The sequence below is a fragment of the Hippocampus zosterae genome, chromosome 3 (assembly GCF_025434085.1).
Source record: "Hippocampus zosterae strain Florida chromosome 3, ASM2543408v3, whole genome shotgun sequence".
NCBI lineage: Eukaryota > Metazoa > Chordata > Actinopteri > Syngnathiformes > Syngnathidae > Hippocampus > Hippocampus zosterae.
Genome location: NC_067453.1, coordinates 3,121,966 through 3,243,861, shown reverse-complemented (window position 1 = coordinate 3,243,861; position 121,896 = coordinate 3,121,966). Strand labels below are relative to the sequence as shown.

General features: G+C 45.3%; 1 protein-coding gene across 1 annotated transcript; it reads right to left on the bottom strand.

Moving 5' to 3' along the window:
* Positions 1-15,458: 15,458 nt before the first annotated feature.
* Positions 15,459-90,102, bottom strand: LOC127597659 (NT-3 growth factor receptor-like). The gene is made up of 18 exons (XM_052060854.1): positions 89,699-90,102; positions 84,458-84,532; positions 69,096-69,167; positions 65,981-66,052; positions 61,790-61,944; positions 56,817-56,959; positions 52,365-52,509; positions 49,371-49,483; positions 32,432-32,615; positions 26,502-26,525; positions 25,368-25,414; positions 24,456-24,558; positions 21,302-21,490; positions 19,442-19,572; positions 18,359-18,531; positions 17,509-17,752; positions 17,153-17,311; positions 15,459-16,120 (listed from the first exon to the last, which is right to left on the bottom strand). Exons 1-18 carry the CDS (start codon positions 89,977-89,979, stop codon positions 15,935-15,937), a joined length of 2,496 nt encoding a protein of 831 aa, XP_051916814.1. The 5' UTR covers positions 89,980-90,102; the 3' UTR covers positions 15,459-15,934.
* Positions 90,103-121,896: the final 31,794 nt, after the last annotated feature.

The window sequence follows — 121,896 nt, the reverse complement described above, 5'->3', positions numbered from 1 at the left end:
TCTAGTACAGAGTTGTTCAAATCCGTTTCTCCTCTCTCCTGAATGTTTTAGATGTTTCCTTCCTCCAACACAGCTTGATTCAAATATCAGCTCATCAGCAAGCTCTGTAGATGCCTGAAATGATCCTGATCACTTGAATTAAATGTTGTTGGAGGGAAACATCGAAAACATACAGGATAGCAGCCCTCAGGTACCAGATTTGGACACGCCTGTTATTATATTTCAGTCATCATCCTACATCTCTGAAGAAACCTACACACATGGCTTCAAAAACGGTCCCCCAAAACATTTGTATTGTAATCCATGGAGAGTACCAAAATGAATGTTCCACAAACAAGTCCAGCAAATTTTACTGTTCAAAATAGCACCTGGCTCAGCAATTTAAACCACACACACACATTATTTTCAATCTCCTGGCAAACACATTTAAAATGTTCTCATTAAAGTTTTGTTATTTCTAAAATAATGTTTTAAAATATCTCTATTAATCAAAACTGGTCAATTTATTTTATTTTAAACTGACTGGATAGGTGGATGGAAGTTAAGTGTACAGTTATTAGAAGTCAGACTCAAAAAGCAAGGATATGATTAGTGATATGTGATTTGATGATTACAGTGGGTAAAAAATACATTTTGAGCATAAGAATGTGCAGCGACACACACACACACACACACAAACACACACACACACACACACTTTTCTCTCTCTCTCTTTTTCTTTATCCCTCTCACCTTTACAGCTACAAGCATTTTCTCCTTTTGTGGGCACAGAGTGTTGCATTCTGCCAAGAAGACTTTCCCAAAAGCTCCTTCTCCAAGCTCCCTCTTTAAAATAATGTCCCTCCGTTTTAGATGTTCAACATCTGAAAGAGTGAAACAAAAATAATTGCTATTAACCCAAAAATACAACCCCAACATGCAATGTTCCATCCAAGCTGTACACGTGAGAAATTTCAGCGCACACACATTCCATTTCTATACTAATCCCTTCATTTCCACCCAACTTTAAACTACGAAAAGGACACCACACCATTCCCACTCCCCTTACAGTTTCAAGAGCATGACCTAAGGTGCATACACAGTTTTGCTTGAAACATAAATTTTCACACACTTAGACTGTCATCCCTGACGTGACACTGCAGGCCAAATATGCGCGTAGTTTACGAGCCCTTAAATGACGCTCTTTGCGTTTTTCAAAGTTGAGGTAACTAGAAATGTTTATGCATTATACAATGACATTCTTCCTTTGTAGTGGAGAATGTGGGAGTATTATTGATAAAGATTCTATTGAGACTTAATTAATTATACCTATAATGACCAGGGTGCCTAAAGTAAAAATAACACAGTTTTGTTTTTATTCATGTCACAAATCTTTATTCAAATTTGAACTGAAGGTGGCTTGAATTTTTTTGTGACATAATCATTTGAATTATGTAAATTCTGAGGATGTTAGGTTTTGGACAAGTGTGATAGTCGTTTGGCCGCCATCTGCATGTCTGATGTTGCTCACCATCCTAAGGGACGCTCAGAGAGTTGTGTGAATGCTCAGAAGGACTGAAAATTTGAGGGAACAACATGAACGCTTTCATTTCTCTAAGCTCAGTGACTGAGAGCAGCTCTCAGTCACTGAGAGCTGAATAACAATGTGTGGAATTAGCTCATGAGAACATACTGTATGTTCTTAGCTGTGGTGGGGGTACTCTTGAGAAATCCCTCTTTTATCCGTACTGCTTATCATCACGAGGTATGCGAGTAGGTGGGGTACATTAAGCCTTGGTGTCGGCCATTATTTTCTTGCCGACATTGACACATTGCGACACGCTCTTCTCTTCAAAAACACACAGCGACTATCAACACAATTTGGTACCCTTCCCCCCAGTAGATGGCATCCTAGTTTAGCAACACCCTGTGCAGTGTGAATGTACCCATAGTTAGATTGCGTTTTTTAAAAGATTGTATTTGATTTATTTTTTATTTTTTTGTGATCTGATGGGATCATAACGAGGTGGATTAGGTCACTAAATACCTACTGAAGGCCCATGTCCGAAATTACATCTATCTTGCAATCTATCTTATACACACTCATTTGTACCCCCCATTCCAATGAAATTGAGTTGGGAGATTGTGTAAAATGTAAACAAAAAAAAGAATACAATGATTTGCAAATCATTGTTCAACTATAGTCAATTGAATACACTACACATATAAAATACTGTATTTAATATTCAATATGACAACATTGAAAAGATTTAATCATTCAATTTTATGTCTGCAACATGTTTCCAAAAAAGATGGGATCGGAGCATGTTTACTGCTGTTACATCACCTTTCCTGTGAACAACATTAAATAAGCATTTGGGAACCGAGGAAACTCTTCTCCTCTCCATATTGTCGCTGTTCTGTGAAAAAGACAGATGTCCCAAATGTGGACATCCTATTAATTAACGAAAAAAAATTAAAGGACAAAAATGGGCGTGCGTGTTTTTCACAGGACAATAGCAATATGCTCACTAGAGTTCTGTGCTTGCGCAATGGAAATGCTGATGAAGGACACACCGCTGTCAATGTGTGGTTTTAATTACTTGCACGTACTGGTGGAGGATTTCTGATAGTTGTGTCCATTTCTGAAGTACTGCGGATTCTCAATAATAGGAACCCTGTTCAGTCCAATCGTCACAGCCTCCAGTCCACCATTCCATATACATGGGCTAGTGATCCCATTATTTACATGATGAAGTGGGCTAGTAGAGTCTTCTTCACCACTTATCACAGCTGCTGGACCTAGGACAGGAAAATATGTCAACAAATTATTCTCAAGGAAGTTGTTTGGTTGGTCTGTCTTTCAAAAATAAAGAAAGGAGAAAAAAAACTTTTAAATGAGTTTGGTCTTTATGAAAATAATTGTCAAGATTCACATGGAAGCAACTGGTGTTTTTTATTGAAAAGTGACAATGTCAATCAAATTACAGCATGAAGTCTGCAGAAGAGCATGAATAACTTGCCAGTTGATCAAAAATCACAGACTGAAACATGAACTGAACCACCAACTGAAAATCTACAAGAATGCTGAAGAGAGCTGTGTAAATTAACTAGTTAATTTGGGTTCCTGTCCCTAAAACCATCACGCACGTAGGAGGTTGGTATTTCCTTCCACTGCTATGGTGTGTTGCAGCAGGGAGACATGTAAAACATACAGTATAACGGCCCTCAAGGATTGGCGTGAGAGACCGATGGCATAGGTGTCAAACTCAAGTCCTGGAGGGCCGCTGTCCTGCATGTTTTCCAAGTCTCCCTGCTGCAACACACCTGATGCAAATGAACAGGTTCAATGTAAGGCTTCCGCAGGCCATGCTGATGATCTGATCATTTAAATCAGGCGTGTTGCAACAGGGAGACTTGGAAAACATGCAGCACAGCGGCCCTCCAGGACTTGAGTTTGACACCTATGAGTTGGCTCTTCCAGTGGCTGAGGGTGCTGAGGCCATTGAGGTGGGTCCTTGTCTTATCCTACTTGCGATGCTCTTGTTGTGGCACTGGTCAAAGAGCCGAAGGGTGAGTTGCGACCTAAAATACAGTGCACGCTCCCAGAGTTTCAAAGCCACATAGACATTTGTCTTGCCTGCCATTAAATGGAGACTGAGGAAAGGGGTCAACAGGCAAAGCATGACCAGTCTTTGCAGAGGAAATAGATGGAGCTAGAAATCGAGGCTGACTTTTTGCATTTCTTCTTCACTAGCCTTCCACGGAAACCAACATTTTGAAATGTGACTGAATTTCCCAGAATAGTTATGCTCGTCCTGGTTCAAATTCATTCTAGGGACACAATGTCCAACCAAAAGCCCTCACTCATCGTAACTCAGACATTCATAATTAGTGTATTGATAGAACCCTGGTCACAGATAACCATTCCATAAATTATTGTCAATTTTTTGCCTCTCTGCCTATGGTAGAGAGTCTATTGAGGAGGATGGGGTGAGAGATTGTGTCGAAGGCTGCACTCAGGTCAAGGAGGATGAGAATGGAGATTAGGCCAGAGTCTGCTGCCATGAGAAGATCGTTTGTGATTTTTACGAGGGCTGTTTCAGTACTGTGATGGGGACGGAAGCCGGACTGGAATTGTTCATAAAGACTATTGTCGGTGAGGTGGGAGTGGAGCTGAGAGGCGACAGTTTTCTCCAGAATTTTCGAGATGAAGGGAAGATGGGAAATGGGGCGTAGGTTATTGAAGTCATTGGGATCTGAACCAGGTTTTTTCAGGATTGGGGTGACAGCTGCAGTTTTGAAGAGCACAGGAACAATTCCAGTCGACAGAGAGGAATGGATAATGGCTGAGATGAAGGGAAGCAGAGAGGGTAGGCAGGATTTGACCAGAACTGTGGGGAGGGGATCGAGCTGACAGGAGGAAGTCTTGGATTTAATGATGAAGTCTGAAATTAATGAGAGATGGGGGAGTTCAAAAGAAGAGAACAGTTTGCAAGAGGTGAGAAGGTCAGAGGAGGGGAAAGGTACAGAGGAGCCCAGATGCTGGTGGATTCTGTTGATTTTTTTCGTTGAAAAAGAGGAGAAGTGTGTTGCAGGTGTCACGAGAATAAAAGTGAGGTGGTAGGGAGTCAGGAGGTTGAGTGATTCTGTTCCAAAGGGAAAAGAGAGTCTTAGTATTTCCAGCATAGGAGCAGATGAGTCCGGAGTAGTAATGTGATTTTGCTTGAGAGATGGAATCCTTGTAGAGGGATAGTTGAGCTGCATAGATGTCCTTGTGAGCAGTGAGGCCGGTTTTCCTATAAAGTTCTCAAGCTGCCGGGTTTGGGATTTCAAGGAACGTAGATGAGGGGTGAACCAAGGGGCAGACCGAGTAAAAAGGACAGAGAGGGACTTGACAGGGGCGAGCATATTGAGGATGCTGGTGAGACCAGAGTTATATCGGAAAACCAAATCATCAGGAGTGGAATCAATGTCCGGAGTCAGGGTGGTCAGCCATGCAGTGAGAGAGTCAATGTTAATGTCTTTAATATTACGGTAAACAATGGTACAGCAGTTCAGTCTATCCACTCTTTTTGGAGTCCTTGGAGCGTGTGCTGGTGAGTGCTCCCTCTCGGTACCACCTTGTTAGCTGGGGGACTTCAATGCTCATGTGGGCAATGACAATGAGGAACCATCGCCCTATTCGAAGGCGGAGCCTTCGAATAGGAATAGGGAGGCTCTAAGTATGTACACACCTGCTCTGCATCTGGAAGCATTCGCAACTCCACAGTGGAAGAGTCCAAACGTTCTTGAGAGAACTGGGACCTTAGCCCAGGCTATTTTTGGAGGCAAGTCCAACGATTTGAAGGCGGAACATCTCTGACTTGCACAGCAACTGGGGCTCCTTCTCTGCCATAGAGGTGACATTCCATATCCCTTAAGATAGCTTCTGTTGCCAGGGATCAGACCACAAATGTCGTCGCCTTTGGCCCCTCCATTTTGGAGGCACTATAATTCTGGTATTGTGCTGGAGCACTATTATCCTTGAATGCCATTTTATAAATGTGATGAATGTATTGCTAATAACATGGTGAAGAGTGGCTTTCATCATTGTAAATGATAAGTGCTTCTCAACTGGAACAAATAATAACATGCAAACTGGCCTTCTGCAACAGGTTGCCACTTAGAAAACTTAGAAAGTCTTAGCATATACTGCGACACTTGCTATGAGTCTTATTAATCATTTGACAAACCTTTGCAATTCAATGATTAACAATGAACCTACCTTTCATGCGGAACTTTGAATGCCGCCCACACTTATTAATCAGGAGGAAGATAATCACCAAGATCACACAAGCAAATCCGGCAAGGCCCACTGCAATATAAACCTGGAAATGGGAGGATAAGACAAAAAAGTTTGAAGCAAATTTGGAGTACTATGCAAAAATGCACAGGCAGTGCACTCTTTATTTGGGAAGATTCTTATAACTGTTTGGCCTTGAGAAAAAGTCACTCTTGGATTCTAAATTATTCTAAATTTTAAAAAATCTAAATTCTAAAATATTGTGTGTTGGGGCAAAACGGGTTTTACTGGTCTGTTGTCAAAGGAGTGTGTGAAGAAAAAGTGTTTGTAGAATTTGGTGATTATTTTTTCTTAATATTTATATTCACTTAATTGAGAAATTTGTCGAGGGGATTCCATCTTTATTTATTTCTCTGCCGGTCATTCATCAGATAAACTGGGTAACAATTCTTTTGTGACCACCACTCCGAGGCACACTCTCCAGAGAGAAGGAAAGAGAGAAAGAGAGATTCCACACTTCAAATTTTGAAATGAAGAAGCATTGTGGATGAAAAGTGAAACGTCTTCACCAAACAAGAAGTTTCTAACCATCCATCCAACTATCCATCCGCCCATCACCGTTTATCAGGATCCTCTCTCAAACCATTCACACTGAAGTTCACACCATCAGTGACTTAGAAGAAATGCCCAGTTGCTTCAATTTCACCATTGCAAATTTCCATGACCTGGTCAAGGAATAAAGACGTCACTCTCAAATGCACTGTAGATGTAATAAATCAATTAAATAGTAACTGTATAAAAGCAAATACAAATTTAATTAATGATCAGAAACGGAAAGAAATGAAAATCTGAGGCTATAAGTTAACTTTGGAAATGTCAAACATTTTTACTTACCCCCAAAATATCTTTGTGTGGATTGTGGCGCTCTGCTGTTGGGGTTACTTGAGGAAAACACAAACAAATAAGTACAAGATGTCAAAATATCCAACACATAACCAATGGAAATCAAACATTGCTTTTGAATTGTGGTTCAACCGAGTAATTTTTTAAAAATTAATCAGGCCTGGATAGCCCGGTGGTCCAGGTGGTAGCATTGACATCACAGTGCAGATCCCAGCTCCGGCCTTCCTGTGTGGGTTTTCTTCGGGTACTCCGGTTTCCTCCCACATTCCAAAAATATGCATGGCAGGCCGATTGAGCACTCCAAATTTTCCAGAGATGTGAGTGCGAGCGTGGATGGTTGTTCGTCTCTGTGTGCAATGCAATTGGCTGGCAACCAGTTCAGGGTGTCCCCCACCTACTGCCCATAGACGGCTGGGATCGGCTTCAGCACCTCCCACAACCCGTGTAAGTATAAAGCGGATCGGCAAATGCATCCACTACAGTAGGTAGCAGTATCAGGTTTAGTCTGCTTATCCTTCTAACTTTGCATTGATGAATTCGCTAGGCCATAATCATCACTCTCCAGGTCATTTTTATGGAATAATAGTGTACCTATATCATCAAATTGATCTTCCAATTTAATGAAGTTTGCTTGGGACCAAATGAGATTTTTCCAGCCAAAGGCATGAAATTAGGTTGCTCAGACAGTACCACAGAGCAGGTGCATTTACTCCGAGCATAGATTACACATAGGTGGACTCTGTCATTTAGATTAACATTGGATCATTCCGAAATTATCTGAGACCTTCTGGAGTGAGTTGGCGGTACTGAAAGTAAAGGGGCCAATTCATATCGCATGCCCCACTTTTCATGACAGTATTTTGAAAAAAAGTTTATGAATTTTGTTCCACTTCAAGATTGGATCCCACTTAGTGCTGAATCTTCACAAAAAACAAACAAAAATGTTTTTTTTAAAAATATATTTTCTGAAGCCCAATATGTGTCAAAATGTCAAGGGTGCCAAATACTTTCTCAAAATATTCTCGATGGATGGATGGACAGACGGACGAATGGACATATGACAACTCTCCCAAAAAGTACAGCAAACAAACACAATAAAATGTAATTTTCTGAGAAATAACTTACCGTAATCATAATCGTTTTCTGTAACTGTGAAACATGGCAGAACATTTGAGAAGAAAGAGATTACCTTAAGTTAGCATAAAATAAGTCACAGATAAATATTCCAAATGTGGTAATGATAATGAATGTGGTGCTTGTTAAAGCCTGACTCAGCACTTTCTGAAAGGATTTAGCATCTTCTCTTGCTCAAGTGTTCCTTTCTCTTGGAACTCTGCCTTCCTCTCATATTCTAAAAATATGCATGGTTGGTTGTTTGGAGACTTTGTCCATAGTGTGAATGTGAATGCCATTTTAAAAACAAACAAATAAAATAATGCTGTTACATGAACAGAATTGACAATATTAGAACCTTGTAGATCAGTGGTTCTTCACCTTGTTAGAGGTGCCGAACCCTACCAGTTCATATGCACATTCACCGAAACCTTCATTTGTGAAGAAAAACAAATATATATAATTTATATCCAAATTCCCCTCCGTGAGCCGTCACCTTACCGTGGTGGAGGGGTTTGCGTGTCCCAATGATCCTAGGAGCTAAGTTGTCTGGGGCTTTATGCCCCTGGCAGGGTCACCCATGGCAAACAGGTTCTAGGTGAGGGGCCAGACAAAGCATGGCTCATTGACCCTTATGATGACTACAATATATGGACCAAGGTTTCCCTTGCCCGGACGCGGGTCACCGGGGCCCCACTCTGGAGCCAGGCCTGGAGGTGGGGCTCATTGATTAAAGCTGGAAGGTTTGGCTCTTGTGACGAACGAAAATAGAAATCCAGCCTGTGTATGCACAAATGAGACATGTCTTAAAATCTGACCAACTAACAAGAATTTGTATGTTCGATGATAGCTTCAACTCTAGTCAGTAAATTTTTTAATGAGGGAAGGCACAACACAATCCAAGGATAGCAAAGTTGTAACTGAATTTACATAATTTCATGACGCAAGACCGTTATTTTTCCCACATCAGGAGCCGTGATGGCTCTTCTCATGTTTCAAGAGAAATGTGCATCTTATGAACGTAATCTATAAAACATTGTAACATAATTGGAACATTTTGGCAATTAGCAGCATAACAGAAGCAGTTATAAAACAAATAAGATAATTGAAACCCACAGACAGGTAACAGTTACAAATCATCCAAATCAAGGCCTTCACTGTATACTTACACATTCTACCTCCTCCCAGAAAGTTAACAACGTCCCACATACGTCCACTGACGACCACCTAACACAAAAAATTGTGTCTGTGACTTACACCTTTCTAAGCATCTCGTGACCTTTTGAGCCTATTCAACCTAAACACATGATGACCTCCTTACTGTGTCCAACCTCACCTGCCTATTCCTTTCTTTATTCTCAACATACTCAACTTCCATCATCACCTTATGTCTCACCACTAACATTTTCACTTGCCTTTCACCCACTATAAGAATACAAAACTCTCTGTGTCACCACACCCATACTCAACCATTTTCTTTCTTTATCTGATTTACACATACTTCATGTAGCGCCAGTTGAAATAATGAAGCTTAAGTGGTGTTAGGAATCACAATTAATACAGAGACAATTACAAATAATTACAATCGATGCCGCCCAAAACTCCTACACTGCAAAAGCCAGAAAATAAAACAAACAAGACTCCATGAGACGAGGCAAGAGTCACGCTTATCTACACACATGCAAAGACAAATTAAGCACATATTCGCAGACACAACTTGACAGACAAACCAAAATATTCACCTTGCTACCACTCTCAACCAGGTCAAGCACCTACAAACTTTTGTCACCTGCCAGAACACTTCACTTCATCCAAATATCGATATACACCATCAATTTACCATCAAACAAGCCACTATCACTTTCCGTGTTCCTTCAAAATGAAACTTCCTTACATCACGAGGAAAGTTGCTATCTCTTGTCATGCACTTACAAATTTACTCTTGGGACAGTCACGGGAAATGTGACCTTTCGCCTTACAACACCAACAAATAATCTTCCCTGGACCAGTACCACGTCTCTTTCTTGGCATTCCTCTGCCCCTATTTCGGCGCGGATTGTTGACTGTGCGTGTGTATATGAGAGTAAAATCCTGTCACGTTATGCCCGAAGCGATAGAATAATTGCTTTGTGCACAACAAAATAAGGAAGTGGATACCCGAAATAGCAGACACAGAAAAGATGTTTGTCAGACAAAATGAGATTTAGTATAAACCCAAAATACCCGTCTAGGTGAAACAACAGAAGACACTGGTCAAAATAAGGACCAGGAATGAATAAGGAGGTAACAGAAAACGCTTGCGGAAAAAATAGCAAGGAGAATGAATAAGGCAACTATAGAATTTCACACGAGCGGAATAAGACTGCACGCAATAACAGTCAATCGACTTTAAGATAATAATTTACTCGAGAAGGACTCTGCGAGAGTAATGGCACGGCGTGGAATACTCCGGCAGTGAGTCGACTGCCAGAGCACCCAAAGCATGTGTAATTAGTCCCCAATGGGTGACAGGTATGCAGGTGGCAAACAGGGCCTGCTCCCTGCTGGCAAACACGGGACGTGACAAATCCACTCCCAAATCTCCCCTTCCCCTAGAGGTCATTGGATGGCCCCCTCGAAACGAGGGTGGAGGGGATGGTGGAAAAAGAGATGTTGAAGTTTGGAAGGGATGAATACAATGATGGTGTAACAGGATTTGTGGATGTCATCTCAAGCTCAATTTCTCTTTCCACTTTCTGTTTTACTTCTGTCTGTAAACCTACCGGTCCCAACTCATCATCCTCTCTCCTGTGAAACATAACGTTTCCTTCGCTCTTGTCATGGTTAAATTCCATCTCACTGACACGTTCTCTTCCTTCAACTTTCTCTATTCCCTTTTCCTCTTTCACTTTCTGCCTCTTTTCAGCCAAGAACATCCAGAACTAAATGTCTCTCAAGTCCAAGACCGGTCACACGATCCAAGACCAAAGCAGGCAAATGGACAGGTGGGTCGAGCACTACCTAGAGCTATATGCAACTCAAAACACCGTCGCAGGAGCAGCCCTTGACTCCTTGCCTGACCTTCCCCTCATGGAGGAACTGGACAGCGCACCCTCGCCTGACGAGCTTGCGAAAGCAATCGACGCTCTAAACAATGGCAAAGCACCAGGCCAGGATGGCATCCCCCCTGAGGTACTGCGGCATGGGAAACACACGCTCCTGCAACCGCTGCACCAGCTTCTGAGCCTCTGCTGGGAAAAGGGCCACATCCCCCAAGACATGAGGGATGCCTCCATTGTCACCCTCTACAAGAACAAGGGGGACCGCAGCGACTGTAACAACTATCGGGGCATCTCTCTGCTCAGCACCGTTGGGAAGGTGTTCGCCCGCGTCGCCCTGAAACGGCTTCAGCGCCTCGCCTCACGAGTCTACCCCGAATCGCAGTGTGGCTTCAGGGCTAAAAGATCCACAGTGGACATGATATTCTCCCTCCGCCAGCTTCAAGAGAAGTGCCGCGAGCAGCAAAGACCTCTGTTCATTGCCTTCGTTGACCTGACCAAAGCGTTCGACCTGGTCAGCCGGAGCGGGCTATTTCAAATACTGGAGAAGATAGGCTGTCCACCAAAACTGCTCACCGTTATCCGCTCCTTCCATCAAGACATGCAAAGCACAGTCCGCTTCAACGGCGCTACCTCCCAGCCATTCCCAGTCAGCAGTGGAGTGAAGCAGGGGTGTAGGGATGTGAATCTCAGCACTGAGGACGATTCGATACACATCACGATCCACTGCCAGCGATGCGATACTTAAACGATACATGGAATTTTCTGGCGATACGATGCGATACGTTTCACCGTCGTCACGATGCGATACGATTCGATACACATTAAGTTCAAATCAATGCGATCCGATACGATACAATGCAATTTGTTGCGATATTGTGCAATTAAACATGATGCAAATAAGCAAAGAAAAAAAGCTTTTAAAAAGATGGAATTCAGTATGGTATTACAAAAAGGATACCACTTTATTCCTTATAAAGAGTAGAACTTGTAAAACAACTTATTTAAGCCCTTTCACAATTGGGTTTTGTGCAAAGAAAATGTAAACAATTTGGCACCTGAGACTCACAGCTGTTGCTATAGTGTAAACACAAACAGACTATTCTCACTGAGTTTCTTATATGGAATATAATAATAATATATATATGTATATGAATCTCTAGCGCAAGATGTCCACCCATCCACTGTAAGTGCAACTCTGCGCACTGTTCAGCGACACAGTAATCTCACTTTTCACTTTGTTGTACACATCGGGAATATGTTTGTAAGTGAACACAGACCTGTCTGGTATTTTATACCTGGGTTCCAAAACGTGCACGAGCTGTCTGAAACCCTCGTTGTCCACCACGCTAAGGCTGGAGGTCTTTGCATATGAAATAAGCAGTGGCCTTAGTTATAGCCATTGCGCGGTCACAGTGAGTTGCAAGGGGACTCCCAAAATAAGAGGCGATTTTTTTCTGATCCTGACCTGGTTTACCAGGAGTTTCTCCGGTGTCCGACGAGGAACTGGGCGGGGAAGCGGGAGGGAAACTTGTCGGTGATCTGGTGCCATCGGTTTAAGTGGGTCTGCATATTTGTGGTGCTGCCGTTGTATGGCTTCTTAGTGCGACATTCCTTGCAAATTACGGAGGTTTTATCAAGCTTTCCGTCTTTCTTTTCGAAGCCGTAGTATTTCCAAACATAAGATTTGAATGTTGCGGCTGCATTAAATATAGTAGTTTCCTTGCTGCTGCGTGCGCTAACTTCCATAATGTGTCGCTCGTTGTGTACTGGACTGTATGTGACGCACGGCTACCGTCCGTATTCAACACAAAACGCAAAGCAATGATGGTGCATTCATTGCGCCTAGGAAAGGGCAGATATGTGACGTTTAACATGAATAAAACGGCGATTGAATCGGATTTTACCGATACCCATCAATGCATCGTGATGAATCGCGATTTCACCGATACCCATCAATGCATCGTGATGAATCGCAATTTCACTTGTCAATCGCGTCGTACCCAGTGAATGAGCCGATGCACTCGGATCGCGGACGTGCGCATCGATGTATCGATTAATATCGATTATTTTCCACACCCTTACAGGGGTGCGTCCTTGCACCAACCCTATTTGAAATCTACTTTTCCATCCTCCTCCAGTATGCCTTCTCCGACTGCGAAGAGGGGGTATACCTCCGTACACGGCAAGATGGTAGCCTCTTTAACATGGCAAGACTGCGCGCCAAGTCTAAAACCTACAACATCCTGGTAAGAGAACTACTGTTTGCAGACGATGCTGCCCTCACTTCCCATAGTGAGGCAGGACTCCAGCACTTGGTGAACAGACTCTCGCGTGCGTACAGGGACTTAATATCAGCCTAAAGGAGACAAATATACTAGCCCAGGGAACCACCGTCGCCCCCTCTATCACCATCGAGGACACGCCGCTGCAAAATGTCGACTCCTTCACCTATCTAGGCTCAACCGTCACATGTGCAACAACACTCGACGCCGAGATCAGCTCGAGGATCGCCAAGGCTGCCGGTGTGATGGCGAAGCTGTCGAAACGCGTCTGGGAAAACAGCCTTCTCAGTGCAAAAACCAAGGTTATGGTGTACGAGGCCTGCGTCCTCTCCACCTTACTCTACGGCAGTGAGTCATGGACCACCTACGCTAGGCAGGAACGGCGACTTAACACCTTTCATCTACGTGCCCTCCGGCGGCTGCTGCGCATCATGTGGCAGGACCGGATTCCAAACACCGCGGTCCTCCAACAAGCCGGCCTCCTAAGCATCCAATGCACCTTGATGAAGAGGAGGCTCCGCTGGATCGGCCATACCTTCCGCATGGACCCCCACCGGCTGCCGCGGGAAATCCTCTATGGCGAGCTGCTTGAGGGACGCCGGAGTGTGGGCCGGCCCCTGCTGCGCTACAGGACACTTGCAAACGTGACCTAAAGGCGGTCCGGGTGGATCCCAACAGATGGGAGAGTGCAGCAGCAGACCGAGCCACCTGGCGCAACACCATCCGCATAGGGGTTGCCGAGGCTGCGGCGGAGGAGCAGGACCGGGCCTCACAGAAGCGGGCAGCGAGAAAGTGCCGCGCAGCTGCTCCACGCACCACCCCACCATCCTCAACATTCACCTGCGTGAAATGCCAGCGGGAATGCCACTCAAGAATAGGGCTCTTCAGCCACTCGCGCTCATGCGTCCAGTACAGGACCTAATCCCCCCCCCTACGCGTCGACCATCGCCTTTCAAGACGAGGATGCTATATATAATGGATAAAATGTGAGTACATAATAAAGAATGTATCTTTATTAACAGCAGAAGCATTCTTCATTGCAGGCATAGTCAATTAATGATTGCAAGCATAAGCGTTCTTCTTTGCAAGCATAATCAATTTATCATGTCAGGCATACGCGAATGTATGATGACTAAAAATAATCAATCCAACACTCTGCAATGAGGGGGTTGAGAAAAATGTGCAGTTGCGCAAACATTGGGTGAGAAGTGAGCATTGCGATAGGCACAAATTAAGATGCCGCACACTCTGACGTAAATGTGTGGTCTGGACATGGAATGCTCATAAAGTTTCAGTTGAAAGTCTACAAGTGCCTTCCTACTTGTTCATGCATGCAGGCTCAGACCGTGTCTTTAATATCGAAACCTTGATGGGCAAGCACAACATTTCCCATAAGTGTTTTCAATATCCCATTGTTCTCTGTTATATGTTTGGGACTTGTAGGCCTCCAACCTTTCTAAATTACTGATAGTGACCTTGAGGAGTGATTGGATGTCCGTCGCAAGGGTTGCTTCAACAAAGCAGGCTTGGAGTGCAGCTGCAAATGTTGTGCCGCCAAAGCGGGTTCAGAGGACGGCTTCAGGGCATATGCCACCAGAGCAGGGTTGGGACATTGCACTGCCTACTTTTACTGAAGTGCTGTGACGGATGCAAAGTTTCCTGTAGCTCTCGAGTAGCCAGGAGGGAAAAATGCAGCTGCCAAGGCGCCGGCACGGGGCCTTGCCTCATCAGTATGCCACCATAGAGGTTGGAGAGCACAAGAGACACAGAGGGGCAGGAGTATGGGTACTGGGGAAGGTGAACTAGCAGAAAAAGGATGTATGGGAGGAGGTGAAGAAGTAGACAGTTAATGAGGTGACGAAAAAGATGGAGTAAAGTGGCTTGGGGGCAGGTTCAGCATGACACGACTTGTAAAAGGCGCGATTGCGGGTGGAACCAAAACCTTTACCTGGTTGTCTATGTTGGTCCCGGAAAATGAAACAGTGGGCGTGAAAATAGAATGGGGGGGTTTGAAAAACAAGTACAAGCAGATGGCACAGATGAGGGAGACGTGGAGGAAAAGACAAGAGTTTGCACGAAGTGTGTGGGGGTGGTCGGCAGGCTGAGGGCGGTAGGTTGGATGGTTAGGAGCAGGTGGTGACGTCTGCGGCTCAATGGATTGTTCCTGAGTCTGCTGGGTCCTTGACTGGTCAGTACATGCTGTCACATGAGGAACGAAATTAGGACCTAGAAGCATACTGTAGATGACACGGAAGTTGCGAAGTAAGTCTTAATCCACAAAAGAGAAAGTAATGACGGAGAGCAAGGCTGGATGCAGAAGACAAAGAGCTGATACTCAGGGGGATGTCGCTGAGTAATCCAAGTTTATATACTGTGAGAGATCAAGCCTATATTTCAGGATAAAGAGCTACAGCATAGCAACTGAAACATTAAAGAGCAACAGTGACAACAGCACAATCATCAAGGCATACTGAGCTTATTATAATTTTAAATGTTAATTTCCTCTAACAACATACCAAGAGGAGGCTGCTTAGGGAACATGTTTATACGATATTATTTTCATGAATAACAATCAGCTAGTTTCCTAGTTGGTGTCCAGATAGCTGCATTCCAGCACTGATAGCCAGATACAGTCCATACAAACATACACACATCTCAAAGGGCTTACTTATATTTTGTGCCACCATGACTTAACTGTCCCATTATGAGGCAGTCAAACCCTAGAATTTTGATGTTGGGCTATGTTGACTCGAGTCATGTATTTTATTCCGTGACACTGATTTGCTACTTGACCTAAATTTACATTCCGTTCCTCTTCATTTGGTCTGTTTCTAACCCAATATGTGCAGATAGACTGGTGCCGCTTTCATCAGAGATAACAGAGTGTTTTGAATGTCCTTCATGTTGAGGCGCTGATGTGGTTCTCTCTGCCAGCAGCCAAGCATTATGTCATAGACTCCTTTGGGACAGAGCCTTGGGCACTCCAGTACCCTGCCCTGAGTTATACACTCAATCACCTGGAAGAAGAATGACACAGATTATAAATTATAACACGCAACATTGTCTTGAATTGTTATTGTCTACATTCTTTCCATACATATAAACAAGTGATGTTATAACTGCACACATATAATCTAAATCCAATAATACTAAGTATAGTATATGCAAATAAAATGTACAAACAATAAAAATGGCTCATCAGCACTTATACTGTACATAAATATTTTTGTTGAACTTTTTCTTTTCATTAAAATTCCAGCCATCCATTTTATTTACCACTTATCCCCATTAGGATCAGGGGTTGGCTGGTGCCTATCCCAGCTGAGTAAGGGCATGAGGCAGTTTACTCCCTGAACTAGTCACATCAATAAATATACATGCAAATGTAAATTGGGCGGCACGGTGGTCGACTGGTTAGCACATCCACCTCATCGTACAGAGGTCCGCGGTTCAATTGCAGGCTTTGGCCTTCCTGCGTGGAGTTTGCATGTTTTCACCATGCCTTCCTGGGTTTTCTCTGGGTACTCCGATTTCCTCCCACATTCCAAAAACATACATGTCAGGTTGATGGAACACTCTAAAATGTCCCTATTGTGACTGTACGCACTGACCAGTCATAGAACCAGCAAACTCAGGCACAATCAATGCATTGAGCATCACACGTCACCACCTGCACCTAACCATCCCTTCACCTCCAATCAGGGAGTGATGGTCTTGCCAGCTGCTGCTTCGACTATTCACCAGCAATCCCTCATGTCGCTCTTTCTTGATGGGTTGCCCAGGCCGTCACAAGCCCCGGTCCCAGCCCCCTCAGCCTGCTGACCACCCCCACACCCTTTCAAGCTCTGTCTTTTACTCCACGTCTCTCTCACTTGTGCCATCTTCTTTTCCTAATTTTTCACACTCCCTTTCTGTTTTCGCACCCCATGTTTCATTTTTAGACTCAGATTTTTCTGATTGTGAAGATGACCCCGATTTGGTGAACCTCCTTTTGAACTCCAATTCCAATTTTGACACGGATTTTGGTGCAAATATCAGTGAATGTGTACCTCGTTATTGGCCAGCTGGAACCAGGGCTGTTTGCCATTGGTGAAGATTTCCCAGAGAACAACGCCAAAGCTCCACACATCAGTCTCTGTTGTAAATTTCCTGTACATGATGCTTTCTGGGGGCATCCAGCGAATCGGCAGCATAGTGTGACCTCCCACCTGACCATACACGCATACAAATGTGTATAGTTAATAAATTGTGTAAACTTGTTTGGTTACAAGGGCACCCTGTTTTTACAAAAAAAAAACAAAAAAGTTTAGCTCTGTAGCCTGTACTGTACATGCATTCTCTACATATTTCAAATATGAGCAAATGACAGTAAACTGTTTGATGAAAGAAACATGGATGATCTTACCCTATAATAATCAGTGCTGTAAATATCTCTTGACATGCCAAAGTCTCCTATTTTCACCTGGAGAGCATTCCCTACCAGACAGTTTCTGGTAGCCAAATCACGGTGTACAAAGTGCTGTGATGCAAGGTAGATCATCCCTGCTGAAATTTGACTGGCTATGTGAAGCATCTGGGACAGACCCAACTCCCCATTAGTATGCAGTGGGTGTCCGTCCACCAGGATCACGGCATCTGGTCCGTGAGCTCTAAGGAGTGTGTGAAATGGTTATGATATAGTTCAAAGACTTCAACTGAATTCAGAAAACCATGACTACTAAAGCACCATGAGCTTCTATGCACCACATCCTCAGGGCAAATGGGACAGCTGATGACTGTAGAATATTCTTCAGAGTCAGTGTTGTGCCAACCACAAATCTCTTAGGGTTATATCATCATTTGTCATGTACACACACATTTCCATGAAATTTGACTTTGGTGGACACAGCAAATGCACATTGTTAGCGGTACACAGAGGAGAAGGCAGCTACTGAAGAGCGGGGAGCAGGTTTGTGTGTGTGATCACAGCCATGTGTCTGGGGAGTGGATGGTCTTGAACCAGTGTTGCCTCTGTGGCAGAGGACAATCTTAACCACTTGGCCATGGCTGGCTCTATCCTCCCATAGATTACTGCTGTGCCAGAGGAGGTGCCTTAGTTAGAATGACTTCACTGGCCAGGTGTCCCAGGCACATCCCAGGAGGCCCAGGACATGCTGGAGGGATCACATCTCCTGAATGTCTGATTGACTAACTCACGGTTGTGTTAGTATAGTCTAACAGTCCCCGGCTATGGTTTACACTTTTTCTGCCCTCACCTGAGAAATTTATTCAAATCTCCATGCTTCATGTACTCAAAGACCATGATGAGCGGATCTCCATCAACACAAACTCCATAAAATTTCACAATATGTTCATGTTGGAGATTGGTCAGCAGTTCAGCTTCGCGTTGGAAATCTTTTCTTGCTGATAAAGTGGGGTCCTTCAGAGTCTGGAAAGAAAGAAATAGTGCATTGTGTGTTGAAATGTCAAATGAAGTGCAGGGTGTATTTAATGCAGTGTAGTTTTCCAATGGCTGGAACCACTGCTTCTCAGCAACAAAGTTTAGGGTGCAATTGTCCATACAGTTCATTGCCCAAAATGTGGATGGCGGGGATACTTGCCCATCATCTAGTACAGAGTTGTTCAAATCCGTTTCTCCTCTCTCCTGAATGTTTTAGATGTTTCCTTCCTCCAACACAGCTTGATTCAAATATCAGCTCATCAGCAAGCTCTGTAGATGCCTGAAATGATCCTGATCACTTGAATTAAATGTTGTTGGAGGGAAACATCGAAAACATACAGGATAGCAGCCCTCAGGTACCAGATTTGGACACGCCTGTTATTATATTTCAGTCATCATCCTACATCTCTGAAGAAACCTACACACATGGCTTCAAAAACGGTCCCCCAAAACATTTGTATTGTAATCCATGGAGAGTACCAAAATGAATGTTCCACAAACAAGTCCAGCAAATTTTACTGTTCAAAATAGCACCTGGCTCAGCAATTTAAACCACACACACACATTATTTTCAATCTCCTGGCAAACACATTTAAAATGTTCTCATTAAAGTTTTGTTATTTCTAAAATAATGTTTTAAAATATCTCTATTAATCAAAACTGGTCAATTTATTTTATTTTAAACTGACTGGATAGGTGGATGGAAGTTAAGTGTACAGTTATTAGAAGTCAGACTCAAAAAGCAAGGATATGATTAGTGATATGTGATTTGATGATTACAGTGGGTAAAAAATACATTTTGAGCATAAGAATGTGCAGCGACACACACACACACACACACAAACACACACACACACACACACTTTTCTCTCTCTCTCTTTTTCTTTATCCCTCTCACCTTTACAGCTACAAGCATTTTCTCCTTTTGTGGGCACAGAGTGTTGCATTCTGCCAAGAAGACTTTCCCAAAAGCTCCTTCTCCAAGCTCCCTCTTTAAAATAATGTCCCTCCGTTTTAGATGTTCAACATCTGAAAGAGTGAAACAAAAATAATTGCTATTAACCCAAAAATACAACCCCAACATGCAATGTTCCATCCAAGCTGTACACGTGAGAAATTTCAGCGCACACACATTCCATTTCTATACTAATCCCTTCATTTCCACCCAACTTTAAACTACGAAAAGGACACCACACCATTCCCACTCCCCTTACAGTTTCAAGAGCATGACCTAAGGTGCATACACAGTTTTGCTTGAAACATAAATTTTCACACACTTAGACTGTCATCCCTGACGTGACACTGCAGGCCAAATATGCGCGTAGTTTACGAGCCCTTAAATGACGCTCTTTGCGTTTTTCAAAGTTGAGGTAACTAGAAATGTTTATGCATTATACAATGACATTCTTCCTTTGTAGTGGAGAATGTGGGAGTATTATTGATAAAGATTCTATTGAGACTTAATTAATTATACCTATAATGACCAGGGTGCCTAAAGTAAAAATAACACAGTTTTGTTTTTATTCATGTCACAAATCTTTATTCAAATTTGAACTGAAGGTGGCTTGAATTTTTTTGTGACATAATCATTTGAATTATGTAAATTCTGAGGATGTTAGGTTTTGGACAAGTGTGATAGTCGTTTGGCCGCCATCTGCATGTCTGATGTTGCTCACCATCCTAAGGGACGCTCAGAGAGTTGTGTGAATGCTCAGAAGGACTGAAAATTTGAGGGAACAACATGAACGCTTTCATTTCTCTAAGCTCAGTGACTGAGAGCAGCTCTCAGTCACTGAGAGCTGAATAACAATGTGTGGAATTAGCTCATGAGAACATACTGTATGTTCTTAGCTGTGGTGGGGGTACTCTTGAGAAATCCCTCTTTTATCCGTACTGCTTATCATCACGAGGTATGCGAGTAGGTGGGGTACATTAAGCCTTGGTGTCGGCCATTATTTTCTTGCCGACATTGACACATTGCGACACGCTCTTCTCTTCAAAAACACACAGCGACTATCAACACAATTTGGTACCCTTCCCCCCAGTAGATGGCATCCTAGTTTAGCAACACCCTGTGCAGTGTGAATGTACCCATAGTTAGATTGCGTTTTTTAAAAGATTGTATTTGATTTATTTTTTATTTTTTTGTGATCTGATGGGATCATAACGAGGTGGATTAGGTCACTAAATACCTACTGAAGGCCCATGTCCGAAATTACATCTATCTTGCAATCTATCTTATACACACTCATTTGTACCCCCCATTCCAATGAAATTGAGTTGGGAGATTGTGTAAAATGTAAACAAAAAAAAGAATACAATGATTTGCAAATCATTGTTCAACTATAGTCAATTGAATACACTACACATATAAAATACTGTATTTAATATTCAATATGACAACATTGAAAAGATTTAATCATTCAATTTTATGTCTGCAACATGTTTCCAAAAAAGATGGGATCGGAGCATGTTTACTGCTGTTACATCACCTTTCCTGTGAACAACATTAAATAAGCATTTGGGAACCGAGGAAACTCTTCTCCTCTCCATATTGTCGCTGTTCTGTGAAAAAGACAGATGTCCCAAATGTGGACATCCTATTAATTAACGAAAAAAAATTAAAGGACAAAAATGGGCGTGCGTGTTTTTCACAGGACAATAGCAATATGCTCACTAGAGTTCTGTGCTTGCGCAATGGAAATGCTGATGAAGGACACACCGCTGTCAATGTGTGGTTTTAATTACTTGCACGTACTGGTGGAGGATTTCTGATAGTTGTGTCCATTTCTGAAGTACTGCGGATTCTCAATAATAGGAACCCTGTTCAGTCCAATCGTCACAGCCTCCAGTCCACCATTCCATATACATGGGCTAGTGATCCCATTATTTACATGATGAAGTGGGCTAGTAGAGTCTTCTTCACCACTTATCACAGCTGCTGGACCTAGGACAGGAAAATATGTCAACAAATTATTCTCAAGGAAGTTGTTTGGTTGGTCTGTCTTTCAAAAATAAAGAAAGGAGAAAAAAAACTTTTAAATGAGTTTGGTCTTTATGAAAATAATTGTCAAGATTCACATGGAAGCAACTGGTGTTTTTTATTGAAAAGTGACAATGTCAATCAAATTACAGCATGAAGTCTGCAGAAGAGCATGAATAACTTGCCAGTTGATCAAAAATCACAGACTGAAACATGAACTGAACCACCAACTGAAAATCTACAAGAATGCTGAAGAGAGCTGTGTAAATTAACTAGTTAATTTGGGTTCCTGTCCCTAAAACCATCACGCACGTAGGAGGTTGGTATTTCCTTCCACTGCTATGGTGTGTTGCAGCAGGGAGACATGTAAAACATACAGTATAACGGCCCTCAAGGATTGGCGTGAGAGACCGATGGCATAGGTGTCAAACTCAAGTCCTGGAGGGCCGCTGTCCTGCATGTTTTCCAAGTCTCCCTGCTGCAACACACCTGATGCAAATGAACAGGTTCAATGTAAGGCTTCCGCAGGCCATGCTGATGATCTGATCATTTAAATCAGGCGTGTTGCAACAGGGAGACTTGGAAAACATGCAGCACAGCGGCCCTCCAGGACTTGAGTTTGACACCTATGAGTTGGCTCTTCCAGTGGCTGAGGGTGCTGAGGCCATTGAGGTGGGTCCTTGTCTTATCCTACTTGCGATGCTCTTGTTGTGGCACTGGTCAAAGAGCCGAAGGGTGAGTTGCGACCTAAAATACAGTGCACGCTCCCAGAGTTTCAAAGCCACATAGACATTTGTCTTGCCTGCCATTAAATGGAGACTGAGGAAAGGGGTCAACAGGCAAAGCATGACCAGTCTTTGCAGAGGAAATAGATGGAGCTAGAAATCGAGGCTGACTTTTTGCATTTCTTCTTCACTAGCCTTCCACGGAAACCAACATTTTGAAATGTGACTGAATTTCCCAGAATAGTTATGCTCGTCCTGGTTCAAATTCATTCTAGGGACACAATGTCCAACCAAAAGCCCTCACTCATCGTAACTCAGACATTCATAATTAGTGTATTGATAGAACCCTGGTCACAGATAACCATTCCATAAATTATTGTCAATTTTTTGCCTCTCTGCCTATGGTAGAGAGTCTATTGAGGAGGATGGGGTGAGAGATTGTGTCGAAGGCTGCACTCAGGTCAAGGAGGATGAGAATGGAGATTAGGCCAGAGTCTGCTGCCATGAGAAGATCGTTTGTGATTTTTACGAGGGCTGTTTCAGTACTGTGATGGGGACGGAAGCCGGACTGGAATTGTTCATAAAGACTATTGTCGGTGAGGTGGGAGTGGAGCTGAGAGGCGACAGTTTTCTCCAGAATTTTCGAGATGAAGGGAAGATGGGAAATGGGGCGTAGGTTATTGAAGTCATTGGGATCTGAACCAGGTTTTTTCAGGATTGGGGTGACAGCTGCAGTTTTGAAGAGCACAGGAACAATTCCAGTCGACAGAGAGGAATGGATAATGGCTGAGATGAAGGGAAGCAGAGAGGGTAGGCAGGATTTGACCAGAACTGTGGGGAGGGGATCGAGCTGACAGGAGGAAGTCTTGGATTTAATGATGAAGTCTGAAATTAATGAGAGATGGGGGAGTTCAAAAGAAGAGAACAGTTTGCAAGAGGTGAGAAGGTCAGAGGAGGGGAAAGGTACAGAGGAGCCCAGATGCTGGTGGATTCTGTTGATTTTTTTCGTTGAAAAAGAGGAGAAGTGTGTTGCAGGTGTCACGAGAATAAAAGTGAGGTGGTAGGGAGTCAGGAGGTTGAGTGATTCTGTTCCAAAGGGAAAAGAGAGTCTTAGTATTTCCAGCATAGGAGCAGATGAGTCCGGAGTAGTAATGTGATTTTGCTTGAGAGATGGAATCCTTGTAGAGGGATAGTTGAGCTGCATAGATGTCCTTGTGAGCAGTGAGGCCGGTTTTCCTATAAAGTTCTCAAGCTGCCGGGTTTGGGATTTCAAGGAACGTAGATGAGGGGTGAACCAAGGGGCAGACCGAGTAAAAAGGACAGAGAGGGACTTGACAGGGGCGAGCATATTGAGGATGCTGGTGAGACCAGAGTTATATCGGAAAACCAAATCATCAGGAGTGGAATCAATGTCCGGAGTCAGGGTGGTCAGCCATGCAGTGAGAGAGTCAATGTTAATGTCTTTAATATTACGGTAAACAATGGTACAGCAGTTCAGTCTATCCACTCTTTTTGGAGTCCTTGGAGCGTGTGCTGGTGAGTGCTCCCTCTCGGTACCACCTTGTTAGCTGGGGGACTTCAATGCTCATGTGGGCAATGACAATGAGGAACCATCGCCCTATTCGAAGGCGGAGCCTTCGAATAGGAATAGGGAGGCTCTAAGTATGTACACACCTGCTCTGCATCTGGAAGCATTCGCAACTCCACAGTGGAAGAGTCCAAACGTTCTTGAGAGAACTGGGACCTTAGCCCAGGCTATTTTTGGAGGCAAGTCCAACGATTTGAAGGCGGAACATCTCTGACTTGCACAGCAACTGGGGCTCCTTCTCTGCCATAGAGGTGACATTCCATATCCCTTAAGATAGCTTCTGTTGCCAGGGATCAGACCACAAATGTCGTCGCCTTTGGCCCCTCCATTTTGGAGGCACTATAATTCTGGTATTGTGCTGGAGCACTATTATCCTTGAATGCCATTTTATAAATGTGATGAATGTATTGCTAATAACATGGTGAAGAGTGGCTTTCATCATTGTAAATGATAAGTGCTTCTCAACTGGAACAAATAATAACATGCAAACTGGCCTTCTGCAACAGGTTGCCACTTAGAAAACTTAGAAAGTCTTAGCATATACTGCGACACTTGCTATGAGTCTTATTAATCATTTGACAAACCTTTGCAATTCAATGATTAACAATGAACCTACCTTTCATGCGGAACTTTGAATGCCGCCCACACTTATTAATCAGGAGGAAGATAATCACCAAGATCACACAAGCAAATCCGGCAAGGCCCACTGCAATATAAACCTGGAAATGGGAGGATAAGACAAAAAAGTTTGAAGCAAATTTGGAGTACTATGCAAAAATGCACAGGCAGTGCACTCTTTATTTGGGAAGATTCTTATAACTGTTTGGCCTTGAGAAAAAGTCACTCTTGGATTCTAAATTATTCTAAATTTTAAAAAATCTAAATTCTAAAATATTGTGTGTTGGGGCAAAACGGGTTTTACTGGTCTGTTGTCAAAGGAGTGTGTGAAGAAAAAGTGTTTGTAGAATTTGGTGATTATTTTTTCTTAATATTTATATTCACTTAATTGAGAAATTTGTCGAGGGGATTCCATCTTTATTTATTTCTCTGCCGGTCATTCATCAGATAAACTGGGTAACAATTCTTTTGTGACCACCACTCCGAGGCACACTCTCCAGAGAGAAGGAAAGAGAGAAAGAGAGATTCCACACTTCAAATTTTGAAATGAAGAAGCATTGTGGATGAAAAGTGAAACGTCTTCACCAAACAAGAAGTTTCTAACCATCCATCCAACTATCCATCCGCCCATCACCGTTTATCAGGATCCTCTCTCAAACCATTCACACTGAAGTTCACACCATCAGTGACTTAGAAGAAATGCCCAGTTGCTTCAATTTCACCATTGCAAATTTCCATGACCTGGTCAAGGAATAAAGACGTCACTCTCAAATGCACTGTAGATGTAATAAATCAATTAAATAGTAACTGTATAAAAGCAAATACAAATTTAATTAATGATCAGAAACGGAAAGAAATGAAAATCTGAGGCTATAAGTTAACTTTGGAAATGTCAAACATTTTTACTTACCCCCAAAATATCTTTGTGTGGATTGTGGCGCTCTGCTGTTGGGGTTACTTGAGGAAAACACAAACAAATAAGTACAAGATGTCAAAATATCCAACACATAACCAATGGAAATCAAACATTGCTTTTGAATTGTGGTTCAACCGAGTAATTTTTTAAAAATTAATCAGGCCTGGATAGCCCGGTGGTCCAGGTGGTAGCATTGACATCACAGTGCAGATCCCAGCTCCGGCCTTCCTGTGTGGGTTTTCTTCGGGTACTCCGGTTTCCTCCCACATTCCAAAAATATGCATGGCAGGCCGATTGAGCACTCCAAATTTTCCAGAGATGTGAGTGCGAGCGTGGATGGTTGTTCGTCTCTGTGTGCAATGCAATTGGCTGGCAACCAGTTCAGGGTGTCCCCCACCTACTGCCCATAGACGGCTGGGATCGGCTTCAGCACCTCCCACAACCCGTGTAAGTATAAAGCGGATCGGCAAATGCATCCACTACAGTAGGTAGCAGTATCAGGTTTAGTCTGCTTATCCTTCTAACTCTGCATTGATGAATTCGCTAGGCCATAATCATCACTCTCCAGGTCATTTTTATGGAATAATAGTGTACCTATATCATCAAATTGATCTTCCAATTTAATGAAGTTTGCTTGGGACCAAATGAGATTTTTCCAGCCAAAGGCATGAAATTAGGTTGCTCAGACAGTACCACAGAGCAGGTGCATTTACTCCGAGCATAGATTACACATAGGTGGACTCTGTCATTTAGATTAACATTGGATCATTCCGAAATTATCTGAGACCTTCTGGAGTGAGTTGGCGGTACTGAAAGTAAAGGGGCCAATTCATATCGCATGCCCCACTTTTCATGACAGTATTTTGAAAAAAAGTTTATGAATTTTGTTCCACTTCAAGATTGGATCCCACTTAGTGCTGAATCTTCACAAAAAACAAACAAAAATGTTTTTTTTAAAAATATATTTTCTGAAGCCCAATATGTGTCAAAATGTCAAGGGTGCCAAATACTTTCTCAAAATATTCTCGATGGATGGATGGACAGACGGACGAATGGACATATGACAACTCTCCCAAAAAGTACAGCAAACAAACACAATAAAATGTAATTTTCTGAGAAATAACTTACCGTAATCATAATCGTTTTCTGTAACTGTGAAACATGGCAGAACATTTGAGAAGAAAGAGATTACCTTAAGTTAGCATAAAATAAGTCACAGATAAATATTCCAAATGTGGTAATGATAATGAATGTGGTGCTTGTTAAAGCCTGACTCAGCACTTTCTGAAAGGATTTAGCATCTTCTCTTGCTCAAGTGTTCCTTTCTCTTGGAACTCTGCCTTCCTCTCATATTCTAAAAATATGCATGGTTGGTTGTTTGGAGACTTTGTCCATAGTGTGAATGTGAATGCCATTTTAAAAACAAACAAATAAAATAATGCTGTTACATGAACAGAATTGACAATATTAGAACCTTGTAGATCAGTGGTTCTTCACCTTGTTAGAGGTGCCGAACCCTACCAGTTCATATGCACATTCACCGAAACCTTCATTTGTGAAGAAAAACAAATATATATAATTTATATCCAAATTCCCCTCCGTGAGCCGTCACCTTACCGTGGTGGAGGGGTTTGCGTGTCCCAATGATCCTAGGAGCTAAGTTGTCTGGGGCTTTATGCCCCTGGCAGGGTCACCCATGGCAAACAGGTTCTAGGTGAGGGGCCAGACAAAGCATGGCTCATTGACCCTTATGATGACTACAATATATGGACCAAGGTTTCCCTTGCCCGGACGCGGGTCACCGGGGCCCCACTCTGGAGCCAGGCCTGGAGGTGGGGCTCGTTGGCAAGCGCCTGGTGGCCGGGCCTACACCCATGGGGCCCGGCCGGGCACAGCCCGAAGAGGCAACGTGGGTCCCCCTTCCCATGGGCTCACCACCCATGAGAGGGGCCAAAGGGGTCGGGTGCTATGTGAGCTGGGCGGCAGCCAAAGACGGGGACCCTGGCGGTCCGATCCTCGGCTGCAGAAGCTAGCTCTTGGGACATGGAATGTCACCTCTCTGGCAGGGAAGGAGCCCGAGCTGGTGTGTGAGGCAGAGAATTTCCGACTGGATATAGTCGGACTTGCCTCCACACACAGCTTGGGTTCTGGTACCAGTTCTCTCGAGAGGGGTTGGACTCTCTTCCACTCTGGAGTTGCTCACGGTGAGAGGCGCAGAGCAGGTGTGGGCATACTCATTGCCCCCCGGCTCAGTGCCTGTACATTGGGGTTCACACCGGTAGACGAGAGGGTTGCCTCCCTCCGCCTTCGGGTGGGTGGACGGTTACTGACTGTTGTTTGTGCATATGCACCAAACAGCAGCTCAGCATACCCACCCTTTTTGGAGTCCTTGGAGGGTGTGCTGGAGAGTACTCCTGCTGGGGACTCCCTTGTTCTGCTGGGGGACTTCAATGCTCACGTGGGCAATGACAGTGAGACTTGGAGGGGCGTGATTGGGAGGAACGGCCCCCCCGATCAGAACTCGAGTGGTGTTTTGTTATTGGACTTCTGTGCTCGCCACGGATTGTCCATAACGAACACCTTGTTCAAACATAAGGGTGTCCATATGTGCACTTGGCACCAGGACACCCTAGGCCGCAGTTCGATGATCGACTTTGTAGTTGTATCATCGGATTTGCGGCCGCATGTTCTGGACACTCGGGTGAAGAGAGGGGCGGAGCTGTCAACTGATCACCACCTGGTGGTGAGTAGGCTCCGATGGTGGGGGAAGATGCCGGTCCGTCCTGGCAGACCCAAACGTATAGTGAGGGTTTGTTGGGAGCGTCTGGCGGAATCCCCTGTCAGAAGGAGTTTCAACTCCCACCTTCGACAGAGCTTTTCCCATGTTCCGGGGGAGGCGGGGGACATTGAGCCCGAGTGGACCATGTTCCGTGCCTCTATTGTTGAGGCGGCCAATCTGAGTTGTGGCCGTAAGGTGGTTGGTGCCTGTCGTGGCGGCAATCCCCGTACTCGCTGGTGGACACCAGCAGTAAGGGATGCCGTCAAGCTGAAGAAGGAGTCCTATCGAGCCTTTATGGCCTGTGGGACCCCAGAGGCAGCTGACGGGTATCGACTGGCCAAGCGGACCGCGGCTTCGGTGGTCGCCGAGGCAAAAACCCGAGCGTGGGAAGAGTTCGGTGAGGCCATGGAAGCCGACTTCCGGACGGCTTCGAGGAAATTCTGGTCCACCATCCGACGTCTCAGGAGGGGGAAGCAGTGCACCACTAACACTGTGTACAGTGGGGATGGGGCGCTGCTGACTTCGACTCGGGACGTTGTGAACCGGTGGGCAGAGTACTTCGAAGACCTCCTCAACTCCACCAACACGCCTTCCTTGGAGGAAGCAGAGCCAGAGGACTCTGAGGTGGGCTCTCCTATCTCTGTGGTTGAAGTCACCGATGTGGTTAAAAAGCTCCTCGGTGGCAAGGCCCCAGGGGTGGATGAGATCCGCCCGGAGTTCCTCAAGGCTCTGGATGTTGTGGGGCTGTCCTGGTTGACACGCCTCTGCAACATCGCGTGGTCAACAGGGAGAGTGCCCCTGGATTGGCAGACCGGGGTGGTAGTCCCTCTTTTTAAAAAGGGGGACCGGAGGGTGTGTTCCAACTACAGAGGGATCACACTCCTCAGCCTCCCTGGTAAGGTCTATTCAGGGGTGCTGGAGAGGAGGGTCCGTCGGGAAGTCGAGCCTCAGATTGAGGAGGAGCAGTGTGGTTTTCGTCCCGGCCGTGGAACAGTGGACCAGCTCTACACCCTTAGCAGGGTCCTTGAGGGTATGTGGGAATTCGCCCAACCAGTCTACATGTGTTTTGTGGACTTGGAGAAGGCGTTTGACCGTGTCCCTCGGGGAGTTCTGTGGGGGGTGCTTCGTGGGTATGGGGTACCGAACCCCCTGATACGGGCTGTTCGGTCACTATACCACCGATGTCAGAGTTTGGTTCGCATTGCCGGCAGTAAGTCGGAATCGTTCCCAGTGAGGGTAGGACTCCGCCAAGGCTGCCCTTTGTCACCGATTCTGTTCATAACCTTTATGGACAGAATTTCTAGGCGCAGCCGAAGCGTTGAGGGAGTCCGTTTTGGGGGCCTCAGTATTACATCCCTGCTTTTTGCAGATGATGTGGTGCTGTTGGCTCCTTCAAACGGGGCTCTACAACTCTCACTGGAGCGTTTCGCAGCCGAGTGTGAAGCGGTTGGGATGAAAATCAGCACCTCCAAATCTGAAACCATGGTCCTCAGTCGGAAAAGGGTGGAGTGCCCCCTCCGGGTCGGGGGGGAGATCTTGCCCCAAGTGGAGGAGTTTAAGTATCTTGGGGTCTTGTTCACGAGTGAGGGCAGGAGGGAGCGAGAGATCGACAGGCGGATCGGTGCAGCGTCTGCTGTGATGCGGACGTTGTATCGGTCTGTCGTGGTGAAGAAGGAGCTGAGCCAAAGGGCGAAGCTCTCAATTTACCGGTCGATCTACGTCCCAACCCTCATCTATGGCCACGAGCTATGGGTCGTGACCGAAAGAACGAGATCCCGGATACAAGCGGCCGAAATGAGTTTTCTCCGCAGGGTGTCCGGGCTCTCCCTTAGAGATAAGCCTGAGGAGCTCGGTCATCCGGGAGGGGCTCAGAGTCGAGCCGCTTCTCCTCCACATCGAGAGGAGCCAGATGAGGTGGCTTGGGCATCTGATTCGGATGCCTCCTGAGCGCCTCCCTGGTGAGGTGTTCCGGGCATGTCCCACCGGGAGGAGACCCCGAGGAAGACCCAGGACACGCTGGAGAGACTACGTCACCCAGCTGGCCTGGGAACGCCTCGGGATCCCCCGGGGAGAGCTGGAAGAAGTAGCTAGGGAGAGGGAAGTCTGGGCTTCCCTGCTAAAGCTGTTGCCCCCGCGACCCGGCCCCGGATAACCGGTAGATAATGGATGGATGGATGGATGGATATATCCAAATTCAAGACTTAAAAACGCATTTATTAAAAACAGAAAAAAAGAAAGAAATTCTACACATAAGTGTAATTTTTTTAATTGTGTACAAAATGAACCAGCCAGTGATGGCCAAGCGAGCGAGCGTGTTGTAACGACAGGAATTGACATGTTGAGTCGGGTGTGTCTGAACCTCCATGGCAGAGGCTTTGTCGATCTCCTGAGACCGATTCACCAAACCCTAAGGGTTCGATCAAACCCAGGCTCAGAACCACTGTTGTAGATGTTATGAACACACGCCACTTCAAACAATGAACGATTATTCACTTTTGGAAAATTAGCTAGATCCTTTAACACTTTTAATTTGCTTTTTAAAAGGCTGGCGACAATAACATCTACCCAATCTATGTATGGGTAGATCCTAAAACCCTCCAAAACCAAAAACCTGAAAGCTGTATCAAATATATTAAAGCGTATTTAATTATTAAGATATAAACATGAAATATTTTACTTATAATCATCAATGAGAGCGAACAAAATGGTACAGTACAGTACTCATCGTGTCATCATTCACTTAATGGTTTCACTCTCACAGAATCTTGAATTGTCCGTCTCATTTTAGAATGTAAATATTTTGCTATATCACATGATTTTGTGGGCATCGTACACAGACGGTCACTGCAGACTCATGATACAAAATAGTCTGTAGTGACTATTGCAGACTCATGATACAAAATATGCAAGCCAGCAGCAAAGAGTGCATAAAAGACAGAGAATGTCAAAAGCTTACGATCATTTCACGCTTAAAATAAAGAATATGAAGTGCAATATCCCCCATACTTAATATAAAGCAGAACTTATTCAACTGCAACGTCTATGGTAGAGCCAACATTGCTTGATTATTTAATTGTTCCGCTGCTGGCTAGAACAATTTTGGGTCCCCCTACAGATGGTCAAGAATAGACTCAACATTTCACTTTCAACTTGTCACGTCACGTGCCCGCCAGCAGGTGGCGGGTTTTTTCCCTCCGCCATCTGCACACCTGTCCGTAATTTCGGGCTGATTATCCTCCTTTATTAAGAGGCTCCGGCAGTCCTCTCACTGCCGGAGAATTCCTTACCGTGCCATTGCTCTCTCGCGCTATTTCATCGATTGATATTACTCGCTGCCTTTTTGCCTTACGGCCACTACTCTTGTTATTCGCGTTGCATCTAAATTGTTATTGCTCTAGTTTACTGATTTCTGTACTTCCTCGCTCTTTGTTTTTCCGCGAGCGTTTTCGGTTGTTTTCCTTATTTCCTGGTCCTTATTTGACCAGCGTTTTTTGTTACCGTTTTCCCTGTCGGGCTCTTTCTGTTCGTTATTAAAACCTTTTGTGTTTCATACAAAATCTTTTCGTGTCTGCTTTTCCTGGGATCCACCTCGTTATTTTTGTTGTGCACGAGGCGATCTTTTATCGCCTCGGGCGCAACGTGACACAACTTTTGAACAAATGGTAAGAGAACAAGCACATATTAACACACCCATTTATGAGCTGCTGGCCACAACTTTTGCCGAGGCCCGAATACAGAGGGGGAAAAAATGCAGCACACTACAATTTGGACAACTAGGGTTTCTGTGACCACAGCAAACATGTCTTAACATTCATAATTATCCTCAAGCACAAGGAAAACTTGCAAAATCCACCCAGAAATGTGAGTCAAACCTTGTTTTTCACTTGAATGAATATTGTGCATGCTAACCATGCAACATCATCTAACGTAAATTGTGACAAATTCATAATTTAAGAAATGTTCTGGGGCAATTATCTTTGATGACACCCATGTGGTAAGCAACAAAAAATACTGAATACAGAAGTGTGTCAGTTGAATTTACCTTTTACAAGTACAGTATAATTAATGAATAAAATAAACAGAAAGTCTACACATGTGGTTATTGGGGTAAAAACTACCAATTAGTAAAACATGAGAAAAGGGTTAGGTTGAGACGATTACAGTTAAAAATAAAGCTCTGACTTGTTATGTGTGCTATATTACCGCTCCTTGGACATCTTGTATGTTAAGTCAAATAACTTGTTTCTCAAGCATGCATTATCACTCCACACCAACTTACCATTGAAGGGCTTGTCAAGGAAGTGCCCACGGACAGTCCCGTTGACCACCCCCAGGTCATTTTTAGCCTCCAGAGTGTAGTTGCCGTTGTTGTGATGTGTTGGGTTTTTGAATGTAAGGCATCCCTCAATGTAGTCCTGATAAATATCCATATCAAGACGTACATAATCGGTATAGGAAATTTCCTGCATTAGTAATGAAAGCAGAAATAATCAATGAAAGGATCTCTAGAAATAGTATCAAATTCAATCAACCTCTCATATTCACACTTGAGTGTAGGAGTCACACTGAAGTGATGCATACATCAATATTAATAAACGGTTGTCAATAACCATTAATTAAGAAGGAAACAAAGGCTTATGCTACAATAGTGAGTATGAATACCAATGAAAATGTATTTTAGAGTAAAGTTAACTCCTCAGCTACTTATTTTAGGGGTGGAACGGTTTCTGAAAACCTTCAAAACCGATCGGCTGAAGCATTTTGGTTCCATCCAAGTTAGTCCGTCAGTTAGAGTTTAGAGTTTCATTTGAAATTCAGTGTGCTGGTTAGAGTCAAAAAGATTATTTTTGAGTGTGTTCATGTCCTGTGAATGAAAAGTCACATTATTACTTCATGCACAAGCTTATTCACATAAGACACAATTATCATTAAGTTGAGATGAATACATATACAGCACTGTGAAAAAGTATTTGCAGCTTTTCTGATTTCTGTGTTCTTTGCATATTTATCACACACAAAGGCTTCAGTTCATCAAACCATTTTTAATACTGTTTCACACAGAGACAACCCAAGAAAATTTAAAAAAAGCCGTTTCTAAATGCCAATTTAATTTATTAAGGCATAAAAAAGAATCTAAAACTACCTGTTCCTATGTGAAAACGTAATTGCCCCCTGAACCTACGAATTGGTTGTTTCTTGGTTGCACCCTTAACAGCAATAACTGAAATCAAGTGTTTGAGATAATTGGTGATAAGTCATTCACATTGCTGTGGAGGAATTTTGGCCCACTCTTCTTCACAGTATTGCTTCTACTCCACCATATCAGAGGGTTTTCTCGCTCGCATAAACTGCCCGTTTAAGGTCGCAGCACAGCATCTCAATTGGATTCAAATTCAGACTTTAACTTGGCAACTTCAAAACTTGATTTTTGTTTGCTTGAGCCATTCCGAGGTGGAATTGCTGGTGTGTTTTGGATCCTCCTGTTGCATGATCTAAGTGGGTTTACATTTGAGAGCGCAAACTGATGGTTGGACGTTCACCATCTGATTCAATTCTGTTTTTGTTTACTTTACATTTGGGTTTGTGTCATGGTTTTGTTTGCTCATTTGCTTCCGAGTTCCTCGTACCATTTTGTTTCCACCTATACTTGTCATCCGGATCCCTTCTATGGACCAATCAGCTCCCTCAATCCTTTGTGTCTTGTCCAGGTGTTCCGTGTTTTCTTGTCAGTTTGCTTATATTTAGTTGCCAGTTCTCTGTACGTCTTTGTCACATCATTGTTGCTGTCATGGTGTTTTGTTTTACTGCCATAGCTTTTTGTTTGTTTGTTACTTTGGCTTATTGGGGGTTTTCAGGACTTTGATTTTGTTTTGGATTTAGTTTCTCCAGTGTCCCCCTGAAAGTGTTTCTTTATTAATACATGTACTGTATATTTTGTTCAGTTCTCCCTGGTTCTCCTGCCTCCCTGCTTTTTTGGGTACACTGCCATCACATGCAACATGACAGCTTCAGGAGTTTCTTGTAGACACGATTCATTATCCCAGCAATCATAGAAATGTTGTCTTGGTCCTGAGGTAGCAATGCAGCCCGAGACCATCACACTGCTACCACTATGCTTGACTGTTGGCATGAGGTTCTTTTTCTCAAATGCCGTGCCATTTACCCCAAATGTAATGGGCCTCACATCTTCCAAAACGTTACATTTTTGACTCATCAGTCCACAACATTTTTTTCCAAAAGTCTAATCAATATGTCTTTTGGCAATATGAGATAACCGTTTGTGTTCTTTTTGGACAGCAGTGGTTTTCACCTGGGTACTCTACTATCGTTGCCGTTTTTGTCCAGTGCCTTTCTTTTGGTAGCGTCGTGAACACTGACCTGAACTGAGGACAGTGAGGTCAGGAGTTCTTAAGATATAGTTCTACGGTCTTTTGTAACCTCCTGGATGATTTTTCATTGCACTCTTGGAGTAATTTTAGTTGGTCAACCACTCTCAGGAATCTTTGCCACTTTTCCCAGTTTTCTCCTTTTGTGGTTCATGGCTCTGACAGTAGTTCTGCTGCCGGAGGTCTGCACCAATCCACCTGTCAATCTCTTGTTCCCTCCTGCCCTCACTCGTGAACAAAACCCCAAGACACTTAAACTCCTCCACTGGGGGAAAGATCTCCTCCATCCTTTTCCGACTGTGGACCATTGATTTACATTTAGAGGTGCTGATATTCATCCCAACCGCTTCACACTCGGCTGCAAAACTTTGCAGTGAGAGTTGGAGAGCCCTGCTCAAAGAAGCCAACAGGACCACATCATCTGGAAAAAAAATTGAGATGCAATATTGAGGCCACCAAACCAGACCCCCTCAACACCTCGGCTGCACCTAGAAATTCTGTCCGTAAAGGTTGTGAACAAAATATGTGACAAAGGGGAGCCTTGGTGCAGTCCAACCCTCACTGGAAACAATTCTGATTGATTGATGGCAATACGAACCAAACTTTGACATCAGTGGGATAAGGACCAAACAGCCCCATATCAGGGGGTTCGGTACCCCCATGCCCCCGAAGCACCCCCACAGAACTCCCCGAGGGACATGGCTGAATGCCTTCTCTAAGTCCACAAAGTAGATGTAAACTGGTTGGGCGAGTTCCCATGTACCCTCGAGGACCCTGCTTATGGTGTAGAGCTGGTCCACTGTTCCACGGCTGGGACGAAAACCACACTGCTCCTCCTGAATCTGTGGCACGACTTCCTGATGGACCCTTGTTAGAGGAATCAATGAGCAAAATTGTATCATGTTTAAAGTTTCATTTATTTGGGCACATCAAAGCGTTTGGGTGTATATCCAGCACCCCCAAATGCCTACACACAAAGGCGCCAGCCATTTGGCCGGCGGGCTGTTAAAGTCCACACTAACACGTTAATACAGGTGGGCGACCACAGGGGAGAAGGCGAAACTTGGTCACAAAGGGGGAATGAACAATTCGGGAACAGCGGATGAGCAACAAAAGATGAGGTGAGAACATCCGTCGTGCCCAGGCAACATTGGCCATCCGCAAAGTCTGCAACATGTTGATTCAATGTAGACCAGACAGAAAAGGCGCCAATGTACTGGTGGTTCGAGGTTGAAAAACAGGTAACCAATCACTACTGAGGGGCCCAACCGGGGGTGCGCTATGCAAAAATCAGGGGCAGTGTTTTTCTTGTATTTTGCATATGTTACAATAAAATGTAGAACTCGCGGAGACGGGACTTTGAGTGTGATCGCGGAGCAACAACCGTCGTTCGCTCGCAGAGGTCCGCTTCCGCCGATATTGAAGACAATTTTCCTGTGTGCCGAGTCATTTCTTTAACTTTGTCCGAGAAAATCTCTGACAACCCTCCTCCTCAGCACCCCTGAATATACCTTACCAGGGAGACTGAGGAGTGGGATCCCACTGTAGTCGGAACACACCTGCCGGTCTCCCTTTTTAAGCAGAGGGTCCACCACCCTGGTCTGCCAATCCAGAGGCAATATCCCCAATGATCACGCGATGTTGCAAAAACATTTCAACCAGGACAGCCCCACAACATCCAGTACCTTGAGAACTTCGGGCGGATCTCATCCACCGCTTTGCAACCGAGGAGCCTTTTAACCACATTGGTGACTTCAACCACAGAGAGAAGAGAGCCCACGTCAGAGTACTCAAACTCTGCTTCCTTGACGGAAGGTGTGTGTTGGATTTATTATTTTTTAGTAATCATACATTCACGTATTATTCGGTTGATTCTCGTGTCATTTTATGCTCGCAATGAAGAATGCTTCCGCCTGTCAGTATAGTTTGATTTTGCTTGCAAAGAAGAACGCTTATGCTTTCAATCATTAGTTTGCTTTGCCTGCAATGAAGAACGCTTATGCTTTCAATAAAGATTTATCCTTTATTATTTACTCACATCTATAATCATTATATGTTCTTCATTATGTGCTCACTTTTGCTTGCTGTACTGTGTGAGAAGTTAGGGTCGCAACCACCTTTCCGAGGATGTGGCTGGGAAGAGATAACTGTTAAGACTAAACAGCGAGCAAGGCTGAAGCGTGAATGGAGACATCAACACCAGCTGCAACAGGATGTTTATGTCTATTTGCACACATGTACGTAAATTGCACTCACATACACACACATAGTCAAACAAGTTCAGTGTGTGTTCAACAGCCCCCACCCTTGAGGTTGGACACACCTATGTAGTAGCTTTTCCCAATAAATGAGGAGGTGAAGGGGGAGATCGTTAGGGTTACGTGTGGAGAACTGAAGCCGAACGCTTCTCCTCGTTCCCTCCTGCTACCAGAATCGAGTCTCCTGTCTCCTCCTTTTGGTTTTTCTTGAGTGTCAATTTGGACTAACCTGACATTTTTGGGGGCTCATCCGGGATCGCAACATACCTGACGCCTCCAGAGGCTGAGTCGAGGACCAGGAAGACCGTGGCCACGGCAAAGACACCCCTTTCTGGGACTGGGTTTCGGCTCCTCGTCTGGGGGCTGAGGGTTGAAGCGAATCCCAGAGGAGAGAGGACTACTCTTGGTGGTAAGTAGGGCGGCGGTGTCCTGTACGTACTTAAACTCCGCATCGACACTCGAGGAGTGTTTGCGCGCCGGGTTTGTAAAGACGGAGGTCGGGGTCTTTAAACCTGTTTTCAATTGAAACACTCTCAGGGCAGGTGTTGTAGTTTGGTTCGAACGCCTGGTTCGAGACCCTATGTGAGCCTGAGAGGGGTTTGTTGAGAAGGAACTCTTTCAACGGTGATTGACTGTTTGCGCGCCGGCAAAAAGACGAGGTCTTTTTAAGCCGCAAAGCCCTGAGCCATACTAGTCCCTATCAGGCATACAGACCGTGCAAGTCTCATAAACTGGTGAGGGCGACGGTGTCCTGCACGTGCTTAAACTCCGTGTGTAAATAATGTGTGTTAAACCCCGGGTATAAATAAGATAAGATATCCTTTATTCGTCCCACAGTGGGGACATTTACAATAATAATGTCTATATAGTGCGTTACCTCTGGTCAAGGTAATAGGATAAAACCAAATTAAATGCGCATAAATGAATGACTGTGTAACTGTGTGAGTGGAGGTTCGCTACCTCATCTGAACATGACATTTGTTGTGGCAACTGTCTGAGGAAGCAGAGGCAAGAATTTCCCGCCACCTTGGTGGTAGAAGGTTGGAAATTACCTCAGTCGGAGAAATTGCCACCCTGTTCAAGGGAATAGTCAGCCTAGTTACCCTAGGTAAATCGCTGACTCTTAAAAAAATAAATTCCAAATGATCCAAATTCTCAAAGTTCCACCCCCTAATTCGCAATGGGGGTTCATAATAGTAAGACAGTGGAGAGAGGTGATCCCAAAACGCAGTTAACATGTAAGGACTGGAGATTGGTAGAGAGCCAATGTCCTTCGAAGATAAAACATCTAGATACGTGGATAGAAAAATACAAATTCGCTGGGCAGCTGAATATACAAACGTTGATGCGCCTGCAGGATGATATTAGATCGATGTGCAAGAATGACAAAACGAAAATGGATAAGGATGGGTTTGGAGACATTGATTTCTGGGTGTCTTTGGCTGAAAAGAGGCGGAAAGTGAAAGTAAAGAGGGGTTTAGAAAAAGTGGAAAGAGGGGATTGTGCAAGTGAAAAAACTGAGGGAGACGTTATGTTTCACAGGAAAGAAGATGACGAATCGGGTCCGGTAGGTATACTGACAGGGGGAAAACGGAAAGTAGAAAGAGAGAATGCATTGGAGCAGAAAGTAGAAAGAGAAAATGCGTTGGAGATGGCATCCACAAATACTGTTGTTACACCACCATTATATCCGACTCTTCCGACATCTCCTCCTTTTCCACCATCCCCTCCACCCTCTTACAGAGGGGGCCATCCGATGGCCACCAGGGGAAAAGGAGATCTGGGAGTGGAATTTTCAAAAAATTGGGGTAGTGTTTTTCCCCCTGCTGCGACTAAGGTTGACTCATCCGGGAGCGATGTACGAGACGCTTTTCCCATGATTGAAGTTGCAAATCCAGACATAAAAGATGAGTCGCCTGTCATTCTTGTTTATAGAACATGGACACAAGAAGATGTAAAAAAAAGCCGTAGACGGCATTACATCGCATAAGATTGACGTGGTACAATTTGTCCAGGAAATGGAGGATCTGCGAAAATCATATCATCTAAATGGAGTTGAGGTGCAACAAGTTTGGATGGCGGCGTTGCGGGGTGATTGGCATAGTGTACGGGGAGGTTGGGACCCCAAGCAGGGGGGCATGATACTTCCTCATGATAGCAGTGAATTGATAAATAGGGTGCGAGATCTGGCAGAACGTACGCAGGATAGATATAAACAGAGAGCAAATTATACTACCATCAGTAGGGCGAAACAAAAAGAAGGTGAATCTTTTGAAGAGTACCGCACCAGAATGACTGAGTGCTTTAAGGCCAACAGTGGTATTCTTGAAGACCACACTCCGGGCAGTGTTTTTCAAGAACAGTTGAAAAACGTTCTCCATGCCCACTCTAATAGTTCCATTCGACAAACACTGGGTTAACAAACCAACTGGTAGTCTTGAGCAGAATATAAACCAGGCATTGCACGCTGAAAGAATTTTGCAAGAAAAATCTGAGACCCGACAGCTTCCTTGTGAGAAAAGAACCGATGTACAATGGGCGTGGCCGTGGGGCTGACAATGACAACAAGAGCCGCCATCGTAGCAGAGGCATGTCAAAGATGAGGAGGGAGAAAGTTTGTTGGTGTTGTGGAGAGACAGGACACATTTGCCGTGACTGTCCCAAAAATAAATTTGCGAGTGCATGACTAGACATGACTGGGTCTCAGCAAAAGATAACTCATGACGCAGATGAGGAGTTAGAGGTGGCGCTCAATCTGCAGGAGATTTTGGCTCTGACTTCTGTTAACCCTGAAGTAACATTGATGGTAAATGGTAAAGCGCTAACATTTTTGTGTGATTCCAGAGCCTGCCAGACAGCTTGCAGGGACCCTTTTCCTGGTGCCACCATCTTTAAGCAGAGGTTTGTTAGAGCAGCTAGCGGCATGCTCACCGTGGCTTTAGAGACTGACCCAGTGTGGATCAGAGATCCACAGGGGGAGACTTGTAGAATGTCGGTGTTATTGATGCCCCAGTCTCCCATCAATTTACTGGGGAGAGATGGTTTACTTTTGCTAGGATTGTCGTTAGTCCCGTCACCGGCAGGTGTCATAGAAATAAAGAGGCGACATGAAATAAAAATGGCTAACATCAATGTGATAAAAGGCAGACCCTCCGTCCTTTTGTATTACACATTGGACTTACCGGATAAGTTACCTTCGCTAACCTGCGATACGCTCCTGTCTGAGGGGCTCCTACACGTTAACAAGCTGGAGGAGAAAATGGAGAGTGACTGCTTGCATGTTGTGTTGTGGCGTAAGCGCACAGAGGGTCACAACTCAGACTACGAAAGAGCGCTAAATCGAGCTACTCCTGCTAAGATAACAATTGACTATTTGTATTTTGATGGTGTTTCTACTGTGGCTGCAGGAGTACGGCTCTCAGAAAAGTTACAATCACTCTATAAAGAAAAGTTTGTCCCTCATATTTCTTTGTACAAAGCGCATGGGGTGGAGTGGTCCAGCTTGGGACCCTTTGTCCAGGAAGGACAACTGATGTCTGATTGGATGCCAGACGGGAGAGGTTTGGAGTATAGTGCAAGAGCTGAGGTGTACAGGAAACCACTATTTTGGACTGTCCAGGTCCGAGAAGGTACACACCTTTATTGATTTAAGAATGATCATCCTCATTTGCTCTTAACCACAGATGAAGGAGACTTTTTGCAAAATGTTCCAGATAGTTTATGGTCTACAAGCCCTTCGGATGTTGGTTTGATAAAAGGAGCGCTCCCTGTTCAGATAAGACCAAAAAGCGAATATAGGCCTTGTGTGAGGCAATACCCTTTAAAAACGGATGCACGTGACGGAATCAGACCAGTGATTAGTGATTTGATTAAGGCAGGAGTTATAACGGAGTGTAATGATTCACCGTGTAATACACCAATTTTTCCTGTTAAGAAAGCTCCTTCCTCCGTAGGGGTGGCGATTGATTCTTGATTTGCAGGCGGTGAATTCAGCTGTAGTTCAAAGAGCACCTTGTGTGCCAGACCCACACACACTTTTGAATAGTTTAGATCCTGATGCGATGGTGTTTACTGTGGTAGATATTAGTAATGCATTCTTTTCCGTACCAGTTGATACAGATAGTCAATTTTGGTTTGCATTCACATTTGAAGGTAAAAAATATACCTTTACGCGATTACCTCAGGGGTATTGTGAAAGCCCGACAATTTATTCCCAGATGATGACCGCCAGCATGTCGAAATTCGTTCCTCCAGGAGGGAGCCAAATTTTAGTCTATGTGGATGATGTCCTAATAGCCGCACCTAATCTAGATGCTTGTAAAACAGACACTCTAGCGTTATTCAATCATTTAGCTCAAGAGGGTCACAAGGTCAGTAAAAACAAGCTACAGTTGTGTAGGGAACAAGTAAAATACTTGGGACATAGCCTCAGTAAATCGGGTCTAACTATTTTGGAGAGTAGGAAGAAAACTGTTTTGCAAGCACCGAAACCACGGACAAAAAGACAAATGATGTCCTTTTTGGGATTGACTAATTATTGCAGGGGATGGATTCCAAACTATGCGGAGATAGTCGCCCCTCTGTCTAAATTGATGTATGAAAAGGACCTGAAGATGACATCATTACTACATTGGACAACAGAGGCAGAAGAAGCTTTCTGTGAAATTAAACAAATGCTGACGTCGAATCTTGCCTTAGCATTGCCCGACTACTCAAAGCCTTTCATTCAAATGGTTGACTGTCGGGATGAATACATGACGTCTGTTTTGTCGCAACAACATGGAGATAAGCTAAGACCAATCGCTTACTTTTCAAGTAGGCTAGACAGTGTGGCTTGTGCACTTCCCCACTGTGTCAGGGCTGTAGTTGCGGCGTCTATGGCAGTAAAATGCAGTTCCCAAATTGTGCTATTTCACACCTTAATACTGAGAGTACCCCATGCAGTTGCCGCTCTGCTTCTGCAGACAAACATGACCTTTTTGTCCCCTGCGAGACATTTGTCTTGTCTAGCGATATTGCTGTCTCAGCCGCATCTCACCTTGGAGAGGTGCACAACCTTGAATCCAGCCACACTGTTGCCACTTCCTGATGATGGTGAACAACATGATTGTCAGGAACTAGCGGAACAAACTACGAAATGTAGAATTGATTTGAGTGATCAGCCATTACAAATGGGGGAAGTCATTTTTGTTGATGGTTCATCTAAAAAGAACACTTATGGAAAAACGCAAACGGGATATGCTGTGGTAACTGCAGACAAAATATTAAAGGCCGAGCCTTTACCACCACATTACTCGGCTCAAGCTGCGGAATTGGTGGCGTTAACTGAAGCATGCAGACTGATGGCGAATAAGATTGTTACTGTATTTCACGGTATCCTTTTCACTGTAATTCCACGGGGAGACCTGTCACACATGCGGAACTTCTGTCAAATTTGCTGAATGCGGTTCAGTTACCACAGCAGATCGCCATATGTAAGTGCACAGCGCATTCAACAGGCACTGATTACATCAGTCTTGGAAATGCTTTTGCAGACAAAGCAGCGAGAGATGCCGCCTCTAAACCTTTTTTGGCAATTGTAGATTGTAAACAAAATGATAATATCTTGCAAAATGATATCTTATATTATATGCAGCAACAAAGTCCAATCAGTGAGCAGAAAATGTGGGAAAAAAAGGGGGCTACGTTACAGGACAGGATTTATGTCGGCACTGAAAAGAAACCTATTTTGCCAAAAAACCTTTTTAATTGGGCTGCTGTATTAAGTCATGGGGCATCACATGTTACAGCGAGAGCAATGGTGTCTCTGGTTGAGAAACATTTCACGGCTTATGGGTTTAATCTATATTCGACTGCCTTTTGTAGGGCCTGTGTAATTTGCGCGCAGCATAATTCTCAGGGAAATTTACGTCCGAGACGGGGTCAATTTCCTAAGGCTACATACCCATTTCAAAGGTTACACATGGATTTCATTGAATTGAACAAAAGCGAAGGGAAGCGGTATTGTTTGGTCATTATCGATGCTTTTTCAAAATGGGTTGAAATTTTCCCTACAAAACGCCCAGATGCTTTGACGGTGGCTAAAGCTTTGTGTAAGGATATTATACCTCGATATGGTATCCCTGAGACCATCTACAGTGACAATGGTACGCATTTTGTGAACACAATCATTAATAAAATAGGGCAATTGTTTCATATAAACCTTAGACACATTTGTTCGTACCATCCGCAATCTTCTGGGTTGGTGGAGAGGATGAATTCTACGATTAAAATTAGATTAAGGAAATGCATGGCTGAGACCCATAGGCCATGGACGCAGTGTATAGATTTGGTTAAACTGCATATAAATATTACGGGTGTGGCGGCTCCGTCGCCGTTTGAAATTTTATTTGGGAGGCCATACAAGTTGCCGGTGTTTTCCACACGATGGGAATTAGATAATGAGGCTAATTTGGCTGATTACATGAGAAAGACTTTAGAAACAAGGAATGACTTGAGATTACCGGAGGGCGATTGTGCTTCTTCTCAACAGGATGACCTGGTTGTTCCTGGTGACTGGGTGCTGGTTCGGAGCATCAAAAGGAAACATTGGGACTCTCCGAAGTGGTTGGGCCCTCACCAGGTGTTGCTGTCTACTCCGACTGCCGTGCGGATCGCGGAAAGGGGAACTTGAATACATCTTTCGCATTGTAAGAAGGTCATCTCGATAGGAACATCCATCGGGGAGGTGAGCAAGACCGGTGACGCGGTGGGAGCAGTATTTTAGTTACTGAAAACATCAAACGGCCGGCAGAAGATTTTGTAAGACACCTCTCCCTCGATTAGGGACTGTTTCTGTCGACATGTCCATGTTTTGGTTGTTGCGTTTCCCCCGTTCCTGTTATGCGGTCGGCTTTCTTTTTGTTTTGGTGCTTGCTGTCTCTGTGCAGGGGGGGGATTTTCCGGATGGTGTTACTGATCGGGCTAAGCGTTCATATTCTGTCAGGAAGATAAAGATAGACACAGAGACAGCAATACACCCAGGTCATGATTTTTTGCCTCCCACATAACACAACTGTTGTGATGACTATTCCTTGGGAGCAGATTAAGTTGACACAAGATGGGACGATATTTAGTTCCGGGCCCAAAGCACATTCGTATAGTGCCCGTAGTTATGCTCGAGGTTACACATGGTATTTGACGTACAAATCTAGGGGTTGGACGAATTTAGTTGCTGAAACGGGGACAAATTGGCGTAAGTGGACCACAGACAGCTGTGCTAGGAAATTGAGGCCTTTAATACATATGGTCCACGTTAAAGTGGGCATGCAAGTGACCATACGTACTTTCCAAGGTTTTTCTTGCGACTCGGAACCGTGTCTGGTGTTTTATCTGAGCCCCTATGGGGGGAGATGCCCCTACTTCGTGATACAGTTGTGTCTTTCCCGTAGCCTGGCGAAACCCATTCAGGCGTTGGACGGTTTCTCTCGGTCGCATGGCGTTACGGTAAAATTGGAAAGCGACGTGACTACGGATGATAACATTTTGTCGATAACTGGAGTTTCTCAAACCGGGAATAACTGGTTATTGTTAATGGAGCATGCTTCCTCCCTGGTAAATTATAGCTGTATTACCTGTATGGGGCAGAGGCCGCTGTTACGGATAATTCCTACATTACTGCCCGATCGTTGTTTTCTGGAAATAATGACAAAAAGAACTCCAATCTATTCTTGTCGTCAATGGCACATTACGTACCCTCTGACTAAGGCTGTATCGGTTACACCAATTTTTTCAGCGAAGGTGGCGTGCGCGAATTTTACTTGCGTCAGGGTGGCTGGGGGTAGGCGGTCGGTGGGGTTTCTGAGCTCCGGGTGGTGTCGGGCCGTCTTTGATGTTGCGGTGCCCCTTGTTCCTAGAGGCGATGTGTGGTGGTGGTGTGGGGGAATTAAGCTTTACGATACTTTGAAGGGTGCTAGTGGTGTCTGTGCGTTGGTATCACTGCTTTTGCCAGTAACTGTGTTTCCATCAACAGCGGAGGATATACAGGGGGCTGCGTTATCGTCGATGACGGGAAGTAACCTTCTCCGGTTCCGGCGTGCCGCCTCCTGGAGGGATGGCGATCTCACCTATATAGACGCAATTGGGGTTCCTCGTGGCGTGCCAGATGAGTATAAGTTGGTTAACCAGATTGCTGCCGGTTGGGAATCCATTTTCATTTGGGTTACCCCTAATAAAAATGTTGACAGGATCAACTACCTCCACTACAACGTCCAGAGGCTCGGAAATTTTACTGAAGAAGCCGTCTTGGCTATAAAAGAGCAATTGGCGGCCACCTCCCTGATGGCGTTTCAGAACCGCATCGCGGTTGATATGCTCTTGGTGAGGGTGAGTAGGTCTTCAAAGTACTCTTTCCACCGACTCACAAGGGCCCAAGTCGAGGTCAACAGCACCCCATCCCTACTGCACACAGTGTTAATGGTGCACTGCTTCTAGCCAGTCGATATCCATCAGCTGCCTCTGGAGTACCACAGGCTAGAAAGGCCAGATAGGACTCCTTCTTCAGCTTAAGATAAGATAAGATATCCTTTATTCGTCCCTCACTGGGGAAATTTACAGCCTCCAGCAGCAAGAATGTATGTAGAAAGAAGAAAGAGAAAAAAACAACAAACTATTACTACTAAGCAGTACTATTTACAATTTTCCTTCACATCATTTAATTATTATTATTATTATGATTGTTATTTTTTATTCATCAGCCTGACAGCAGTCGGTAGGAACGAGCGTCGGTATCTCTCCTTCTTGCAGCGCGGGTGTAACAGTCTCTGGCTGAAGGAGCTACCAAGTGCTGTCAGGGCGGGCTGGAGGGGGTGGGAGGCACTGGCCAGCATAGCTTTTAGCTTAGTTAGCATCCTTCTGTTGCCCACCTCCTCCAGAGTGTCAAGGGAGCAACCCAGGACAGAACTGGCCTTCCTGACCAGTCGCTCCAGTCTCTTTCTGTCCCGGGCTGAGATGCTGCCTGACCAGCAGACAATGCCATAATGGATGGCCGAAGCCACCACCGAGTTATAGAACGTCTTAAGGAGTGACCCCTGAACCCCAAAAGACCTCAGTTTCCTGAGTAGGAAGAGTCGGCACTGTCCTTTCCTAATCAGGGTGTCCGTGTTTGTAGACCAGTCCAGTTTGTCATTCAGAAGAACACCAAGGTACTTGTAGGAGGGCACCCTCTCTATGTCGATACCCTGGATGTTCATCGGTGCTGGTGAGGACTTTTTCCTGCAGAAATCCACAACCAACTCCTTAGTTTTCCTAGGGTTGATCTGGAGGAGATTCTGCTGCCACCAGTCCACAAAGTCCTTTGTCAGTCCCCTGTACTCCCGATCGTCCCCTTCTGTAATGAGGCCAACAATCGCAGAGTCATCGGAGAACTTCTGAAGGTGGCAGTTTGGAGTGACATGTCTGAAGTCCGAGGTGTAGAGGATGAACAGGAATGGAGCCAGAACAGTCCCCTGCGGCGCTCCAGTGCTGCAGAGAAGCCGGTCCGACTCACAGCTCTGCAATCTCACGTACTGCGGACGATTTGTGAGGTAGTCTATGATCCATGCTGTGAGATGGTGGTCCACTCCGGCGTTGTGCAGTTTGCCTCCCAGCAAATTGGGCTGGATGGTGTTGAAGGCACTGGAGAAATCAAAGAACATGATTCTCACAGTGCTCCCAGCCTTCTCCAAGTGTGACAGCACTGAGTGGAGGAGGTAGATAATGGCGTCTTCCACGCCGATGCCAGGCTGATAGGCAAACTGCAGCGGGTCCAGTGACGGGCTCACCAGCGGTCGAAGGTGGGCGAGGATGAGTCTCTCCAGCGTCTTCATCGGGTGAGACGTCAGCACCACCGGTCTGTAGCTGTTCAGCTCCTTAGGGTGGGGGGTCTTGGGCACTGGGACCAGGCACGAAGTTTTCCACAGCTGTGGAGCTCTGCCCAGCTTCAGGCTCAGGTTGAAGATGTGCTGGACAATGTTACACAGCTGGTCAGAGCAGGTCCTAAGGAGCCGGGAACTGATCTTGTCCGGACCTGCTGCCTTCCTCACATTCATCTTCCTCAGTCTGTTCCTTACCTGCTCTGTTGTGACGGACAGGCAGGAACCAGGTGACATACTGGGTTGATGAGAGCTGGTCGAAAGAGGAGGGGTGGGGGAGGAAGTCCTCAGTGAGAGAGGTTGCAGTTTGTGGTTGGGGGAAGGGACAGACGACTGGTCGAAACGGTTGAAAAAATGGTTCAGTCCATCTGCCCAGTCCTTGTCCTTCTCGATCACTGTCTTTGGGCTTGCCAGCATTCCTTACTCCTTGGGGGGTTGCCGCCATGACATGCACCGAACACCTTATGGCCACAACTCAGATTGGCCATCTCAACAATAGAGGCGGGGAACATGGTCCATTCAGACTTAATGTTCCCCGCCTCCCCTCTGCTGGAGGAGTTGAAGCTCTTTCTGACGGGGCATTCCGCCAGACGCTCCCAACAAACCCTCACAATATGTATCTTCCCCCACCATCGGTTCCAAGCTGTCAACTGATCAGGGGATGATCAGTTGACAGCTCCCCCCCCCCCCCCCCCCCGTCTTTACCCGAGTGGCCAAAACATGCGGTCTCAAATCCGATGATTCAACCACAAAGTCAATCATCGACCTAATTCGTCCAACAACAAAACACCGCTCCAGTTCTGATCGGGGGCGTCCGTTCTCCCAATCACACCCTCCCAGGTCTCACGGTCATTACCCACTTGAGAATTAAAGTCCCCCAGCAGAACAAAGGAGTCCCCAGCAGGAGTGCTCTCCAGCACACCCTCCAAGGACTCCAAAATGGGTGGGTACGCTGAGCTGCTGTTTGGTGCATATGCACAAACAACAGTCAGGGCCTGTCCCCCCACTCGAAGGTGACCCTCTTGTCCACCGGTGTGAACCCCATGTATCTGCACTGAGCCAGGGGGCAATGAGTATGCCCACACCTGCTCTATGCCTCTCACCATGGGCAACTCCAGAGTGGAAGAGAGTCCAACCCCTATCGAGATAACTGTTACCAGAGCCCAGGCTGTGTGTGCAGGCAAGTTCGACTATATGCAGTCGGAACTTCTGTGCTTCGCACACCAGCTCGGGCTCCTTCCCTGCAAGAGAGGTGACATTCCACGCCCCAAGAGCAAACTTCTGTCACTGAGGATTGGACTGCCAAGGTCCCTGCCTTCGACTGTCACCCAGCGCACGTTGCACCCGACCCCTTTGGTTCCTCCCATAGGTGGGAAGAGGGACCCACGTTACCTTTTCAGGCTGAGCCCTGTCGGGCCCCATAGGTGTCGGCCCAGCCACCAGGCGCTCGCCAATGAGCCCCACCTCAAGCCCTGGCTCTTGAGAGGGGCCCCAGTGACCTGCGTCCGAGCAAGGGAAACTCAGATCCATTTATCTTATCCATCATAAGGGGTCTGTTGAGCCATACTTTTTCTGGTCCCTCACCTGGGACCTCTTTGCCATGGGTGACCCGGCCAGGGGCATAAAGCCCCAGACAACTTCGTTCTGAGGAACATTGGGACACACAAACCCCTCCACCATGATAAGGTGATGGCTCACGGAGAGGCACCTCTCGCCAAATAGTTTTTTTTTCTCCCTTGGTAAATGAAATCGTCATTTAGAAACTGCATTTCCTTTGGTAGTCTCTGCCGATATATTGAAATCGGTTTGATGAACTTAAACCTTTGTGTGTGATAAATAATGCAAAGAACACAGAAATCAGGAAGCGGGCAAATACTTTTTCACCACACTGTAATCATTACTCTCTCCATATTAGATATGAATTAGGACACATCTTCATCAGACTATGTGCCTCAGACATTAAAAATGTTTAGCTTTCATTGAGATGAGTGTTTTCCAACATATTTTTCGTCAGAAAAACCTCATGGAAAAACAACAAAAACAAAAAAAGGAAACATACTGAAATATTTATCGTGTTTCAGTTTAGTCACATATGTACCTCGTGTAAAATTTATTTTGGCATGTGTAGTTGAACACACAGTTGATTTTAGTTGCAGGGAGCCATGACTTATGTTGCATGAATGGCAACTAATGGATAAAGAGGTTGGTTGTAGCTTTTGCCATCCAAATGAAGAGAAGATATTTGTTATGCCTGCCACTATATGCCACTAACATGAAAAACGCAATAACTGAATGTTTTTTGGGGGGAAATAATTGACAGAAAGTAAGGTAAGTAAAATAGTAAAAAGCAAAGAGAAATCAGTCATCATTCAACACAAGTATTATGTTCAAGGGAGTAGGAAGAATACAATACAATTATAAAAAGCAATAAAAATCATAATAACAATAGAAATTGCAAGTAATGCAATCACACCAATCACATCAAACTACAAGACAATTGATTGTTTTTAACAGTGCTTCCCTAGGTGACCCTAAAACTGAGCTCCATACCGAGAATCGAACCAAACTTTGGATTTTTGAACCGTTCCATCCCTAACTTACAAAATAAAAACACAAAACTACACTACTACTATGTAGTTGACACAGGACATTGAGTCATTCCACTGAAAGTTAAAGCAGAGAACCTTGTCGTTGTGGAACCATCTTAATTTTGGGTGGGGTGAACCTCTAACTTGGAATTCGATGCAGGTGTCATGGTGACGCACTGGCTTCTTCAGCTTTATAATAGCGGGGCAAACTAAAAAAAAAAAAGACAGATGGCCATTCTTTAATCTGTACCAAACATTTAAAGAAATGATGAAAACTTTAATGTGCAGTATATCAAATACATCAGTTTCCCAACCTTCAGTGAGCTAAGGCACATTTTTTTAAGTTAAATAAAAATTGAATGGCGCACCACAAAACAAAATTGTCACAAAGAGAGGATACATATGTCAAGTTCATACTTTTTGTCAGCGAATAGAATATAATTTATTTGTTCTTTCTGTAAGTTTCACTTTCACTGTAAGGTGCTGGCATAGATAGATGTACAAAGATATATTATTTGTTATTAACAAATAACTTTCTCACAAATTAGATGAAATGTGTTAGGTTGCCGCGGCACACGTTAGAGCACACATAGCACACTAAGGTGCCCCGGCACACTGGTTGGGAATCACAGATATATACAGGTATGTACTGTGTGCGTGTATATATATATATATATATATATATACATATACCTGTATACACACACACATTCTGAATGCACATACAGCAGTGCAATTGTGGGGCAGGGGCTACGATGCCGTGGACACATGACCCAGGGAACATTTTTTTTTGTTTGTTTTCCACACTTCCAATAAAGTGTCATTGCAAATTTACTACAGTAGGTGGCGGTACCACTGGCATTGGCAGGATGTGTACAGGGAGTACAGTAATCCCTCGTTTATCGTGGGGGTTACGTTCCAAAAACAACCAGTGATAAGTGAAATCTGTGAAGTAGGATTTATTTAAAAAAAAACAAAAATATGTGAGAGGGACAAAATTTCAATACAAACATTTGACAATAAAGTTGTACTTGATAGTCAGCTTTATTTTCTACAGTTATTATACAATACTGAACTATGTATACAATGCAGAGGCGATTGCTCTAAGACTGCAAGGGAAGCTCAGCTTTCCTAAAATGTCAAAAAGGAAGTGATCAAATATATGTGTGTACGTACAATTGTGTGGACATGTCATTGACTAAATATGCGCTCCAACGCGCTCAACTTTTGTTAATGTTTGTTGTAAATTGACCTATATCGTTCCTGTATTGATTTATTTTCGGTTAATAATTCACAGTCTCATGCAGTGGTATATGTCTTTTTGAAACAATTGATACTATTTAATGTTGCAGCCCAGAGGTTCTGGGGCGAAAACTATTTTCTTCTTCCTAGTGGAGCATAACAGAAAAAAAGAGAAGTTACTGTATATATACAATATACGTACCATATATATTTGTATATACTTTGACTCATGTACCACTGGTGCTACCATTTTTTCAGGTGATCGCAGGATTCGGTCGAACCTTTTTTGTGGAGGTACAGCACGACCGTATTTGCTGATGTATTGTCATCTCATTTGGCATACCATAGTTGCGTATGATGTAAAGACTGACACAACGTATTTGAAAAACATCCATCTGCTAAAATCAAGACAAGCAGCGGCTGACAAATCAGGTCAGTTATTTTATGTAACTTTCTCAAACAAAAAAAGTGCACCTCATGTCTCACAAAAGGTGTCTAATATAATTTCCAGTTATGACCCTATCCGTTTGAAGCACAAAAGTTGACTATGTTATTAAAGATAATACAAATATTCAGTCAAAAGGATCTGCCTGTTATATGGCACGAGTGATCCAAGGGATCAGCCAATAACACATACATTATATCCAATTCCGTGTTTGAAGCCGGATGAAATCTTTTATCATCACACACTTAAAAGGTGGCCACATTTGCAAGCATATTCAGTGTGCTGTTGAGCCCTGATGTTGATAAACAACAAAGCTTCTGGGAGAATCTCCTCTGGATAAGACGAGACAAACCTGGAACCTTTTGGCAAGATACAGAACATAACCTTCATGTTCACCAATGCAAAAATGAAGCATACCAAGAGAAGAACAAAGTCCCTTCTGTGAAACATGAAATAGCCACTATCATGTTGTGGGGCTACATCTGGCACAGGGTGTCCTGACTGTACAGGAACCAATAAAATCTTAAAACTATCAGGATATTCTGGAGAGTAATATGCCATCTAGGGTTGGAAAGCTTGGCCTGAGCAGCAGGCCAAGGGTCTTGAAAAAGACTAATGACCCAAAACACAGCTTAAAAAAGGCTAATGTTGCGCAGTGGAACGTTCTGAAGGGAGCTTATGAGCCCTGATCTAAATCCTATTGAACATCTGTGGAAGGAGCTGAGACAGCTGGAGCAGTTTGTGCATGAAGAGTGGGCCAAAATACCTGCTGAGAGGTGCAGAAACCTCACTCAAAGTTACAAAAATCAGCTCGACTACAGTTATTGCGTCAAGAAGTTGTGCAAGCAAAATGAAGTTAAGGGTACCATCATTTTGCCATCATTCAACCTACTTAAACCAATGGATACCCACAATTTTGGGCACCTCACGCGATCCATTGATATTTCCCGTTCAGCGTCGTCCCGATCACCAAGTACTTAGTGGGGTGGCACCCCACTGTACTGTATCAGTGCAAGGTATGGTTTATCTTAATTTTTGTGATTTACGGAAAGAAACACCAGGTGAGCATGAACATATTCTGTGATGAAATTATAAATCGAACACCTGACTCATATTGACATATTCATAATATTTTGCGGACAAGAGGTGCAGAACATTTAAACTTCATATAACAAACGCATACATACGTGTAAATGTATAATTCAGTGCAGGTTAATACCACTGCAAATGTCAACCTTTCAAAGAACCAGATGAGTCACAATATACAGGAACACGCATTCCAGTAACACACAAGTACAAATTATATTTGCATTGTCTATCTGCACGTGTGTGCGCGCGTGAGTGTGTGTGTGTGTGTGTGTGTGCGTGTGTGTGTGTGTGTGTGTGTGTGTGAGATTACTTACAGTGAACATTAAGCAGAATGGAAGCGTTGGTCCTGCCTACCAAATTGGTGGCTCTGCAGGTCAGAAGGAAGTAGTTGTAATGTCTGCTGACATTTACCAAAGTGATGCTAATTGACTGAACAGTGTTGTTTTCATCGACTCTCGCCTGGAAGGAGAACACAGTCACCGTCGTCATCATCATCATCATTTTAATGTATATTTATTAATGTGCTGAAGCACATACGCAGTACATTTTCTGTTCCGACTGCATGTTAACTATTTTAAAAATGATTTCCTCCATCAACTATTGCTGCTGAAATGATGTGAAGTCCCCTGTTATGTGTCACGTTACACCCGAAGCGACAGAATGATCGCTTCGTGCACAACAAAAATAGGAAGTGGATCCCCGAAATAGCAGACACAGAAAAATGTTTGTCAGTGAAAAAAGGAGATTTAATATAAACACAAAATACCCGTCTAGGTGAACAACAGAAAGCGCTGGTCAAAATAAGGACCAGGAAATAAATAAGGAGACAACAGAAAACACTTGCGGAAAAATAGCAAGGAGAAATATTTACGTGAACGATATAAACTCACACTCGATGGTAAGAAACACGCAATAATAGCCACTAGGCTTTAAGTCAATGATCAATCGAGAAGTGATCAGTAAGAGTAATGGCATGGCGTGGAATACTCCGGCAGTGAGTTGACTGCCAGAGCGCCCAAATAAAGCGCGTGTCCCCCTGCTTTATGGCAAACACGGGACGTGACATTATGGGATTAATAAAGGTTTCGTAATTTAGCAATCAAATTAATTTAAAGAAGAAATATCCATCCATCAATTTTGTTTGTGCTTGTCCTCATTTACATTGCAGGTGAGGTCCAGCATATCCCAGTGATTGTAAGTTATGTCAGCTATTTAGAGATGGCATTCTATGTCTACATGCAACAAGCTGCTTTTATGCAATGCACATGTTGGACTCTTTCAAAAACATCTTTACACAGCCTTCACCTGCGATCCTCTTTGCTGTCGTACAGTATCAGCAATTAACCTATGTTTATGTGCTGAAGCAATGACCGCATTCGCGTTTTCTTTTGAGGAAATCTTTTTCCAGTCACTGGAAGGATTTCTCAACTTCAGCCACTTCACAATTTATGGTACATAAGATAAGATAAGATAAGATATCCTTTATTCGTCCCACACTGGGGAAATTTACAGCCTCCAGCAGCAAGAATGTAGGTAGGAAGAAGAAAGAAGGAACAAAAAAAAAAACAACAAACACCGTTCAATTAAGTGCAATATAAACACAAAATGGATAAAAATCGCAGTTCTATTTACAATTGTCTTTCACATCATTTAATTATTATTCATTCATTCATTCATTCATTCATCTTCCTAACCGCTTGATCCTCACTAGGGTCGCGGGGGGTGCTGGAGCCTATCCCAGCTGTCTCCGGGCAGTAGGCGGGGGACACCCTGAATCAGTTGCCAGCCAATCGCAGGGCACACAGAGACGAACAACCATTCGCACTCACACTCACACCTAGGGACAATTTAGAGCGTCCAATCAGCCTACCATGCATGTTTTTGGAATGTGGGAGGAAACCGGAGCACCCGGAGAAAACCCACGCAGGCCCGGGGAGAACATGCAAACTCCACACAGGGAGGCCGGAGCTGGAATCGAACCCGGTACCTCTGCACTGTGAAGCCCACGTGCCAACCACTGGACTACCGGGCCGCCTTAATTATTATTATTATTATTTTATTTTTTCAGCAGCCTGACAGCAGTAGGAACGAGCGTCGGTATCTCTCCTTCTTGCAGCGCGGGTGTAACAGTCTCTGGCTGAAGGAGCTACCAAGTGCTGTCAGGGTGGCCTGGAGGGGGTGGGAGGGACTGGCCATCATAGCTTTTAGCTGAGTTAGCGTCCTTCTGTTGCCTGAGGTGCAGGAACTTTTTTCACTGCACCGGCTCCTCTCATTTTGTTTCGTGGCATTCCCAAGGCATTCACTCAGACATACCAATTCATCACTTTGGGCCATCTTCCTCATGTACTCCTCTTGTATATCGTAGTTGCTTGTTATTGCAATACGACCACAGACAAATTGCTTGTATGTTCTATATACTTGGCCATTAAAGGTTATTCTGATGAGCTTCAGTTTTAAAGACACTGAAACAGGGAGACTCATTGCATCTCAGAGGACAATAAAGCAATAATCTAAAGGACAAACATTTATCCATTGTTATAACAGTGCAGCTCTGCACTGAAAGGCTGACGGGCTAGAAGTCGATCACTGGGCCGCCCTTGTTGGAACTACTGAGAGAAAATATAAATATGGTTGGTGTTATGTCACAAGCAAGCACCCTTTTATGCGAGGTATTTTTTGTTTGTTTGTCAACTGTAAATGTCAGGAACTTTTTTTTTGGAACGTTCATGTGTACTCAGGCTTGGATGAACCAGGAAATGGCAGAGGTTCTGTATCTTTTCCAGGTGTGTGATCAGCTTACTCTATTCGTTAAGTGACAACTGTGGACACAGACAGCAGCTGATTCATTCATATAGTACATACGCACATACACACATTTGAACGGCAAAATGCTGAAAGCGATGCAAAGTGCCTTCATAGTTATGTAGGACATTAGCCAACTCAATAGCAGAGTGTCAAGTTCAGTTATTATCATTCAAATTATTATTATTGATGTTATAAATGACTGATGAGTTTGAATGTGTTGTGCAGTTTAGGTAAAAGTTGCGCAGTGGGATGATCTGAGAATGTTTTAAATTTGTTCCCAAAAACATACAAATACAAATATGGACTAGAGATATAGTATTCAGTGATAATTTTGCAGTTTAACTCCAGTGAGTCCTAGGGAATCGCTGATGAGAAAAGTATGAGTCCCATTATGCATTTAGAGAGTCCCAAATATCGAATTCTGAAACGGTCTACTTATTCAATTGCATATGATCATAACACAAACAACAATATCCATTGATAATAGGTTTATTTCTTATAAACAAATGCTGCAAAAAATTAATTAATTCAGGCATACAAGATTTGCCATGCAGTAGGTTATTTCATCCCATGGTTCAGTCTTTTGAGTTCATAAATTATCCTCTGTTTACCCTGCTTCCAATGATGCAAGGCTTTCTCAAAGACAACTTATTATCACAAAACAACTATCCAACTTTAGCTGCTTCCTCTGTGATATCTCCGCAATAAACTTTCGCAACACTTGTTTTAACGTTATACAACTTGACAATCGTCTGCTTTCCACGAGGTTGAATGCTGATTTCGCCAATCTCATCTCATGAGAACGGAAATCTCGTCATGCGAGATTACTTCACGCAAGATCAAAACAACAATGGTGGCCATTGCCGCGTTGCTTTTTTTCCAGCAATGCGACACTGCGTTGCTGGAAAAAAAGATGTACCGGATTTTTTTTGTGTTTTGTTTTACTGAGAAATTTTCTTGCATCCCAAAAACGCACATAATTTGGAACTGTGCGTCCTGCGGGAAAAGTGTGCGTCTCGGATTTGGGACACAGAGGTAATAAGATGACTGAGTATTGGTCCATCCATCCATTTACTAATATGTTTATCCTCATGAGGGTCGCGAGCGTGTTGGAACCTATCCCAGCTGTCTGTGGGCAGTATGGGGTGCACACCCTGAACTGTTCACCAGCCAATCACAGCAAGGATATTTGTGAATCACCCATGTGAATCATCAATGTGCATATACACACTGGGTTAATGAGGTACATTGTATTTTAAAATTGAACATTTTACTTTCGAAGTGCAGAATAATTTATAGAGCACCTTTAATGGATGCATTATTTTGTGTAAATGGTCATGATTTTGTGGCTGGTGAAAATACATGTGATACTAATTGTATTGTATTTGCATGCATGCTGTTGATTTATTTTAAAATGAGTATAGTGGCAAAGCTGAGGTTTAGTAAAAGTTTGACCTGAATGTGTCATGATTTGGTTTAGAGACCAACAGGTAGCACTGTAGGGCTACCCTGGCAGCTGCACACCTGTTAGTCATAGGTAATTAGGGCTTTAAAATGACTCCCAGCCCAAACAGTCAGTGTTGGGTCATTGTTTGCTCTTGGCTTCTGTCATGTTTGTTTCAGTCACGTTTAGTTCATTGTTATGTTTTAGCTTCAGTCCTGTTTTGGTCACGTTTTTGTTATTGAGAGTTTTTAGTTTCAGCCATGGTGTTTGTTTGTTACTTTGGATTTGTTTTGTTTTCATGACTTTGTTTAGAATTTAGTTTTCTGTGTTTTATCAATACACTTCTTCAAATACACCCTGCTCCTCTCTCCTGCCTGCTTTTTGGGGTCCACCACTACCTTGCAATGTGACAGAATGTTGGAGTTTTTCTGTTACATCAAATTCTACGACAGTATAACAAACACGCCTGCCCCCCCCCCAAAAAAATAAAAAAAGTTTCAATTACTTAAACCCCTACCTTTTGTGAATGAAACAAGTGCAAACCAGAAGCAGACCAGTCCACTTTAGGAAATGGTGATCCAGAGCCATTACATGTTGTGGTTATACTGTTGCCCTCAGTAACTGTGATGTTTGTTTGGCTGATGGTGATCTCTGGAAGATCTGGAAAAAATTGTATAAATGGGGTAGAACTTCAAGTTAATTGGTTCTCCCTTGACAGATCTGTGAGCGGTGTCCCTCCAGGTTTTTTTCAAATAAATCTCATCATCTTTATAATACTTTTGTCTTTGCTTCCCAGGACAAGACGGTGAACAAAGACACGTAGAAAAAAATATAATACTTTAAAAAAGCATGAAACTATTGCTTGTTAACTTTCAGGGAGGAAGATGAAAACGGGGAGATGACTACAGAGCACCATTGAAAAAGTGTATTACTCCATCATAACAGAGAAAATCTGATTCAAGTTTTACTTATTATGTCTGTTTCTTTTCTATTTCTTTGGTTGTTTTGGTATACCCCACACCCACATTGAGCAAGAACTACTCAACTCAACTAGACTGTATTTATAGAGCACTTTAAAACAGCCATCGCTGCATACAAAGTGCTGTACATGGAGCAAATTAACACATACAATAAACAGTAAAACAAATCGGGAATAAAGATGGTAGAAGCACCAAACAGTAAAACCAAGAGCAAGTCTAAGTCATGCTGAGTCAAATGCCAAACAATGCAAGTGAGTTTTGAAGATGGGCAGCGAGGAGGCTTGCCGAATGTTCAGTGGGCGGTCATTGCAGAGAGAGGGACCAGCAACAGAAAAGGCTCGATCCCCTCTGAGCCTCAGTTTAGTTCTTGGTACTTCTAATAATGTCTGGTCCCCAGACCTGAGGTGTGTAGGGGTGGATGAGCTCAGAGAGGTAAGGTGGCACGAGATCATTTAGAAATTTGAAAACAAATAAGAGGATCTTGAAAATAACTCTAAAATGTATGGGGAGCCAGTGAAGTGATGCCAGAGTAGGAGTTATGTGCTCCCTATTACGAGTACCAGTCAAGAGGCGAGCAGTGGCATTCTGGACCAGCTGAAAGGGCTTAATGGAGGACTGGCTGATTCCAAAATAAAGGGCATTGCAGTAATCAAGTCGGGATGTGACAAAGGCATGAATTACTGTCGCAAAGTGTTCATGAGAGAGGAGAGGTTTTATTTTGGCCAGCTGTCTAAGGTGAAAAAAGCTGGATTTAACAATGGCACCAATTTGCCGATCAAGTTTGTCACTTGTCACAAATCACTGTCCAGTTTCAGGCCCAAGTTTGAGACTGTTGACTTAAGTTATGGAGACAGGGGGCCCAAGTCTACATGATGGCGGTGTATGAGGGCCACTGGAAGAAACAGTATCACCTCCGTCTTCTTTTCATTGAATTTCAAGACATTTTGTGCCATCCAGGTTTTGATTTCTTCCAGGCAGGATAGAAGTGTCCTTAATGAGAAGGCGTCTTTTTTGCTCAGTGGGACATAGATCAGGAAGTCATGTGCATAACAGTGGAAGGGAATACCATGTTTCCTTAAGATGTAACCCAATGGGAGCAGATACAGCGAGAACAGCAGAGTCCCCAAAATTGAGTCCTGTGGAACACCACATGACAGGGGAGCAGTGCGTGACTCAGAGCAGCCAAGGCGGACACAAAAATTTCTGTCAGCTAAATAGGACCTAAACCACTCAAGTGTAACACTTGGTGGGCATTGGTGGTAGTGCTAACGAGTCAGCAGAATACTGTGATCCACTGTATCAAATGCTGCAGTTACGTCCAATAAAACTAGACACACATGGTCTCCAATGTCATTTGCCAGGAGGATGTCATTACGTCCTTATGTCATTATGTCACTACGAGCTCACTGTTCACATATCATTAATAGGAAGGCGTTATCACAGTTGGAGATAGATGAAGTACAATGTACCTCACACAATGTATCTCATCTGTGATCCAAAGAGGCTAAAAAATAGAGAGTCAGCACAGAGTGAGGGTGGTTCATCATCCCCAAAAATCAGAATTGGGTTCCATGCCCCATAAACAGAACAGCTTAGTACAAGAGCAAATAAGCTACCGGTAAATATTCCAACAGAGAACACCACTGATATATTCTGATATGTACCTCACCTGTCATCTTAGACAGGCTTGGGTATGAAATAAATAACCTGAAGAAGCAAAGGTCTCCAAAATTACATCAAGAAGATGGCCTCCAGGGTTTGATCTGCTGAGCAAATGCCTCAGGCAACAGAAGCCTTGTAAGGTCAGCGATGGAAAGATAAGCCGCTGCATGGCATGTAGCACCGTCAAATTTAAGAAGTGGCAGAGATTGATAAAAACTTGCCAGTGGCTAAAACAGGCTGGACTGGAAAACAACACAGAGTAACTCATAATCATAGCAGCACGTGAACAGGCCCTCAAGATAAGATCAATAGAGCCTGGCTTCTGCCACGTCAGACAGGCTGTGTAAGAAAGTCCCAGAGACAATGCAGCATATCACAAGAGTAGGTAACGTGCTGGCAGGCAAGGGTTGCATGGAGCTACATGATCATGTTGCAGGAATAGTGTTCCAGAACATACAGTATGTACCAAGTATGGTCTCAAGGGCCCATAATCAAGACGGGATACAGAATTAAAAGTGGTTGAAAAAAAAACTGGCCAAAAACCTGATGCAACTTTCTGATCTGAACTGGTACACTGGTTTATAACTAATCAGCCAGACATAGTGGTGCTGTAAAAACATCAGAAGACAGTGGTGGATTCTGCTGCAATCCCAAACGATAGCAAAGTCCGGATAAAGGAACACAAACAACTGGAGAAATACCAATTACTGAAGGAAAAATAAAATAGAGAAAACGTGGGTGGCAAAGGTAATGAATAGTAATGCCAGTCGGAGCACTGGCATTAACCATCAAACTGGGTGGATGGCTCCAGCAGATACCATACATAACGTCTGACATCGCCTTACAAAAGAATGTAGCCCTTGGAAAAAGCTCAGCTCTTCAGCAGAACTATAAACCTCCCAGGCCTCTGAGCTTGAAGGAGATAGCCAGCCACAGTCGAGAAAGCAATTATTACCCTATTTACCGCACTATGGGGCGCACCTAAAAGCATTCAATTTTCTCAAAAGCCAACAGTGCACCCTATAATCCAGTGCACCTGATGTATGGAGTTACAATCGCTTTATATTATGTTGAGTTTTTTCTCCTGTTAGTAATGATGTGCCATCTCGTGGTGATTATGAGCAAAAACCAATTGTAACCTGAAATGTTTCTGCCCGACAGTAATTGACGTGTGCATTTGCCAACAAACACTCAAACACTCAAACAGACAACTACTTTATGAGTTCAGCGCAGCCATTATGAAACAAAGATAATACCAAAATCATAGTTACCTACTGACTAAACGAATGAAGAAGTAGACAAGTAATATTATTTATTTAGCCCCTTGTGCATTTGAGTCCACGAGGTTTGTCTATTTTTTTGTTGAATCAATTATCTTCATATCTTCTCTTTTATTTATTCTTTTGTCATGCCATTTGTATTTATGTTTCAAGTCTGTGTTCTTGACCAGTTCTCATGGCTTTGTTACAGCTGCAGAGGTTGTGAAGGCTCTATATAGATAAAGCTGTATTGTATTATATTCCATTTAGCGTAGCACCATCTAGTGGATGCATAGTGCAAATTCAGTCACTACTGTCGCTTCTTTTTTTTGTGCCTTACAATGCAGTGCGCCCTCTATATGAAAACAGTTTTAAAATATGCTATTCATTGAAGGGGCGCCTGACAATCCAAAATGTTTTACTGTGCTGAAAATATGGTATTTTAAAAAATGACTGTTCCAATGTTTTCATTTAATAATACTAACTAACACACTGATTAGATGACAATTAATAGCAAGGATAAAAGTAAAATGCAGTCTGAACACAGTGTGAGTTACACATGTGTTAACGATGCTGTCCACTGTGGTGGAATGCAGACTGTTATGATCCTGTTTTGGTCTGGCCAGCAGGTGGCCTTAGCGGACTTCGGCACGCACCTGCTGCCAATCTTTAATTTGTGAACACTGTATTTAAGGTCTCTTCTGCATTGCACCTGTATCGGAGAATTGTTTTTGGTATTGCTATTCTCGCTGCTCATGGACTATTGTGCTATTGACCTCGTCGTGTTTCGCGTTTTGCAATTTCGGTACATCTGCTTTTTGTAAGTACGATTTTGGTTTTGTGATTTGGCTTTCTCTTCCGTGTATTTGGATACATTGTTTTCGTTTGTATTCGCAGTCTTCATTTTTCTCCCTTGCCTTTTGTGCAAGCGCTTTTTGTTATTCGTTAATGTTCTCTCTGGTCCCTGTTTGACCAGCGCTTTGTTACCTCTTTATCGGTGCGATTATAAGCATTAAAACCTATTTTTGTTTCGGAGACCTTGTTTACGTCTACGTTTTTGGGATCCAGATTTTACTCGGCTTGTCCGAGTCATGACAGCAGACATGTCTCCAGAAGTAGATGTTTACAACTTCATTTCAACATTTACAACTTCATACTTATTCATTCATACTCACATTACAGTGATCCCTCGCTACTTCGCGGTTAATTTATCGCGGGGTCAGTGCATCGCGGATTTTTTCAAGCATGAACAAATATATACAGTGTATATATATATATATATATATATATACACAGTATTTATATATCTGTAATTTTTTTACATTTTGTGACTCGCTGTTGTTTTGGAGCTTCTCACGGACCGTTTGCGGATTTAAAAAAAAATTTATATATTTTTTTACCTGTTTATGTTAATTGGACTCTACTTCGTGGATTTTCGTTTATCGCGCATGGTTTTGGTCCCCATTAACCGCGATAAACGAGGGATTACTGTACATACTTTTTCATACAAATGTATATTGAGCTAGGAGCAACATAACACATGCAATGTCAGACACAGTATGTAAAACATACTGTGTATATCAACTTACCGCATTTACTTATGTTCATTTCTTGCAGCAGTATCTTCTTTGAGCGATTATCACAGTATAATTGTTGGCTACTTAGCCCCATGTCTCCCCTTTGTTGCCATAGCTGCAGCCAGCGGATCTGACACCCACAATCAAAGATCACATCTTCTAAATGCCTGTAATTAAAAAAAATGCTGATAAAATAATCAGAGATCAACTAAATAATTGCATTTTAAGAGAGTACCCCTTCCAAATCATATGCATTCTATGCTTGCCATTCAATCTGAAGAATGTTGTACAGTGTATACCAGGGATGGCCAACCACTCAGAGACCACAAGCCTTTTTTTTACTGTGTTACTGCAAAGAGCCACATCATGCACATGGACACACATTAACATCATCACATCCCTTTCACACACGCACATACACACACACACGCAAATTGACCCATACAGTACTAAGACCACAGGCCAGTCATTTTCAAAAATTAAGTCCACAAATAAAAATATAATCACATTTTTCTCTTACTATGCATGTTGTTGAGTGCCTTAGTGCAGGGACCTTTCGGATGCCATCTCTTGAACAATCTACAAATCTGGTTTGTATTCCGTTGTTGCCACTCAAAACAGGGCACTGACTGCATGCGAGCTGCAGAGGTTACTTACTTGGGTCAGCTTGCTACATATTTGACCAAAAATCGACTTTTGAAGCGACGAAACTCATGTGATTGACCTGTGTGTGTATATGCTTGAACCGTGTGTGTATATGATTGCATGTGCGCATATGCTTGCAAGCATATACACACATGCACACAACATGCGGGCGCCCAACCACGCACACGTGTACATATGCGCACGCATGCCGAGATGAGCGACAGCCGTCATCGTACATGAAGGAAATCGAAACACAGACATACAAAGTTAAATCCAGCAGTGGATGGGGTCTGGAACGAGGGGTGTGGAACATTGTTTTTCATTTTTGTGTTTGTTGGGCCTTCAGAGTGGAGCCAGACTCTCATCTCACCTGATGTTGTGGAAAAAGAATCCCTTTGTTTTATGGAAGATGGCAACCAGTGACGTAACTTGATCCCTTCCTTATTAAGATAATCCTCATCATATTTGAAGAGAGGATGACGTTCCCCAAAAATTGAAAAATTGTCAGTCATTGAATGAGAAGCACGGTCATAGCATAATGTCAGAGAATAATCTTTGGATGACACACCCTCTCGCCCTGTGTCTTTCTACATCGGGAGTGCACATGCAAATAAGCCATGTACCTATATGAACTACTACTTAAAAGAAGTTGCATAGCAGGGTATGCAACCTAGGTCAGCACTTAGCTCGGATATGGCTGGAAAACACAATGTAAATGAATTTAAGATGGAAATAAAATACAGTTGATTTTAAATACTTTTATATTCATGATAACAAACAAACACAGCCACGCCATTTGCAAAACACAGAACCTTGTGTTCTTCCTGCAACATAGAAGTTTGTCACCAGTTAAGGCTTTACAGGTGTTAAAGAAATTTATTCCTTAGTGTGATTTTCTAGCCCCTCTCTGTTCAAACACTTGAATGTAGTATGCTGTTCAAGGTATTTCCTGCTTATTGTGATTACAATCACCTTTATGGCCCCTGTAATGGGAATTTGACATATAACAGCGCTAAATGGAAGTATCTGGTCCACTTCCTCTCTACAGTGTGGTTCACCGCGATGTCGAAAGTGAGTGGCACCTCGTCCATGTTGGTGACGTGGTTGGCAATCTTTTTTCCTGCAGTAGGAGCGGAAGATAGATTTTCCTTGTAATGTGCCGGATGTTCCTGTGCCACACTAGTCCTTGCTCCGATGGATAGAATGCATGATTTCATCAACCAAACGCACTAAGCCCCATAGATTCGTTGATCTTGAATTCTCCTGTGGCTGCTCAATTACCACGCTCCTCTGCGTAACTGATAGCTTGCAGTTTAAACTGTGCTTTTCTGTCCTAATCAAGCTGATGTTTTGCACAATGCACATTATGTCACTTTAAACCTGCTGGGGGTGTGCCTTTAGCATCCTCGTTCACATGCACACATCCCCCTTGCCTCCTTTAACATCCACATGCTGCCCTCAATTACATCAACCTTTCCTCTACCTAACTAGCGTATCGGCACACCATCAGTCAGTCAAGCAAAGCGCTAATCAAAGTCACTTGGCAACAGTCACAGCTTTTGGAACTTAGTGCATACATAAGGTACCCCGCATGAGTAGGTGCCCTGTCCATTTTGGAGAAAATTTAAGCCATTTCAGTGCGCTTTATGGTCGTGAAAATGGTTCACTGCCTGTGTTTTGAAAGATGAAATATGTTTCCTTTTTCTTGTCTGTGACAAAGTTCAAGAGTGATTTTTTTTTTTTTTTTGGTGTTGATGTGACATTTTGCATGAGACAACGGAATTCCTCTTTGATGACAATTAAGGCCTGGCTAACTCCTCACTTTTGTCTTTGCTCCGAGCAAATTCCAATGATGGATGGTGGATGGAGCTAGCTTCTTGTCAATATGCTTGTGTGCACTGTTTGGAGATATTGATTGCGTGGACTCATTTCCTGATTTCCCAATAGGCTCCACAACCATTTTGAAGTGATGCATATTTGTCTCCAGCATTGCCGTCTTCTGAAGAACTTTGTGGAATTCAGCAGTGGAGACAGTAGGTATATCTCTCTTCTCGTCTTGTTGCTAATGGCAGTCTTGTGATAATTATCAGGGCCGTTCTCAGGTTATTATGACGAGTTAACAAAAATGCTGAAAAATAAAATTTGTACACCCAAAGAATCGAGGAACGGTCGAGAGAAATAAAACTAAAAAGCTGTTTTCAGCTGAAGGAATGCAGGCAAAAGCAGGAGCTGAGCAGCTGGTGCCTACAAACAAACATGGGAAGCAGAAGTTTTCAAACGGTAAATAAAGACCCAAATTTTCTTGACATGGTCTTTGTACGCCCACAAGTCTGAATACAGCATTCTCATCAACATTGTCTTTGTGGAATATGGATTAAGCATCAAAATCCACCCATTTTAATTCATCTCAGATCAGTGGTCATTGTGAAACTTGCTGTCAAGTAAAATTACATTGCATTTGCTCCGTTCTCGGTTAATGACCAATCACCCTCACCTGTTTTCAGTGTTTGGTCATGTGACATTTGAAGGCTGAGCTGTGACTGGTCTTTATCTGAGCCTTGATCAAATGTGATGTCATTTTCAAAGGTGGCAACGTTTTTGCCAGCTGAGATTTCGCTGTTGATTTCCATATCCCCAAATGCATTATTAATCAGAATGCCATGTTTACTCTAGTGGGGACACATCTAACATGTTATTGTAAAGACAACTTTGGAGTTGACTTCCCCTTTAAGCATTTTTAAAATCAATTTTACTCAACGGTCTTTTCATATTTCAGAAAGCTATTGTTTCATCCCATCCATTATCTAAACCAAATGTCTTTCAATCTTTTGGTTACATGTGTCAATTTACATTCTTTTAGTATTTATTTGAAGATACTTTTTTCCTCTCTGCTCTATGAATGTCTTCAGTTCGGTTTGCTCTCAATTTTAGATGTTGTACTTTTGGTTGTGTGAAGAATAAGGTTGTCTTTCCTTGCTTAATAATTGTATTTATTATTATTAACAACATAATACCATGTATTATGGTTGTTGTTGAAACTGAGGTTCTGAACAAGGTTTTATTCAAACAGAGCTTATTAACAAAGTCAAAAGGCCTTGATGCTATAAACACATTCATGAGGTATTTGCATTTAAAACCTGAACTGGATTGATGCACACCGTAACATAAGACTAACTGCCACTTGTGGACATTTGCTTGTGCCAGCAAGGGGATCAAGGAGATTTTGGAATTCTGGAGTGTTTTCCAGTTGTGTCTTTCATTTGGAACTGTATCAATTGTCTTTCAGGTCCCTGATTAGCCACCAGCCTGCACGAGCTACTTAAGAGGCCCTGTGGAGGGGAATCCCAAAATGCTGTCATTGCAGGAAGGGCCAATGTCATCTGTCTCTGATCGCAGAGCACATATAAAACTGTGGAAAAATCCGCAGAACCTGGAGAAAAGGTATGCAACCACATGGAGAACACACAAGAGGGCCAACCTCTGTGATGTGAGGCAGACATGAAAAACCACTCAACCACCATCTATTGACTGAGTAGTCTGTGAAAAATGTGAACTTACAGTTCCATGACTTGAAGATTTTCAAAGATCTGCCAGGACAATTTTGTCAGCATTGGGTTCTTGGACAAGTTTCTGATGGCGAGAACATAAAATCAATACATCAAACCGCGCTGAGTCATAGTTGTCATTTTTATCCCTCAAAAGGTAAATTTAATTTTCGTTTTGCTGTGTGGGGCAGCTCAGTGGGTGAGTGGTTAGCGCCTCGACCTCACAGTGCAGAGGTTGTGGGTTCAATCCTGGCTCCAGCCTTCCTGTGTTCTCACCATGCCTGCATGGGTTTTCTCCAGTTACTCCGGTTTTCTCCCACATTCCAAAAACATGCATGGCAGACTGATTCAGCACTCTAAATTGTCCCGAGGTGTAAGTGTGAGCATACATGCATTTTCTGATCTGCTTCTCCTCACAGGGGGTGCTGAGCCTATCCCAGCTGTCTTCGGGCAGTTGGCAGCGTTCACCCTGAACTGGTTGCCAGCCAATCGCGGGGCACACATAGACAAACAACCTTCCGTGCTCACAGTCACACCTAGGGACAATTTAGAGTGTTCCATTAACCTGCCATAAATGTTTTAGAATGTGGGAACTAAATTGAGTACCCAGAAAAAATCCATGTAGGCATGAAGACAACATGCAAACGCCACACAGGAAGGCACAAGCTGGAATCGAATCCGGTACCTCTTCACAGTGGGGTCGACACGCATATATATATATATGCTGTACACACACACATATTTGTGCTGTATGTTGCACATACAGCACATTTGACAATAAAATTGTACTTGACTTGACAACACATTCAATTACTATATGTGAATATGTTATAGTGTAGTCTGTTGATAAGATTATCAGCAAATGTATCACAATTTTTTTTCTGAGATCTAAAAAAACTAACATGCCTTAAAATCACAAAGGTTTAAAGACATTTTAACAGACAACGGCTGGAATTGTTATCCTTATATTATGAAACAATTTTTTCCCCTTTTTTTGGGGGGGGGGGGGGATTTGAAGATCGACCTCCTTGAAAACTAATGATGAGGCTCGCCCTGAAAAAACACATTCGTCTGTCACTGCGTCATATCACAAGAGAAAGAAAGAAAGATGAAACGGGTGAGACACTATAATCAGGTGGTTAAGAAGACCATAAACATAACAATGGGCATCTTAAGACCAGATCTGTTGCATTTGCCAATATTCATAAATTTTAAAACTGCACATGGACAGGGCACAGTAGAAGACTACTTTTGGTTTATTCAGTTTGTAAATTTGGAGATTAGGCCTCTTTCCTTTATATTTATTGCTATATTATTTTGAATCTTTTATAGAAAACATTTGAATGCATGTTAACTCTGCTGCTTCTCCGAAGCAGCTTCAGAGCAAGCCTTTGCAGACAGGGTTTTCCTTGTCCGCTGCCAGGTGTGTGGATGTTGACCACACAGGCAAAATAACTCCGGATAACATAAACAGTGACTTGGTTCTCTGGCAAGCAACATCTAAGGTGACATTAATTGAGTCAAGTCAAGTCAACAGTATTTATAGAGCACTTTCAAACAGCCATCGCTGCATACAAAGTGCTGTACATGGAGCAATTTAACATGCACAATAAACAGTAAGACAAATCGGTAATAAAGGCGGTAGAAAGCACCAAACAGTGTTCAGAGGAACAACAGGAGTTCAGAGAGGTAAGGTGGCGCGAGATTATTCAGAGATTAGAAAACAAAGAGGAGGATCTTGAAAATAACTCTAAAATGTATAGGGAGCCAGTGAAGGGAGCCAGAGTAGGAGTTATGTGCTCCCTCTTACGAGTACCGGTCAAGAGGTGAGCAGCGGCATTCTGGACCAGCTGAAGGCGCTTAATGGAGGACTGGCTGACTGAAGTAAAGGGCATTGGAGTAATCGAGCCGGGTTGTGACAAAGGCTTGAATTACTGTCTCAAAGTGTTCATGTGAGAGGAGAGGTTTTATTTTGACCAGCTGTCCAAGGTGAAAGAAGCTGGATTTAACAACGGCACCAATTTGCCGATCGAGTTTGAAATCACTGTCCAGTTTAAGGCCCAAGTTTGAGACTGTTGACTTAAGATAAGGAGACAGGGGGCCCAAGTCTACAGGATGGAATGTACAAGGGCCACTGGGACCAAACAATATCACCTCTGTCTTCTTTTTGTTGAATTTCAAGAAATTTTGTGCCATCCAGGTTTTGATTTCTTCCAGACAGGATAGGAGTGACCTTAATGAGAAGGTGTCTTTCTTGCTCAGTGGGACATAGAACAGGCAGTCATCTGCATAGCAGTGGAAGGGCATACCATGTTTCCTTAAGATGGAACCCAATGGGAGCAGATACAGCGAGAACAGCAGAGGCCCCAGAATTGAGCCCTGTGGAACACCACATGACAGGGGAGCAGCAGTGCGTGACTCAGAGCAGCCAAGGCTGACACAAAAGGTTGTGTCAGCTAGATAGGACCTAAACCACTCAAGAGCACTGCCGCCAATGCCCACCAAGTGCTGCAAACGAGTCAGCAGAATACTGTGATCCACTCTATCAAATGCTGCAGTTAAGTCCAATAAAACTAGACACACGTGGTCTCCAGAGTCATTTGCCAGGAGGATGTCATTAGAAACGAGTAACAGGGCTGACTCCGTGCCATGCATCGTCTTGGAACCTGACTGGAAGACCTCCAAGATGTTATATTCATCTAAGAAAAGTTTCAACTGCATGTGCACCACTTTTTCCAGAATTTTGGAAATGAAAGGCAGTTTAGAAATGGGCCTGAAACTTGACAGCACATCTGGATCAAGACCAGGTTTCTTGATCAAGCCTTGGACCACAGCATGTTTAAACTGTTGGGGAACTACACCAGAAGAGATGCTGCTGTTTATGATATCCAAGACCGATGCGCCAACACTCGGGAGAACCTCCTGAAAGAAGTGTGGGGGAAGAGTCGCAAGGGGAGCCAGATGGCTTCGTCTGGCGAACTACATCCTCCAAAAGCGCCAAGGACAGTTTCAAAAGAATTTAGTACATGGAACATGGACAGAGGAGTCAGATATGGTATTTGAGACCGGAGTCCTAGCTGTAGAGACCTTATCAATGAAAAACTGAAGGAAGGAGTGTGGACACTTACATGTAGCTCAGTTGGGGATTTTTGGAGAAAACACGTGGCTGGATTGTACGAAGACTGCTCCTCATAATGGTCCTACAAAACAAAACTCAGTGAGAAAATTATTGCCGTTTTTTTTAAGTTAATGGCATATTCAAGAAGAGGTTTTACAGAATATTCCACATTGCTGGTTTGAAAATCAATTCACTGGCAAATTGCATGTTCATCCATGTTGCTTGTTTTTCCTCAACTTTTAGAAACTGTTCTGTTCCGTGTGGAAGGATATGAAATGCCCAAACATGTGACCGGGGGAAATGTACTGTATATCATTCATAATCCTTGAATTAAATCCAGACAAGGTGGCCCGGTAGTGGGGCGGTGAGCATTTAACCTAATAAAAAATGCAACTGTCATAACGAACTCAAATGAACTAAAAAATTAATCGCGACCACTCACGTATTTTTTATCGTTTCTGAATTTCCTTTTATATTTTGTTTGTCCTATTTTTCCCCATTTTAATGCTCTCATCAAAATGGAATCATGAATCCTTTTCTATGTGCAAAATGCAAACATTTACTGAAATAACAATTTAGATTTTCACATGAGCAGTTATTCAAACAATCTCTCACACAATATACTGTCCATCAAAAAGTGAAAAAAATATTTTGTCACACAACAGCTGCTTTAACAGCTCTTTTTATGGAATCAAACAGAGAAATATAAAATTATAAAGTGCACATCGAAGATAAACTAGTACTTAGCCAATTGTGGATTGAAACCATGGTTGCATACTTGGTTTTTCTCAAGTTTGCTTTGAACACAGCAGTCAGGCTATGTTGATTGTGTTGGTCCTTCTTGCGTGGTAGACATGTCAACATAACAGTATTGTGTAGACATCATTTCGGATGACTACGCTTGGTTCGATGACAAACTGGAGACGTTTTATTTTCAGTGTGGTCGCTGCCACTGTACCGCTGAACTCTTGACGTGCCTCAGCGGCGCACCTTCGCTGTCAGACGAACACAGAGAAGCTCCACTTTATTTATATGGCCACAGAACACTGTAACCTTCCACACAAAATAGTTCCAAACAAGAAACACCTCCGAAGGTGGTGGAGAATGACAGAGCGAAGATCCTGTGGGACTTCCAGATCCAGACCGACAAGATGGTAATGGCGAACCAACCTGATATCGTGATCATAGATAAAGGGCAGAGGAAAGCCGTTGTAGTGGATGGAGCGGTCCCAAGCGATGGAAACATAAGAAAGAAGGAACACGAGAAACTCTAGAAATAACAAGGGCTCAGAGAGGAGCTGGAGAGAGCCTGGAAGGTAAAGGTGACAGCCATGCCTGTGGTGGTCGGAGCACTCGGGGCAGTGACCCCCAAACTAGATAAATGGTTGGAACAGATCCCGGGAACAACATCGGACATCTCAGTCTAGAAATGTGCAGTGCTGGGAACAGCGCAGAACCCTCAAGCTTCCTGTCCTCTGGTAGAGGACCCGAGCTGAATGAGGGACGGACACCACCTGAGGGGTGAGACGAGGCTTTATATATATATATATATATATATATATATATATATATATATATATATATATATATATATATATATATTCATTCCTCTTCCGAGCCGCTTGATCCTCACTAGGGTCGCAGGGGGTGCTGGAGCCTATCCCAGCTGTCTTCGGGCAGTAGGCGGGGGACACCCTCAATCGGTTGCCAGCCAATCGCAGGGCACACAGAAACGAACAACCATTCGCACTCACACCTAGGGACAATTTAGAGTGTTCAATCAGCCTGCCACGCATGTTTTTGGAATGTGGGAGGAAATCGGAGCACCCGGAGAAAACCCACGCAGGCCCGGGGAGAACATGCAAACTCCACACAGGGAGGCTGGAGCTGGAATCGAACCCGGTACCTCTGCACTGTGAAGCCGACGTGCTAACCAGTGGACTACCGGGCCGCCCTATATATATATATATATATATATATATATATATATATACACATGATTGTAAGATCTATATATATATATGTAAGATCAGAAAACCTTTTAGTCTTGCAATGGAGAAATTCCCAATTCACAGCAGCAAAGTTATGAAAGGAAGACGTAGAACAACAAAATATAGGAGCTGCTGGAAAAGCAGCCACTCATGCGGCGCCATTTTGAAGTCACAATAACAAAAATTACACAACACAACACATAGGACACAGACAGTCGTGCAATCTTCACCACTTTTCTGCATACACTTTGTTGTCTGAAGCAGGATCAAGGTGTCCTTTCACCAGTTAGTCAGAGACGTCATGCTGAAAATGTGCACGCGTCTGCTACAAGCTAAGTTTTGAAAGCAAACACGAAACTGTCGCGTCCATTGACGAAAAAGAGATTGGCTCACATCTCCCATCCCATGTAAATCCACTTCAATTCCAAGCCACAACTCCCAGTTCCACAACCGCATTGGCGCTCCGCGTTCACGCTCCTTTCTTCTCATCGTCAGCTCCTCAAGCCTTACATCCATCCAACTGCAGACCGTTCAACAGCAACGATCTCTCCGCTGAACAAAGGGGGGCTGTGAAAAATGCTGCCCATTACTGGCGAAGACACAAGCGCCCCAGGACTGTCCAGCAACAACAGTCAAATGGCGCCGACATTCCTCCCAGGCAAAAACAGTGCTGGTATACATACCCATGCTGCCGAGAAGGCGCAACCACCAAGCACAGAGTCTCCTCCTTGATGAATGGCGTGGCCAAAAAATGCTGAAAAAAGTCCCCATTAGTCCACACGACGTAACAAGCACAAAGTGACAAAACAACAAAAAAAGCAAGGCTCATGAGAGCACTTGCCGACGGCTGCCTACTCGGGCGCCATCTTGACTTCAAAGCTTATTAAAATTTATGAGGTCTAATTCAAATCATTCTAATTCAATTCATCCCACAGCTATTCTATCGGGTTGAGGTAAAACGACCACGCAGGCCGTTGAATTTCATCAAAGCTCAACTTTGTCATCCAGTCTTGATGGCCTTGCCTTGGTACCTTTTTCCAACCTTTGACACGCTACGCCAGTGGTCCTCAACTTGAAATGCTGTCGGTCCACTTTTTTTTTTTTTAATAAGACCAAGGTACGGTCCCATGCACAGCGGTCATGGGGAGCAGGGCAATATGCCCATTTAGTATGGTCAAGCTAATCTTATACAAATCAACACTCCTCACAACCATCCAATAATGGGGTGCATGAAAATAACAATTATTCACTTTGCCATTACACAGCAAATATTATTTTTAGTATTGTGTTGAGGCACAGGAACTCTTTTATTTTGTTAAGTTGTGCCTGCTTAATAATAGAAATAGCCCTTTTAGGGGAATAAGACATTTTTATTTTAACTTTGTTAAACAGTAGTTGTAATTTTCCCATTCATTTAACAAAAACAAAACAAAATACTAATTTTACCAAAATAAATACTAAACATAAAAACAAAAATATCCTTTTCATTTGTACAATTCCCCTTTTCACATCCCTTCTGAAATCACTTAAAAAATATATCAGAAGAGGTGTTAAGAACCATTTTAAATACTGACACAAGGGAGCACAGGAATGTGCAGTGCTTTTCTTCCACTATAGATGAATGCAATGTCTGAGGCATGCAAATATTATTTGAGGACGCCATTGGGATGTTCATTTACCATGTTGCGGTGTTCTGCTCTCCTCCGTGAGCCGTCACCTTACCGTGGTGGAGGGGTTTGTGTGTCCCAATGATCCTAGGAGCTAAGTTGTCTGGGGCTTTATGCCCCTGGCAGGGTCACCCATGGCAAACAGGTCCTAGGTGAGGGACCAGACAAAGCACGGCTCACAAAGCCCCTTATGACAAATAAAATCGATGGTACCCAGTTTCCCTTGCCTGGACGCGGGTCACCGGGGCCCCCCTCTGGAGCCAGGCCTGGAGGTGGGGCTCGTTGGCGAGCGCCTGGTGGCCGGGCCTACACCCATGGGGCCCGGCCGGGCTCAGCCCGATGAGGCAACGTGGGTCCCCCTTCTCATGGTCTCACCAGCCGTGGGAGGGGTCAAAGGGGTCGGGTGCAATGCGAGCTGGGCGGCAGCCAAAGGCGGGGACCCTGGCGGTCCGATCCTCGGCTGCAGAAGCTAGCTCTTGGGACATGGAATGTCACCTCTCTGGCAGGGAAGGAGCCCGAACTGGTGTGTGAGGCAGAGAAGTTCCGACTGGATATAGTCGGACTTGCCTCCACACACAGCCTAGGTTCTGGTACCAGTCCTCTCGAGAGGGGTTGGACTCTCTTTCACTCTGGAGTTGCTCACGGTGAGAGGCGCAGAGCAGGTGTGGGCATACTTATTGCCCCCCGGCTCAGTGCCTGTACATTGGGGTTCACACCGGTGGACGAGAGGGTTGCATCCCTCCGCCTGCGGGTGGGGGGACGGGTCCTGACTGTTGTTTGTGCATATGCACCAAACAGCAGCTCAGCATACCCACCCTTTTTGGAGTCCTTGGAGGGTGTGCTGGAGAGTACTCCTGCTGGGGACTCCCTTGTTCTACTGGGGGACTTCAATGCTCACGTGGGCAATGACAGTGAGACCTGGAGGGGCGTGATTGGGAGGAACGGCCCCCCCGATCAGAACTCGAGTGGTGTTTTGTTATTGGACTTCTGTGCTCGTCACGGACTGTCCATAACGAACACTTTGTTCAAGCATAAGGGTGTCCACATGTGCACTTGGCACCAGGACACCCTAGGCCGTAGTTCGATGATCGACTTTGTAGTTGTATCATCGGATTTGCGGCCGCATGTTCTGGACACTCGGGTGAAGAGAGGGGCGGAGCTGTCAACTGATCACCACCTGGTGGTGAGTAGGCTCCGATTGTGGGGGAAGATGCCGGTCCGTCCTGGCAGACCCAAACGTATTGTGAGGGTTTGTTGGGAGCGTCTGGCGGAATCCCCTGTCAGAAGGAGTTTCAACTACCACCTCCGACAGAGCTTTTCCCATGTTCCGGGGGAGACGGGGGACATTGAGTCCGAGTGGACCATGTTCCGTGCCTCTATTGTTGAGGCGGCCAATCTGAGTTGTGGCCGTAAGGTGGTTGGTGCCTGTCGTGGCGGCAACCCTCGTACTCGCTGGTGGACACCAGCAGTAAGGGATGCCGTCAAGCTGAAGAAGGAGTCATATCGAGCCTTTATGGCCTGTGGGACCCCAGAGGCAGCTGACGGGTACCGACTGGCCAAGCGGAACGCAGCTTCGGTGGTCGCCGAGGCAAAAACCCGAGCATGGGAAGAGTTCGGTGAGGCCATGGAAGCCGACTTCCGGACGGCTTCGAGGAAATTCTGGTCCACCATCCGACGTCTCAGGAGGGGGAAGCAGTGCACCACGAACACTGAGTACAGTGGGGATGGGGCGCTGCTGACTTCGACTCGGGACGTTGTGAACCGGTGGGCAGAGTACTTCGAAGACCTCCTCAACTCCACCAACATGCCTTCCTTGGAGGAAGCAGAGCCTGGGGACTCTGAGGTGGGCTCTCCTATCTCTGTGGTTGAAGTCACCGATGTGGTTAAAAAGCTCCTCGGTGGCAAGGCCCCAGGGGTGGATGAGATCCGCCCGGAGTTCCTCAAGGTTCTGGATGTTGTGGGGCTGTCCTGGTTGACACGCCTCTGCAACATCGCGTGGTCAACGGGGAGAGTGCCTCTGGATTGGCAGACCGGGGTGGTAGTCCCTCTTTTTAAAAAGGGGGACCGGCCGGAGGGTGTGTTCCAACTACAGAGGGATCACACTCCTCAGCCTCCCTGGTAAGGTCTATTCAGGGGTGCTGGAGAAGAGGGTCTGTCAGGAAGTCGAGCCTCAGATTGAGGAGGAGCAGTGTGGTTTTCGTCCCGGCCGTGGAACAGTGGACCAGCTCTACACCCTTAGCAGGGTTCTCGAGGGTATGTGGGAATTCGCCCAACCAGTCTACATGTGTTTTGTGGACTTGGAGAAGGCGTTTGACCGTGTCCCTCGGGGAGTTCTGTGGGGGTGCTTCGTGGGTATGGAGTACCGAACCCCCTGATACGGGCTGTTCGGTCACTATACCACCGATGTCAGAGTTTGGTCCGCATTGCCGGCAGTAAGTCGGAATCGTTTCCAGTGAGGGTAGGACTCCGCCAAGGCTGCCCTTTGTCACCGATTCTGTTCATAACCTTCATGGACAGAATCTCTAGGCGCAGCCGAAGCGTTGAGGGGGTCCGTTTTGGTGGCCTCAGTATTGCATCCCTGCTTTTTGCAGATGATGTGGTGCTGTTGGCTCCTTCAAACGGGGCTCTCCAACTCTCACTGGAGCGTTTCGCAGCCGAGTGCGAAGCGGTTGGGATGAAAATCAGCACCTCCAAATCTGAAACCATGGTCCTCAGTCGGAAAAGGGTGGAGTGCCCCCTCCGGGTCGGGGGGGAGATCTTGCCCCAAGTGGAGGAGTTTAAGTATCTTGGGGTCTTGTTCACGAGTGAGGGCAGGAGGGAGCGAGAGATCGACAGGCGGATCGGTGCAGCGTCTGCTGTGATGCGGACGTTGTATCGGTCTGTCGTGGTGAAGAAGGAGCTGAGCCAAAGGGCGAAGCTCTCAATTTACCGGTCGATCTACGTTCCAACCTGTCACGTTCTGCCCGAAGCGATAACGATCGCTCCGAGCAGAACAAGGAACTAAAGGATTGGATCCCCGGAAAAACAGAAAACGAAAGAATCTTGTCAAAGAAAAGAGTGTCTTTAATGACAAAAACAGAAAGAGCCCGACAGGGAAAAAACGGTAACACAAAACGCTGGTCAAATAAGGACCAGGAATAACAAAGAAGGAAACTATAACTGAAAACGCTCGCGGAAAACAAGACGACGCGAGGGGGGCCTGAATTGGCGGAAATACAATTAATACAAAAACTAGAAGCGAAACGCGAATAACAAGAGTAATCGGCCGTAAGGCAAAAAGGCAACAGGTCGAACGACAAATAGCGAAATCGAGCGCGAGAGCAATATGGCACGGCGTGGAATTCTCCGGCAGTGAGATGACTGCCGGAGTCTCTAAATAAAGGGGGGTAATCAGCCCGAAATTACGGGCAGGTGTGCCGATGGCGGAGGAGAAAACCCGCCACCTGCTGGCGGACACGCGACGTGACACAACCCTCATCTATGGTCACGAGCTATGGGTCGTGACCGAAAGAACGAGATCCCGGATACAAGCGGCCGAAATGAGTTTTCTCCGCAGGGTGTCCAGGCTCTCCCTTAGAGATAAGGTGAGAAGCTCGGTCATCCGGGAGGGGCTCCGAGTCGAGCCGCTTCTCCTCCACATCGAGAGGAGCCAGATGAGGTGGCTTGGGCATCTGATTCGGATGCCTCCTGAACGCCTCCCTGGTGAGGTGTTCCGGGCATGTCCCACCGGGAGGAGACCCCGAGGAAGACCCAGGACACGCTGGAGAGACTATGTCACCCAGCTGGCCTGGGAACGCCTCGGGATCCCCCGGGGAGAGCTGGAAGAAGTAGCTAGGGAGAGGGAAGTCTGGGCTTCCCTGCTAAAGCTGTTGCCCCCGCGACCCGGCCCCGGATAAGCGGTAGAAGATGGATGGATGGACGGTGTTCTGCTATTAAACAGCTGCAAAGTAGGCGGCAGCAGAACTGCACACAATCGAAACCTCCCGCGATTCGTTTTGTCTAATTTTTCATTTTGTCTAATTGTCTGTGTGCGGCTCTCCTGGGCTGAAGCTGTGAGCACACTGTGGCATCGCGCATGCGTCTGTTTCCTGACACAATCATCCATTTTGAATGCGTGCTGACGCTTATGTATGGACACACCTTAAATTCAGAGGAGCCAATCAGCGCATGGTATATGCTTACGCTTATGTATGGACACACCTTAAGTTCAGAGGAGCCAATCAGCGCATCGTTATCGCCGACATGCCCTGCTCAGGCAGGGTCTCGAGTGAGTCAAATATTATACACACAAAGTCGCGCTGCCGCGGTCCTCTGCATTACATCTGTTAGTGCACGCAAAGAATACAACGGATAATTTTAACAGGCGATCGCGGTAATGCGCAGATTATAGTCCACAAATATAAAATGTATAACGTAAAAATCAATTTATAAATTATTTTATACAATTTGCAGAGGGTCCGGACAGAGGAGGTCGGCGGACCGGCAGAGGAGGTCGGCGGTCCGGTCATGGATCGCGGTCCGCCAGTTGAGGAAGAGGGTACTACGCAACGACATCCTTTTACAGAGGTTAGAGCTCACGACTGCCTGCCCTTATTAAGCAACAACTAACAACAACAGAATAGCAGCTGAGGTCATTGCTGTGGGTGCCTTTCTTGCTGCCCCACAGTGAAATAGATCAATGTTTTTCAAACCCTGTGCCGCGGCACATTGTCGGGTGTGTCGCGGTAAAATATCCAATTTGTATGCCTGTGCGGTCTATCGCCCAGAAAGTAATCATGTAGTACCAACTGAGGAAGATGAATGTGAGGAAGGCAGCAGGTCCGGACAAGATCAGTTCCCGGCTCCTCAGGACCTGCTCTGACCAGCTGTGTAACATTGTCCAGCACATCTTCAACCTGAGCCTGAAGCTGGGCAGAGCTCCACAGCTGTGGAAAACTTCGTGCCTGGTCCCAGTGCCCAAGACCCCCCCACCCTAAGGAGCTGAACAGCTACAGACCGGTGGCGCTGATGTCTCACCTGATGAAGACGCTGGAGAGACTCATCCTCGCCCACCTTCGACCGCTGGTGAGCCCGTCACTGGACCCGCTGCAGTTTGCCTATCAGCCTGGCATCGGCGTGGAAGACGCCATTATCTACCTCCTCCACTCAGTGCTGTCACACTTGGAGAAGGCTGGGAGCACTGTGAGAATCATGTTCTTTGATTTCTCCAGTGCCTTCAACACCATCCAGCCCAATTTGCTGGGAGGCAAACTGCACAACGCCGGAGTGGACCACCATCTCACAGCATGGATCATAGATTACCTCACAAATCGTCCGCAGTACGTGAGATTGCAGAGCTGTGAGTCGGACCGGCTTCTCTGCAGCACTGGAGCGCCGCAGGGGACTGTTCTGGCTCCATTCCTGTTCATCCTCTACACCTCGGACTTCAGACACGACACTCCAAACTGCCACCTTCAGAAGTTCTCCGATGACTCTGCGATTGTTGGCCTCATTACAGAAGGGGACGATCGGGAGTACAGGGGACTGACAAAGGACTTTGTGGACTGGTGCCAGCAGAATCTCCTCCAGATCAACCCTAGGAAAACTAAGGAGTTGGTTGTGGATTTCTGCAGGAAAAAGTCCTCACCAGCACCGATGAACATCCAGGGTATGGACATAGAGAGGGTGGCCTCCTACAAGTACCTTGGTGTTCTTCTCAACGACAAACTGGACTGGTCTACAAACACGGACACCCTGATTAGGAAAGGACAGAGCCGACTCTTCCTACTCAGGAAGCTGAGGTCTTTTGGGGTTCAGGGGTCACTTCTTAAGACGTTCTATAACTCGGTGGTGGCCTCGGCCATCCATTACGGCATTGTCTGCTGGTCAGGCAGCATCTCGGCCCGGGACAGAAAGAGACTGGAGCGACTGGTCAGGAAGGCCAGTTCTGTCCTGGGTTGCTCCCTTGACACTCTGGAGGAGGTGGGCAACAGAACGATGCTAACTAAGCTAAAAGCTATGATGGCCAGTCCCGCTCACCCCCTCCAGCCTGCCCTGACAGCACTTGGTAGCTCCTTCAGCCAGAGACTGTTACACCCGCGCTGCAAGAAGGAGAGATACCGACGCTCGTTCCTACCGACTGCTGTCAGGCTGATGAATAAAAAACAATCATAATAATAATAATAATTTTTATCCATTTGTGTTCATATTGTATTTAATTGAAATATGTTTGTTGTTTTTTTTTCTCTTTCTCCTTTCTTCTTTCTCCATACATTCTTGCTGCTGGAGGCTGTAAATTTCCCCATTGTGGGACGAATAAAGGATATCTTATCTTATCTTATCTTACCCTCCCATACCGCTAGGGATCAAAAGTTTGAAAACCACTAAAATAGATCATATCACATTTTTTTGTATTTCTCATGAGGGACATTCCCCCCCCCCCCCCCCCCCCCATCACCTTGTAGCACTTGTATAAAAAATGACAGTACATTTTTCTTGAGCACACTCGCTCTGTTGGTCACCAAGCACTGAATGAGTTAGCGATTTATGTCTTGGCTTTTCTTACACTCTTTTTTTATTGTGTTTATCCTTAAAATGTTACATCAGTTTTCTCCTGTCGCTCGGTTTCCTCCCACGTTCCAAAACCATGCCTCGTAGGCTGATTGAACACTCTAAATTGCCCCTTGGTGTGAATGTGAGCATGGATGGTTGTTCGTCTCTCTATGCCCAGCGATTGGCTGGCAACGGGTTCAAGGTCACCCCTGCGTACAGTCCGAAAACAGCTGGCATAGGCTCCAGCACCCCCGCGACCCTCGTGAGATTACAGTGGATCGAAAAATGAATGAATGAATGTTACATCAACCTGCCAAGAGACTACAGCTGGAAATGAGCCAACGGCTATAATTTGGCACATGCAAATCTTCATTAATATGCACTGTCCTTTTTTTTAATTATTTTTTTTCAAACGATTAGAAAAAAGAAAAACATGTTCACGTGTTTAAATCCATAGAACCACATCAGTTCCGAGCATCGAAATAGTACATTGACATACCTGTGAAACGGGTTAGAATTACTGCCCTCCCACATATACAATGTCCTGAACACTGTGCCATATGAATAGAAAAGTAATGAAATAAAATAAAATAATAATAATAAACAAAAATAAACCAACTTGAGTGGAATGGGGCCGATAGGGTAACTCAACTGTCTGTTCAAGCACTTCCTTAGGTTTCCGTAAATTTTATCCAGGTATCCCATAATGTCTCAAATTTTTCTTGTTCGCCTCGAAGAATAAATGTCAGTTTCTCCATTTCAAAAATTTCCCAACCACCTTAATCCAGGCTTTGACTGTTGGGGGCTCTTTTGTCAGCCATCTTCTTGTGATTGCTTTTTTGCTTGCTAACAAGATGTTGTAGGTGTATTTCTGGGCAAAGTTAATGGTAAAGTCAGGTTCCAGTCCCAAGTACAGGGCTTCAAAGGTCGGAGGGACCACTGTTCCCATAATCCTACCCATAATCATCCTTGTCTCTTCCCAGTATTTGGAGATGACCAGGCATTCCCAAAACACATGAAAATGTGAGGCTTTGCTATTACCGCAGGATCTCCAACAGGCTGTATTCATTCCTTGTGAAGTCCCTTGGGCCGGAACTCTAAAAAAACCTGACAACATTCTTCCACCCAAATTCCCTCCAAGAGAGAGCCGATGTACATTTCCATTGCTGCGCTATTGTTCTCTCTTCCAGTTGAATTGTAATGCCAGCCTCCTTAGCCCACTTATTGTTTATATATGTTGTATCTCCACCTTCTACTACCTGCAACTCTTTGTAAATTTTCGATATAGTACCCCAGGATCTAAGATATCCTTTATCCTTTATTTGTCCCACAATGGGGAAATTACAGTCAGAATTCAGAAAGGAAAACACTGGGTAGGGAGAGGGAAAAAAACACACTCGAACTATCCTTTTCTGAGGATAATTTAAGTCCAGGATAAAAAAAGACCCTAGCAAATAAATAAGCATATGACAGTTACAACAAGTCACAAGACATAACATGTAATAAGAGGTAGGATGAATGGGAAGGGGCAGATGGGGTGACCGCGACCGGCAGCTCTGGCCAGCTGCACGGACACGAGCGCTCTGCAGATCGTAACACGTCACGGGGGAAAAGAATCGCAGCGATGAAGACGGTGATAATCAGGATGTGTATGCGCGTGTTATTGTTCAGTTGTGTATGTGTATGCGTGTACAGGTCATAGCTGCTTCGTCGAGTTCTGCTCATGAAGACAGTCCCGGCTTATCAGTCCATGGTCGAGAAGGAGGGGGGTGATGGTGGGGTGCACTAGCTTCCATGTATACTTCCATCCAGGGGAAAGGGTACAGATAGTGTTGTTTGTTTTGGAGGGACGGCCGCCAACAATTTCAGACAGCCTTGAGTCCGTGGCCTGTATCTCTTCACTGGCGTCGATCAGCCAAATCCGCAATCTCTTTCCGCAGCAGGGATTCCAACTTCTCCATGTTGTTGTCGATCGTACGGTGTCGCTCCAAATCTGCATCTATATTGCGGTTGAGCTCAGTCACCGCTTGAGTCTGAGTGTTGGACATTCGCGCCAAACCATCGAGAATGACCGGCAGCTTCTTCACTTCCAATTAAGTCGCTCCCGTCGGTTGAATTTTGCGAGAGAACAGGAAGCTGCTAACACGAAACAGAAGCATACCTTCTATCAGAAGGCTGATAATGTAGATGTCTTCCACATCCTCAACGGACAGTATTGACAGGCACACCATTCTCCACTTTCTCCATGGATCAAGGGCGTATCCGGCAGCAAATGTCCCCGAGGGGGAAGCAGGCTCCCCACTGCCTGCTGTTTTCGTCGAAAAAATTTTGTTGATTGCATCGAGAGACCAGCCAACTAATTCCATGGTTAGTTCTTCGGATGAAAATACGGTAGGAGGCTAGGAAAAGTTAGACAAAGACAGCACAAAGACTAAGTGGCGAGCAAGGAGAGGGTGGGGGTTGGAGGCAGGAGCGGAGCAAAAAGCATCCGCCTTCATCGAGAGCCAAGCAGGAAAGGGGACACATAATACAATACAATACAATACAATACATGCTGATTTATATAGCGCTTTCACAACAGCGGCAGCTGTAACAAAGCGCTTTACAAAACAGTTAACATAAAGTAAAATAATAAACACAACACATAACATAAATCACGGACAGTCGTGCAGTCCTAACCACTTTTCCGTCACACACTTTGTTGTTTGAATCGGTTTGAGATGAAAGAGGAGAGAATCAAAGTGTCCTTTAACCAGTGGATCAGAGACGTCATGCTCAAAATGTGCACACGTCGGCTACAAGCTAAGTTTCAAAGTCAACAAGAAGCTGTAGCATCCATTGACGAAAAAAGAGATTGGTTCACTTCTCCTGTCCCATGGAAATCCATTTCAATTCCAAGCGGCGACTCACGGTTCCAAATACGCAAAATCCATATGATCGTAGGAATATCTTGATTAAGCCAAAACCACTTTGTTGGACCCATCCTGTGCATAGAGTTCTCTTTAAGTAATGTCCAAGCTGCAAGAATCTATAGAAATCTTGATTACTCATTCCTGAATTGTTTCTAAGATCTTGGAATTGTCGCATCCCCCCCACCTCAAGGAGGTGCCTGTATATCTTTAACCCTTTTCCAACCCATTTTTTAAGGGTTGGAAAAGGGTTGATGGGTTAATGACTTAGTTATCATTAAGTCAAAAATATTTCGGTAGAACCTCCACGATGCCCCAGGTGGAGCATAAACATTTATAAGGGTCACAACAAATCCCTCCATTTTACCCACAATCATATTGTACCTCCCTCCTTGTCTTTAATTTCTGACTGCAACTCGAATATTACTTTTGTAGAAATAACAGTACGCACCCTCCTCCTATGTCCTTTCTCGTAGGAGGCTGAAAACACCTGCTTAAATCCCTGTCTTCTGAGTTTCAAATGTTCCAAGTCATTTAGGTGGGTTTCTTTTAGAAACATTATGTCTACCTTGTCTATGGCCATTTTGCCCAGAATTTTGCTTCTCTTGATAGGATTTAGGATACCTTTCACATTGGACGAAGCGAACCTAAGTGGCATTTTGTGACTTTCCATCAAAAAGTAAATAACGCTTATTGCTTAAACGACCCATTTTCCACTTGAACTCTGACACGTTAATGAAGAAAAAGAAAAAAAACAATAATAGAACAAGATCTGAGAAGAACAAACTCAGTAACTTGCGAAAGTTCCGCTGAGTAAACACTCCGCTGGAGGTCTCAAATTTGACCCCAACAAAGCCAGGATTTTCTGCTGGCTCGGAGAGGAAGCCTCCACTACAGTTCCCTTGTAGAGGGCCCTGCGTTAGTTGTCGCTCCCCCAAACACTTTTATGCATAGGAGTCCAGGGGTCCTCGATCATATCTATCTATACATACATGCACACATAAGTGCACATACGAACAGGCATCCATACTCATTGACTCACCTATACTCTAAAGCATGAACACCTAGTTGCATTTCACATATACACACACATCTACATATATGTACTGTAAATACTCCCAAACACATACTCGCGCATACCTATTCCCCTACATACCTTTCCACATGTTCCTGCAGTGCTTACTAATGCACTTACTCACATATACCAAAGTGCAATAATACATAACTGTCCACACGCCCATTCATACCCCGACAAACTCAATCATACACCTGTTTGCGTATACACCAACACATGCATGCTTACACCCATGCCCAAGCATATTCACACAAAAACCCAAATACTGTTCAATTCAACTAACCCTTGGTTGTACCACAGTGGAAAATCTCAGGCTTCAACAATTTTCATTGTCCACTCTCCTGTATGTGGCCAGTTTCTTTTTGAAACCCTCACGTGGAGCTTCCAGCTGTTGTTCCTCACCGCTCATAGACAGATGCGCCCACTCAATCTTCAGATCGGTGGAGGGAGAAAGCTCGAGCTTTTCTTTAAAGAGATCATCGTTGCAGAGTTGGTCTCAGCCGCCTCCTCAACACCATGCATTCTTATATTATCCCGTCTTGCTCGTCCCTCTTGATCAGTTAGCTGATCTTGCATTTTAGCGTGTAGCTCCTTCGTAGCTTCTTCCAGCCCCAGCATTCTTTAACTTATATAGTATAAGTTATAAACTACGGCGTCGCTCGAAGTGATCGAGGAGCTCTGCAGCCGTGCTTCTTACTCCATGACTGCCCCGGAAGTATCTCCGCATTGTCCTTTTTTAAATGATTTTTTTTTAATGGTTGACATGAAGTGTGTCAAAACTGACTAATTTTTCCTTCTTTCCAGCCAATGCTGCCACCACCATGCTTAACTGTATATATGATGTTCTTTTTGTGATCGACAGTGTTCTGTTAGTGCCAAAAGCACCTTTTGAAAATATAGCAAAGTTCAGCCTTGGTTACACTGAACTATAACAGGTTTTCCCAGGAGATTTTGGTACGGTCCAATAAAAAAACATGTTTTAACAAGGATTGACTCGAGTGTCTATTTTGCTTTTCTTACTAATTATTTGTAAAGATATGTCACACAAAACGCGTGCATGTCACACAGCATCAGTGTAATTCAACGGGCTCAGCAATGGAATAATGCTGCGTGGATGTTTTGACAGAAATAAGGGGAAGCTTCCCAATAAAGCATTTGCAGTGGCCAGCGTGTGTTTCGAAAATCATCTCATGACGTACAGTCTCTGCAAACCCGTGTAGAGTTCCATGTGACCTTCTCCCAACGTCTGCAGACCAGTCCAGTTCTCAATGTGTCTGTAAATAAGCAGAAAGTGTGAGTCAATCATTATTTCACTGAAAAAAAGTACACGCAATGTAAGTACACAAGTACACAGTGTGCACGCGCACGTGTGTGTGTGTTTAAAATTATTGAAAAATGTTAGTTTGCTCGTTTCAAGTGCATGATCCAAATTTTTACAGTTATGTAATTTTTCTTTTATTTCAAGTTGTGTAAATTTACAGCGGGGCGGCGAGTTTAAATGTTTCATTTGGATGAAAGGATTTTATTTATTTTATCTACCGTTTGTTGCGCACATGCGGTCTTTTAATCTATCAGGCTGCTGAATTCGCAAGAGATAAACTCAATGCTAACACTTTTTATCATGTTCATAAAGGCCATAACTCACTGAAGGGAGAAGGTTTGGGTATGCTCACCTAGCAAATGTTTTTTTTTCCAGCAGGGTTCATTCAAGGTTGAAAACAGTCGCAAATCCATTCACCTACAATTCACAATATACCGTATTTTCACGACTATAAGGCACCATTAAAAGTCTTAAATTGTCTCCAAAATGGACAGGGCGCCTTATGATGCGGAGCGTCTCTTGTATGCGCTGAGTTCCAAAACCTGACTGACAGCCGACACACTGTTTATATAGAGAAAAGGCGGAAGTGACTGTGGACAGGCATGCGGCAAAGAAGTCGGCCAATCAGTGAAGGGTGGGCGTGTGTCAGTATATATATATGTATCTATATATATATTGCGCGTCGTCCCGCACGCGGTCTGTCCTTCCGTCTGTCCCTTTTCAAAACGTACCTACTTCACCGCGCCGCTGCGCGCCGCCACTGCGCGCCGCCACTGCGCGCCGCCACTGCGCCGCTCAGGCAGTGACTCACTACGATCGCGCGGGCATCTTAGCGAAAAAATGTTGTCTACCCACAAGCATTGCAATGAAATTGTTAGTTATTTAGTAGAGCTAAACATCTCTTTATTTTCGCGATAAGCAATGAAGATGAACAAAAAGTTGAACCAAGCAACAACACTTTTGTGGGCCAAAGGCCCACCTTACCAGCCTTCCGCAGGAACTAGCTGATGAGCCACCGGGAGGGCGGCGAACCAGCTAGTATATATATATATATATATATATATATATGGAGAGAGAGAGAGAGAAGGCATGCGGGAGAAGTCCGCCAATGAGTGAAGGGTGGGCGTGTAAGTGAACACTAAATGTACGCCCCAAGCAGGTACCAACACCTGTACAGAGTGTGGCTCTGTGCATTGTTGCAAAACAACTTCGGTTTTGGTTTCTAAGAACCCCCGAAAATAAATTCTACACAGAGACACGCCTACGAAGCTCAGTTCAAACTTCAAGCCATCGGTTATGCTTTTGGCATGCGTGCCCATCTCACAGCAGCGGTGAAAAACCAAGTCAAGCAAATGAACTCTGAGCTTGTCGGTATTCCCGGAGGCTTGACTAACTCCAACCGCTGGACATTGGCATCAACCGAGCGTTCAAAGTAAAGTTGCAACCGGGCGTTCAAAGAAAGTTGCGAACGGCATGGGAACAATGGATGATCGATGGCAAACACAACTTTACAAATAGTAAAAGGCAGCGCTGGGCGAGTTACGCCACAATCTGCGAATAGATTGTGGCTGCTTGGACGAACGTGTCTGCTTGCACTGTTGTTCGAGTTTTTGGCAAAGCTGGCATCATTTCTGTGGAGCCACATGGCAATGAGAGTGACTCTGACAACAATGAGGAACACTGCGTTTTTGATGGTTTACCGGTACTTGCACAATTGTTCAATTCTGATACAGAGAATGAGGACTTTGATGGATTTCTGGGTGATGATTGATCGAAAAACGTGAGTACATTGTACGATGGCTAAATAAAATACAACGGAACTCAGTTTTGCTTCCATTGCCTTTTTAAAAACGTGGTTTTAGCTTTTATGTGTATGTCTTGCCATGCTACCATATGCTTCAAGCTAACGTGTTTTTAGCGTGCGCGCATGCATGCCGTATGTTCAAGCTGTCGTATGTTTTACCACTGTAAAACTGCACCCAATAATACAGTGTGTTTTGTCTATGTGTAAAATACAGAAATAGCACCCATGAATGAGACTACGCCCAACCATACGGTGTGTCGAATGGTCGTGAAAATACGGTATATTTTTTTCCACACTGAAGTTTTAAACATGTTAAAAATTTGATGGCGACAAGAAAAACAGTTTGGAACCATTAAACCTGTTTAGGGAAAGTCTTGGAACATTGACCGAACCCTGACAAAAAAGAGAGAAAAAAAAGACGCATTTGCTACGTGTACGCACACACTTGCATACCTTAGCCGCTCAGTGAGATATGGACTCAAGTGAGCGCCTTCGAGTCTTCCTGGTCTGATTTGACTGGTCTGTTTTTTACTGCTTTTAAATGAACACTTGCAGTAATCACAGCCAAAGTTTTATTTATTATTCTTTTAAGCTGTGAACAAAGTAAAATACATTTAACAACTGAGAATGTAGTCCTAACTGAAGATTTAAGGAGAGAAAAGATATCAGAAACAGAGCACTTAAGGTAATGCAACAAGTTTAGTCTGGAAAAAAAAATTGTTGTAATATATGTGATGAACCTTTGACATATTCTTTTTCAAAAACCTTTTTCAAAATATGCTGCAGTAAAGACACCATCACATGGTAATGTTCTTGATTAAAGGTTGGAAATATACTAGATTCAGATTCAAGTTGTTCTGGAAGTGAATTTTTGTTTGTTTGGCCACTCTGGTTTCATCACTGTTAAGTCAAGTCAAGTCAAGTCAACAGTATTTATAGAGCACTTTCAAACAGCTGTCGCTGCATACAAAGTGCTGTACATGGAGCGATTTAACAAACACAATAAACAGTAAGACGAATCGGTAATAAAGGCGGTAGAAAGCACCAAGCAGTAAAATCAAGAACAAATCTAAGTCATGCTGAGTCGAACGCCAAAGAATACAAGTGAGTTTTGAGGAGGGCTTTAAAGATGGGCAGCGAGGAGGCTTGCCGAATGTTCAGTGGGAGTTCATTCCAGAGAGAGGGACCAGCAACAGAAAAGGCTCGATCCCCTCTGAGCCTCAGTTTAGTTCTTGGTACTTCTGTTGATTGCTATTGTGAGCAATTAACATGATCAGCGTTTTAACGGATTAATCATTATTAATAACTAGAGCTGTCAGTTTAGTGCATTTTTATTGGCATTAATTTAAATGAATTTTAACGGGATTAAATTTTTTCTCGCGAGATTAACGCGGCACACGTCACAAGCGGATGTTATGTTGCTCTATAAATACACCAGAACAAAACAACAAGCGCGCTGCAGAAGTCCACGCCCATATCTGTTTTGCCAGCTACGGCAGTGCGAGACACCGAAAACGGATACTTAACGAGTTTATGAATGGAAAGTTTACTTTTAAAAAGTTGCCAGATTGCTCCACTGACAAGACCAAAGTTACCTGTTCTTCTCTCTGTGTGTATCATACAGGTATATGATGTATGCCACTGACGCGATTGTTACTTGTTTGGAACTATTTTGTGTGGAAGGTTACAGTATTCTGCGTCCATATAAATAGAGCGGGTGGAGCTTCTCTGTTTGTCTGACAGTGGTAGCGACCTAGCTAAAATAAAACGTCTCCAGTGTTGTCATCGAACCAAGTGTAGTCATTCGAAATTAGGTCTACACAAAAACTGTAGAGAGACTTCCGCACAATAAGGACCAACACAATCAACATAAGTGACCCCCACCCCTTTCAGAATGGTTTGCCCCAGCAGCACGGGAGAAGTGCGTGCACTTTTTTGTACGGCGGGCAGTTTTGAATACAGCGGCACATAATGAACACTGGTGTCCGGCGTCTCGTTAATCTTCAACAAACATACAGAAACAGACTGCTGTGTTCAAAGTAAACTTGAGAAAAACGAAGTATGCAACCATGGTTTGAATCTACTATAGGCTGAGTACTAGTTTACCTTAGATGTGCACTTTATAATGTTATATTGCTCTGTTTTGATTTTATAAAAAAAGCTGTTAAAGCAGCTGTTGTGTGACAAAATATTTTCACTGTTGTGTGACAAAATGTTTTCACTGTTGTTGATGGACAGTAATATTGTGTGAGAGATTATGTGAGAATAACAGCTCCAAGTGAAAACTGTTCATGTAAAATTGAAAATCGAAATTGTAAATGTAAAATTGTCATGATCCTGTTTTGGTCTGGCCAGCAGGTGGCATTAGCGGACTTCAGCACGCACCTGCTGCCAATCTATAATTTTGTGAACCCTGTATTTAAGGTCTCTTCTGCATTGCACCTATGTCGGAGTATTGTTTTCTGGTATTGCTATTCTCGCTGCTCATGGACTATTTGACTATTGACCTCGTCGTGTTGCGCGTTTTGCACTCTCGGTACACCTGCTTTTTTTAAGTACGCTTTTGGTTTTTTGATTTGGCTTTTGCTCGCGTGTATTTGGATACATTGTTTTCGTTTGTATTCGCGGTCTTTATTTTTCTCCCTTGCCTTTTGTGCAAGCGCTTTTTGTTATTCGTTAATGTTCTCTCTGGTCCCTGTTTGACCAGCGCTTTATGTTACCTCTTTATCGGTGCGATTATAAGCATTAAAACATATTTTTGTTTCGGAGACCTTGTTTACGTCTACGTTTTTCGGATCCAGACTTTACTCAGCTTGTCCGAGTCGTGACAAAAGTTGAAAATCGAAATTGTTCTTTCAGTAAATATTTGCATTTGGCACATAGAAAACTGATTCATGATTCCATGTTGATGAAAGCATTAAAATGGGGGGAAAATAGGACAAAAAATGTAAAAGGAAATTCAGAAACGATAAAAAAATGTGTGAGTAATCATGATTAATTTTTTAGTCTATTTGAGTTAATTATGAAAGTTGCATTTTTAATTAGATTAAATATTTTAATCGTTTGACAGCTCTATTAATAACATATTTGAAAGTGACTTGAGCAAATGTTTTAGATGTGCTTATAAAACAAGAAGCCCTTTACATGTGTTTCCCAAGAAGGAACTCCTTCTAACATTCCAGAAGTTGTCGTAAAGCAATTTTGCAAAAAACATTTATTCTGCGCCCACCAATGACGCTCCATGACAAAGCAAACTTTCAACGGCTGCTCAGTGGGAAACGACATGTCAAATTGTAAGAACGCGGTGACACTTACATGGAAGTGATGTTCTGGAAAAGGTCTGGAGAGCTCCTCATAGTATTTCCAGAGCTCCCAGCATCCCGGAAGAACAGGAGTGGGGAAAGCCCACGGTTGTCTGCTTTGGTGCAGTAGATTTCGTTGGGCGAGCAGGTGCAGGTGGGCGGGCAGTCCGGCAGTGATGAGATGCGCTCATTGAGAAATAATAAGTTGAGCACAAAGAAAAGCCTACAGCAGTCCCATATTTTGGGTGGCTGGCACCAATTGAATGGGTCCAAAGCTCCAAGTCCATACATCATGATCAGAAATGTGAAATAAATTGATTTTTTTCCTTGCCAGGGTTAGTTCCATCCACCAATGTGGAATGCAGCAGCCAGTGTTCTGACTTTTTTCTCTCCTTCAAACCACTCAGTGTTTTGATTTGGTTGGAGCATTCGGGCGTGTTAAACAGCCACTGACAAAAGCCAATCGTATTTCTTCTCTCTCTCTCTCTCGCTCTCTCTCTCTCTCTCTCTCTCTCTCTCTCTCTCTCTCTCTCTCTCTTTTCTCTCTCGACAGTGATCCCTCGCTATTTCACGATTTGTTTATCGCTGCTTCGGTGCATCGCGGATTTTTTCAAACATTCATATTTTTTTTTTTGTTCCGCAAAAATCAGTGTCTAAGTGTTGTTTACTATGCGTGCTCGTGTGTGCGCACTCTGCTCAAGCGCGGAAGTTCCACGTGGGGCACATGTGCATGCACGCATGGGCAAGCAGGTGAGTATATGTGTGTTTCTGAGAGAAAGAGAGAGACAAGAGAGAGAGAGACTTAAAGAACAAAAGCACTTCTCTCCATCCATTTTTTTTTAAACAACCTTAATTGAATAATCATAAACACGTTTGCTGCACTCTCGAGGGATCGCTGGCCTGCGTGTGTGTGAGTGTGTGTGTGTGTTAGTGCGCCCTGCTCAAGCGCAAAGACCCACGTGGGGCAATTTTAAAAATATATATATGTTAATTGATCGCTACTTTTGGTCCCCATTAACCGCGAAAAACGATTACTGTATCTCTCTCTCTCTCTCTCGTCCCCCCCTCTCTCCTCTCTCACACCTCAAGAAAACAAAAACAAAATTATCCTACACTAAAGGTGGGATATTTCCAGCAATATCAACAAATGTTATTTCAGGAGAAAGAAAACACCCACAATAAAGTATTCATTTCATGAAAAACATTTGGTATATTTTAGACAATGTTAAGATCCATCCATCAAGCCATTTTCAACACCACTTATCCTGAACAGGGCCGCAAATATATAATTTTCCATGATTGAAGTGCAAAATATAACAAGAGACTTTTTGAGAGCATTTTTGCTGGTTTGTTTTGGTTTTTGCAATTTAATCCCAGGGATTTGAAACAAAGGATTAATTAAACAGTGTCACGTCGCGTGCTCGCCGACAGGTGGCGGATTTTTCCCTCCGCCTGTTCGGTGCACCTGTTCTCAATCGCGGACTGACTGCCCTCCTATTTTCATGAGACTCCGGCAGTCCTCCCACTGCCGGAGAATTCCTTACCGTGCCATTGCTCTCTATCGCTAATCTCGTCGCTTTACTAATTCTCGCTGCCCTATTGCCTTACGGCCACTACTTTCGTGTATTTCGTGTTGTGACCAAATTGTCATCGTTACGGTTCTCCTTTTTCGGTAGTTCCTCGCCCTTTATTCGTTTCGCGAGCGTTTTCGGTTGTCTTCCTTATTTTCCTGGTCCTTATTTTGACCAGCGTTTTCTGTTACCGTTTTCCCTGTTCGGGCTCCTTTTGTTCTTTATTAAAACCCTTTTATTTCTTACAAGATTTTTTCGTTGTCTGCTTTTTCCGGGGATCCACCTCGTTTTTTTCTGTTGTGCACGAGGCGATTTCTCATCGCCTCGGGCTCAACGTGACAAACAGCAATGATACGACAAAATAAAAAGTAATTAGTGGGTTCCTTCTCTATTTAATCAACTTTTTTTTTTGTTTTATTGTTTTTCTTAAATTCACATTGTGAATAGAACCAAACATTTCCGGTGGGCCAATTTCAAACACACATATAAATTCAAGTTTCAAATTTGAAAATTGGTCGTATGGAGATGTAAACAGTCAAAATCAAAGATCAGGACAATGAAGCTCAAAATAAGCTACTCAGAATATGCGTTCTGCACCTCAAACCACTCAGTGCTGTCACACTTGGAGAAGGCTGGGAGCACTGTGAGAATCATGTTCTTTGATTTCTCCAGTGCCTTCAACACCATCCAGCCCAATTTGCTGGGAGGCAAACTGCAGAACGCCGGAGTGGACCACCATCTCACAGCGTGGATCATAGACTACCTCACAAATCGGCCGCAGTACGTGAGGTTGCAAAGCTGTGAGTCGGACCGGCTTCTCTGCAGCACTGGAGCGCCGCAGGGGACTGTTCTGGCTCCATTCCTGTTCATCCTCTACACCTCGGACTTCAGACACGACACTCCAAACTGCCACCTTCAGAAGTTCTCAGATGACTCTGCGATTGTTGGCCTCATTACAGAGGGGGACGATCGGGACTACATGGGACTGAAAAAGTACTTTGTGGGCTGGTGCCAGCAGAATCTCCTCCAGATCAACCCTTGGAAAACTAAGGAGTTGGTTGTGGATTTCTGCAGGAAACAGTCCTCACCAGCACCGATGAACATCCAGGGTATGGACATAGAGAGGGTGACCTCCTACAAGTACCTTGGTGTTCTTCTGAACAACAAACTGGACTGATCTACAAACACGGACACCCTGATTAGGAAAGGACAGAGCCGACTATTCATCCACCCATCCATCCATCCATCATCTACCGCTTATCCGGGGCCGGGTCGCGGGGGCAACAGCTTTAACAGGGAAGCCCAGACTTCCCTCTCCCTAGCTACTTCTTCCAGCTCTCCCCGGGGGATCCCGAGGCGTTCCCAGGCCAGCTGGGTGACGTAGTCTCTCCAGCGTGTCCTGGGTCTTCCTCGGGGTCTCCTCCCGGTGGGACATGCCCGGAACACCTCACCAGGGAGGCGCTCAGGAGGCATCCGAATCAGATGCCCAAGCCACCTCATCTGGCTCCTCTCGATGTGGAGGAGAAGCGGCTCGACTCTGAGCCCCTCCCGGATGACCGAGCTCCTCAGGCTTATCTCTAAGGGAGAGCCCGGACACCCTGCGGAGAAAACTCATTTCGGCCGCTTGTATCCGGGATCTCGTTCTTTCGGTCACGACCCATAGCTCGTGGCCATAGATGAGGGTTGGGACGTAGATCGACCGGTAAATTGAGAGCTTCGCCCTTTGGCTCAGCTCCTTCCTCACCACGACAGACCGATACAACGTCCGCATCACAGCAGACGCTGCACCGATCCGCCTGTCGATCTCTCGCTCCCTCCTGCCCTCACTCGTGAACAAGACCCCAAGATACTTAAACTCCTCCACTTGGGGCAAGATCTCCCCCCCGACCCGGAGGGGGCACTCCACCCTTTTCCAACTGAGGACCATGGTTTCAGATTTGGAGGTGCTGATTTTCATCCCAACCGCTTCACACTCGGCTGCGAAACGCTCCAGTGAGAGTTGTAGAGCCCCGTTTGAAGGAGCCAACAGCACCACATCATCTGCAAAATGCAGGGATGTAATACTGAGGCCCCCAAAACGGACTCCCTCAACGCTTCGGCTGCGCCTAGAAATTCTGTCCATAAAGGTTATGAACAGAATCGGCGACAAAGGGCAGCCTTGGCGGAGTCCTACCCCCACTGGAAACGATTCCGACTTACTGCCGGCAATGCGAACCAAACTCTGACATCGGTGGAATAGTGACCGAACAGCCCGTATCAGGGGGTTCGGTACCCCATACCCACGAAGCACCCACCACAGAACTCCCCGAGGTACACGGTCAAACGCCTTCTCCAAGTCCACAAAACACATGTAGACTGGTTGGGCGAATTCCCACATACCCTCAAGGACCCTGCTAAGGGTGTAGAGCTGGTCCACTCTTCCACGGCCGGGACGAAAACCACACTGCTCCTCCTCAATCTGAGGCTCGACTTCCTGACGGACCCTCCTCTCCAGCACCCCTAAATAGACCTAACCAGGGAGGCTGAGGAGTGAGATCCCTCTGTAGTTGGAACACACCCTCCGGTCCCCCTTTTTAAAAAGAGGGACTACCACCCCGGTCTGCCAATCCAGAGGCACTCTCCCTGTTGACCACGCGATGTTGCAGAGGCGTGTCAACCAGGACAGCCCCACAACATCCAGAGCCTTGAGGAACTCCGGGCGGATCTCATCCACCCCTGGGGCCTTGCCACCGAGGAGCTTTTTAACCACATCGGTGACTTCAACCACAGAGATAGGAGAGCCCACCTCAGAGTCCTCGGGCTCTGCTTCCTCCAAGGAAGGCGTGTTGGTGGAGTTGAGGAGGTCTTCGAAGTACTCTGCCCACCGGTTCACAACGTCCCGAGTCGAAGTCAGCAGCGCCCCATCCCCACTGTACACAGTGTTAGTGGTGCACTGCTTCCCCCTCCTGAGACGTCGGATGGTGGACCAGAATTTCCTCGAAGCCGTCCGGAAGTCGGCTTCCATGGCCTCACCGAACTCTTCCCACGCTCGGGTTTTTGCCTCGGCGACCACCGAAGCCGCGGTCCGCTTGGCCAGTCGATACCCGTCAGCTGCCTCTGGGGTCCCACAGGCCATAAAGGCTCGATAGGACTCCTTCTTCAGCTTGACGGCATCCCTTACTGCTGGTGTCCACCAGCGAGTACGGGGATTGCCGCCACGACAGGCACCAACCACCTTACGGCCACAACTCAGATTGGCCGCCTCAACAATAGAGGCACGGAACATGGTCCACTCGGGCTCAATGTCCCCCGCCTCCCCCGGAACATGGGAAAAGCTCTGTCGAAGGTGGGAGTTGAAACTCCTTCTGACAGGGGATTCCGCCAGACGCTCCCAACAAACCCTCACGATACGTTTGGGTTTGCCAGGACGGACTGGCATCTTCCCCCACCATCGGAGCCTACTCACCACCAGGTGGTGATCAGTTGACAGCTCCGCCCCTCTCTTCACCCGAGTGTCCAGAACATGCGGCCGCAAATCCGATGATACAACTACAAAGTCGATCATCGAACTGCGGCCTAGGGTGTCCTGGTGCCAAGTGCACATATGGACACCCTTATGTTTGAACAAGGTGTTCGTTATGGACAATCCGTGGCGAGCACAGAAGTCCAATAACAAAACACCTCTCGAGTTCTGATCGGGGGGGCCGTTCCTCCCAATCACGCCCCTCCAAGTCTCACTGTCATTGCCCACGTGAGCATTGAAGTCCCCCAGCAGAACAAGGGAGTCCCCAGCAGGAGTACTCTCCAGCACACCCTCCAAGGACTCCAAAAAGGGTGGGTATGCTGAGCTGCTGTTTGGTGCATATGCACAAACAACAGTCAGTACCCGTCCACCCACCCGAACGCGGAGGGAGGCAACCCTCTCGTCTACCGGTGTGAACCCCAATGTACAGGCACTGAGCCGGGGGGCAATGAGTATGCCCACACCTGCTCTGCGCCTCTCACCGTGAGCAACTCCAGAGTGGAAGAGAGTCCAACCCCTCTCGAGAGAACTGGTACCAGAACCCAAGCTGTGTGTGGAGGCAAGTCCGACTATATCCAGTCGGAAATTCTCTGCCTCACACACCAGCTCGGGCTCCTTCCCTGCCAGAGAGGTGACATTCCATGTCCCAAGAGCTCGCTTCTGCAGCCGAGGATCAGACCGCCAGGGTCCCCGTCTTTGGCTGCCGCCCAGCTCACATAGCACCCGACCCCTTTGGCACCTCTCATGGGTGGTGAGCCCATGGGAAGGGGGACCCACGTTGCCTCTTCGGGCTGTGCCCGGCCGGGCCCCATGGGTGTAGGCCCGGCCACCAGGCACTTGCCAACGAGCCCCACCTCCAGGCCTGGCTCCAGAGTGGGGCCCCGGTGACCCGCGTCCGGGCAAGGAAAACCTTGGTCCATATATTGTAGTCATCATAAGGGTCTATGAGCCATGCTTTGTCTGGCCCCTCACCTAGAACCTGTTTGCCATGGGTGACCCTGCCAGGGGCATAAAGCCCCAGACAACTTAGCTCCTAGGATCATTGGGACACGCAAACCCCTCCACCACGGTAAGGTGACGGCTCACGGAGGGGAGCCGACTATTCCTACTCAGGAAACAGAGGTCTTTCGGGGTTCAGGGGTCGCTCCTTAAGACTTTCTATAGCTCGGTGGTGGCCTCGGCCATCCATTATGGCATTGTCTGCTGGTCAGGCAGCATCTCAGCCTGGGACAGAAAGAGACTGGAGCGACTGGTCAGGAAGGCCAGTTCTGTCCTGGGTTGCTCCCTTGACACTCTGGAGGAGGTGGGGGACAACAGAAGGGTGCTAACTAAGCTAAAAGCTATGATGGCCAGTCCCTCCCACCTCCTCCAGCCCGCCCTGAAAGCACTTGGTAGCTCCTTCAGCCAGAGACTGTTACACCCGCGGTGCAAGAAGGAGAGATACCGACGCTCGTTCCTACTGCTGTCAGGCTGCTGAATAAAAAAAAAATAATAATAATAATAATTAAATGATGTGAAAGACAATTGTAAATAGAACTGCGATTTTTATCCATTTTGTGTTTATATTGCACTTAATTGAACGGTGTTTGTTGTTTTTTTTTTCCTTCTTTCTTCTTCCTACCTACATTCTTGCTGCTGGAGGCTGTAAATTTCCCCAGTGTGGGACAAAGGATATCTTATCTTATCTTAAACACATTGAAATGCAGAACTGTGGATGGGCTAGCGTTTTATGTGACAAAACGAAGAGACCAAACATGACAGAAATCAGTGAATGTTCACTTGTTACACCCATGTTGACCTTCTTCATCGGTGCACAAGCTGCTCATGACACTGTATGTCAGACGGCTTTTGACTTCAGTGGCTCAGCACAGTGCTGGAGCTGGACATTTGGGGCCCAAGGTAAACACAACCAACATCCCAAACGTGCCCATTACACTTATAAAGTATTGTGTGATCAATTCAAAAGATGGGTTATGTAATTAAGGCCACATTATCCTGCTTTTGAGGTCACAGTTATTTGACAGCTGAAATAATTACAACTAAATATTTTTAATATATAATGAATATGTTTCTCATCAACTAAAAAGTGAAAATTTGAGAAAGTTCTCCTTTTTCCTGAACTGTATCAAAGTCCTTAAAATCGTACTTGGGGATTATTATCACACAGTGAATTGTCTAAACACTTGAATTGAAATTATTGAGAATAGCGGTCTCCATTTTCCTTTTTGCAAACTTGTACGAGTATAGAAAATAGTTGTCTTTCAGCTAATTGCTGTCAGATCATACGAACAGAGCCATCAAACTGCTGTATTAGTATGTTGCATGGTAAAATGAGAGCCGCTCAGCTGGACTTGCACTTTAAAGTGTCCTTGGGTGTCTTGAAAGGCGCTTATAAATAAAATGTATTATTATTATTATTATTTGGCTGGTCAAGCTTTTTTAAAATATAACACTTATGTTTCTGATAGAAGAAATGTGAAGTTTAAAGTTTAAGTTTAAAATTACCACTCCACTAGTTTGTTGTTTTTTTTTTCTTCTTTCTTCTTTCTACCTACATTCTTGCTGCTGGAGGCTGTAAATTTCCCCAGTGTGGGACAAATAAAGGATATCTTATCTTATCTCCTATATATCCTCCGACAGCTCCACTGGCTTCCTGTCAAACTTAGAATCAACTTCAAATTACTTCTCTATACATTCAAAGCCATCCACAACCTTGTGCCCCCCTATCTGTCAGATCTTCTTCAAATCTCCATTCCCTCTCGCTCACTCAGGTCCTCATCCTCCCTCCACCTTTTTCTACCCTCTGCCCATCTCAGTACAATGGGGTGCAGAGCCTTCAGTCGCTCTGCCCTCAAACTCTGGAACTCACTTCCTCCCAACATTCGTAATATAGACTCTCTTTCCTTATTCAAAACCGAGCTCAAAACCCACCTATTCAGACTTGCTTACCCGCCTTAAATTTTTCTTTATTTATTTATTATTTTATCTGTGTTTTACCATTGGTCTTGGCTGTATAGTGTCCTTGAGTGTTGTGAAAGGCGCTTACAAATGTGATGTATTATTATTATTATTATCTAATCTTACATTTGTTTAAAATTGCCCGGTGTGGACTGGTTAGCGCGTCCGCCACACATCCAGAGGTGCAGGGTTTGATTCCGGCTCCGGGCCTTTGTGGAGTGTGCATATTCTGCCTGTGTGGATTTTCTCTGGGTACTTTGGTTTCCTCCCATATTACAGAAACATGCATAGCAGATGAATGAAACACTCTTAATTGTCCCGTGGAGTGATTGTGTGTGCGAATGGTTGTTCATCTATGTGTGCCAGGTGATTGGCTGGACACCAGCTTGTTTATCCTATAGATTACATAATGTCAATGAATTGTAAATAAGTATGAATTTAACAAATATTTGTTGTGTGGATCCCTGATTTTTTTTCTCCATTGTGGTTTAGCGAATGAAGCACTTATGCACGCAGTATCCCATAAACAAACTCCCACGGGAAATGCAAGTAGAAATATAATTTTAACTTAGTGTGAATATAGTATCAGTGATTTTTTTTTTTTGTTGAAACAAAAAAATAAAAATAAAATCCATTAACAAGCACACCAATAGCCATTCTCTTCCAATCCCTGCTTGTATGTTTGTGCTGCGCCTGTCCCCCGTGTGTGTGTGTGTGTGGGGGGGGGGGGGGGGGGCTTTAATTTGCGCGGAGGGGTCAAGCCAGGTATCCTGCAGTTATAAATTATGCTGTGATCTGGAAGTATATTGTTTCAGATCACAACATAATGTCTGTCATCTCCGCACGTGAAACATTTTTTTCCATTGCCTTGTGGTCATTTTTATTGGGCTGAGATATTTGGTTGAATATTTTTTGGCCAAAGTCAGCTAAAACTACATTGAACATGCTCATGACATGTATACTAGCTGCTTTTACTGATTAAAAATAAATAAAGTAACTCAAGTCATGGAAATCTATTATTTTCTCAATCTCCCACATCCACATATTGGTCAAGCACACCCCGCCCTTAGCACCAGGAGCGATTTAAAAAATCTTCTTACTGTGCCTGAGTTTTGAATAAGATCCCTTTCTGTCAGTGTGCAGAAAATCTTTTTTCAATGTTACATTGAATGTGCTAAATTGTAGTCGAACTCACTGTCTCTGTCTGTCTTCGACATCTGTCTGTCTGCCTGTCTGTCTGTTCTCTCTCTCGTTCTCAAATAGCATCAATTAGATTTTTATGTCATGATGTCATGATTTCTTAATGTAGGTTACACCTTCAACCATAATGCATTACGGATCATCCTCGTGGCTTTTTTTTAATGTACTGCATGTGACAACGCTGCGGTTTCATGATCGATTGACCAGATTCTATTGCTTGACGCACACAAAGAAGCCCACACATACGGAGCCCCTAAGGCAGAGGTGGGCAAACTATGGCCCGCGGGCCGAATCCGGCCCGTTGGTCTTTTTAATCCGGCCCGCCGAAGGTCGGTCCACAATTAAGGTTCGATGTGAATGATTGCATTCACATCATTTCAATTGGACTTGTAATGATAGGCATTTCACCGCCAGGTGGTGCATTGACTTGAAGTTGCAGAACACGGGGAAGAGGGGGCGGGATCTTTTCGACCACCTAGGACCTCTGTATCACTCTACTTCCACTGGTCTGATCACAACCCATCTGCAGAAATGCACAGGCTAAAATAGGTCATCAACAACACTGTTGTCATTTTAAAAAAGTATATTAATACAGTACTTTCATGCTTTTGTTCTGTTGATGTTTGATATGGACTGTCAACAAATGCAGTTTTGTTTTTTAGAATGGCATTTATATTCTATTATTTTTAGAGCTGTCAGTTTAGCGCGTTTTTATTGGCATTCATTTAAATGAATTTTAATGGGATTAAATTTTTTCACGCAAGATTGACGCGGCACACATCACAGCGGATGTTACGTTGCTCTATAAATAAACCAACAACAAGCGCGCTGCACAGGTCCACGCACTTGCGAGACACCGAAAACGGATACTTAAAGAGTTTATGAATGATAACTTTACTTTTAAAAAGTTGCCAGATTGTTCCACTGACAATACCAAAGTTACCTGTATGTTTTGCAGTCGTAAACTGAGCTATCTTCACAGCACGTCGAGTCTGAAATACCACTTAATGGCCAAACACAGAGCCTCCTCGTCTAAGACAGACAGCTATGGATCATTTCCAAGCGAAGAAAATGGATGGCACGACGAAGAACAAATTTGCTGAAGCCATAGCTAAATGTATGGCTCTTGCATGCAAGCCTGTCAACATTGTCCACAGCTCGATTCAAGCTGAAATCATTCGCATTCCATCGAACGACTCCACTACAGATTGCCAGCGAGAGCCTCCATTACAAGCTGTGTACAGAGATTGTACGTAGCGGAGAAGGCTAAGGTACACCAAGCGGGAGAAGACACAGAAACAAGAGACTAGGTTGATGAGCCTCTGGTGAATGAAGAGCAGGTAGCCTATTGAGTACGATGTATGCCACTGACGCGATTGTTGCTTGTTTGGAACTATTTTGTGTGGAAGGTTAGAGTGTTCCGTGGCCATATAAATAAAGCGGGTGGAGCTTCTCTGTGTTCGTCTGACAGTGACGGTGTGCTGAGTGCGCGAGTTCAGCGGTGCAGTGGTAGCGACCTCGCGAACACTGAAAGTAAAACGTCTCCAGTGTTGGCATCGAACAAAGTGTAGTCATCCGAAATGATGTCTGCACAAAACCGTAGAGAGATTTGCGCGCAAGAAGGACCAACAGAATTAACATAGCCTGTGTATATATAACTTGAGAAAAATGAAGTATGCAACCATGGCTTAAATCCACTATAGGCTGAGTACTAGTTTACCTTAAATGTGCACTTTATAATGTTATATTTCTCTGTTTTGATTCCATAAAAGTTAAAGCAGTCGTTGTGTGTCAAAATATTTTTTTCTCTGTTGTTGACGGACAACCATATTTTGTGAGAGACTATGTGGGAAAAATTGTTCCAAGTGAAAAATGTTCATGTGAAATTGAAAATCAAAATTGTTATTTCAGTAAATATTTGCATTTTGCACATAGAAAACTGATTCATGATTCCATGTTGATGAGAGCATTAAAATGGAGAAAAATAGGACAAACGTAAAAGGAAATTCAAAAACGAAAAATGTGTGCGGAATTTGAGTTAATTATAACAGTTGCATTTTTAATTAGATTAAATATTTTAATCATTTGACAGCTCTAATATATATGTGTATATATATATATATATATATATATATATATATACATATATATATATATATATATATATATATATATATATATATATATATATATATATATATATATACATATATATATGCACATCTAAGGTAGCACCTTGATGAAAAATGGGCTTCTGGAACAAAGCGGAGATGGGCGAGATGCGATAACATGGCTCTGTTGGAATGCTACTACTCAAGCAACCCTAGTAAGAGGGGTTACATGCAGAGAATGTGGACTAAATGGTTACTTCGAAACCCACAGGTCACGGTTGACCACGAAACAACTAGTAGCTCAGTGTTCCAACATCCACAAACGGCAACTGCTGTCACAACTTGAGATTGATGAGGTACAACGCAGCTTCCATGGTGCAGGGCCCCAGGCTGCCAGATCAGAGGAGGAGGTCATACCAGAGATTGGGAGGCAAGCCCCAATGAATGTATATGATGAGATTGTGAGGCCAGCCCCAATGAATGAAATGCTGAGCGAGGCAGCAACTGACCTGAAAGCTAAGATCATGGAGAGAATGAAAGATGGGCAACCTAGAAACCGATTACAACAGCTATGTGAAGTACCATCTGAAAGTCTCATAGAAAGTGTGAATGCAGCACTGAGGCCGATCCATTCCGTTTTTTCCATGTATTTATCGATTTCAAAATAATTTATTGGATCATGAATTTGTTTTGCTAGGTTACTACGGATATTAACAAAAATAGCTGCGAGCTCGGTCTCGCTGCTGTCATTTTCTAAATACCAATCTAATTCTTGACACATCTGAACATACTGTGAACCAATTTAATCTAATTGTTTTTTAAAATTTAATTTGATTGTTTTTTTAATTGTTTATTTACCGTTAAAATGTGCCTCTGCATTGATTAGTTTTATGTATCCATCCCTTGCACATGGTGTAGGGTTGATTTTTAGAACACAGGGGAAAAACAGACACTGTTATTTCATCTGACATATGACAAATTGGCAGGGGCATATTGGTACCAGATCTGGTGCCAAACAATGTTACCTTACACTTGTGTTCATAAAACTTGATCTCTTAGTGGACTGGACGATAAAGCTCAAGTCTTGAATAGGTTTATCAATCCCTTTAACCAAATATCTTTAGACCCGTTGAATTTGATTATTTCAGTCTTTATCCTGAAAGTTGCAGAGCCAGAGGGACAAATGTATCAATTTGGGCTGCAATGGCTATTTTTGGTGCTGTCTCTTGCTCCATTAAAGATACACATTGAATAACACAAACCCACCCATACAATACATAGCAAAGCAACATCCTACTCAATGTTGTACAAACAAAACCTTTTTTTAGGCATCACCAGGCTTTTGAGGCCTCCGTTTTATTTTTCATTCATTAATTCTGCAATAGACTGGCGACCAGTTCCGGGTGTCCCCACACTCTCACCCAGTGACATCTGGAAATAGCTCCAGCATGCCCCCAACCCATGTGAGCATAATTGTTCAGAAAATGGATGCATAATACGTGTTTCACAGAGGCACGTATTGCAAATGTGCCTTCCGTTTGTGGTCTGTGCTTCACACACACACACACACACACACACACACACACACACACATATACACACACACGCGTACAATATATGCACAAATACCCTTGATGACCCTGACATTAAAAAAATACATGACAATGCACAGAGAAACCATAGGAGGACAAAAAAAGTTCCGAAAGGGAGCTAATCCACACTGATTGACAGCCACCAAACCTCTCAGCATGAAATACTCAGAAATAAATAAAAAGGCCTGAATGAAAAGAGTTAAAATAAGTACATATACATCCATCCATTTTCCGAACCACTTTATCCTTACAAGGGTCACGGGGGTTGCTAGAGCTGATCCCAACTGTCTCCGGGCAGTAGGCGAGCGACACCCTGCCCGGTGGCTGGCAACCGGTTGCCAGCCAATCGCAGGGCACACAGAGACAGACGAACAACCATCCACGCTCACATTCACACCAAGGGACAATTTAGAGTCTTCAATCAACCTGCCATGCATGTTTGTGGAATGTGGGAGGAAACCAGGGTACATGGAGAAAACCCATGCAGGCCCAGGGAGAACATGAAGCCAATGGCAAGCCACTTACCCAAGTGTCCAAAAAATGTGGCATATACCAAGGCGATGCACTCTCCCCACTGCTGTTCTGCATAGGTGTCAGAGATTTTCTCGGACAAAGTTAAAGAAATGACTCGGCACACAGGAAAATTGTCTTCAATATCGGCGTAAGCGGATCTCTGAGAGAGAACGACGGTTAGTTGCTCCGCGATCATACTCGAGCTCCCTTCCCGCCAATGAAGACTTTTATTGTAACATACAAAGAAAACACTGCCCCCGATATTTGCATACCACACCCACGATCTGGCCTCTCGGTAGTGATTGGTTTCCTGTGTTAAACATTGAACCACCAGTACGTTGGCGCCTTTTCTGTCTGGTCTACATTGAATTAACATGTTGCAGACTTTGCGGATGGCCAATGTTGACTGGGCGCGACGGGTGTTCTCAACTCGTCTTTTGTTGTTCAACCGCTGTTACCGAATTATTCATTCCCCTTTTGTGATCGAGTTTCGCCCTCTCCCCCGTGATCACCCACCTGGATTTACGTGCTAATTGTGGACTTCAACAGCCCTCCGGCCAGGTAGCCGGCGCCTTTATGCACAGGCATTCGGGGGGTGCTGGATACGCACCCAAACGTTTCGATGTGCCCAAATTAAAATTAAACTTTAAACATGATACAATTTTGCTCATAGATTCCTCTAACATTCCCACCTCTGTATCATAATTAAAGTTTTGTCAAACTCCCAGGTGACATTGATATGCAATTGCACGGGTGGGAGGAAAAACTGTCCAGGGGGGTGGGTGGTGGTGTCACAAGATCAGGACAAAAAACCCTTCACGGGCAATGGCTAGACATTAAATGAAGATCAGAATCTAATCTAAACACACATTTAATAAAAATTAAAACCTAACAGGGCGGCCCGGTCGTCCAGTGGTTAGCACGTCGGCTTCACAGTGCAGAGGTACCGGGATCGATTCCAGCTCCGGCCTCCCTGTGTGGAGTTTGCATGTTCTCCCCGGGCCTGCGTGGGTTTTCTCCGGGTGCTCCGGTTTCCTCCCACATTCCAAAAACATGCGTGGCAGGCTGATTGAACACTCTAAATTGTCCCTAGGTGTGAGTGTGAGTGCGAATGGTTGTTCGTTTCTGTGTGTCCTGCGATTGGCTGGCAACCGATTCAGGGTGTCCCCCGCCTACTGCCCGAAGACAGCTGGGATAGGCTCCAGCACCCCCCGCGACCCTAGTGAGGATCAAGCGGCTCGGAAGATGAATGAATGAATGAATGAATGAATAAAACCTAACAAAACTAACTTCTAACTAACTAACTACTATATACAAAGTAAGCCAAACCAAGAACATCAAACACTCACATCTGCAATGCTTTTCTGAGAAGTTGTCATACGGGCTTACATAAGGTTCCAGTAAATCAATCACCAAAATCAGTGTTCAAATAATCTTTCCAGTTGATGTATTGATGCACCCAGCCATCCTGTGTTTCCTCGCACCCCGGATTGGCAGAGGAGGGGCTCCACAGGTTTGGAACAGAGCTCGCAAGGTTATTTATGTTTTTCCACTTGCATTGCTCTGGTTTGCCGAGCGGTATGTAAATGTGTTGGCCTTGTGAGAGGAGGGGCTTGACCGCCCTTCCTACCCGCGCTGTGGCGAAACACCACTGATCTTTCCAATACGTGCTCAACAACAATACCCTGGGGTTGCAAGCCTAGAAAAACTTTAGTGTACTCAGGGTCTGGTCCTGGTGTCTGCTTACATCTTATAGTTACATGCAGGTTGTTCGCAGTTTGCACGTTACCTTCTGGCTTTAATTTGGTACCTGCCAATCGAACGAGACATTCAGAACTCCGAGTTACGTCATCGTTCGGTAAATCGAGTGTCCAAAAATAGCGAGCATCATCTTGCCTATTCCCCATGCGGGCTTCAACCTGGCCCATGTGATTTACGATGGTGTAAATCTCGAGTTGCGTTTGAGCATCTCGTCCCAATAAATTATGTGGACAACGGGAATTTAGCGCGGCTTCGACGAGTGCATTCCGATATGGGTCTGTGGGGGAAGTAATGGTTACTGTTTGCGATAACGTCATGGGCTGTACGGAGCCATGTGCTCCGTTCATGTGAATTTTGCCATCGCTTGGCTTCACAGTATCGCGATCCCAACGACCGAGAACAGTGATATCGGCGCCCGTGTCAACAAGGAAGACGGTTGGGATTCCTTCGACCAACAACGTCATTTCTGGTTTAGTTATGGACGAGGTTTGACATCTCAGCAGGTAGTTTCTGTGTCGTAAACATGATTGCTACCGGCTGAAATGTCGCCTTCGTCCTCACTTGAGGTAGGCGATTCGAACAAAGGCGCAGAGGCCTTGACCGCTGTCATAGCTACCTCCTCTGTTTTATTCTGTGTTGGTTGTAAATCCTCCTCATCTGATGAGGAGGTCCCCGTGCTACGATCACTCTCCCGCACGCGCCTGTCGTTCCGCTGTTGTCTACATTCTTTCACCATCTGCCTTCAACAAAACGTTTTGGGGTTAATTTGAAGGGAGCAAACGACCTTATTTGTTTATTACCTTTATAAGGGTTTTCCTGTGTGCGTGTGGGTTTTTTGCGGCGTAACAAATGTTGATCACGTGACTCTCATTCTTCTTTTTCTTGTTCTCGAGTCGCTCAAAATTCCCTGCGTAATTAAAAACCTCATCAATCGGACATGTTGACCAATTCAAATTATGCCTTTTTACATATTGGGTAACATCAGGATGTGCTTGGTTTAGCAATTGCTGTTTTAAATGCGAATTGAACAAGTCTGACTGTCTCAGGGATACCGCCGTGTATTTTGAACACTGTTCGCAGACGATGGAAAAAATCGCCCGTAGTTTCGTCAGCCTTTTGAATGCATGTGGCAATTTCTTTTGGGTTTTGCGTCCGCAGGTATGCCTCAACGCAACGTTCCATAATTTGGTCAATGGGTCCCCCTAGCTGCGTAAGTTCATCATAGCACAGATAACCTCCCTCAGCTTTTTTACCATTAAAGTTGCCCACAACAGCGCCAAATTTCGATCCGGAAGTTAATGAGAGTAACTTCAGGGCCTCACTCGCGTTAAGCCTGTGGCTGTGGACTAAATCGGATAGTTCTCTTACGAACTCGTCCGGATCGTCTTTTTTTTTTGTTTGTTTTGGATGTGACGCGGCGATGTCTTGAAATTCTGCTGGCGTCCACGGTCTATATACGTACAGCGATTCCTCATTCGTCGACGGCATTTGAACCATGGGGAACGCTTGGAAAGGGTACCCTTTGAATCTAGACTCATGCGAATCACGCTCTAGCGGGGTGGTGTCACATTACGCACGAAGCAAGGAAAGGGAACTGCTTCGTACGTAACAGAGAAAACGAAAGTAAGCGGATCCCCGAAAATAGCAGACACCGACAAGGACTCTGTCAAAACAATAATATTTATTATAAACAAAAATCCCGCCTAATAAATAACAGAAAACGCTGGGCAAAACGAGCACCAGGAATTAAGGAAATGTTACAACAAAAAACGCTTGCAAAACAACGGCAAGGAAGGTATGTAATACTACGCGTACGTTTAAGAACACCGAGTCCTGTGGGAGGACGATAACATAGCCACCCGTGAAATGGTAGCGCACAATAAGTCTTAGAATATGGGCAATAGCAGTGGCACGGCATTTAATACTCCGGCAATGGGTCAAACGCCGGAGCGCCTAGATATAGCAGGTGTAATCAGTGGAAAATAGGCAGCAGGTGTGTAGCCGGCAGAAGTGAATGCGTGCCACCTGCTGCTGAATACGGAAAAAGACAGTACCCCCCCCCCCCCCCCCCCCCCTCAACGGACGCCTCCCGGCGGCCCACCCGGTTTGGACGGGTGAGAAGCGTGGAAGTCCCAAATCAGGGACGGGTCTAAGATCCAGGAGCGGGGGACCCATTGTCGATCCTCTGGCCCATAGCCCTCCCAGTCGACCAGATACTGGAACCCCTTACCCCTGCGCCGAGAGTCCAGGATGGCCCGCACAGTGTACATGGGGTCCCCTTCGACGACCCGCAGAGGAGGAGGCGGGGTGGGAGACGGAGCCAAGGGACTGGTCGCCACCGGCTTGATCAGCGAGACGTGGAACACGGGGTGAACCTTCATTGAGGCCGGCAACCGGAGCTTGACTGTGACGGGGCTGATGACGGAGTCCACCACAAACGGTCTGGTGAACCGGGGCCCCAACTTGGCAGACGTGCCGGCCAGGCGCAGGTCCCTCGGAGCCAGCCACACATCTTGCCCCACCACGTAGGTCGGCGCCGGGCGTCGCCGACGGTCTGCGATATGCCGGTTTCTGGACGCGTTGCGGGACAATGCGGCCCTGGCCTCCTTCCACACGCGATGAGCCCGTTTGAGGTGGAACTGCACCGACGGAACCTCCACCTGACCCTCCTGGGACGGGAACAGCGGTGGTTGGTACCCGTAGGCCGTCATGAAAGGGAACCGCCCATTAGCTGAAGAGACGAGGGTGTTGTGAGCGTACTCCACCCAAGGTAAGTGGTCAGCCCAGGACGAGGGACGGTGGAGACACACGCAACGGAGGGCCCCCCCCAGATCCTGGTCAGCGCGCTCCGCCTGCCCATTGGACTGCTGCGGGTGGTATCCCGACGTCAAACTCACCGTGGCCCCCAGTGACCGGCAGAACCGCTTCCACACTTTGGACACGAACTGGGGCCCCCAGTCGGATACAATGTCCTGAGGGATGCTATGGAGGCGGAAGACATGCCTGACGAGGAGGTCGGAGGTTTCCAACGCCGACGGCAATTTGGACAGAGGGATGAAGTGGGCCGATTTAGAGAAACGGTCCACAATGGTGAGAATGACGGACTGCCCACGGGATGGGGGAAGACCCGTGACAAAGTCCAGGGAGATGTGGGACCAAGGTCGAGGAGGAATGGGTAGCGGTTGGAGCAATCCAGCCGCAGGCCGATGCGAGGTCTTGCCGCAGGCGCAGGTGGAGCAGGCATTGATGTACTCCATGACATCCTTCCGTTGCTCCAGCCACCAGAACCGCTGGGAGATGAGGTGCACAGTCCGGTTCACCCCAGGATGGCAGGCCACCATGGACGCGTGCCCCCACTGCAACACCTCCGAGCGCAGTGGGGGAGGTACAAACAGCTTCCCTGCGGGACAAGCAGCCGGGACTTCAACCCCATCTTGGACCTCCCGAACTCTTCGCTCGATCTCCCACCTCAGTGCCCCCAGGATGCGATGATCTGGAAGGATGGTTCCAGGTGTGGGGTCCCTTTCTGCAGGATCGTGGAGGCGGGAGAGGGCGTCAGGCTTTTGTGTTCTTGGATCCGGGACAATAGGTGAGAGTGAAATTGAATCGGGTCAGCAGAAGCGCCCACCGGGCCTGTCGCGAATTCAGTCTTTTCGCGGACCGAATGTACTCCAGGTTCTTATGATCCGTGAAAACAGTGAATGGCTCTTTAGTCCCCTCGAGCCAGTGTCTCCATTGCTGTAGTGCCGCCACCACAGCTAGTAGGTCACGATTTCCCACGTCGTAATTCGCCTCGGCGGCACTGAGACGACGAGAGAAAAAGGCGCAGGGGTGCAGCTTCTGGTCAACCGGAGAACGTTGAGACAAAACTGCCCCCACTCCTGAATCCGAGGCGTCTACCTCTACTATAAAAGGTTGGTCTGGATCAGGGTGCTGCAGTACCGGTGGGTTAGTGAAGGCTCTTTTCAAGTTCATGAATGCTGTGTCCGCGACCGAGTCCCATGTAAACGGGAGCTTAACGGAAGTCAGCCGGGTTAACGGTAGAGCCTGTTGACTATAATTATGAATAAAACGTCTGTAGAAGTTGGCAAACCCCAAGAAGTGTTGCAGCTCCTTACAGGTTGGTGGGTGGAGGCCACTCCACCACCGCCTTGGTCTTAACGGGGTCGGCTCTCAGTTTACACTGCTCAATGATAAATCCCAGGAACGAGATTGTTTGTACGTGTAACTCACACTTCTCTGCCTTGACGAAGAGCCTGTTCTCTAATAACCGTTGTAAAACGTGTCTGACGTGCTGTTTGTGTTCCTGTATTGACCAGGAGAAAATCTAAATATCATCAAGATAGACGAAACAAAATACGTTCAGCATGTCCCCCAAGACGTCATTAACCAGACTCTGGAAAACTGCGGAGGCATTAGTCAGACCAAAAGGCATGACCAAGTATTCGAAATGGCCTAATGGGGTTTTAAAAGCCGTCTTCCACTCATCCCCTTCTCGTACGCGAACCAGATGGTACGCACTCCGCAAGTCTAATTTCGAAAACCTTGTGGCCGATTGTAATGGAGCGAAAGCGGAATCTAACAATGGCAGGGGGTATTTATTTTTTATCGTAATGTCATTGAGCCCCCGATAATCCACACACAGCCGTAACGACTTGTCCTTCTTCTCTACGAAGAAGAACCCGGCACCTAACGGTGATCGTGATGTCTGATGAGACCTGCAGCGAGCGAGCTATTAATGTAATCCCTCAATGCCTCTTGTTCAGGTCGAGACACGTGATATAATCGAGAGCTCGGCAGCGGGGCGCCCACCTGCAGGTCTATGGTGCAGTCGTATGGACGGTGTGGAGGCATAGATCGGACGCGATCCTTACTAAAAACCTGTTTTAAGTCGTGATAGGATCTAGGCACTCCGTCAAGGCAGATGTCTTCAGGGGCATCGTTAACTACACGCGTGTGTCCCCCTACAGCAGACCGCAAACAATGCTCATGACAAAACGGACTCCATAGTTCTATGGCCGGGCGGTTCCATGAAATTATTGGGTTGTGAGTTTTGAGCCAGGGTAAACCGAGAATAACTGGAGCGGCTCGGGAATGCATTAAATAGAACCGTCTGTGCTCTACGTGATTCCCCGACAACCCGAGCTTAAGCGGTTCTGTGATCCGTGTTACCACCGCTAGAAGGCGTCCATTGAGATCGTGAACACGTTTCTTTTCGGCTAGTTCCTCGCTCGAACAGCCTATCTCCAAGGCAATGTCGGTGTCCAGGAAACAGTCATCGGCACCGGAGTCTATCAGGGCCCAGATCTGACGTGCACGGGACGCCCCGTAGATCTCACCCTCGAGTTCAAGTCTCCTGGTGCGTCCCGGTCGAGAGTCGACTCTACGAGGCTCTCGAGATTCAGCGCGAGGTCGTGACTCACAGTACTCGGCGGTCGTAGGTGGTTGAGGTCCCAATGGGCAGGGAGCGGCCCGAAGTCTCGGAAGGTCACTGTTGCAACCAGCCTGGTCCTCGATTCGGTGCCGTCTCTCCTCTGGTCGGGAATTGCCGCCCCCCCAGCTGCATCAACTCCTCCCTGGCGGTAGCCCTCCGGTCTCTAGGGTGCTCCCTGGACCCAGCAGTCCGAGTTGTCTCGGGGAATGCACCGAGATCCGCTGCGTGCCAGAATGGAAACCAGCCACCTCCGAGTTCCCGGTTTCTCTCTCTCAGGCGGTTGTCCAAGAGCAGAGAGAGATCAATCAACTCCTCCAGACGGTACTGTTGTCGCGGGTGGCCAGTTCATCTTTCAGCGTCGTGTTAAGCCCGCGACGAAACAAGCCACACAGCGCCTGGTCTCCGTAGCCACTCTGGGCGGCCAGGATGCGAAACTCGATCGAGTTTCGTGGTGGAGTTGTCCACCACGGATTGTCTTCCTTGGCGGAGCTCCAGGAGTCGACCCTCAGCCTCTCTTCCCCGCAGAGGATGGTGGAACACCCGACGAAACGCCGCCACAAAGTCAGGGAAGGAAGATCGAAGGTTCGGTTTTGCTTCGCGCACTGCCATTGCCCATGACCCCGCCCGTCCAGTCAATATGCTCATGACGTAGGCGACCTTCGCGTCATCACTGACATAAATGGACGGCTGCTGGTCAAAAATGAGCGAGCACTGGTGGAGGAAGTGCCCGCACTGACCATACTCGCCTCCATAGCGTGGATGGTGTGGAAGCCTCGGTTCCCTACAAAAAGTAAGAGACGGGACGGGAACCTCCGAGGTAGGTGCTCTCCGCCCTTCTAAAAGATTTATGCGAGGTTCGTACTCCTCGAGCCGGTGAGCCAACATGGAGATCAAGAAAGCTCCGGGGCCCGACAAATTGTCCCCCTCCTGCCTGAAAGTCTGCGCTGACCAGCTGGCTCCAGTCTTCACACAAATCTTCAAGAGATCCCTGGAGCTGTGTGATGACCCATCCTGCTTCAAATGGTCTACCATCATCCCACTTCCCAAGAAATCGGCAACATCGGAACTGAATGACTATAGGTCTGTCGCCCTGACGTCTGTGGTCATGAAGTCCTTTGAACGCCTTGTGCTGAACCACATAAAGAACGTCACCGGACCCCTGCTGGACCCTCTCCAGTTTGCCTACCGGGCAAACAGGTCTGTGGAAGACGCAGTCAACATAGGTATGCACGACATCCTCGACCACCTCGAGACCACAGGGACCGACGCAAGGATTCCGTTTGTGGATTTCAGGTCTGCGGCCAAGGGTGTCCTGGTGCCAAGTGCAGATATGGACACCCTTATGCTTGAACAAGGTGTTTGTTATGGACAATCTGTGGCAAGCACAGAAGTCCAATAACAAAACACCACTCGAGTTCTGATCGGGGGGGCCGTTCCTCCCAATCACGCCCCTCCAGGTCTCACTGTCATTGCCCACGTGAGCATTGAAGTCCCCCAGCAGAACAAGGGAGTCCCCAGCAGGAGTACTCTCCAGCACACCCTCCAAGGACTCCAAAAAGGGTGGGTATGCTGAGCTGCTGTTTGGTGCATATGCACAAACAACAGTCAGGACCCGTCCACCCACCCAAAGGCGGAGGGAGGCAACCCTCTCGTCTACTGGTGTGAACCCCAATGTACAGGCACTGAGCCGGGGGGCAATGAGTATGCCCACACCTGCTCTGCGCCTCTCACCGTGAGCAACTCCAGAGTGGAAGAGAGTCCAGCCCCTCTTGAGAGAAATGGTACCAGAACCCAGGCTGTGTGTGGAGGCAAGTCCGACTACATCGAGTCGGAAATTCTCTGCCTCACACACCAGCTCGGGCTCCTTCCCTGCCAGAGAGGTGACATTCCATGTCCCAAGAGCTAGCTTCTGCAGCCGAGTATCGGACCGCCGGGGTCCCCGCCTTTGGCTGCCGCCCAGCTCACCCTTGGCCGCAGTTCGATGATCGACTTTGTAGTTGTATCATCTGATTTGCGGCCGCATGTTCTGGACACTCGGGTGAAGATAGGGGCGGAGCTGTCAACTGATCACCACCTGGTGGTGAGTAGGCTCCGATGGTGGGGGAAGATGCCGGTCCGTCCTGGCAGACCCAAACGTATTGTGAGGGTTTGTTGGGAGCGTCTGGCGGAATCCCCTGGCAGAAAGAGTTTCAACTCCCACCTTCGACAGAGCTTTTCCCATGTTCCGGGGGAGGCGGGGGACATTGAGCCCGAGTGGACCATGTTCCATGCCTCTATTGTTGAGGCGGCCAATCTGAGTTGTGGCCGTAAGGTGGTTGGTGCCTGTCGTGGCGGCAACCCCCGTACTCGATGGTGGACACCAGCAGTAAGGGATGCCGTCAAGCTGAAGAAGGAGTCCTATCGAGCCTTTATGGCCTGTGGGAACCCGGTGGCAGCTGATGGGTATCGACTGGCCAAGCGGAACGCGGCTTCGGTGGTCGCCGAGGCAAAAACATGAGCGTGGGAAGAGTTTGGTGAGGCCACGGAAGCCGACTTCCGGAAAGCTTCGAGGAAATTCTGGTCCACCATACGACGTCTCAGGAGGGGGAAGCAGTGCACCACTAACACTGTGTACAGTGGGGATGGGGCGCTGCTGACTTCGACTCGGGACGTTGTGAACCGGTGGGCAGAGTACTTCGAAGACCTCCTCAACTCCACCAACACGTCTTCCTTAGAGGAAGCAGAGCCCGGGGACTCTGAGGTGGGCTCTCCTATCTCTGTGGCTGAAGTCACCGATGTGGTTAAAAAGCTCCTCGGCGGCAAGGCCCCAGGGGTGGACGTGATCCACCCGAAGTTCCTCAAGGCTCTGGATGTTGTAGGGCTGTACTGGTTGACACGTCTCTGCAACATCGCGTGGTCAACAGGGAGAGTGCCTCTGGATTGGCAGACCGGGGTGGTAGTCCCTCTTTTTAAAAAGGGGGACCGGAGGGTGTGTTCCAACTATAGAGGGATCACACTCCTCAGCCTCCCTGGTAAGGTCTATTCAGGGGTGCTGGAGAGGAGGGTCCGTCAGGAAGTCGAGCCTCAGATTGAGGAGGAGCAGTGTGGTTTTCGTCCCGGCCGTGGAACAGTGGACCAGCTCTACACCCTTAGCAGCCTCCTCGAGGGTATGTGGGAATTCGCCCAACCAGTCTACATGTGTTTTGTGGACTTGGAGAAGGCGTTTGACCGTGTCCCTCGGGGAGTTCTGTGGGGGGTGCTTCGAGGGTATGGGGTACCGAACCCCCTGATACGGGCTGTTCGGTCACTATACCACCGATGTCAGAGTTTGGTTCGCATTGCCGGCAGTAAGTCGGAATCGTTTCCAGTGGGGGTAGGACTCTGCCAAGGCTGCCCTTTGTCACCGATTCTGTTCATAACCTTTATGGACAGAATCTCTAGGCGCAGCCGAAGCGTTGAGGGGGTCCGTTTTGGGGGCCTCAGTATTGCATCCCTGCTTTTTGCAGATGATGTGGTGCTGTTGGCTCCTTCAAACAGGGCTCTCCAACTCTCACTGGAGCGTTTCGCAGCCGAGTGTGAAGCGGTTGGGATGAAAATCAGCACCTCCAAATCTGAAACCATGGTCCTCAATCGGAAAAGGGTGGAATGCCCCCTCCGGGTCGGGGGGAGATCTTGCCCCAAGTGGAGGAGTTTAAGTATCTTGGGGTCTTGTTCACGAGTGAGGGCAGGAGGGAGCGAGAGATCGACAGGCGGATCGGTGCAGCGTCTGCTGTGATGCGGACGTTGTATCGGTCTGTCGTGGTGAAGAAGGAGCTGAGCCAAAGGGCGAAGCTCTCAATTTACCGGTCGATCTACGTTCCAACCCTCATCTATGGTCACGAGCTATGGTCGATGAGATGAGATCCCGAATACAAGCGGCCAAAATTTCTCCGCAGGGTGTCTGGGCTCTCCCTTAGAGATAAGGTGAGAAGCTCGGTCATCCGGGAGGGGCTCAGAGTCGAGCTGCTTCTCCTCCACATCGAGAGGAGCCAGATGAGGTGGCTTGGGCATCTGATTCGGATGCCTCCTGAACGCCTCCCTGGTGAGGTGTTCCAGGCATGTCCCACCGGGAGGAGACCCCGAGGAAGACCCAGGACACGCTGGAGAGACTATGTCACCCAGCTGGCCTGGGAACGCCTCGGGATCCCCCGGGGAGAGCTGGAAGAAGTAGCTAGGGAGAGGGAAGTCTGGGCTTCCCTGCTAAAGCTGTTGCCCCCGAGACCCGGCCCCGGATAAGCGGTAGAAGAGGGATGGATGGATGGATGGATTTCAGGTCTGCGTTCAACACCATCATCCCAGAACTCCTCACCCCCAAACTTCTCAACCTTGGTGTGTCCCCTACGATCTGCCAGTGTATCCTCAGTTTCGTGACGGGACGGACACAACAGTTGAGACTGGGAGTAACAACATCGTCAACACGCACCACCAGCACTGGAGCCCCAAAGGGATGTGCCTTCTCTCCACTGCTCTTCTCCCTTTACACAAACGATTGCACCTTAACAGATCCAGCTGTCAAACTCATAAAGTTCGCAGACAACACCACGGTCATCGGTCTCATCAAAGACGGCGACGAGTTTGCGTACCGCCAACAAGTGGAGCAGCTGGAGCTCTGGTGCAGCCGACACAACCTCGGGCTGAACACGCTCAAGACTGTAGAGATTATTGTGGATTTTAGGAAACATTCTTCTCCACAGTTGCCTCTCACACTATCCAACTGCCTTGTGTCAACCGCCGAGACCTTCAAGTTCCTGGGAATCACAGTCTCCCAGGACATGAAGTGGGAAGTCAACACCATCTCCATCCTGAAAAGGGCCCGGCAGAGGATGTACTTCCTGCTGAGGAATCATGGCCTGCCACATGAGGTGCTACGACGAGTGCGTACCGAATTCTTTTCTCTCGTAGTTTGCGACTGTGGGGGGAGGGCCGGGTACAGCTCTCCCGAAACGGCGGTCGCTGGAGCGGTTGAGGGTCGCGTTGCAGCAGCTGTTGCGATTAAATCCTCATCCAGCCTCTGACGTCTGTCTTTCGCCTTTTTCGCCCGTATTCGTCTGGCCATTTCAACGAGTATTTTACACTTATACCATTGTTTTCCGTGTTCATTATTTTTCCGCTTTTCTTTGTCTTTCAGCGATAATTTGGCCAACACCGTTTCCAATTCATTGCAATCATTAACGTCTCCCGAAAATACGTATTTCTTTTCCCACTTTTACACAAATCGTGTGGACCCTCTGCAGTCGATTTCAGCCAATTGAGTGTTTTCCACTAAGGCTTCTACATCGTGACGTTCTGTCGTTTGTTGCGTTCCGCTCAATCGCCAGTGGCCCCAGGACTTCCGTGTCACCATGTTGCCTAGCAACAGCTGGAAGCGTATAAGGTATTTTACACAAAGGAAAAAAATGTGATCTAGATCTGGGTCGTTACCCGAAAACGAATGGTACGTGTCCGCGCCAGAGTTTATATGGGTTACGTTACTTCAATAGCGTGATCGCCAATCACACTTATGCCCCAACACAAAACCATAAGCGTAATCCACGTATACGTACGCTGAGGTGGTCAACCTCCGCAGGAAGACAAAGCTTCCTTCCTGTTTATGCTTCGCAAGAAACGATATCTAAATGAGCTGATGCTCTCACAGATGCGCTTGGGCCCTGTGTCCACGGGAATCGAACTCCCCCGTACCGCTAACCACAAACGGTACTCAAGCTAGCCTCCTCCTTTTCGGCATTAACTCGTCTAATTCAGTGAAGATAACCAACTACGCAACGGCTTCTCCACCACGCCGACTGACCTTATTTTTTCCGACAATTGTCCGGATGCCGAGCTGAACCCAGGTCCGTTGGATGATGGCGCTAGCTCGCTCCTCACGGTGTCCGGTGCGGGGCTGGCTCCTCCTGGAAAAGTCTTCACGAGGTCTGGTTGGCTTCGGAGGCGCAAAACGCGCGATCAGCCACGGATCGTCCACCGGAGGAAATCGGAGAGTCCAACAAAAAAAAACTAAAATCCGTTCGAACAAGCACATCATCTTGCCGACAACGTCAAGTTTCTGTCAGAGATTTTCTCGGACAAATTTAAAGAAATGACTCGGCACACAGGAAAATCTCTGAGAGCGAACGATGGTTAGTTGCTCTGTTATTCAACACACACACGTTATTCAAAAGCCAAATTAAAAATATGTGCCTCCACTCCTCTTTTAAACAATAAGCATTAATCTCTGTAGACCTGATGACCTCTGGCAGGCTGTTCCATAGGTGGTCACCAAAATGGCTCAATGCAGCCTCACGATGTATTTCGGTCCTCACCCTACGAATAATTAAAAAAGGCCAGTGGCAGAGGACCACAGTATCTGCAATGGTTGATATGTTGAAGCAGTTATTGACAAATAAGATGACCCAAGACTGTTAAGGATTTAAAATAAATAAAATTACTTTAAAATAATTCCTGAAACACACAGGGAGCCAATGCAGCGATTTTAAAACTGCTGTAATGTGTCTCCCATCCTCATTCTCAGGACTCATGCAGCTGAGTTTTGGAGTAGTTGTAAGCTTGAAATATCCTTTTAGGAAGACCAGGGAGCAGGGCATTACAACAATCCAAGTGACACGAAATAAAAGCATGCATCAGCACTTTCTCGTTGGCATGAGAGAGAAACGGGTGGACCTCTGCATTTTCTTGAGATGATAAAAAAAACTATCTTAGTTATATTTTTAATATGAGGATTAAAACTCAGATCAAAGTCAAAATGACGCCCATTTTCTTCACGTGTTGTGAGTGTTTAAGATATTGTTTATGATGGAGTTTTGATAAAAGTTGCCCTCTCTGATCTTCAGGGCCAATCACTAAGGCCTCAGTTTTGTCCTGACTGATCTGTCAGAAATTCTCTGACATCCAGGACTTACGATCTAAAATACAATTAAAAGGGAATAATAGGCCCTGTTTTGTAGACGCAGGAGACGCAGCATTATACAGCTGTGTATCATCAGCATCACTGTGGAAGTTAATGTTGTGTCTCCATTTGACGTCTCCAAGAGGAAGCGTGTAAAGATTCAAAAGTATTGGGCCTAAAATTGAAACTTGGTAAATCCCACATGTAATTTCATGGCCTTTGGAGGAAAAAGTATCCAAACTTACAAAATAACTTTGGTCTGTGAGATAGGAATGAAACCGGTTAAATATAGGACCAAGGATGTTTTTAAGAAAGAAAAGAAAGGAAAACATTTATTAGTCTCGCAATCGAGAAATTCCCAATTCACAGCAGCAAATTTATGAGAGTAAGAAGTAGAACAACAAAATATAGGAGCTGCCGGAAAGACAGCCACTCTCGCGGTGCCATCTTGAAGTCAAAATAAAAAAAATAACACAACACAACACAACACATAGGACACAGACAGTCGTGCAATTTTCAACACTTTCCTGCATACACTTTGTTGTCTGAAGCAGTTACAGATGAAAGAGGATGAAAATCTGTTTAATAAAATGTGGTGAATATGGGAGGGAGCCAGAGCACCTGAAGAAAATCCGTCCAGCAAAACTCCACACAAAAAGGCAGGAGCTGGATCAGAGGTGCACAGTTCGATTCCTGCTCCGGCCTTCCTGTGTGGAGTTTGTATGTTCTCCCCATGCCTGCATGGGTTTTCTCCATGTCCAGCTCCGTGCCTGGAGGGCCGCTTTCCTGCCTGTTTTCTATCTCTCCCGGCCACAACACACATGATTCAAACGAGCAGTCATCAGCCAGCTCTGAAGCAGCATTAGAACCATCTTGAATTTGAATCAGGTTGGTTGCTCCTCGGAGAGCTGGAAAACTGGTCGGACAGCGGCCCGGGAGGACCAACTTTGGACACCCCTGCTCTAAATGGTCCCTTAGTGTGAGTGTGAGCGTGGTAGTTGTTGATTTACGAGTGCCATGCTGGCAACCAATTCAGGGTGTACCCCACCTACTGCCCGAAGACGGCGGGGATAGGCTTCAGTACCCCTGTGGCCCTTGTGAGGATAAGCCCAGAGAAATGCCCTTACAGGGTTTTTAACGCTTAAGTGTTTTTCAAGATTTATTGGCATGTTTTTTTCATTTCATTTAAATGTGGCAATTACTTTACTTTTACTATTTGTTTCATCATATTCAAGCACTGCGTTAATGTTTCAACTATGCAAAATGGTCCAACTGCCGAGAATATTACATAAAGGTATGTTTTAGAAATAACACCTCTGCCTCATTTTTCATGAAAACTCAGACCTAAAATATTCCTGTATTTTGATGATGGTCACCATGGTGGTTTTAAATGACAGAAAAATAGACATAAGGGCTGTTCACACGGCACACATTTGCTCCGGCACTGCACCGATGTATTTTATTGCAATATATTTTACACCGGAGCAAATTTTGTGGAGCGTTCACACGTACAAAGCCGCTCAGCTTGTCACCACCGGCATAGCATCGGGGCAGCTCTACTTGAGTTCACAGGGCAGTTTCTGCAGCGGAGGAAAACGACAGAAAACAAATGAGCTGTCGTGTTGGTTCTTTTTAAAACTTATACACAACTCAAGCAACTGCTGAAAAGGCACGTCCTTCTCCTTCTCGGTCTCCGTGCATTCTGCTCGAGAGTGACTGCTGTGACTCAAAATGTAATGCGCCAAACAGAAAAATCAAGAGAGGGAATCACTAAATAAATTCTATGGGGGACAGGGGGTTGTGAACAAACAACAAAGGAACAAACTACACAAACAACTCAGACACAGTCCAGTCTCCTATAAAAGGAAAGATGACGTTTGGGGACTACCCCCCCCCCCGACCCCCTGTTCTCATTGAGATGGTATAACCTAAGAGGTGCTTGCTACTGTTACCAGCCTTGTCTTGTGTCGTTATTAAAAAAACACATGACGGAAGTCCGAAAGCACGAAACCAATGCATTCTCGCCGTACGTAATCAACTCTTCTCATGCGTAGCGAGGCTATTCCCCCCTCGTTTTATATCAATGCAACTGCCCACTTTACTGCCGTGACGTCACGCCGTCGTAACATGACCCTGTGGCTGTGGTTACATGCCACATTCAACCCCCTTCTTTTAAAGTGCAAAACATATTACCGTATTTTCACGACCATTCGGCGCACCGTATGGTTGGGCGCACTCTCATTAATGGGTGCTATTTCTGTATTTTACAGGTAGACAAAACACATTGTATTATTGGCCGCAGTTTTAAAGTGGTAAAACATACGCCAGCTTAAACATACGGCATGCATGCACGCACGCTAAAAACACATTAGCTTGAAGCATACGGTAGCATGCCAAGACATACAGATACAAGCTAAAAACACGTTTTTAAAAAGGCAACGGAAGTAAAACTGAGTTCCGTTGCATTTTATTTAGCCATCGTACAATGTACTCACGTTTTTCGATCAATCATCACCCAGAAATCCATCAAAGTCCTCATCCTCTGTATCAGAATTGAACAATTGTGCAAGTACCGGTAATCCGTCAAAAACGCCGTGTTCCCTCTTGTTGTCAGAGTCACTCTCATTGCCATGTGGCTCCACAGAAATGATGCCGGCTTTGCCAAAAACTCGAACAACAGTGCAAGCAGACACGTTCGTCCAAGCAGCCACAATCCATTTGCAAATTGTGGCGTAACCCGCCCAGCGCTGCCTCTCACTCTTTGTAAAGTTGTGTTTGCCATCGATCATCCATTGTTCCCATGCCGTTCGCAACTTTACTTTGAACGCCCGGTCGCAACTTTACTTTGAACACTCGGTTGATGCCAATGTCCAGCGGTTGGAGTTCTTTCGTCAAGTCTCCGGGAATAACAGCAACCTCAGAGTTCATTTGCTTGACTTGGTTTTTCACCGCTGCTGTGAGATGGGCACGCATGCCAAAAGCATAACCGATGGCTTGAAGTTTGAACTGAGCATCTGTAATTTCTGCCTTTTATTAATGTTTTCGTTCATTCCGATTCATGATGTGTGATTACATCATGAAAGGGGGGATATGTAGTGTCTGTTTTATATTAATGTTGTGTTAAACCACTTTAATAACCCGTAGCTGATAGAGAGAAAACGGGCATACGGTTGTCAAATAGAGGAATTAATGTCAAGCAAATACGGTACCCAGAAGCTATCAACACAAGGCAGCCATACATACAGTCATAGAAAAAAACCTTAGGCAACCATAAAAAAGCCTCTATTTTAAAACCAGTCATTGTCTACTCAGGAAGGGTCAACACAAGGCGACCATACATACAGACATGGTAAAAACCTCAAGCAATCATAAAAAGGCCCAGTAGGGGCCCCTATTATATTTTAATAAATAGAACAAGTGTGATACCATTATAATCTACAAACTAAGTTATGGCGTACTTAGAGATACCATTAAAATCTAGATAACGAGGAAAGCCACAGCCAATCAGAATTCACAACGCAGTATGATACCATTAAGGTAACAAAAGATCTTAGAAACCAACCAATGGAAAAAGAGGGGTTGCCCCTCATATCGCTATAAAACCTGTGTATGTTCCGAGGAGTTTTTCAGAGTTCTTCCGATGTGCACATCTGTACCTCTCCGGGTTTTGATTGAATAAACTCGTTTGTGACCAGCCTGCACCTCGGCCTCTGCACTTAGTTTATTTTTGGACTTCGAACGATCTCGGCTTCAAGCTCTTTGAAACTTCTGGTGTGTCCTCTGAGCTGCGGTTTGTTTAAGAAACCTTTTGATTCTCGCCTCTTTGGTGTCGGCCCACCGGATCCTTCAGCTGACGCCCGGGAACGCCTCGGCGCGCCCCTGGTCCCCGGGAGAAGGCGTGGGGGTCTGGCTCCTGGCCGACACATCACTTCGTAGTCGTGTCTCTTTGTAGAATTTATTTTCGGGGGTTCTTAGAAACCAAAACCGAAGTTGTTTTGCAAAAATGAACATAGCCACACTCTATACAGGTGTTGGTACCTGCTTGGGGCGTCCCTTTAGCGTCCACTTACACGCCCGCCCTTCACTCATTGGCGGACTTCTCCCCCGCATGCCTGTCCTCTCTCACATCTGCATTCTCTCTCGCTCTCTCCATATATGTATATATACACGCCCACCCTTCACTGATTGGCCAACTTCATTGCCACATGCCTGTCCAGAGTCACTTCCGCCTTTTCTCTATATAAACAGTAAGGGTGTGGAAAATAATCGATATTAATCGATACATCGATGCGCACGTCCGCGATCCGAGTGCATCGGCTCATTCACTGGGTACGACGCGATTGACGGGTGAAATCGCGATTCATCACGATGCATTGATGGGTATCGGTGAAATCGCGATTCATCACGATGCATTGATGGGTATCGGTAAAATCCGATTCAATCGCCGTTTTATTCATGTTAAACGTCACATATCTGCCCTTTCCTAGGCGCAATGAATGCACCATCATTGCTTTGCGTTTTGTATTGAATACGGACGGTAGCCGTGCGTCACATACAGTCCAGTACACAACGAGCGAAACATTATGGAAGTTAGCGCACGCAGCAGCAAGGAAACTACTATATTTAATGCAGCCGCAACATTCAAATCTTACGTTTGGAAATACTACG

Coding starts and splice junctions, on each gene's coding strand:
- LOC127597659 (XM_052060854.1), bottom strand. CDS start 89,979: ATGATGTATGGACTTGGAGCTTTGGACCCATTCAATTGGTGCCAGCCA. Junction 61,945..65,980: donor AATCTTCAAGTCATGGAACT/GTAAGTTCACAT, acceptor TTTTAATTACAG/GCATTTAGAAGATGTGATCT. Junction 24,559..25,367: donor CACACAAAGATATTTTGGGG/GTAAGTAAAAAT, acceptor TCCCATTTCCAG/GTTTATATTGCAGTGGGCCT.